The sequence below is a fragment of the Oncorhynchus clarkii genome, chromosome 30 (genome assembly GCF_045791955.1).
Source record: "Oncorhynchus clarkii lewisi isolate Uvic-CL-2024 chromosome 30, UVic_Ocla_1.0, whole genome shotgun sequence".
NCBI lineage: Eukaryota > Metazoa > Chordata > Actinopteri > Salmoniformes > Salmonidae > Oncorhynchus > Oncorhynchus clarkii.
In genome coordinates this window covers 33,280,547-33,424,725 of record NC_092176.1, presented here as the reverse complement: position 1 = coordinate 33,424,725, position 144,179 = coordinate 33,280,547, and positions in this window count along the sequence as shown.

The following is a 144,179-nucleotide window of genomic DNA, read 5'->3' as shown; positions in this document are numbered from 1 at the left end:
TAAAAAAATAATAAAACTGAAAAGTGGTGTGTGCATATCTATTCACCCCCTTTGCTATGAATCCCCTAAATTAGATATGGTGCTACCAATTACATTCAGAAGTCACATGATTAGTTAAATAAAGTCCACCTGTGTGCAATCTAAGCGTCACATTATCTGTCACATGATCTCAGTATATATACACCTGTTCTGAAAGGCCCCAGAGTCTGCAACACCACTAAGCAAGGGGCACCACCAAGCAAGCAGCAGCAGCAGCAGCAGCAGCAGCAGCAGCAGCACCACCACCACCACCACCACCACCACCACCACCACCACCACCACCACCACCACCACCACCACCACCACCACCACCACCACCAAGCAAGCAAGCAAGCAAGCAAGCAAGCAAGCAAGCAGCACCTCCACCAAGCAAGCAGCACCACCAAGCAAGCAAGCAAGCAAGCAGCACCATGAGGAGCATGGAGCTCTCCAACAAAGTCAGGGACAAAGTTGTGGAGGAGTACAGATCAGGGTTAGGTTATAAGATAATATCCGAAACTTTGAACATCCCACAGAAAGTTGTTTGGAATGTTTGGACAAAGATTACAGGTAATTTATTAGACAATGTGTAATGTGTATGTCATATTAGGAGAGTTGGAACAGGTGTTTTTCTGAATCAAACGCGCCAAATAAATTGACATTTTGTGGATATAACGACGGTATCAATCGAACAAAAGGACCATTTGCGATGTTTATGGGACATATTGGAGTGCCAACAGAAGAAGATCTTCAAAGGTAAGGCATGAATTATACCGTTATTTCTGAATTTTGTGTCGCGCCTGACGGGTTGAAATATGATTGTCATGTGTTTGTTTGATGGGGTGCTGTCCTCAGATAATAGCATGGTTTGCTTTTGCCGTAAAGCCTTTTTGATATCTGACATGGTGGCTGGATGAACAAGAAGTTAAGCTTTATTTTGGTGTATTGCACTTGTGATTGTACGAAAGTTAAATATTTCTAATAATTTATTTTGAATTTCGCGCTCTGCAATTTTAGCGGATGTTGTCAAAACGTTCCGCTAGCAGAACCCCTAGCCGTAAAAGGATAACCCCATGAGACTTACAGATGTATTTGCTGAAAAAGGTGGCTCTTAAAGTATTAACTTTGAAGAGGTGAATAGTTATGTATGCTCAAGTTTTCCGTTTTTTTTGTCTTATTTCTTGTTTGTTTCACAATTAAAGATATTTGTTGATCTTCAAAGTTGTAGGCATGTTGTGTAATTCAAATGATACAAACCCCCCAAAAATATATTTATTTGCCAGGTTGTAAGGCAACAAAATAGGGAAAATGCCAAAGGGGGTGACTTTTGCAAGCCATATGTGATGGGATATATAGACATAATGGACAGTATGTTGATTGAATATGTTGTACTGTATATCAGAAGAATACTTAGGATAAAATAGAATATGTACTGTAAAAGTTTAACAGGATGGCCTTGACTAGAATACAGTATATACAAATGGGTAAAACAGTTGTAAACATTATTAAAGTAACCAGTGTTCCATGTCTATGTACATAGAGTAGCCGCCTCCAAGGTGCAGGGTTGAGTAACCGGGTGTTGGCTGGCTAGTGACTAAGTTCAGGGCATGGTACTGGGTGGAGCCTGGCTAGTGATGGCTATTTAACAGTCTGATGGCCTTGAGATAGATGTCTTTCAGTGTCTCGTTCCCAGCTTTGATGCACCTGTACTGACTTCGCCTTCTGCATGGTAGAGGGGTAAACAGGATGTGGCTCAAGTGGCTATGGTCCTTGATGATATTCTTGGCCTTCCTGTGACACCAGGTGCTGTAGATGTCCTGGAGGGCAGGCAGGGTGCCCCCGGTGATGCATTGTGCAGACCGCCTGCAAGAGCCCTGCGGTCTGGAGAGCCCTGCAGTTTGCGGATGGTGCAGTTGCCTTACCAGGCACCATACAGCTCGACAAGATGCTCTCAATGGGGAATCATTAAACGTTTGTGAGGGTCTTAGGGGCCAAGCCAAATTTCTTCAGCGCCTTCTTCACCACACTTTTTGTTTGGGTGGACCATTTCAGATTGAAAGTGATGTTTATGCCGAGGAACTTGAAGCTTTTTAACCTTCTCCACTGCTGCCATGTGGATGAGGGTGTGCTACCTCTGCTGTCTTCTGAAGTCCACGATCAGCTCCTTCGTTTTGTTGATGTTGAGGGAGAGGTTATATTCCCTGGCATCACTCTGACTGTCTCATTGTTGTTGGTAGTCAGGCCTACCACTGATGTGTCGTCTGCAAACTTGATGATTGAGTTGGAGATGTGCGTGGCCACGCGGTAATGGTGAACAGGGAGCACAGGATGGGGCTGAGGATGCACCCTTGTGGGCCCCATGTGATGAGGATCAGCTTAGTAGAGTTGTTGTTGCCTACCTTCACCACATGGGGGTGAATTTCAGGACGCTGTTGCACAGGGTGGGGTTTAGACCCAGGGCCCGGAACTTAATGATGAGCTTGGAGGGCACTATGTTGTTGAAGGCTGAGCTGTAGTCAATGAACAGCATTCTCACATAGGGATTCCTCTTGTCCAGATGGGATAGGGCAGTGTGCAGTGCGATGGCAATTGCATCATCCTTTGGGGTTGTATGCAAATTGCAGTGGTTCTAGGGTGTGGGTAAAGTGGAGATTATATAATCCTTATCTTGCCTCTTGAAGCACTTCATGATTACAGAAGTGAGTGCTACAGGGCAATAGTCATTTAGTTCAGTTACCTTTTTGTTTCTTGGGTACAGGAACAATGATGGACATCTTGAAGAAAGTGGGGACAGTAGACTGGGATAGGGAGAGATTGAATATGTCCGTAAACACTCCAGCCAGCTGGTAAGCATGTTCTGAGGACACGGCTATGGATGCCGTCTGGGACGGCAGCCTTGCGAGGGTTAACATGTTTAAATATCTTACGTCGGCCAAGTAGAACAAGATCTCACACTCCTGGGGAGTGGCCTGCATCGTTGGCACTGTGTCATCCTCAAAACGGACGAAGAAGGTGTTTAACTTGTCTGGGAGTAAGACGTCGGTGTCCACGACATGGCTGGTTTTCCCTTCCACATACGTCTCATGTCTGAGCCGTTGAATTGCAACTCCATTTTGTCTTTGTACTGACGTTTTGCCTGTTTGATTACCTTACGAAGGGCATAACTGGACTGTTAGTATTCAACCATATTCCCAGTCACATTGCCATGGTTTAATGCGGTGGTCGGTGCTTTCAGTTTTGCGTGAATGCTGCCATTTATCCACGGTTTTGGGTTTGGATAGGTTTTAATAGTCACCGTGCGAACAACATCCCCTATTAACTTCCTGATGAACTCAGTCACCGTGTCAGTATACGCGTCAATGTTATTCTCAGATTCTACCCGGAACATATCCCAGTCCACGTGATCAAAACAATCTTGAATCATGAATTGCAATTGATCATACCAGCGTTGAATAGACCTTAGCACGGATACTTCCTGTTTGAGTTTTTGCCTATAGGAAGGGAGGAGCAGAATGGAGTCATAATCTGACTTGCCAAAGGGAGCACAAGGGATAGCCTTGTAGCCATCCTGGAAGGGTAGGTAACAATGGTCTAGAGTTTTTGAAGCGTGAATACTTCAGGCAATGTGTTGATAACTTTGGTAGCATTTTCCTCAGATTTGCTTTATTAAATGTCCTCAGCTACAATAAATGCGGCCACAGGATATGCGGTTTTCAGTTTTCACAAAGTCAAGTGTAGTTACTTGAGAGCCGTCGTGGTACCAGCTTGAGGGGGATTATACACAGCTGTGACAATGACTGAAGACAATTCTCTCTGGACGTAATATGGTCACCATTTGATTGTGAGGTATTCTAGGTTGGGTGAATAAAAGGACTTGGGTTCCTGTACAATACAACAATCACACCATGAGTAGTTAATCATGAAACATGCACGTCTAACTTTCTTCTTCCATGGAAGTTATTTATTCTTCACAACCAGCTGGCTGTATTTACGGGGGACAGCACTGTAGAATGCATTCAGAAAGTATTCAGACCAATGGACTTTTTCCTGATTTGGTTACATTACAGCCTCACCTAAAAAGGGATTAAATATTTTTTTCCCTCATCAATCTACACACATTATATACAAAAAAAATGAAATAAATAAATATACATAAGTATTCAGACCCTTTACTCAGTACTTTGTTTAATAAGCACCTTTGGCAGCAATTACAGTCTTGAGTCTCCATCTGTATGACGCTACAAGCTTGACACAACTGTACTTGGGTAGTTTCTCCCATTCTTCTCTACAGATTCTGTCAAGCTCTGTCAGGTTGGATGGGGAGCGTCGCTGCATACTTATTGTCAGGTCCTTCTAGAGATTTTTGACATTCAGAGACTTGCTCCGAAGCCACTCCTGTATTGTCTTTGCTGTGTGCTTAGGGTCGTTGTCCTGTTGGAAGGTGAACCTGAGGTTCTGAGCACTCTGGAGAGGGTTTTCATCAAGGATCTCTCTGTACTTTGCTCCGTTCATCTTTCCCTCATTCCTGACTAGTCTCCCAGTCCCTGCCGCTGAAAAACATACCCACAGTAGGATGCTGTCGCCACCTTGCTTCACCGTAGAGATGGTGCCATGTTTCATCCAGACGTGACACTTGGCATTCAGACCAAAGAGTTAAATCTTGGTCGTGATCAGACTAGGGAATATTGTTTCTCGAGGCCTGAGAGTCATTTAGGTGCCAAGCGGGCTGTCTTGTGCCTTTTACTAAAAACTTGCTTCTATCTGGCCACTCTACAGTAAAGGCCTGATTGGTGGAGTGCTGCAGAGATGGTTGTCCTTCTGGAAGGTTCTCCCATCTCCACAGAGGAACTCTGGAGCTCTGTCAGAGTGACCATCGGGTTCTTGGTCACCTCCCTGACCAAGGCCCTTCTCCCCCAATTGTTCAGTTTGGCCGAGCAGTCAGCTCTAGGAGGAGTCTTGGTGGTTCCAAACTACTTCCATTTAAAAATGATGGAGGCTATTGTGTTCTTGGGGACCTTCAATGCTGCAGACATTTTTGGTACCCTTCCCCAGACCTGTGGCTCGACACAATTCTGTCTTGGAGTTCTATGGACAATTACTTTGACCTTATGGCTTGGATTTTGCTCTGATATGCCCTGTCAACTGTGGAACCTTATAGAGACAGGTGTGTGTGCCTTTCCAATTAATGTCCAAACAATTGAATTTACCACAGGTGGACTCCAATCAAGTTGTAGAAACATCTCAAGGATGATCAATGGAAACAGGATGCAGCTGAGCTCAATTTCGGGTCTCATAGCCAAGGGTCTGAAAACGTATTAAGGGAAAGATGATACCTAGTCAGCTGTACAACCGAATGCATTCAACGGAAATGTGTCTTCCGCATTTAACCCAACCCGTCTGAATCAGAGAGGTGCGGGGGGCTGCCATAATCAACATCCACGTCTTCAGCGCCAGGGGAACAGTAGGTTAACTGCCTTGCTCTGTGGCAGAATGACAGATTTTTACCTTGTCAACTCGTAAATAAGGTATTTCTGTTTTTTTTATTATTTGTTTTGAAAAAATGTCTAAACCTGTTATTAAGTGCTATTCTGTATAGATTTTTATTTGATCCATTTTAGAATAAGGCTGTAACGTAAACAAAATGTGGAAAAAGGGAATGAGTCTGAATACTTTCCGAATGCACTGTATATCCGGAGAGCACCACGATTCTGTGAAACGGAGTATGATACAGTCCCTGATGTCTCTCTGGAAGGAGATCCTCGCCCTGATAACGTCTACTTTATTGTCCAGGGACTGAACATTAGCGAGTAATATACTCAGAAGTGGTGGATGGTGTGCGCGATTCCTGAGTCGGACTAAAAGTCTACTCCAAGTACCTCTTCTCCACTGACGGCATCTTAGAGCATCTTCTGGGATGAGTTCAATTGCCTTGTGGGGTACGACCAAAGGTTCCAATTCTGGAAAGTTGTATTTCTTGTCGAAAGGCTGGTGAGTTACCGTCGCTCTGATATCCAAAAGTTATTTCCGGCTGCATGTAATTATGCAAAAATGTGGACTAATAATGTGAGAAATAACAAGAACAACAACAAAACATTCTGCAAAGTTACTTAGGAGCCAGAAACAGAGCAGCTACGTATGTCTATTTGGCACTTTCTTGTTATCTTTGTCTACAAGCGTACAATATTTTTATTTTTTTTTATTTTTTTTGGACAAGGAAAGAAATACTCCCCAAAAAGAACAAAGACAAAGACAACTCCTTGCAACAAGTGTAATTAAAACTTCACTACGCACAAAGGGATAATAATTCATAACTTCACCAAGCACAAAGGGATATTAATTCATAACTTCACCAAGCACAAAGGGATATTAATTCATAACTTTACTATGCACAAAGGGATATTAATTAATACCTTCACCAAGCACAAAGGGATAAAAAAAAATCATGTGAGTGAGACCATGCAACTTATGTGAATTGTTAAGCCAATTTTTACTCCTGAACTTATTTAGGCTTGCCAAAACAAAGGTGAATACTTATGCAACCAATACATTTGATTTATGTCTTTATTATTCATTTGTAAACATTGTGTAGAACAGTGAAGAATAAATTGAATCAATAGCTCATAATTGTCTGTCTCTGTGTGTAAAGGTAATGCAATAACAATTGGATTACTCATGGCCTTTTCTACCTTGCCAATTTTCCTGTCTGATCGTCCAAAATGCTCATTGCACTTTTATTCTCACCAAACCCATTACGATTTTATGAGCCTTGCAGAGAACAATTAAGCAACATTGCAAAGGTCATACAGTACTTAAACATTTACAAAGTCAGTAGGGCAAAAAAACTCGAGCACTGTCATGCATGGATGTTCCTCAACTTGTATGTTTATTCTCTTCATCTGAATCTGCTGTCGCTGGATCACCCAAATCTTATCATGTTCTTCCTCATGTTTGTCATACTAAAGAAGAGACTTCCTGTTTAATTCTGCAGGCATTCAAATGCAGGACTTTTTCTGGCATGTGATTATTTGCTTCAGATCACATAGCCAATTAGAGAACGGATTGCTGGATAATTAAGTGTCACACTTAGGTTCAGAAATATTTCCTGTTTAAAAATGGTAATAATGGAATATTTTGTATTCTTTGTTTTATTTCTGTAAAGCTTCTTTCCACCTCAAAGACACTTGAGGGAAAACACAACAAACCAAGCAAAAGTCAAAAAGTAAATGTAAGGCAATTTGTGAAGCAGAAAAGCTTGAAAAGTACAGCTTTTACCACAGTATACTTCTCAAGTTAAAGTCGGATCACAGAAGTTTCCGAGACCTGGAAGTCTCCAATTACTAATAGTGCATTAGTATTCAAAAACTCCCCTTCCAATTTAGAAGGGTTTGTTATTTTGCAAAGTGGGTCTGCATTAATTTGCATTGTTATTGACTTCAGTGGAATAGTCCTTTTGACTCTTTCATGTATGTAAACATTAGTCATTAGTGTTCATATTCCGTGTTAGTTTCTCTCTCATCTGGGCACACTTAGCCTAACTAGAATAGGCTGCACAGTGGAAGCATCTTAATGATGGCGAAGGGAGTATCAGTGTGCTTGTCTCAACGAGCCGGCAGGTAATACATTATAATGCCTCATCTTCGGGGGACGCCAGCGGAGCCATTTAGCCCACTTAGTATGTAATGTGTCCAGTGTGTATATGATTACACTGCGGTCTCAGTATTTAATACTCGGACTGTGCAGATCGGTAGTAAGCCAGACATGCCTTTAATTTCTTCAGTCTGCAGTATTCATTGGATCCATTGTTCATTTCTCAGAGTAAAATGTCTGGTTTTAAGTAATCTGCAATGCTAAGGACTCTTCTAATCAATCCGAATTCATTGATGAATTTGATTATAACTGCTTATATGTTTACTAACCCAGAACGTAGGCGATTTCAGCTGAAGATGTCTTCCTGTGCTGGTGATTGGCCTACTTAGAGAATATAGCATCCTAAATGATGAGTTCACCACCTGCCCTGATTATGAACATGAACATGCTGGGTCACATTAATAAGGACTCGTAAAGGCAGTGACATAATGATTGTTGTTGATCCAGAACAGATGATTGATTGAGCTAATAATATTTTACTGCAGTGGTCTAAATCAGGGTCACTCAGCGTTTCTTGATAGTCTTAAACAAATCTACTTTGAAGTAGAAGTATACACATGGTTATAGTCTTAAAAAAAGAAGACACTTGTACCATGTCAGATATAGAGTTGACATTTATTCAATTTTGAGTTTGCATCACATTATTCCACTTTATATATATCACAGACTGAAATATAACAAAACTCTTTGCCACAGAAACACTGTATTTTAGTTCCAAAAACATGTATCTTTATTAATTATGAAAAATATTTATAACATTCCACCCATGAGGCCCATGAGGCCAAAGAGAGCAACAGCACTACCCGTGATTTGTCCTGAGTAGCATACATCAAGATTAGCCTCTAGCTTCCCGCTGTCAAGCTGGCAGAATGCTGAGGTGGTCTGATAAGAGATTCCTGGAGCATAATGTTCCCTGGACATTCTCCTCACGCGGTTCCCTATCATTACGGCCCTGCAAACTGGATGTAAAGCAGCCCATTTAATATCATGTAGCGCCTATTCTAAGAGCAGAAGGGAGAAAGGGACGGAAGGGGGTGGGTGAGTTGGCAGAACAGATGCTGTGTAAACAAGTAGACAGTGGATGAACCATCCGTGGGTGTTTGGTGGACTGTCACACTGAAGTGGCTGAGTATTTGTTAAGACTTGAAGGCTGAAGTTACTGTATCAGCTGCAGCTGTGAAGAACTCTAGTTGAACTTCGAGAAGTTGGAAATTGAGGCAGCAGTTCCATCCGCACAGTGGCTGGCTGAACCCTTTCAGAGAAGTTTTGGAGACATTCTTATCCTTCAAAGAGTCTCGTCTAGTACTCAAAATGATTTCTAGCCAATCCAGAAAAGACATTCAAACTTTTTGAAGGAGGTATCGACCAGTGACAAACTTTTGAAGACATTTTATCTAAGTTGGCAGCTGCCTCGGCAACTACGCCAGGTTAACCTTTTGGAGAAGTTAAAGAATGGCCCGTTTAAGTATGCAGCTGTACCAGTCTCTACAGTACAGTGGCATAGCCTACAGTACTTGCAAATGACAGCGTATTGAATTGCCTCATAGCTGGTGACAGTGTGTAGAGAAATCTAGGAGATATGTTTCTTTCTGTGGAGCTGGAAGACCTACTGTCTCAGTCCCCTCAGAGTTCTGTGAATAAAACACAAAGGACCAGGCATCGCTTGAAACCTGTCCCACCCACTTAATGCAATGTCATGCACATATAAAATGAGTGCCAGCCGGCAGAGATATCATAAACTTTTTCCTGATGCATGAAATCTGTTTCTTTTTATACTAGAATATATATCCATGAGATACCACCGTCTCGCCCTTTGACGGAATATATACATTTTCGAAGTTTTCTGTGTATGAATAGTACATTGTGTGTGTTGGGGATAATAGAGTGACGTACGTATTGAAGTCTGCCATTGATTAATTGCCATCTCTCTCTCTCTCTGAGGATCTAGATTAATGCATAAAAAGGAATCCATCCCTCCACCACTGAAGTGAGAACAAGAAAGAGCATTTTGTGCTTGTAGGCCCGAGTCAAATCGTTATCCCAGCATTGGCAGCCTGCCTTTCCATAAGGCCACAGCACTTTCTCATGAAGATTCACAGGAAGCAGAGGGATTGAGAGACCAGTTTCAGTCCAACATTTTTAGACCCTGTGGAAGATTGACAGATAGCTGGGAAAGTGTGGAAGAAGAGTTGTATTTTTAACTAGACAGAAGAGAGGGACCTCAGATCAGCCAAGGCCACTGACTCACTGTGGATATGGCAGCTATACCGTTGGTATTTCATGTAGCTATTTGGCCGGAGGCAAAAGTTAGAAATCCTGGTTACATTAATTAATCATGTTTGTTGCACCTGTGACCGCCAGACAGATACGAGGGAATGCATTGATATGGAAGTTTGATTGTTTGAAATGAAATATAAGGGCTTCATTTCTGCATGACACAAAGGCATACATTTTTAAACTGCAGAAGAGGATTTTTCCATCCCCCCCAGTGTTTTTTGGAGACGAGCTCTCAGACTTTGTTTGAAATTCTCGGTTTGAAAGATGACCCTAGAGTACTTGTTGGTGCGAACAAATAAATAAATTAAACAACAGTGCAATAACATAGTTAGTCAGTGTGTATTGCCTCAAATCAAGTTTAATTCTCACTCCTTCTTGCATGAGATACTTAGAGGGATAAAGCTAATAGCCTAGACAACATTATCTAATAAATTGTTGTATCTTCAGAGATAGAAAGAGGGCAGGAGAAACGGAGAAGCCATTGAGATGGGGATGGAGGAAGTGAATGGTGTGAATCTATCCCCTTCCATTATCTATGATTTTAACATGTGACGCAACACATCCATGAACTTCTCTATGACACTCCTTCTTGGTTGGATTTCCATCCCGCTGACTGGCAGTCAGGGGCGTGAATTTACTGTTGAATAGAGGAGAGGAGAGGACAGAGCCATGTGGGTTTCATGCTGGTTTAACTCTTCATTTGAAGTTTTGCTTTCCTCTAGGTATGATATTTGTTGACAATTATGATTTGTATATGTAGTATATAAAGGTTTTATTATGAGGACCTGTAATCATATATAAATAATGAACAGGTCATATTCAGGTAATTACTTAATGTAATTAAATAATTATGTTTCATAATGATATATAGTTGTGGTGATGCCAAAACTCAAATCATCAGCCATCCAATTGCATTTGTAACCTCCACATCTCACATCCATACAGTAGAACTCTCTTTACTGCAGAGACCAACAGCAGCAGTTTGATGATGTTTGGCAAGGTCAATGATTTCCAGATCAAAACTCAAAACCTTGAAAACACGCCCAAGAGAGGATAAAGAGGAGGAAACAGTAGAAATATAATTGGTGGCTCTGATACTCTAGAGTCTAATATGAACCGTGTTTCAGGCCAAAGTCAATATCAATTAATTCAGCTGCTTGGAGTCTGGTCTGGCATCTCATAACTTTATGAAGGAGTTGTTGACTTGTAATGCAAAGGAGAGAGCGAGACCGGCAGAGTAAGTCGAAAAGGGAATCGAGTATTCTCTCTGGTACATTATTATGGAGGGAGTGAGAGATGAAGGGAATGGGTGGAGGGATGGTTAAGCTCTCTCTCAAACATTTGAAAGTAAAATAAATAAACTGGACTTTGAACCCTGCCTATCTGAATCCTATACCACCACACCATGGGCATTGGACTGGGATGTCTGCCTGGGTTTTGACAATCACTGCCGTGGCCAGCTGTTTGTGTGTGTATGTTTGTTTTCTAAGTTGTTTTAAATGCTAAATTGCGTTGTTTTTTATGGAGGCTAGTGAGGAATGCTGTTGGGGATTTGACTGGGGCTCCAAATGAAATGACAGAGGGGTAGGGTGCAGCATGTTGGATCATAAGAGGAGCAGGGGGACAGGACTCAGTACTCCTCACATCCAGTCAAACGTACAAGAACCTATTGTAGTTACTTTTTTTCTGACTGACTTTAATAGAGCAAAAGAAAAACAAGCAAATATTCAACAGCAACATCAGTGGAGGCTGCTGAGGGGAGAACAGCTCATAATAATGGCTGGAATGGAGTATAATGTAATGGTATCCAACCTATGAAAACCATGTTTTTGATACCATTCCATTTAATCCATTCCAGACATTATTATGAGCTGTTCTCCCCTCATCAGTCTCCACTGATTGACGTTGTTGTTGAATGTTGTTTTTCCTTGTAACTTGCTAAAGCTGAAAAGATTAGAAGGCTACGAAACAGGTTTGTAGACGTGTCATTCACATCACCTCTGATCCAACTATCCACACATACTGAATGTGTTAACATGGACACAAGCCCCCGGAGGCAAAATAAACGTTAAATAGTCAGAGACGATGCAGACTCACGCCCATACCTGATTATTAGGCATCCTCTGCAATCCTGGTCCTATGTGCTGAAAGCAATGCATTCTCAAATAACATAATTACAGAGATTTCCTTTAATTTAATGTATATATCACAATTACAGTGCCTTCAGAAAGTATTCATACCCCTTGGCGTATTCCACATTTTGTTGTGTTACAGCCTGAATTCAAAATGGATTAAATAGATACAGTGGGGCAAAAAAGTATTTAGTCAGCCACCAATTGTGCAAGTTCTCCCACTTAAAAAGATGAGAGAGGCCTGTAATTTTCATGACGGGTACACTTCAACTGTGCCAGACAAAATGAGAAAAAAAATCCAGAAAATCACATTGTATGATTTTGTATTTATTTATTTGCAAATTATGGTGGAAAATAAGTATTTGGTCAATAACAAAAGTTTATCTCAATACTTTTTGTTGGCAATGACAGAGGTCAAACGTTTTCTGTAAGTCTTCACAAGGTTTTCACACACTGTTGCTGGTATTTTGGCCCATTCCTCCATGCAGAGCTCCTCTAGAGCAGTGATGTTTTGGGGCTGTTGCTGGGCAACACAGACTTTCAACTCCCTCCAAGGATTTTCTATGGGGTTGAGATCTGTAGACTAGCTAGGCCACTCCAGGACCTTGAAATGCTTCTTACGAAGCCACTCCTTCGTTGCCCGGGCGGTGTGTTTGGGATCATTGGCATGCTGAAAGACCCAGCCACATTTCATCTTCAATGCCCTTGCTGATGGAAGGAGGTTTTCACTCAATCTCACGATACATGGCCCCATTCATTCTTTCCTTTACACGATCAGTCGTCCTGGTCCCTTTGCAGAAAAACAGCCCCAAAGCATGATGTTTCCACCCCCATGCTTCACAGTAGGTATGGTGTTCTTTGGATGCATCTCAGCATTCTTTGTCCTCCAAACATGACGAGTTGAGTTTTTACCAAAAAGTTATATTTTGGTTTCATCTGACCATATGACATTCTCCCAATCTTCTTCTGGATCATCCAAATGCTCTCTAGCAAACTTCAGACGGGCCTGAACATGTACTGGCTTAAGCAGGGGAACACGTCTGGCACTGCAGGATTTGAGTCCCTGACGGCGGAGTGTGTTACTGATGGTAGGCTTTGTTACTTTGGTCCCAGCTCTCTGCAGATCATTCACTAGGTCCCCCCGTGTGGTTCTGGGATTTTGCTCACCGTTCTTGTGATAATTTTGACCCCACGGGGTGAGATCTTGCGTGGAGCCCCAGACCGAGGGAGATTATAAGTGGTCTTGTATGTCTTCCATTTCCTAATAATTGCTCCCACAGTTGATTTCTTCAAACCAAGCTGCTTACCTATTGCAGATTCAGTCTTCTCAGCCTGGTGCAGGTCTACAATTTTGTTTCTGGTGTCCTTTGACAGCTCTTTGGTCTTGGCCATAGTGGAGTTTGGAGTGTGACTGTTTGAGGTTGTGGACAGGTGTCTTTTATACTGATAACAAGTTCAAACAGGTGCCATTAATACAGGTAACGAGTGGAGGACAGAGGAGCCTCTTAAAGAAGAAGTTATAGGTCTGTGAGAGCCAGAAATCTTGCTTGTTTGTAGGTCACCAAATACTTATTTTCCACTATAATTTGCAAATAAATTCATCAAAAATCCTACAATGTGATTTTCTGGATTTTTTTTTCTTCTCGTTTTGTCTGTCATAGTTGAAGTGTACCTATGATGAAAATTACAGGGCTCTCATCTTTTTAAGTGGGAGAACTTGCACAATTGGTGGCTGACTAAATACTTTTTTGCCCCACTGTAGTCTTTCCACACGACGGAAGCCCGAGAGGCAGCCTCAAAACATTTTTTTGGGGGTGGCACACGGGGTGGTTGGCGGAGCCAAGGTGGGAACCAGAACCAACTCCCTGTACTCACCATGTGGAGTTGGTCACCGTTCAGGTGCCATGTTTTCCGGTTCTACGCACCGTGTCTCCAGTGCGCCTCCACAGCCCAGTGCGTTCTCTGCCAGCTCCCCGCACTTGCCGTGCGAAGGTGGTCATTTGTCCAGGACGCGTTGTGCCAGCTCTACACTCCAGACCTCCAGTGCGCCTCCACGGCCCAGTACATCCTGTGCCAGCTCCATGCACCAGCCCTCCAGTGACGGTTCCCAGTCCAGAGCCTCCAGCGATGGTTCACAGTAAGGAACCTCCAGCAACAGTTCGCAGTATGGAGCCTGCAATGATGATCCATGGCCCGGAGCCTCCAGTGACGATCCATGACCCGGAGCCTTCAGTGACGGTTCCCTGGCCCGGAGCCTCCAGTGACAGTTCCCAGTCCGGAGTCCCCTGCGACGATCCACGGTCCGGAGTCCCCTGCGACGATCCACGGTCCAGAGTCCCCTGCGGCGATCCACGGTCCGGATATCCCGGCAGGTGGACTCCAATCAAGTTGTATTGACATCTCAAGTATCATCAAAGGAAATTGGATGCACCTGATCTCAGCTTCGAGTGTCATAGCAATGGGGTGTGAGTACTTACAGTACCGGTCAAAAGTTTGGACACACCTACTCCTTCCAGTGTTTTTCTTAATGTTTTATATTTTCTACATTGAGGAATAATAGTGATGACCAAAACTATGAAATAACACACATGGAATCATATAGTAACCAAAACAGTTTTAAACAAATCAAATTATATTTCATATTTGAGATTCTTCAAAGTAGCCACGCTTTGCCTTGATGACAGTGTAACCCTTTCACCAGGCTCAAATTTGACTCTCACAATATCATTATCTTACATAGTATATCTCAACATCATGGGATGATAGGTGAGAAGGACATCTCCAATATTGTAAACTATCTATGGTGATGACAACTAGGGTATTAACTTCAGATGGAATGATTATTGATTTTTGTGATTGTATAAGGATATGCTTACCCATTCATTAAATTAAATTGAAACAGGAAATGACTCCACCATGGGAAAACACATAAGGTTCCAGATGTGTATTATTACATTTTCAAGGCACCACATCAAAAGAAAAAAATAAATAAACTCAAATTATTTCAAGCTTGCTTAGCCCGTTGGCGCGCGTTGGAGCTAAAAAATAATGACGACACACAAAGTCCTGAAGCACCCCACCGTTGTGGTTACTCACTACTCGTAGATATTCCCTCGGTGAATGACAGTTCCATGCAGGTTTCCTCACAAGATCCATAGCAAGCACAGCTAGCACAGCTAGCAATGCAGACACTGCTACCGATACGTTAACCAATATCCCATGGAAACATGAACTTGTTAATTGACGCACCCATCCCTTTAGCGGGATCATTTTCATCAACACCCGCTGAATTGCAGAGCGCCAAATTCAAATTAAATTACTAAAAATATTTAATTTTCATGAAATCACAAGTGCAGCATAACAAAACACAGCTTAGCTTGTTGTTAATCCACCTGGCGTGTCAGATTTCAATACAGCTCTTTGGCCAAAGCATAACAAGCGTTCATGTAAGAACATCTCTCTCAGTAGACTAAATATTACAAACACCTAGCAGCCAAGTAGATTGGTCACGAAAGTCAACGCAATCGATTAAATCGCTTACCTTTGATCTTTGGATGTTTGCACTCACGAGACTCCCAGTTACACAATAAATGCTCCTTTTGTTCGATAAAGATTATTTTTTGTATCCAAAATACCTCCATTTGTTTGGCAAGTTATGTTCAGAAATCCACAGGAAAGAGCGGTCACGACATCGCAGACAAATTCCAAATAGTTTCCGTAATGTCCACAGAAACATGTCAAACGTTTTTATAATCAATCCTCAGGTTGTTTTTAAAATATATAATCGATAATATATCAACCGGGACTGTCGCTTTTTCAATAGGAGAGGGAGGGACAATGGCTGCCCCACTCTGTTGCACAAGCAAAACTGTGCGAACACCCAGCTATCCACTGACGCGATGTTATCTTTCTTGCTCATTTTTCAAAATAAAAGCCTGAAACTATGTCTAAAGACTGTTGACACCTCGAGGAAGTCCGGTTGATATCCCTTTAAATGGAGGCAAGGCATCCAATGGAACAGAGAGCTTTCAGGAAAAACAGCACTTCCTTGTTGGATTTTCCGCAGGTTTTCGCCTGCAATATCAGTTCTGTTATACTCACAGACAATATTTTGACAGTTTTGGAAATGTTAGAGTGGTTTCTATCCTAATCTGACAAGTATATGCATGTTCTAGTTTCTGGACCTGAGAAATAGGCAGTTTCAAATTGGTAAGTTTTTTAGCCAAAAATGAAAATCCTGCCCCCTTCACTCAAAAAGTTAAAAATCATACAATGTGATTTTCTGGATTTTTGTTTTAGATTCCGTCTCTCACAGTTGAAGTGTACCTATGATACAAATTTCAGACCTCTATATGCTTTGTAAGTAGGAAAACCTCCAAAATCGGCAGTGTTCAAATACTTGTTCTCCCCACCGTACATGCCCGTGGATGCAATATTGGAACCCTGGCCACTGACAGGGCATCCAAGTGTGAGGGTGCACTTGAGGGACTCACATGCCGATATCTGGCATGAGAATGACCTGTGGCAGATTGCCAAAGGTGTGAGAAAACAGTTGGTGACCATCGGGAAGCCAGAGATACTGTCATATATTTCATAGTAAAATCAGAACTTTTTGATTATGAAGATTCAAGTCAGTGACTCAGGGGTCTCATTTATTCCCTGTTTCTCAGGTACTGCCATGGGTGAGGGCATTAACTCACCACGTGTGGTACTGTGCCGCCACTGCTGGAGGGAGTGTCCAGGTGCTAAAAGAAAAGTGGATAACCGCAGTTCACCACATCACGAATGAACACCTGTGGGTCACTGGAGATACACTCAACTGCTGTGAGCAACCCCCCCATACACAGCTGAAGAGGGAACACGACCCTGGATGAACACATCGTCGCCAGCTTTCGAGACAGTGAGGAAAATAGTCTTCAACCCAAGATTGTTGAAGGATCTCGAGAAGGGAAAACAACAAACTATTTCTATACATATACTGCAACATTGAGTAAATTAATAATAAAACCTTGTTTTTGTTTCTTTGTGCATTCCTATGTGAATAACTACAACCAATTGATTTAATAAAATCAGTAAGGGTATAATTGTAGTAGCCTACTTACTCATCTCAAGTTACATTATTTTGGTATTTTCTTATAGGCGACAAAGTTGCTGCTTCTGTTGCCCTGTACCCTCCGTATACATCCCACTTTTCATGTGTCTGGGATTAAACCTATGTCTCACAGCCCTTTGTCTCCTGTTTGATCAATCTGTCTGCCCTGACCCTGACCCTGAGCCTGCCTGCCGCTTTGTACCTTACGGACTCTGCCCTGGACTACCGACCTCTGCCTGCCCTTGACTTGTCGTTTGCCTACCCCCTGTTTTATAAATAAACGTCTGTTAATCGAACTGTCTGCATCTGGGTCTTATCCTGAAAATTTGAGCTGTTCTTGCTGTAATATGGACTTTCTCTTTTACCAAATATGGCTATCTTCTGTATAACACCCCTACCGTGTCACAACACTGTTTGGCTCAAAAATGTTAAGAAGGAAAGAAATTCCACAAATGTACTTTTAACTAGACACACCTGTTAATTGAAATGCATTCCAGGTGACTACCTCATGAAGCTGGTTGAGAGAATGCCAAGAATTTACAAAGTTGTCATCAAGGCAAAGGTTGGCTACTTTGAAGAATCTCAAATCTAAAATATATTTTGATTTGTTTAACACTTTTTGGGTTACTGCACGAGTCCATATGTGTTATTTCATAGTTTTGATGTCTTCACTATTATTCTACAATGTAGAAAATAGTAAACATAAAGGAAAACCCTGGAATGAGTAGGTGTGTCCAAACAGTTAAACCACTGTTCCCCAAGTGTTGAAGATGTGGATACCAATTAAGGCTGTACCTCTGATTCAGAGGGGTTGGGTTAAATGGGGACGACACATTTCATTTGAAGGTATTCAGTTCAACGACTGACCAGGCTTTCCTTATGTATATATTTACATTCATTCTTGAAGAATATAACTTATAAATACCTCATGAGCTTAGTTCAACTGTCATACTACATGAGTTCCAAATATAAGCTTGTTTGTAAACATTGCAAATGCAAACAAACACTTTATACCCTCATAACATGGTTTAAACAATAATGTTTCTATCATGGATGGTCAGTCCTTGCATCCATAGCTCTGTCTATTAATCTGAAAGTGGTTACATTTCTCCAGGCCCATCCCTCAGCTTTTTACCTAAACAGATGCTGGGTGGCCGTTTTTGTTATTGTTTCATCTGTGGATTTCCACTTTAAACAGCTGCATATTATCAAGATATCAAAGTGTCACCAAAAAAAAAAGTAAACAACAGGCTTATAGCAAATGCAGAATATGGCATTCATTTTCACATGTAAATAGCACTTTTCAGTAGTGCTCAAAACATGCCATTCCATGAGTGCAGCATTTATTTTTCAACTCGAATCAATGAGCCCCCAATCAGTCCTCCATGACAACAAAATTATAAACAACAGAGTAGGGCTGGCTAATAAGTCCTTAGTTTTGGGGTCATGCTCAGGGAAAAGGAATGTAAAGATCTAATTTAATTGTATATGTATTATTATTATTATATGTATATCTAATTTAATTGTATAATTGTATATGTAGTAGAAAGCCATGGGTTAGAAGCCTACATAACCATAAAATGTAACATCCATATATGGCCAGCTATGTGTCACGGTCTGACCTTAGTTCTTTTGTTATGTCTTCGTTTTAGTATGGTCAGAGCGTGAGTTGGGTGGGTTGTCTATGTTTGTTTTTCTATGTTGTGTTTTGAGTTTGGCCTGGTATGGTTCTCAATCAGAGGCAGGTGTCGTTAGTTGTCTCTGATCGAGAATCATTCTTAGGTAGCCTTTTTCCACCTGTGTTTCGTCGGGGGTTATTTTCTGTTCTGTGTTTTGTATTGTTCGAGTATTCGTGTTCATTAAAAGAGAATATGAATACATACCACCCTGCACCTTGGTCCTCCTCTCTTTCTACCAACGACGAAAGTTACACTATGTAAACTTTAACATTGATTTATCCTGCAATAGATGTAGTTCAATTTCATACATTTTTGTCTTCTTCTAATGGGAAAGTAATCTAACAGTAATGGAATGTAATCAGATTACGTTACTGAGTTTTCGTAATCCAGTTACAGTACCGATTACAATTTTAGACAGGTAACTAGTAACTGAAATGGATTACATTTAGAAAGTAACCTCCCTGACCCTGCTAGCGTTAACACAGTGACTGGAAGTCTACAGGTACAGTAGCATTGCTGATAGCCCCCTGTCTTCAATCAGTAGCTCCTGGGCATCGTTGAGGCTCCAGAATGAAGCAGCGGTCTAAGACACTGCATCTCAGTGCTAGAGGCGGCACTACAGACCCTGGTTGAATCCTGGGCTGTATCACAAAAAGCTGTGATCGGGAGTCCCATTGGGTGGCGCACAATTGGCCCAGCATCCTCCGGGTTAGGGGAGGGTTTGGCTGGGGTAGGCTGTCATTGTAAAATAAGAATTTGTTCTCAACTGACTTGACTAGTAAAACAAGAAAATCTTACAGGACACACACACACAGTAATCCACAGAGGCAGGGTCTTTGGCCTTATTGATACTCCGGTCGATTACAACTGGCTCAAAACAAGGGAGGAAACTGAGCTATTGATTCATATTTTTTGCATTTTATACTGGCTATACCAATTCATTAGATTTTAAGCACAGCGACACCCTAACCCTTCATCCTTAAATACATTGTTTTGATAGATATTTTGAATTGATATGAGGTAGCCAATATGTCACTTCCCCAATGCCCTCCATGTTGATGTGGTTTAATTTACTTATTGGTTGTTGTTAATTGAGCAGAAGTGATTGGGCCTAATGTTATGCTCTCTATGTTATTATACTGAAATCATCAGCTTGGTTAAGTGGGAAAGTTGGAGTCTAATGTGTGTGTGTGTGTGTGCGTGTGCAATATCAGGGCAATATAATTTGTGCTGCTTCATTTAGTAAGTAAATTACTGCAATCAAGGCCTAATCCTCCGATTAGCTTAGTGATCATTAACCTAGTCAATACATCACACACACACAGAGAGAGAGAGAGACAGCAGGGGGAACGAGCAGGGGAGAGAGAAGGGAGAAGAGAGCAGAGAGAGGGAGAGCAGGAATAGGAGAGAGCAGGGAGAGGGAGAGAAGGGAGAAGAGAGCAGAGAGAGGGAGAGCAGGAATAGGAAAGAGCAGGGAGAGGGAGAGAGAGCAGGGAGAGGGAGAGAAGGGAGTGGGAGAGAGAGCAGGGAGTGGGAGAGGAGAGAGAGTAGGGAGTGGGATAGAGAACAGGGAGAGGGAGAGAGAGCAGGGACAGATCAGGGAGTGGGAGAGAGAGCAGGGAGAGATCAGGGAGTGGGAGAGAGAGCAGGGAGAGATGAGGGAGAGAGAGCAGGGAGAGATCAGGGAGTGGGAGAGAGAGCAGGGAGAGATCAGGGAGTGGGAGAGAGAGCAGGGAGAGATCAGGGAGTGGGAGAGAGAGCAGGGAGAGATCAGGGAGTGGGAGAGAGAGCAGGGAGAGATCAGGGAGTGGGAGAGAGAGCAGGGAGAGATCAGGGAGTGGGAGAGAGAGCGGGGAGAGATCAGGGAGTGGGAGAGAGAGCGGGGAGAGATCAGGGAGTGGGAGAGAGAGCAGGGAGAGGATTACAGGGAGTGGGAGAGAGAGCAGGGAGAGAACAGGGAGTGGGAGAGAGCAGGGAGAGAGCAGTGAGTGGGAGAGAGAGCAGGGAGAAGGTAGCAGGTAAAGGGGAGAGAACAGGGAGAAGATAGCAGGAAGACGATAGGAGGGAGAGCTGGAAAAGGAGAGAGAGCAGGGAGAAGAAAGACAGAAGGGAGAGGGAGCAGGGAGAGCAGGGAGATGAGAGAGAGCAGGGAGAGGAGAGAGAGCAGGGAGAGGAAAGAGAGCAGGGAGATGAGAGAGAGCAGGGAGAGGAGAGCAGGTATATGAGAGAGAAGGGAGAGGAGAGAGAGCCGGGAGAGGAGGGAGAAGATACCAGGGAGAGCAGAGAGAGGATAGAGAGCAAGGAGAGGAGAGAGAGGAAGGTGAGGGGAGAGAGCTGGGAGGGGAGGGAGAGTAGGGAGAGGAGCGGGAGCAGGGAGATGAGAGAGAGCAGGGAGAGGAGAGCAGGTATATGAGAGAGAAGGGAGAGGAGAGAGAGCAGGGAGAGAGAGCAAAGAGAAGAGAGTCAGAAGGGAGAGGAGAGAGAGCAGGGAGAGGAGAGAGAGCAGGGAGAGGAGAGAGAGCAGGGAGAGGAGAGAGAAGGGAGAGCAGGGAGAGGAGAGAGGGCAGGGAGACGAGAGACAGAAGGGAGAGGAGAGACAGAAGGGAGAGGAGAGACAGAAGGGAGAGGAGAGACAGAAGGGAGAGGAGAGAGAGCAAAGAGTGGAGAGACAGAAGGGAGAGGAGAGAGAGAGAAGGGAGAGGAGAGAGAGCAGGGAGAGGAGAGAGAGCAGGGTGAGAAGAGACAGAAGGGAGAGGAGAGAGATAAGGGAGAGGAGAGAGAAGGGAGAGCAGGGAGAGGAGAGAGAGCAGGGAGAGGAGAGACAGAAGGGAGAGGAGAGAGAGCAGGGAGAGGAGAGAGCATGGAGAGGAGAGAGAGTAGGGAGAGGAGAGACAGGAGGGAGAGGGAGAGAGAGCAGGGAGAGGAGAGGAGAGAGAGCAGGGAGAGGAGAGGAGAGAGATCAGGGAGAGGAGAGAGAAGGGAGAGCAGGGAGAGCAGGGAGGGGAGAGACTTGTTTTCATTTTTAGAGTTGTTTATTCTCTTTTTCAGTCTTCCATTCCCCCTCTTACACCATTTCCCCTACATCTCTCTCCAACTCATCACTTTCTCTCACACACCAGATACCCCCCCCCCCCCCCCCCCACACACACACACGTGCACTTGTTTTCCTACAATGTCAGGACCCCAATGTCATAGTGTTTCACCTTAAAAGGTAAGAAAACAATAACCTTTCAGGTCCTAAATTTATTCAAATAGATTTAGATTTAAGTTCAGGTTTAGGGTTACGTTTAGGATTAGGTGTTGTGATATAAAGTACACTCAAAAAAGTCCTGATATTTGACAAAAACATAGGTGTGTGTGTGTGTGCGTGCGTGCGTGCGTGCGTGAATAATAATTATCACCTCTACAACGTTTCCACAAGTTGTTGAGATCCTCTTATGTGAGGTCAAATGTGTTTGATGAAGTTTCATCAGATTTACAGTCTTATAGTTAATGTGCATTGATTGATCATTGATCAGGTCTAGTTTGGGCAGTTAGAAGTTCTTTCTGTATTCATCAGAGAGGTGGACCCAAACCATAAAGGGCCACAGAGCATTTTACGCACACACACACACACACACAAGTAACTGCAGTGTGTGTGTGTGTGTGTGTGTGTGTGTGTGTGTGTGTGTGTAAGTAAATAATAATTATTACCTTGAAGACGTTTTCACAACCTGTAGAGATTGTCCTTGAGGTAAAATGTGTTTGATGAAGTTTGGTCAGATTTACGATCTTATATTTAATGTTCATTGATTGATCATTGATCAGGTCAAGACGGGACAGTTAGACATTCTCACTGTATTGATCACAGAGATGGACCCAAACCATAAAAGACAACACAACGTTTTACAAACACACACGCACATTGTCTTGTTTAACTAACCTTGTGGGGACACAACCATTTAAACCATTAAAAATCCTATTTTCCCTAACCCTTAAACTAACCATAAACCTATTTCTAACTAACTACTAACTACTAACTACTACCTTAACCCTAAACCCAATAGAAATAGCATTTTACCTTTTGGGGAAGAACAAAATCTCCCCAGTTGATCTATTTTATGTTCATTTGCTGTTTTTGTGGGACTTCCGGTCCCCACAAGTACAGGTAAATATGTCCACGTACGCACAGACACAGACACACACAACAATTACTTTTCACCAAGGTGGATGTGTCCTGGCAATTTTTTAAGCACCCTCATATAGTCTTAATTAATACCTTATTAAAGAGGACTGTAACAATTTGGTATCAGCGGGGGTTGTTTAAAATAGCTGAGTAATGTTGTCATTGGGGCGAGAGAGAGTGATTCATTGGGAATAGTGTCGTGTGGCGGGGAATGGGAAAAGGAGTGGAGTGGGTCAAGGAGTGGGGTGGAGTTGAGTGGGACAAGGGGTGGAGTGGGAAAAGGAGTGAAGTAGTGTAGAGTGGGACAAGGAGAGGAGTGGAGTAGAATAGAGTGGGATAAGGAGCAGAGTGGGGAAAAGAGTGGAGTAGATTAGAGTGAGACAAGTAGTAGAGTGGAGTGGGACAAGAGGAGTGGAGTAGAGTTGGACAAGGAGTAGAGTAGTGGGAAAAATAGTGAGTAGAGTAGAGTTGGACAAGGTGTGGAGAAGAATAGAGTGGGACTTGGAGTATAGTAGAGTGAGACAAGAAGCAGGGTTGGACAAGGAGTGGATTAGAGTAGAGTGGAATGGAGTAGAACGGGACGTGAAGTGGAGTATAGCGGGACAAGGAGTGGGACAAAGAATGGAGTGGAGTAGAGTGGGGCAAGGGGTAGAGTGGAGTAGTATAGAGTGGGACTGGAGCAGAGTGGGAAATGGAGTGGAGTAGAGTAGAGTGGGACAAGTAGTAAAGTAGAGTGGGACAAGGAGAGGAGTGGAGTAGAATTGGACAATGAGTAGAGTAGTGTAAAAGGAAAAGAGTGGAGTAGAATAGAGTGGGACGTGGAGTGTGGAGAGTAGAGTGTGCCAAGGAGTGGAGTAGAGTGGAGTGGGATGTGGAATGGAGTAGAATGGGATGTGAAGTGCAGTAGAGTGTGACAAGGAGTGGAGTAGAGTAGAGTGGGCCAAGGAGTGGAGTAGAGTAGAGTGTGACGAGGAGTGGAGTATTGTAGGACAAGAGGTAGCGTGGAGCAGAGTAGAGTGGTACCAGGAGTGAAGTAGATTAAAGTGGGTCTAGGATTGGAGTCGAGTAGAGTGGGACAAGGTTTGAAGTAGAGTACAGTGGGACAAGGAGTGGAGTAATGTAGAGGGACAAGGATTGGAAAATATTAAAGTGGGAAAAGAAGTGGAGTAGAGGAGTGGGAAAAAGAGTGGAGTAGAGTAGAGTTGGACAAGGAGTGGAGTAGAGTAGAGGGACAAGGATTGGAAAATATTAAAGTGGGAAAAGAAGTGGAGTAGAGGAGTGGGAAAAAGAGTGGAGTAGAGTGGGACAAGCAGTGGAGTAGAGCAGAGTGGGACAAGGAGTGGAGTAGAGTTGAGTAGAATGAGTTGTGGAGTGGATTAGAGTGGGACAAGGATTGGAGTAGAGTGGGACAATGAGTGGCGCAGAGTAGGGTAGAATGGGACGTTGAGTGGATTAGTGTGGGACAATGAGAGGCATAGAGTAGAGTTGGTCAAGAAGTAAAGTATAGTGGGACAAGTACTTGAGTAGAATAGAGTGCGAGCAAAAATGGACCTGGAGTGGAGTAGAGTGTGACAAGGAGTGGAGTAGAGTACAGTTGTAAAATGAGTGGAGTAGAGTGTGACAAGGACTGGAGAAGATTGGAGTGGAACAAGGAGTGGAGTAGAGTAGAGTGAAGTAGAGTGAAGTAGAGTGGGAAAGGGAGTGGAGTGGAATGGGATGTGAAGTGGAGTAGAGTGTGACAAGGAGTGGAGTAGAGTAGAGTGGAGTAGAGTGGGATAAAGAGTGGAGTAGAGTAATGTGGGAAAAGGAGTGGATTAGAGTAGACTAGAGTGGGACACTGAGTTGAGTGGAGTACAGTGTGACGAGGAGTGGAGTATTGAAGGACAAGGATTGAAGTACAGTACAGTGGGACAAGGAGTGGAGTAGAGTGGGACAAGGATTGGAAAATATTAAAGTGGGAAAAGAAGTGGAGTTGAGTAGTGGGAAACGAGTGGAGTAAAGCAGAGGTGGAGTAGAGTAGAGTGGGATGTAGAATGGGATGTGGAGTGGAGTAGAGTGTGACAAGGAGTGGAGTAGGAAAACGGTAGGAAAACAATAACTTGTTGTGTGTGTGTGTGTGCGTGCGTGCGTGCGTGAATAATAATTATCACCTCTACAACGTTTCCACAAGTTGTTGAGATCCTCTTATGTGAGGTCAAATGTGTTTGATGAAGTTTCATCAGATTTATAGTCTTATAGTTAATGTGCATTGATTGATCATTGATCAGGTCTAGTTTGGGCAGTTAGAAGTTCTTTCTGTATTCATCAGAGAGGTGGACCCAAACCATAAAGGGCCACACACACACACACACACACACACACACACACACACACACACACTGCAGTTACTTTTTGTCAAGGTGAATGTGTCCTGTCAACATTTTTAACACCCTCGTATATTCTTAATGAAAGCCATATTAAAGATGACAGTATAAATGTGGTATCAATGGGTGTCGTTTAGAATTGCTGAGTAATGTTGTCATTGAGAAGAGAGAGAGATTAATTGGGTGTAGTGTAGTGTAGCGTGGAGTGGAAAAGGAGTGGAGGAGAGTAGAGTGGGACGTGGAGTTGAGTAGAGCAGGACAAGGAGTGGACTAGAGTGGGACAAGGAATGGAGTAGAGCGGAACAAGGAGTGGAGTAGAATAGCATAGAGTATGATGTGGAGTAGAGTGGGATGTGGAGTGGACTAGAATGGGACATGGAATTGAGTAGAGTGGGACAAGGAGTGTAGTAGAGAAGATTGGGACAGGTAGTAGAGTAGAGTCGAGTGGGACAAGGATTGAAATAGCGTAGATTGTGACTGGGAGTGGAGTGGTGTAGAGAGGGACCAAGGGTGGAGTAGAGTGGGACAAGTAGTAGAGTCGAGTCGAGTGGGACAAGGTTTGAAGTAGTGTAGAGTGTGACAAGGAGTGTAGTAGAGTGGGACACAGAGTGGAGTAGTGTAGAGTGGAACAAGAAGTGTAGCGTAGAGTGGTATAAGGAGTGGAGAAGAGTAGAGTTGGACAAGGAGTGGAGTATAGTAGAGTGAGACAATGATTGTAGTAGAGTAAAGTGGGACAAGGTGTAGAGTAGAGTAGAGTGGAACAGGGAGAGGAGTAGAGTAGAGTGTACAGGGAGTGGAGTAGATTTGAGCTGGACGTGGTGTAGACTAGATAAGAGTGGGACAGTGAGTGGAGTGGAGTGGAGAAGAGTGGGACAATGACTGAAGTAGAGTATTTATGGAACAAGGAGCTGCTTGTTTTCCTCTACTTGCATCCCGTGCTCCGTAGCTCGAGCATGGTCATAATAGGCCCAGGGATCAGAGGTCAATAATAATGTCATCTTTGTTAGCAGCCTAAGGGTTCAGTGAGTGAGTGTGGTGATGTGTGATTGTGTTCGAGGAGATTGACGAGAACCTGTGTATTTTTTTTTATTTTATTTCACCTTTATTTAACCAGGTAAGCTAGTTGAGAACACATTCTCATTTACAACTGCGACGTGGTCAAGATAAAGCAAAGCAGTGCGACACAAACAACAACAGTTACACATGGAATAAACAAGCGTACAGTCAATAACACAATAGAAAAAAAGATAGTCTATATATAGTGTGTGCAAATGGCGTGAGGAGGTAGGCAAAAAATAGGCCATAGTAGCTAAGTAATTAAAATTTAACAGTGCAAGTAGAGACACTGGTGTGCAAAAGAGCAGAAAAGTAAATAAAAACAATATGGGGATGAGGTACGTAGATTGGGTGGGCTAATTATAGATGGACTATGTACAGCTGCAGCGATCGGTTAGCTGCTCAGATAGCTGATGTTTAAAGTTAATGAGGGAAATATAAGTCTCCAGCTTCAGCAATTTTTGCAATTCATTCCAGTCACTGGCAGCAGATAACTGGACGGAAAGGCGGCCAAAAGAGGTGTTGGCTTTGGCGATGACCAGTGAGATATGTGTGTGTGCGATGAGATGAAGTACGACCTGTTTGTGTGTGTGTGTGTGTCCTTGTTTTCCTACATTATCAGGACCCCAATGTCCTAACATTTCATCTTAATGTCCTGAAAAGGTAGGAGAACCCAAACCATAAAGGGCCACACAGCACTTTACACACACACACACACAACAGTTACTTTTTCCCAAGGTGAATGTGTCCTCTCGACATTTGAAACACCCTCATATGTTCTTAATGAAAGTCGTATTAAAGAGGACAGTATAAATGTGGTATCAATAGGTGTCGTTTAAAATAGCTGATTAATGTTGTCATTGGGAAGAGAGAGAGAGATTAATTGGGTGTAGTGTAGTGTAGTGTGGAGTGTAAAAGGAGTGGAGGAGAGTAGAGTGTTACAAGGAGTGTATTAGAGTAGAGTGGGACAAGGAGTAGAGTAGAATGGAGTAGAGTGGGACGTGAAATGGAGTAGAGTGGGACGTGAAGTGGAGTAGAGTGGGACGTGGAGTGGAGTAGAGATGGACAAGGAGTGGAGTAGAGATGGACAAGGAGTGGAGTAGAGATGGACAAGGAGTGGAGTAGGGCAGAGCGGGACAAGGAGTGGAGTAGAATAGAATAGACCATGATGTGGAGTGGAGTAGAGTGGGACGCACTCTGCCAGACCACTCACTCAAAGAGCTCTTATGAGCCCCTCCTTTAGAGTAGATTCCTCAAAACAGGTTCTAAATACAGTTGACATCTAGTGGAAGCCTTCGGAAGTGAAACATAACTAATATCCCACTGTATCTTCAATGAGGGCTCAGTTGAAAAACTATTTCCCACTTCCTGGTTGGATTTTTTTCTCAGGTTTTTGCCTGCCATATGAGTTCTGTTATACACACAGACATCATTGAAACAGTTTTAGAAACTTGACTGTTTTCTATCCAAATTTACTAATTATATGCATATTCTAGCTTTTACGGCTGAGTAGCAGGCAGCTTAATTTGGGCACGTTTTTCATCCAAGCTACCCAATACTGCCCCCTACCCCAAATAAGTTAAAGTTCCAATGTTTCCTGTATAACCTGTCTAGGACTGGGGAACCCTGTTCCGCTAGCGGAACCCCTCGCCAACAGCCAATGAAATTGCAGGGCGCCAAATAAAAATCAACAGAAATCTCATAAATCAAATTTCTCAAACATAGAAGTATTAGGCACCATTTTAAATATACATTTCTCGTTAATCCAGCCACAGTGTCTGATTTCAAATATGCTTTACAGCGAAAGCTCCACAAACGATTATGTTAATGTTGAGGCGAGGAGTTCCTCTAGAGGAACGCCACCCCCCCCCCCCCCCCGTTCAGCTCAACCCGTGGCACATGGAACGCAAAAATATTCTTAGAAATATTTAACCTCCACACATTAACAAGTCCAATAGCTCAAATGAAAGATAAACACCTTGTTCATCTACCCAGCATGTCAGATTTTTTAAATGTTTTACGGCGAAAACACACCACATATTTATATTAGACCACCACCGAAATCAAGACAAGAGGCAGCCATTTTGTCCCAGAAAATATAAAATTATAAAAGCAGGATTAAAAAATAAATCATTCACTAACCTTTTGAAAATCTTCATCAGATGACAGTAATAGGACATGTTACACAGTACATTTTTTTTTTCAATAATATGCCATATATATCCATAAATGTCCATTTACAATGAGCTCATGTTCAGAAATTACTCAAAAATGTCCGCAGGAAATCTAGGTAGCGCGGCAAGATAACGTAAATAGACATCATAAACTTTGGCTAAATATACATGTTCTACATATAGTTAGAAAGATACACTGCTTCTTTATGCAACCGCTTTGTTACATTTCTTTTTAACGTTACAGAAATCGCACACTATTCAATATGCTGAGACGGCGCTCAGATATAAGCTACATTTCTCCGTAATGTTGGAGTCAACAGAAACACAGATTTAAGCATAAATATTCCCTTACCTTCGATGGTCTTCGTTCAGAATGTTCTGGAAGGGTTCATACTTACCCAATACATCGTTTGGTTTCAAGTCTTGCGTCTTTCTATTAGCTACTGCTAATAACATCAGCTGAAATGCACCCAAAATGTCCTCTGGTCCGGAAAAGTTGCGCATCAAAACTTCAAAATTACATATTATATGTCGACTAAACAGGTCAAACTAAGTGCAGAAGCAAGCTTTATGATGTTTTTAACACACAAAACAAATTTCAATTCAACCGGGCATCGTTTGCTCTTCCCAGGAGTGCTGGAACAAAAGGAATGGCTGTGACCAATTCGCGCCCTAACGCACAGGTTTTTTCTCGCGGCACTTACTCAAATCACTCCCATAGGGTCAATTCTCGCGCGATTTGAACGATTAAACGCTCTACAGAATGAGGACATCTAGTGGAAGAGATGGAAAGTGTCCCCAGATCCATAAGTGGTTGGGAAGGGTGGGGGCGATGACGTCAAAGTTGCTCCAACTTTCATGACCGCAAAACTAGTTTGGAAGAATGCATGCCCTGTGAGTTCTGCTATACTTACAGACATAATTCCAACGGTTTTAGAAGCTTTAGAGTGTTTTCTATCCAATAATAATTATTATATGCATATATTAGCAATTTTTGATATATTTTTTTTTCAGTTTACTGGGGGTACCCAATTTCTCCAAAGGGGGCGTAAATCTGCCATGTCCTCAACAGGTTTTAAGTCACCACCAACTCACAGCCATTTTTCCAGCCAAAGGAAGGAGTCACCAAAATCACAAATTGAGATCAAATTAATCACTACCCTATGATGATCTTAATCAGATGACACTCATAGGACTTCATGTTACACAATACATATGTTTTGTTCGGTAAAGTTCATATTTATATCCAAATATCTTATTTTACATTGGCTTGTTATGTTTAGTAGTTCCAAAACATGCAGTGATATTGCAGAGAGCCACATGAATTCATAGAAATTCCCATTATAAATGTTGAAGAAAATTGAAGCATGGAACTTTAGATACACTTATCCTTAATGCAACCGCTGTGTCAGATTTCCCAAAAACTTTACGAAAAAGCATAATCTGAGAACTGCGCTCAGAGCCCAAACCAGCCGATAGAAATATCCGCCATGTTGCGCAGTCAACATTAGTCATAAATAGCATTATAAATATTAGATTACCTTTGATGATCTTCATCAGAATGCACTCCCAGGAATCGCAGTTCCACAATAAAGGCTTGTTTTGTTCGATAATGTCCATCATTCATGTCCATTTATGTCCAAATATCTTATTTTGTTAACTTGTTACGGCTGCAATCCCGATATCGGGATAAGTGTCATCGACAACCGTGGAATAGCATAGCGTTACATACAATAAATATTACTATAAATATAAATATTCATAAAATCACAAGTGCAATATAGGAAAACACAGTTTAGCCGTTTGATAATCCACCTGTCATGTCAGATTTTGAAATTATGCTTTACAGCGAAAGCAATCCAAGCGTTTGTGTAAGTTTATTGATCGCACGATAAAACATTAAGTACACTTAGCATCAGGTAGCTCAGTCACGAAAATCAGAAATGCAATCAAATTAATTGTTTATCTTTGATGATCTTTGGATGGTTGCACTCACAAGACTCCCAGTTACACAACAAATGTTCCTTTTGTTCAGTAAAGATTATTTTTAGATCCAAAATACCTCCGTTTGTTTGTCGCGTTATGTTCAGAAATCCACAGGAAAGAGCAGTCACGACAACGCAGACAAATTCCAAATAGTTTCCATAATTTCCACAGCAACATGTCATACGTTTTTTATAATCAATCCTAAGGTTGTTTTTAAAATATATAATCGATAATATATCAACCGCAAATGTCTTTCACAGTAGGAGAGGGAAAAACAATACCTATCCAAACTCTGTTGTGCGAGCAAAACTCATGTGACCACTTGACGCGAAGTCAAGTGGCTTATTTTTCAAAATAAAAGCCTGACACTATGTCTGAAGACTGTTGACACCTTGAGGAAGCGATAGGAAAAGGAATCTGGTTCATATCCCTTTCAATGGAGCAAAGGGAGGCTATGGAACATGGAGTTTTCAAAATAGAAGCCACTTCCTGCTTTGATTTTCCTCAAGGTTTCGCCTGCAATATCAGTTCTGTTATACTCACAGACAATATTTTGACAGTTTTGGAAACTTTAGAGTGTTTTCTATCCAAAACTAATAATAATATGCATATATTATCAACTGAGACTGAGGAGCTGGCCGTTTACAATGGGCACCTTTTCATCCAAGCTACTCAATACTGCCCCTGCAGCCATAAAAAGTTAATAAATCCAAAAGCGCATTCAGGTCCAGTCGTACGAAAAGTTCAAAAAGTTATATTACAGGTCGAAAAAACTTGTCAAACTAAGTATAGAATCAATCTTTAGGACGCTTTTATCATAAATGTTCAATAATGTTCCAACCGGAGAATTCCATTGTCTGTAGAAAAGCAATGAAACAAGAAATACCTCTCATGTGAAATGCGCGTGACTGAGAATGAGTTTGCTGGCAGACCCCTTAGTCAAACAGCTCCCATCCGGCCCCCCTTCACATGAGAAGTCTCAGTTGCTAATATATGCATATTATTATTAATATTGGATAGAAAACACTTTGAACTTTCTAAAACTGTTTGAATGATGTCTGTGAGTATAATAGAACTCATATCGCAGGCAAAAACCTGAGAAGAAATCCAAACAGGAAGTGAGAAATCTGAAGTTGGTCGATTTTCAACTCAGGCCCTATTGAATTCACATTGGGATATGACTGAAGTTGCACTTCCTAGGGCTTCCACTAGATGTCAACAGTCTTTAGAAACTTGAATGAGGCTTCTACTGTGTTGTGGGACTGAATAAGAGCTGAATAAGTCAGGTTACTGGCAGAGAGCAATTTCCTGGTCAGGCGCATTCCACATGATATCGACTTGCGTTCCGTTGCTCTTCTAGACACAAAGGAATTCTCCGGTTGGAACTTTATTGAAGATTTATGATAAAAACATCCTAATGATTGATTCTATACTTAGTTTGAAATGTTTCTTGGACCTGTAATATACATTTTTAATACACAAGCATTTGGATATGTGTACCTAACGCTAACAAAAGTAGCTACTTGGACATAAATAACGGACATTATCAAACAAATCAAGCACTTATTGTGGAACTGCGATCCCTGGGAGTGCATTCTGATGAAGATCATCAAAGGTAAGGGAATATTTATTATGTAATTTCTGGTTTCTGTTCACTCCAGCATGGCGGCTAATTTGATTATTTTTCTGAGCGCCGTCTCAGATTATTGCATGGTTTGCTTATTCCGTAAAGTTTAAAAAAAAATTGACACAGCGGTTGCATTAAGGAGAGGTATATCAATAATAATTCCATGTGTATAACTTGTATTATCATCTAGTATTTCTGTTGAATCGATGTGGCTATGCAAAATCACTGGATGTTTTTGGAACTAGTGAACGTAACGCGCCAATATAAATTCAGATTTTTTGATATACATATGAACTTTATCAAACAAAACATACATGTATTGTGTAACATGAATTCCTATGAGTGTCATCTGATGAAGATAATCAAAGGTTAGTGATTAATCTTATCTCTATTTGTGCTTTTTGTGACTCCTCTCTTTGGCTGGAAAAATGGCTGTGTTTTTCTGTGGCTTGGTGGTGACCTAACATAATCGTTTGTGGTGCTTTCGCTGTAAAGCCTTTTTGAAATCGGACACTGTGGTGGGATTAAAAACAAGATTACCTTTAAATTGTTATAAAATACATGTATGTTTGAGGAGTTTTAATTATGAGATTTCTATTGTTTTGAATTTGGCGCCCAGCACTTTCACTGGCTGTTGTCATATCATCCCGTTAACTGGATTGCAGCCCTAAGAAGTTTTAAGGAGGAGTGTTGTGAATACTGATGTTAACCTTTCTGGTAATAACTTGTTTTGGAAATACAGATCTTCCAAACGTGGGGGAGTGGCAATCTTTACCAAGGATCACCTTCACTGCTCGGTTGTCTCTACCAAGTCTGTCCCCAAACAATTTGATTTGCTGGTTTTAAGTATTAAACTTTCAAATACCTATTTTTTGACTGTTGCTGGGTGCTATTATCCTCCATCAGCACCGGCCTGTACCCTACCTGCCCTAATATCTCTCCTGGCCACTTACACTAAGTCTGAATTTATCCTGCTAGGTGGCCTAGACTGGGACATGCTTTTAATTAAGGCGTAGTTCTCTCTCTGTGGGTCTAACCCCAAGAAGTTCTTGAAAATGATTAAAGACCTGGAGAAAAAACACTCCTCCTCACAGCTGCACATGTCCCGTAAAGTTGATGATGTGGTTGTTACTGACAAGAAGCACATGGCTGAGCTCTTTAATCACCACTTCATTAAGTCAGGATTCTATTTGACTCAGCCATGCCTCCTTGCCCGTCCAACATTTCCTAATCTCCCACCCCTTCTAATGCGACTCTCCCCGATGCTTCTCCCTCTTTTCCCCCTGCCCCACTACAAAGTTTCTCCCTGCAGGCAGTCACTGAGTCCGAGGTGCTAGAGGAGCACCTGAAACTTGACCCCAAAAAAACTTCTGGGTCAGATGGTTAATAAGACCCTGTCTTCTTTAAGTTTGCTGCCCATATCATTGCCAGGCCTCTCAGACCTTTTCATTATCCTGCCTCTCTTTTCTGGGAGGTTCCCATTGCTTGGAAGGCAGCCACAGTTCGTCCTTTGTGTAAAGGGGTAGATCAAGCTGATCCTAACTGTTATAGGCCTACTTCTATTTTTCCCTGTTTATCAAAAGTGTTGGAAAAACTTGGCAATAATCAACTGATTGGCTTTCTTGTTGTCTACAGTATTCTCTTTGGTACGCAATCTGGTTTCTGGTCAGGTTATGGATGTGTCACCGCAACCTTAAAGGTCCTCAATGAGTTCACCATTGCCCTTGATTCTAAGCAATGTTGTGCTGCTATTTTTATTGACTTGGCCAAAGCTTTTGATACGGTAGACCATTCCATTCTTGTGGGCCAGCTAAGGAGTATTGGTGTCTCTGAGGGGTCTTTGGCCTGGTTTGCTAACTACCCCTCTCAAAGAGTGTAGTGTATGAAGTCAGAAAATCTGCTGATTCAGCCACTGATTGTCATCAAGGGAGTACCCCAAGGCTCAATCCTAGACCCACGCTCTTCTCAATTTACATCAACAACATAGCTCAGGCAGTAGGAAGCTCTCTCATCCATTTATATGCAGATGATACAGTCTTATACTCAGCTGGCCCCTCCCCGGATTTTGTGTTAAATGCTCCAAAACAAAGCTTTGTTAGTGTCCAAAAAGCTTCCTCTATGCTTAACCTTGTTCTAAATACTGTACCTCCAAAACAAAGAACGTGGTTTGATAAGAAGAATGCCGCTCTCCCCACAGGCGTGATTACTACTTCTGAGGGTTAGAGCTTGAGGTAGTCACCTCATTCAAGTACTTGGGTGTATGGCTAGATGATACACTGTCCTTCTCTTAGCACATATCAAAGCTGCAGGCTAAAGTTAAATCTATACTTGGGTTTCCTCTATCATGATCGCTCCTCTTACAACCCAGCTGCCAGCTAACCCTGATTCAGATGACCATCCTACCCATGCTAGATAACGGAGACATCATTTACAGATCGGCAGGTAAGGGTGCTCACGCTTTTTCAGTTCTGCCCACAAATTTTCTTTAGGATTGAGGTCAGGGCTATGTGATGGCCACTCCAATACCTTGACTTTGTTGTACTTGAGCCATTTTGCCACAACTTTGGAAGTATACTTGGGTCATTGTCCATTTGGAAGACCCATTTGCGACGAAGCTTTAACTTCGTTAAACTTAACTTTAGCTTTCCTGACTGATGTCTTGAGATGTTGCTTCAATATATCTACGTAATTTTCCTACCTCATGATGCCATCTATTTTGTGAAGTGCACCAGTCCCTCCTGCAGCAAAGCACCCCCACACAATGATGCTGCCACCCCTGTGCTCTATGGTTGGGATGGTGTTCTTCAGCTTGCAAGCCTCCACGTTTTTCCTCCAAACATAACGATGGTATATACTGTACTCGATACCATCTACTGCATCTTGCCTATGCCGTTCTGTACCATCACTCATTCATATATCTTTATGTACATATTCTTTATCCCTTTACACTTGTGTGTATAAGGTAGTAGTTTTGGAATTGTTAGGTTAGATTACTCGTTGGTTATTACTGCATTGTCGGAACTAGAAGCACAAGCATTTCGCTACACTCGCATTAACATCTGCTAACCATGTGTATGTGACAAATACATTTGATTTGGTTTGATTTGGTCATTATGATCAAACAGTTATATTTTTTGTTTCATCGGACCAGAGGACATGTCTCCAAAAAGTACGATCTTTGTCCCCATGTGCTGTTACAAACCGTAGTCTGGCTTTTTTTATGGCAGATTTGGAGCAGTGGCTTCTCCTTGCTGAGCGGCCTTTCAGGTTATGTCGATATAGGACTCGTTTTACTGTGGATATAGTATCTATATTTGTACCTGTTTCCTGCATCTTTCCTGTTTCCTGCATCTTCACAAGGTCCTTTGCTGTTGTTCTGGGATTGATTTGCACTTTTCGCACCAATGTACGTTCATCTTTAGGGGACGGAATGCTCCCAAGTAAGAACCAGACTTGTGAAGGTCTACAATTTGTTTTCTGAGGTCTTGGCTAATTTCTTTTGATTTTCCCATAATGTCAAGCAAAGAGGCACTGAGTTTGAAGGTAGGCCTTGAAATACATCCACATGTACACCTCCAATTGACTCAAATGATGCCAATTAGCCTATCAGAAGTCATGACATAATTTTCTGGAATGTTCCAAGCTTTAAAGGCACAGTCAATTTAGAGTATGTAAACTTCTGACCTACTGAAATTGTGATACAGTGAATTATACGTGAAATAATCTGAAATGTCAGGGATTTCTGATGCAATGCAGCAAATACATTGAGCACAACCCCACTAACTTCGCCACCGACAAGAGCAAGGGGGATTTTGTTGTCTCTACTCACAGGCAATGCCCTGGATTAGGCCACCGCCATATGAACTGTCAACAGCACAGAACTTGTATCAGAGACCCATTTACACACCCTCTTCAAAGAGGTATTTGATCACTCTCCTTCCGGTCATCCTATAAGAGACCTCCTCATAGAACTTCAACAAGGACGCAATTCAGCTGCCAAATATGCCCTCGCGTTCCGCACCATGGCTGCAGGGAGTGGATGGAGTGAGGCTGCCGACTATGCCCTCGCGTTCCGCACCATGGCTGCAGGGAGTAGATGGAGTGGATGGAGTGGATGGAGTGAGGCTGCCGACTATGCCCTCACGTTCCGCACCATGGCTGCAGGGAGTGGATGGAGTGAGGCTGCCGACTATGCCCTCGCGTTCCGCACCATGGCTGCAGGGAGTGGATGGAGTGAGGCTGCCGACTATGCCCTCGCGTTCCGCACCATGGCTGCAGGGAGTAGATGGAGCGAGGCTGCCGACTATACCCTCGCGTTCCGCACCACGGCTGCAGGGAGTAGATGGAGTGAGGCTGCCGACTATGCCCTCGAGTTCCGCACCATGGCTGCAGGGAGTATATGGAGTGGATGGAGTGGATGGAGTGAGGTTGCCGACTATGCCCTCGCGTTCCGCACCATGGCTGCAGGAAGTAGATGGAGTGGATGGAGTGGATGGAATGAGGCTGCCGACTATGCCCTCACGTTCCACACCATGGCTGCAGGGAGTAGATGGAGTGGATGGAGTGGATGGAGTGAGGCTGCCGACTATGCCCTCGAGTTCCGCACCATGGCTGCAGGAAGTAGACGGAATGGATGGAGTGGATGGAATGAGGCTGCCGACTATGCCCTCGCGTTCCGCACCATGGCTGCAGGAAGTTGATGGAGTGGATGGAGGGGATGGAATGAGGCTGCCGACTATGCCCTCGCGTTCCGCACCATGGCTGAAGGGAGTAGATGGAGTGGATGGAGTGAGGCTAGCGACTATGCCCTCGAGTTCCGCACCATGGCTGCAGGGAGTAGATGGAGTGGATGGAGTGGATGGAATGAGGCTGCCGACTATGCCCTCACGTTCCGCACCATGGCTGCAGGGAGTAGATGGAGTGAGGCTGCCGACTATGCCCTCGCGTTCCGCAACATGGCTGCAGGGAGTAGATGGAGTGAGGCTGCTTTACTTACCGTCTACTGAAGAGGGCTCAACAGGGAACTTCAGGCGGAGCTGGCCTGTAGAGGTGACCTTCAGGAATTAAATCAATACATTCTTATGTCCATCTTCATACACCGCCGACCGCAGAATAACTCTGCCACCCAGGAACCCAAACCTTCTCTTTCCATGATTCCGTCATCCCATCCGAGTCTTCCAGAGCCCATGCAATTGGCCCATGCTCCTCTCCCGTGTATCGAACGTCAAAGGCAGATCCAAGAAGGGCTCTGACTATACTATGTAGGGAAAGATCATCTACTCAGCCATTGCCCTGTTCGCCCCCCACAGAGAGATGAGAAGGGTCCCTCCACTGCCACGCGTGTCCTTATTTATAAATATCTCGCAGAAGCAATTCTCCATCCCAGTAATGATAACCGTGAAGAGGGTTACTAAGTACATAGAGGGCTTGATAGATTCAGGAGCAGCAGGTTATTTTATCGCTCACCAGCTAGTACAAGAGCTTGACATTGATCTAACACCTGTCACCCCTTCCTCAAGGATTAACACCCTGGACGGGCAGCCATTGGGTACGGGCTTACGCACCTGACACAGAGCGTCACCCTCGAGATTGGAATCTTCCACAACGAAACCATTCAACTCATGGAACTCTTATCCCCCAAACAGTCATTCATCCTCGGACACCCCTGGCTTTGTCGTCACAACCCTGCCATCTTGTGGCAACAAGGTGAACTACCTTCCTGGTCTTCTACCTGCTTCACCAGTTGTCTCAGCCTAACCTGCAGAGCCACTACCATTGAGGACTCTGCCTCTGCAGTGCCACCCACCATACCATCTGAATACATCTAGCACAGCAATGTCATCAGCAGAATCAAGGCCTTCACTCTGCCACCACATCGCCCAGGGACTGTGCTATTGACTTACTCCCTGGAGTGTTCCCACAAAAGGGCCGTGTTTACCTCCTATCTATCCTGGAAAATGATGCAATGGAGAACTACATTGATGAATCACTCAAACAATTTCTTTCATCCTTCCCCGGCTGCGTCCAGCTTCTTCTTCGTTGGCAAAAAGGACGGTTGTGTTTTTCCATGTATTGATTACCATTCCCTGAATGATGTCACGGTCAAGAACAGTTTCCCTCTTCCTCTGATCCCAGCTACCCTTGAACAAGTGGGCCGCGCCAACATCTATACAAACTCAACCTGTGAAGTGCATATAACCTTGGCCGTATACGTGAAGGCGACGAATGGAAGACGGCCTTTATCACCGCATGAGGGCACTACGAATACCTGGTCATGCCCTATGGCCTTACTAACGCCCCCGCCATATTCCAATCCTTTATGAATGAGGTTTTCCAGGATATGATAAACTGCTTTCTCATCGTCTACATTGATGACATCCTGATTTACTCCCTGAAGGAACACATACAGCATGTGCAAAAGGTTCTTCAATGGCTCCTTGACCATGACCTTTACATGAAGACTGAAAAGAGCACCTTCCATGTAACCTTGGTAAACGTCCTCAGATTCGTACTGACACCTGTAGGGGTCAGCATGGATGAGAACAAAGTCACCGCCGTCAGTAACTGGCCCAAGCCCACCACCATTAAGGAACTCTAACATTGGCTTTTCCAACTATTATCGCCAGTTCATTCGGAACTTCAGTTCGACTGCCACTCCCCTCACTGCCCTTACCAGCCAAAAGACCCAGATCGTTCAATGGACTGATACCGCCCTGACTGCTTTCAACAACTTGAAACACCTCTTCACCTCAGCTCCTGTCCTTCTCCAACCTGATCCGACCCTTCCTTTCACCCTAGAGGTGGATGCCTCCGAAGTAGAAGTAGGAGCCGTATTCTCTCAGCTGGTGGGACCACCTCCAAAATCACATCCCTGTGCCTTCTTCTCCAGAAAGTTATCCTCCGCTGTGAGGAATTATGATGTGGGGAACAGAGAATGTCTCGCCATCAAGCTGACCCTCGAGAGACCAAGAGGCCCGCTGGGCTCTCTTCTACACACACTTCCATTTTCATGTTACTTACATCCCTGGGGAAAACCCCCGTAAAAGCTGATGTTCTCTCCCGCCAGTTTGACCTTTCGACCACTAACTCAGACCCTACACCCATTCTTCCTTCCTCTTGCATTATGGGACCGGTACAGTGCGATGTTCACTCTGACATACAAGAAGTACTAACCTCAGACCCGGCTCCTCCTGAGACACAAGCTGGGAGGAGTTACATACCAGCAGCTGTTAGACCCCAACTGATGCAATGGTGTCACATGTCCTTGGGGTCAGGACATCCGGGCATTACACAAACCACCGAACTTCTAGCCCATAAGTTCTGGTTATCCTCACTGGCATCCTCACTGGTGGTCCTCACTGGCATTTTAAGCGTACACCAAATCTGTTTTTAACACACGATTGCGTTTCAAATTGTTGCCAAATGAATTGGATTAGAATAACACTTGTTTTTTTCCAGTTGAGGATCTGCAGGACATGATGACTAACGACAATAAACACAGGCCAATTTAATTACACAAAATTGTGCACATTAACCTGTAGACCGATAAGCATGACCATCAAACATATTTCCATTGACTGGTATTTCCATCAATGAATAAAGCATTATTTTACAATGGAATGTGTTTTTTCATTTTTTTTTACGGACATAAATTGGCAAATGCCGGCTAACGGAAACCTTGGCGTATGTGAGCAAGAAGATAGAGGATGACCAAGGTCAGGGATGCAGTTTAAAAGCCATATTTCTCTTTTAATGAAAACATAAAACAGTCCCAAATGAGAGTGATGGATTTATATTGCAATCCACAATCGATTTGATGGAGCGGCAGGTAGCCTAGCAGTTAAGGGCGTTGGGCCATTACCTATAAGGTCGCTGGTTTGAATCCCCGAACCGACTGTGTGAAAAATCTGTCTGTGCTCTTGAGCAAGGCACTTAACCCTCATTGCACCTGTAAATCGCTCTGGTTAAGTATCTGCTAAGTTACTCAAATGTAAAATATTATGGGTAACGGTTCCCCTTAATTCACCTTTATTTCGCTCCACACACACTAAGTACGCAGAGAGGAGGGTTTGGATGTGATAGGGATTACATTAGCCACTGTACAGATTAGGGATTCATGTTTTTTTTAAGTTTTTTATCTACCACTTTTCCTTACCGAGAAAATTGCAAAGACCTTTTAGGGCCCTCTGATGATGACAGTAGAGCAGTGTTACATTGCGTTAAGTTGATGACATTCTCTCTGTTATGTCCATGCTCATCCCTACTGGTGTCATTACACAGTAATGACAGGACAATTACCAGACATTGTATACCTTCACTGATTGGTTTAGGAGTCAAGAATGTATTTATCTGCCTTAGAATGACTGGAGATTATTACCTCGCGTGTGTGTGTGTGTGTGTGTGTGTGTGTGTGTGTGTGTGTGGTCACTATGTGTGTGCATAAGTGTGTTCATTCATGCCGTTGGAGCTTACACTGGCCTCTCAAGCTGGCTCTGATTCCCCGTAGACTAATTAGTGTGATTATCTGATGAAGCTTCACACTCTCTATTCCTCATCCGCAACCAGGTCAGGAGGACACACACACACTAGTTGTCTTCTATCACACAGAGTGTGTTGCTGCATTCTCTATGTGTCCTACTTACTTCCTACATTTCTTTCCTCCTCGTATAGGTATGCCTATTTTCTTTCCCTCTGTGTCTGTTACTATAGTTGGCCATGGAGGATGCTGTACACAGCGTGAGCTTACAGCAGAATGCCTATGAGAAGCTGAAGGCCCAGCAGGCTCTGATGGTGGACCAGTGCTCTGATGGAGACAGTGGACACATACATTTTCAGACAGCTCTAGGAGTTCCTACGGGGCCTCTGTGAGCGACAGAGAGAGAGAGTGAGGACAGCTCATCCTCTTCCTATCTTTACCTTTTCCCTCCTCTACCCACAATGCATCTATCTCCTGACCTATACTATCCATTTCGCCTGCTATGCCTTAGAGCACAGGAGACAAAGAGGACCTCAACCTACCGCTCTAACTCCTACAATCTACCCAGAACCCACCTCTTCTCTACCAACCCCTACCCTGACCACAATCTACCCAGAACCCACGTCTTCTCTACCAACCCTTACCCTAACTACAATCTACACAGAACCCACTTCTTCTCTACCAACCCTTACCCTAACTACAATCTACCCAGAACCCACCTCTTCTCTACCAACCCTTACCCTGACTACAATCTACCGAGAACCCACCTCTTCTCTACCAACCCTTACCCTAACTACAATCTACCTAGAACCCACCTTTACTCTCAACTCAGTTTTAAAGAACACACACATTAATAGAGTTTCCATTCCAACAATTATTCTGCTTCTGTAGTTTCAGCATGGGGGAAATACTTAGGAAGGATGTTAAAAGGAGGGGACGGTAAATGAGAGGGGGAGTGGAAAAATAGAACAACACTTCACCACATGAAGCAGTGTTCACTATGTTTTTTTAAAGGCGAATAGCTAGCAGAAGTGTAATTTTGTATGTAATATACTGTATGTATGGATGACATTTTGCATGAATATATTACATTTTTTGTTTAGTTTATTTTCCTTCATGGTTGTTTGTGTTCTGTTTTGGAGGTCATCAAGTTGACATGACTACTTTGAGGAGCAGACATGATTTTTAGGGTATGTATATTTTCATATCATAGGACTATGAATAAAATTAATTGACTGTGAGGTGAGAGCGATGTATCTAGTGATTTGCAAAAGTGGGGAACCAGATTTCTACAAATGCTGCTTTGAATTTACAGTGTGACATAAGGTATGTCAACACACTTAAGAAATACATGTTTAATTTGTTTTATTTTCGTCCTGAAACCTCATGGTTCTTCATGTCTCATGGTTATAGCATCATGATGGAAAACTGGGGACATTGAAGCAGAATGGAAGTCACTCTTAGGCACAGACATAGGATAAGCTAACCCCACCCTGACCTAAACCATTAGGGGTGGAAAAGCGAAACTGACCTCAGATCAGCATCTTGGAGCAACTTGGTACTACTCCCTGCTGTATAAGAAATGCCATCATACTGAGAACTTACTGTATATATGTGAAGCTTGATTTGAGTGATGTTTTTGGCAGAAATACCGTTTTTCACAATGATGACAGTGTTTTTCTGAATCGGTTTACATTTATTTTAGTGTACAGGTGTTGACTTGGTAACATGCTAATTAAACAATAACAAGCACCACTACCATTTGGTAGCAGACAGATGCAAATTGGGTTGAATTCTTTGAATTAAGTACCAGAGTACAGGGTTGTGAAATGCCCATCGACAGAGGATTAGAGGTCACTATTAAGTAGATGTATAGAAATTATGTTGATTAATAATAAACTACATTAATCGATGTGACTCCATTATTATGTGAATGAATGCAACAGGCCCTGTGCGTCTCTGGAGTAGACGTCAACCGATTATGATTTTTCAACGCCGATACCAATACCGATTATTGGAGGACAAAAAAGCCGATACCGATTAATCGGATTATATTTCAAATGTATTTGTAATAATGACAATTACAACAATACTGAATGAACACTTATTTTAACTTAATATAATACATCAATAAAATCAATTTAGCCTCAAATAAATAATGAAAAATATTAAATTTGGTTTAAATAATGCAAAAACAAAGTGTTGGAGAAGAAAGTAAAAGTGCAATATGTGCCATGTAAGAAAGCTAACGTTTAAGTTCCTTGCTCAGAACATGAGAACATATGAAAGCTGGTGGTTCCTTTTAACATGAGTCTTCAATATTCCCAGGTAAGAAGTTTTAGGTTGTAGTTATTATAGGAATTATAGGACTATTTCTCTCTATACCATTTGTATTTCATATACCTTAGACTATTGGATGTTCTTATAGGAACTTTAGTATTGCCAGTGTAACAGTATAACTTCCGTCCCTCTCCTCGCTCCTCCCTGGGCTCGACCCAGGAACATATCAACAACAGCCACCCTCGAAGCAGCATTACCCATGCAGAGCAAGGGAAACAACTACTCCAAGTCTCAGAGCGAGTGACGTTTGAAACATTATTAGCGTGCACCCCGCTAACTAGCTAGCCATTTCACATCACATCGTTACCCCAGCCTAATCTAGGGAGTTGATAGGCTTGAAGTCATAAACAGCAGAGCTGCTGGCAAAACACACGAAAGTGCTGTTTGAATGAATGCTTACGAGCCTACTGCTGCCTACCACCGCTCAGCCAGACTGCTCTATCAAATCATAGACTTAATTATAACATAATAACACACAGAAATGCGAGCCTTCGGTCATTAATATGGTCTAATCTGGAAACTATCATCTCGAAAACAAGACGTTCATTCTTTCAGTGAAATACAGAACCGTTCCGTATTTTATCTAAAGGGTGGCATCCATCAGTCTAAATATTCCTGTTACATTGCACAACCTTCAATGTTATGTCATAATTACATAAAATTCTGGCAAATTAGTTCGCAGTGAGCCAGGCGCCCAAACTGTTGCATATACCCTGACTCTGCGTGCAATGAACGCAAGAGAAGTGACACAATTTCACCTGGTTAATATTAACTGCTAACCTGGATTTCTTTTAGCTAAATATGCAGGTTTAAAAATATATACTTCTGTGTATTGATTTTAAGAAAGGCATTGGTGTTTATGGTGAGGTACACGTTGGAGTAACGACAGTCCTTTTTCGCGAATGCGCACTGGATCAATTATATGCAACGCAGGACAAGCTAGATAAACTAGTAATATCATCAACCATGTGTAGTTATAACTAGTGATTACGATTGATTGTTTTTTATAAGATAAGTTTAATGCTAGCTAGCAATTTACCTTGGCTTCTTACTGCATTCACGTAACAGGTGGGCTCCTCGTGAGGCAGGTGGTTAGAGCGTTGGACTAGTTAACCGTAATGTTGCAAGATTGAATCCCTGAGCTGACAAATCTGTCGTTCTGCCCCTGAACAAGGCAGTTAACCCACCATTCCTAGGCCATCATTGAAAATAAGATGTGTTCTTAACTTACTTGCCTAGTTAAATAAAGATTAAATAAAGGTGTTAAAAATAAAATAAAAATCGATTTCCGATTGTTATGAAAACTTGAAATCAGCCCTAATTAATCTGCCATTCCGATTAATCGGTCGACCTCTACTCTGGAGGATCTAGCAAGATAGTGAATAATTGCATCACCGACTCAGTATGACTATAATGAACGTGTCTGTGTTGCACCGTTATACAATTGTTAAGAGGGTAGATACGTACAGCTAATCCTGGTCACCAATATTCTAGTATTAATTTATTGAGACAAGCAGATCAGAGATGTCAAGATGGTACCCAAGCATGTGCTATGTGTATAGTGGAATTAACAACTATCAAAAGACCTACTAAATGATAGGCACATAGTCAATCAAATAATTACTCTGAAAAACGAGGAATGAAATTACTCAATTCAATGAATAGGATTTAGTAGTCATGAAATAATTGACATTCAAACAATTCCAGCGTACATGAAACACATGATTCCGTTTAAGAAGAAATCACACACTAAAAAACTATCACGATAAGATTTAACTTGGTTACACGTGTCTTCCGTTCAGAATCATCTCAAAGAGAAAAAAACTATTGTATCTGATACTCACTGCTTGATAGCAAGTTCTCAAAGTTTGAGTGAATTCACTGCCATTTGAACTCTATTCAAGCAGGATTGCACCTCCAACCTGAATTAACATTTCTTAGCACTTTGTTAGTAAAAACAAAAGGCACGAATAACACACCCAGATTCTAATCAATTTGAATGTTACGACCGGACAACAAGAATGTGCCTGACAACAATACAATTTCAATCCAGATGTAAAAATACATCAACCAGAAAACAAACACGACAATATAATTCACACAGTAATATTAATTTTGTCAATTCAATTCTGTGACCCCAGGGTTCTGTGAGAAAGTCTCATCCTTGAGATTTCCACAGTTAAGGTACATTTGATCCCTGAGATCAAAAAATGGTCGGCCATCCAAACAATGTCATAAATCGTTGTGCTGTGCTGTAAATCGTTGTGCTGTGCTCCCACACCAGCCAGTTGCAAGTCGCGAGTGTCACCTTCTCTCATTCTTCCACTACAAGAGTAGCCGTTGTTCCCATGATATTCCTAGTAAATACCAGTGGAAACTGGACTGTAAAATAAAATGTTATCGAAGATCTTCCCCTAGTTCCATAGACACTGTGTCACGCCCTGGCCTTAGTTATCTTTGTTTTCTTTATTATTTTGGTTAGGTCAGGGTGTGACATGGGGGATTTGTGTTTTGTCTGGTCTAGGGGTTTTATATGTTTATGGGGCTGTTTCCTTTCTAGGTAGTTTTGTATGTCTATGGTTGCCTAGATTGTTTCTCAATTAGAGGCAGCTGTCTGTCGTTGTCTCTGATTGGGAACCATATTTAGGCAGCCATGTTCTTTGGGTATTTTGTCGGTGATCGTCTTCTGTCTTTGTGTCATTGCACCAGATAGGACTGTTTCGGTTTTCACTTTGTTGTTTTGTATTTTGTAGTGTTCTTGTTTATCGTCATTATTAAAGATGTTGAACACTAACCACGCTGCATTTTGGTCCTCCTCTCCTTCAGCGGAAGAAAACCGTTACACACTGTGAATTACTTTCAGCAGCACTCAAGAGATGAACAGCAAAACAAAGGCTTTATGCTTTCAGCCTTTAACTCTATTTATCGGTTTTTATTCTTTCAATTTTTTTAAATGTTTAATATTAGCTGATTTCTGTACTGGTATAGATTAGCTGACAACGTTACAAAGACAATGTGCACGCTTCAATGAGGCACAAGTCCATGTGGTGATTCTGGATGGCCAGATGGCTAGCAACAATGACGAGAAACTGCCATGTGGGGAATTGTAAGTGGCTCAATTCAGATAGTTTCGTCTTGTTCTTGATACCATGTCTTGTTTTGACTGAATTCATGTCAATGCTAATATGGATACATTTTGCTAGCTAGCTAACCCAAAAATGTAATGATGTATTTGAGAGTAAACAAGTGCTCATTGTGCAAATTTATTTCTGTTTTCAATGAACATTGGAGATGAAATATTGCTTACAGGTTGTCAACATTCTAAGCCAACCCCTTCTGTTTTGCCCCATAGTTGCAGTTGTGTTGCTAAACAACCAACCCGTCTATTAGGTTGATAATAGAAGCAATGACAACATTTCGAACACAACAACAGAAAATGTGTTTTAATCTGGTTTTCAGTCAACATGTTCTAATGCATAGACCTTGTCATTGTTTTCAACAGCTTCAATAAAATGAAGTACATAACTGACATGTTTATGTACTTATTTGTTGATTTACCTTCATGCACAGCCTTTTTAACGTTTTACCACAGAAACCCCATAGCCCTGTTGTTAAAAAGTATTTTGGAAATGAGTATTTTTGTTTACAAGTTCAGATCATGTACAGTAGGGTTGGGAATTGCCAGAGATCTCACGATACAATATTATCACAATATGTATTGTGATTCTCACAATTCTATATGTATTGCAATTGAATACTGTGATTTTATTGCAATTTGATGTTACAAATATTGTTACTATGATGAATGTATGCTGCAGAAAGACAAAAGATACTTTATTTTGATCAATCATGGAAATAAAAGTGCTGAAAACATGTTTTGCTGACTATTTAAAAAGATGATGGAGAGTTTTGGCGCAGGTACAGCCGACTAGCGCTTGCCAACACCATCTATCAAAACTATATTTTTTACAAATCGATATTTGGGGTCAAAGTATAGATATAAGACCTTCCAAAATAATATAACGATATGTAACTTAATTTTTTCTCCCATCACTAATGCACAGTTAGAGTTATTTTTCACCCACTACCCAAACCGAAAGGCCCCTTATCTCACGTTGAAGCACCTGACATCCTAGTCTTTTCCATCAGAGATTTGGAGTTGGATTAGATACACCCTTTGGAAACTGACCGCCAACATAACTCGCCAGTCCTTGAAATAGAGGCCCACGGGGGAAAAAAAGAGAGTGCGACTCAGACAGAGGAGGGGAGAGACATCCAGACAGATATGACTGGGAGCGGCATCAACTGGTGGAACTTCGAAAAACTTGCCCCGAACCGAGTGAGTTGGAGGACATTCGTCATCGGCCTATGCTTCTTATTGGAGCCAAGGGTGTAAATCAAGTAAGTCTACCATGAGTTAAACTATTACTCATACTTTAGTTTCATAGTTTTTACATTAAATAAACATACTTCCCTGTGTGACTCATAGTAGTTTCATAGCACCACTGAGTTTACCAACAGTAGTTACCACAGAACCAATAGTTGCATAACACCACTATGAGTTTACCTAAAGTATTACTAGTTGCCTAACGACACATATAATCAAACGCTATTCCAGTGCCAGTAGTTTAATAGCAGCATATGGGGCAACCCACTCTCCCAGTGAGTATTTCCCATTAGATATGCACCAGTAGGCCCCAGGAAAAATGATTTCAGATTGCCACAGATGGGAGAGGATTAGCTGTAAGGCTCAACTTCCCTAACACCACTGGATCAGGCCTACTGTGGGGATTAGCTGTAAGCCTCAATTTCCCTAATGCTCCACTGGATCAGGCCTACTGTGGGGATTAGCTGTAAGGCTCAACTTCCCTAACACCACTGGATCATGCCTACTGTGGGGATTAGCTGTAAGCCTCAACTTCCCTAATGCTCCACTGGATCAGGCCTACTGTGGGGATTAGCTGTAAGCCTCAACTTCCCTAATGCTCCACTGGATCAGGCCTACTGTGGGGATTAGCTGTAAGCCTCAACTTCCCTAATGCTCCACTGGATCAGGCCTACTGTGGGGATTAGCTGTAAGCCTCAACTTCCCTAATGCTCCACTGGATCAGGCCTACTGTGGGGATTAGCTGTAAGCCTCAACTTCCCTAATGCTCCACTGGATCAGGCCTACTGTGGGGATTAGCTGTAAGCCTCAACTTCCCTAATGCTCCACTGGATCAGGCCTACTGTGGGGATTAGCTGTAAGCCTCAACTTCCCTAATGCTCCACTGGATCAGGCCTACTGTGGGGATTAGCTGTAAGCCTCAACTTCCCTAATGCTCCACTGGATCAGGCCTACTGTGGGGATTAGCTGTAAACCTCAACTTCCCTAATGCTCCACTGGATCAGGCCTACTGTGGGGATTAGCTGAATGCACCTGGGTGCCTATCTCTCTATCCGGCTCCCATCTACAATTGTAATAGAATCAGCCTCTGACTGCTAAAGTTTAATTCAATTTATGTGAGATTGCTGGTGTTTTATTAGTATTTTTATTTATCTTATCTTTAACTCTGCATTGCCTGAAAAGGACCCGACAGTTAGTCTACATCTGTTGTAGATGGTTGGACTGATGTTGAATGATGGGAAGGTGGTGTTGCATTCATCTCAGGAGCACCACTGGTTGGTTTATGATCACCTTTATTAGTATTTTCTCACAAACAGTAGTCTTTGGTCTTAGTGTTTCCTTATTATTGAATCCCTAGTGCATCTCCAGAGTACATTTAGCACTTTATGAGCTGCGACATTTATTGTGATTGATAGCAGAAATGTGTCTTACTATCCCTCCAGCCTTATCCCCAAGCTATTCATCTCAGTAACAAAGCCAATTTACTTGAACAAGTATGGAATATCATCTTCATGGTGTATTTGAATGTAACTATATAGTGACTGTACCGACATGTCTTTGGAAACAGAATTCAGACACTGTCTAATGATTCTGCCTGATTTGTATTTTCAGTGAATGATTACATTTCCCCTGGTCTCCGTTTTGTCCCACTCCATCAACTCAGATGATTTCCTATTAATGTGCAAATGGACCTGTGATCATCGACCAGACCGGGGGAAGGTCATGGAACATGACCAAAAACAGCTCTGGGTTAATGACTGTGTATCTGGGATAATAGCAAAAGGGTTATCTGCAACTGTATAATGAGCGTGTGTGTCTATGTGCATGCGCGTGTGTATGTGTCCGTGCGTGTGTGTCTGTGTGCATACATGCGTAAGTGCATGTGTGTTGACTGTGTGACTGTGTGTGGGTGCATTGATTGTAATCAGACATGACTGTAGTGTCGGTGTAATGAGTATCAGGGTTTCTTAGTTTAGCCAGTTAGTCATGTTTCAGCATCTGTCACTCAAAGGTGTGCTTGAGCGTGTGCTAGAGGGAGTTTTAAATGTGCACTGTGAAACACGCAACCTCACCTACAATTACACACATGCACAGACACACAAAGTCAGAAAGTCAGAGGTACTTCAGCAATGAAATTGTCAGGCTATGGCCTGTAGAAATTCATAGTTTTTAAATGCCAAGTTTGACACAGCAGCTATGCTACTTAATCTCTTTTATACCAACACACTCAACGCTACTTAATCGCCCTTACACCACCACACTCAACGCTACTTAATCTCTCTTATACCAACACACCTCCACAGTAACTCAACTACCATCAACCACCCCGATAGATGGATAACACTATGTGCTATGCATATGTTAGTGGAGGGGCTTTCTGTCACTATGCAGGGCAATCAGGTAATACATATAGAGACTACACATCCTCTCGAGACCTCAGTGGTTTTACCACGGGTAAATGACGGACACGTCTGATTCTGTTTGCTCTGGTTACACTATACTGTCAGTAAAGTGCAGGCTATTGAAAGCCTTTCAGCATGTACAATTGAGCACATTCTCACTTTGTAGCCTACTCTAAGTAGGCCAGAGTAGCCGGATAAGACTGCTTTGATTCAGTTGACTGACATAGGGTGCATACCATTTTAAGATTATAATTAGAATGGTTCATTACAATATAATGGCCCGCCCTGTTCTTAATTCCCAATTGTTGATTACATAATTAGGCATTGTTTGCTTTCCCTCGCTCATCAACTCACCCATTCTCCCCCTTTCTCCCCAATCATACTTCATTTTATTTCATCTCTTGTTATATGTGCAAAATTAGTTTTGGTATAGTTTAGGTTTAGTTTCGAGGCAATTATCAATTGATCATCAGCTGGGCACCGCACTTTCAACTGTCAGAAGAAGAAGTGGAGCAGGCCCTACTGTCTTAGAAAAAAAGGGTTAAAAAAGGGTTCTACCATAGGAGAACCCTTTTTGGTTCCAGGTAAAACTGTTTTTGTTTACAGGTAGAGCCATTTTGTGTTCCATATGGAACCCACTTTGGAAAGGGTTCTACAGGGAACCCAAAAAGGTTCTACTTGGAACCAAAATGGTTCTACCTGGAACTAACAAGCGTTCGTCAAAGGGTTCTCCTATGGGGACAGCCGAAGCACCCTTTAAGGTACTAGATAGCACCTTTTTCTAAGAGTGTACTGTTGGGAGAAGGAGGGGCAACGGGAGAAAACAGGGGAAAACCAGGTTTTCTGGTTATCATTCCAGTTATGTTTGTGAAATCACGGTTCTAACAAAGGCAGTGTGTTATATAGACTTATTTAGGACAAGTCAAGGATTGGGTACTTAAAAAAATGTAATGAGCAGTCAAAATGCTTTGGCTGTACCGTTGTTAAGACCAGAGAACTTTTCCCCTGTGACAAGTGAGGCATGGTAGAATGAGACAGGCCATCCCTCAGATACAGCACATCACCACCACCGACCCCTGCATCTGTTCTACTCTCATTGAATTGCTCATTTCATTTTGGGTTGTTTGATCCGTCCTTTGAGAAATCCCCCAAAACTTGTAATCCTCATTTTTGTCTGTCAGCCCTGGGAACATTAACATTGAGGCATCCTCTTAAATTAGTAATTGACTTAAAAGGGGTATTTTTGTCACCTATTATATTCTTGTTAGTTTGGGAAACCCTGCTCTAGTCCAGCCAATAAGTTCTAGCCAATGGAACAAAGCTTTTAGGCAATGTAAGTATACTTTGGTTAATTAAACAAAGGTTTATGCAATAGTACCAAGCTGTAGCCAATTAAACTAAGCTTTAGGCAGTAGAATCAGCAAGCTGAAGCCAATGGAACTGAGATTCAGGCTATGCAGTCAAACAGCTCATCTTAAATCAAACACATGATGTGAGCCAAAAGTTTTTACTCTGTTGTGTTATTAGACAATTATCTACAATAACTACGAAGAGAATGATGAGAGGCCTGAGAATGATGTAGAAGACTGATGAAGCAGCTCGTCAGAGGACAGAATGAAACACTCTTTATTAGACTCTTAAAAACACAGTGAGAATAGAACATAGAACAGACACACTTTTCCTTTGGTCCAGTTTTCACACTGTGGGATCGCGTAGTGATTGCCTTGTGCCACTGTACCTGTTCAAACAGGTTTCAGAGTGACTGAAAGTTGAGTGTGTTATGAGCTCTTGAGAGCTCAGAAGTGCAGAGATGCTTTCCTCTCTGTGTGCTGCCCCTCTTCCCAAGCTTATGGAAAGGGATGGTTGGGGAGTGTGTTTGAGAGTGGGGTACACTTTTCATAATGAACATGGAATATACAGTATGATCTTTATTCTACCGAGTGAGACTATTTTCTTTGTGCAGATAATTAGTTGTGTTATTGACAGAGGAACATATGTCTGGGGGTGTGCATGGATTATTAACAGATGACACTGTGTTTTTCTGTGAATAGGCACTGACCTAACGTAATCGCATGGTATGCTTTCGTCATAAAGCCTTTTTGAAATCAGACACTGTGTTGGGATTAACAACAAGTTTATCTTTCAAATGGTGTAAAATACTTGTATGTTTGAGGAATTTTAATTATGAGATTTCTGTTGTTTGAATTTGGCGCGCTGCACATTCACTGGCTGCTGTCAAATTGATCCCGTTATCGGGATTTCAGCCATAAGAAGTTCATTAAAGTTGTGATCTTGCACCGCGGGACTTAGAGGTACCCAGCATCACGGCTTCATTGCTCCAGACCACCACAAGGGGGAGTTAGAGCACTCAATATTCATTTGGGTCCCAAGGTTTTTATATGACCAATTATATCGAGTGGTTCCAATGATGAATTTTGACTCGAGCCACCCGTGCCTGGTGGCGTTCTTCAACAAAGATGGCTGACAAAACATTATGGTGGAACCAAATGTAAGTAGTTATAACGTCATAACGATTCAAGCAAAACATTTACAATTGAGAGGAATATGTTAGTTAATGTAGAGACAAACATTTGTGCATATTTTTTTGTCATAAAGTTAATTTACAAAAATCGTTATTTAGCAAGTTATCTGACTAGCTATCATTAGCTAGCTAGCTAGTGTTAGGAGAATTACTTTCTAATTTGTGTTGTTTAATGTTTTAGGGACTCCTGAGAAAACCAGCAAACCAGGCTGTCGTCTTGTGAAACAGTGGATGTAAAGAAACTAGCTAGCTAAAGCATTTACTGGAAATGTAATGTACAATTGTGTAAGCTTGCCTGGCAATGCAGCTGAAGTAACATAGCTAGCTAACTATTTACTTGCTTATTGTGTAGTGGAGGATAAAAATAACTGTATGCCTATGGATGTGTAGCTAGATACAATATGCAGCCGATCTGTGTATGGACCCTAAAACGTTAGGTTCTGAACTAATATTCATACCAATTTACGAACCTCAGCTATAATAGTTGTTGTATCACCTTCATGTCCGAATGACATTAATGAAGCCTATGGATTGAGTGGAATGTAATAATAAAGGATGCAAGTCCTATATACATGTACTGTAGTTATTACCACGCATGAGATTCCCACATTGTAGCCTGTACATTGAATATATTCACTGATCATGTACTCTTCCTTGGCATATAAAGGTGTGATTCAGGTATGAATCTCTGAGGCATTATTTTTCAGTCATATTAAACTTCATTATTTGATCCTGCATCTGCATGTATGTATTACAATTATATACTTCAACAGTGTTTACCACTCCTGCTCCTGGGACATCAATGATTACTAATTGTAACTATGCAATAGACTAGAAACAAGATTGATTTTTAATCATATATTCAGTAAAAGATCTATGCATATCTAACTCCCTTCATCTGCATTCATCTGAGGAAACAGGATAGTATTTAAATGAGATACTTAATTTCAACCAGTTGAGAATGTGAAACGCTTTATTGAAAGAAGTTCATTATCCAGGTGTGATAAATGCATAGTACATGCATTATAATTATGATATTTGTAATATTACATTATAAATACAAGTTCAATCTGTACTTCAATACACATATGGGAACCAAGATGGCATAGCAGTTCAGACGTCTTTTGTCCTCGTCTTGTCGTGTCCCGTATATATATATATATTTACAACTTTTTTCACATTCATTTTTTAAATTTTTCCATAAACTCATCTTCAAAACACTCTCCTGCAACCCGCCTCACCAATTTATATTTATAAAAAAGTATTATTTACCTCAGAACTGTGGTCCTCCAAGAAGCTAGCCGGAGGCTCCAGGAGGCTGGCCAGAAACTAACCAGAAGCTAGCCGGGAGCTAGCCAGAAGCTAGCCAGAAGCTGGTTCAGAAGCTTCTTTGCTGGCAAATCGTTGGTGTTCAGCTAACCACGGTTTGTGGTCATCGGCTGTCCTTTGGCTTGAGAGTCTATCGCCAGTTTTGTACGGCGCAGCGCAGCGCGGCTCGGAACGGAACATACCGGACCAGTTTTTCTCTCCATGTCCCTGTATTTCGACCGCTGGCTCTGGACTTTCATGCCTGGATCTCACAGCTAGCTAGCTGCTATCCGTGTGACTATCGGCTTTCGTCGATTCCGGAGCAAACATCAATTGATCCGGAGCTAGCCAGCTGAAGAGTTCCATCGATCGCTCCTGGGCTGCAGTCACCTATCCGGACCCGTTTTTGCTGCCTACGCGGAGCCCCACCGGGCCTTCACAGCTGGACTGCCGACGTTGTCTACCCGAGGGAGTTGTCCGGCTGGCTCCTCCGTCGCGACGTTGCCTGGGCGCCCATCTGCGGCCTGCTAGCCGTTGGCCTTCTTATCGGCTGCTATCTGAATAGACAATCGGACCATTTATTTATTTATTTTTCTTTTTGGGCCTCTATAACTATATCTATTGTTTTTATTTTTGTTGTTGTTGTGTGATTTGGATTAATCCCCTCTACCACAAGGAACCCCACTAATCTATTGACGGAACGCAAGAGGTGGCTAATAACAGACCTCCATCCTATGCTAACTTGCTACCGATGGCCTGGCTTGCTGTCTAAATTGCCGTGACCCCAACCAACCTCTCCACTTACCGGACCCTTTTGATCACTCGACTAAACATGCCTCTCCTTAATGTCAATATGCCTTGTCCATTGCTGTTCTGGTTAGTGTTTATTGGCTTATTTCACTGTAGAGCCTCTAGTCCTGCTCACTATACCTTATCCAACCTATTAGTTCCACCACCCACACATGCAATGACATCTCCTGTTTTCAATGATGTTTCTAGAGACAATATCTCTCTCTTCATCACTCAATACCTAGGTTTACCTCCACTGTATTCACATCCTACCATACCTTTGTCTGTACATTATACCTTGATGCTATTTTATCGCCCCCCGAAACCTCCTTTTACTCTCTGTTCCAGACGTTCTAGACGACCAATTCTTATTGCTTTTAGCCGCACCCTTATTCTACTCCTCCTCTGTTCCTCTGGCGATGTAGAGGTGAATCCAGGCAGTGCCTAGCTCCACTCCTATTCCCCAGGCGCTCTCTTTTGACGACTTCTGTAACCGTAATAGCCTTGGTTTCATGCATGTTAACATTAGAAGCCTCCTCCCTAAGTTTGTTCTATTCACTGCTTTAGCACACTCTGCCAACCCGGATGTTCTAGCTGTGTCTGAATCCTGGCTTAGGAAGACCACCGAAAATTCTGAAATTTTAATTCCAAACTACAACATTTTCAGACAAGATAGAACTGCCAAAGGGGGCGGTGTTGCAATCTACTGCAAAGATAGCCTGCAGAGTTCTGTCCTACTATCCAGGTCTGTACCAAAACAATTCGAACTTCTACTTTTAAAAATCCACCTCTCTAAAAACAAGTCTCTCACCGTTGCAGCCTGCTATAGACCACCCTCTGCCCCCAGCTGTGCTCTGGACACCATATGTGAACTGATTGCCCCCCATCTATCTTCAGAGCTTGTGCTGCTAGGCGACCTAAACTGGAACACGCTTAACACCCCAGCCATCCTACAATCTAAACTTGATGCCCTCAATCTCACACAAATTATCAATGAACCCACCAGGTACCTCCCCAAAGCCTTAAACACGGGCACCCTCATAGATATCATCCTAACCAACTTGCCCTCTAAATACACCTCTGCTGTCTTCAACCAAGATCTCAGCGATCACTGCCTCATTGCCTGCATCCGTAATGGGTCAGCGGTCAAACGATCTCCACTCATCACTGTAAAACGCTCCCTGAAACACTTCAGCGAGCAGGCCTTTCTAATCGACCTGGCCGGGGTGTCCAGGACGGATATTGATCTTATCCCGTCAGTAGAGGATGCCTGAATATTTTTTTTAAATGCCTTCCTAACCATCTTAAATAAACATGCCCCATTCAAGAAATTTAGAACCAGGAACAGATATAGCCCTTGGTTCTCCCCAGACCTGACTTCCCTTAACCAACACAAAAACATCCTATGGCGTTCTGCATTAGCATCGAACAGCCCCCGTGATATGCAGCTGTTCAGGGAAGCTAGAAACCATTATACACAGGCAGTTAGAAAGTCCAAGGCTAGCTTTTTCAAGCAGAAATTTGCTTCCTGCAACACTAACTCAAAAAAGTTCTTGGACACTGTAAAGTCCATGGAGAATAAGAACACCTCCTCCCAGCTGCCCACTGCACTGAAGATAGGAAACACTGTCACCACTGATAAATCCACCATAATTGAGAATTTCAATAAGCATTTTTCTACGGCTGGCCATGCTTTCCACCTGGCTACTCCTACCCCGGTCAACAGCACTGCACCCCCCACAGCAACTCGCCCAAGCCTTCCCCATTTCTCCTTCTCCCAAATCTGTTCAGCTGATGTTCTGAATGAGCTGCAAAATCTGGACCCCTACAAATCAGCCGGGCTAGACAATCTGGACCCTTTCTTTCTAAAATGATCTACCAAAATTGTTGCCACCCCTATTACTAGCCTGTTCAACCTCTCTTTCGTGTCGTCTGAGATTCCCAAAGATTGGAAAGCAGCTGCGTTCATCCCCCTTTTCACTCTTGACCCAAACTGCTACAGACCTATATCTATCTTACCATGCCTTTCTAAGGTCTTCGAAAGCCAAGTCAACAAACAGATTACCGACCATTTCGAATCTCACCATACCTTCTCTGCAATGCAATCTGGTTTCAGAGCTGATCATGGGTGCACCTCAGCCACGCTCAAGGTCCTAAACGATATCTTAACCGCCATCGATAAGAAACATTACTGTGCAGCCGTATTCATTGATCTGGCCAAGGCTTTCGACTCTGTCAATCACCACATCCTCATCGGCAGACTCGACAGCCTTGGTTTCTCAAATGATTGCCTCGCCTGGTTCACCAACTACTTCTCTGATAGAGTTCAGTGTGTCAAATCGGAGGGTCTGCTGTCCGGACCTCTGGCAGTCTCTATGGGGGTGCCACAGGGTTCAATTCTTGGACCGACTCTCTTCTCTGTATACATCAATGAGGTCGCTCTTGCTGCTGGTGAGTCTCTGATCCACCTCTACGCAGACGACACCATTCTGTATACTTCTGGCCCTTCTTTGGACACTGTGTTAACAACCCTCCAGGCAAGCTTCAATGCCATACAACTCTCCTTCCGTGGCCTCCAATTGCTCTTAAATACAAGTAAAACTAAATGCATGCTCTTCAACCAATCTCTACCTGCACCTACCCGCCTGTCCAACATCACTACTCTGGACGGCTCTGACTTAGAATAAATGGACAACTACAAATAGCTAGGTGTCTGGTTAGACTGTAAACTCTCCTTCCAGACCCATATCAAACATCTCCAATCCAAAGTTAAATCTAGAATTGGCTTCCTATTTCGCAACAAAGCATCCTTCACTCATGCTGCCAAACATACCCTTGTAAAACTGACCATCCTACCAATCCTCGACTTTGGCGATGTCATTTACAAAATAGCCTCCAATACCCTACTCAACAAATTGGATGCAGTCTATCACAGTGCAATCCGTTTTGTCACCAAAGCCCCATATACTACCCACCATTGCGACCTGTACGCTCTCGTTGGCTGGCCCTCGCTTCATACTCGTCGCCAAACCCACTGGCTCCATGTCATCTACAAGACCCTGCTAGGTAAAGTCCCCCCTTATCTCAGCTCGCTGGTCACCATAGCATCTCCCACTTGTAGCACACGCTCCAGCAGGTATATCTCTCTAGTCACCCCCAAAACCAATTCTTTCTTTGGCCGCCTCTCCTTCCAGTTCTCTGCTGCCAATGACTGGAACGAACTACAAAAATCTCTGAAACTGGAAACACTTATCTCCCTCACTAGCTTTAAGCACCAACTGTCAGAGCAGCTCACAGATTACTGCACCTGTACATAGCCCACCTATAATTTAGCCCAAACAACTACCTCTTTTCCTACTGTATTTAATTTATTTATTTATTTTGCTCCTTTGCACCCCATTATTTTTATTTCTACTTTGCACATTCTTCCATTGCAAATCTATCATTCCAGTGTTTTACTTGCTATATTGTATTTACTTTGCCACCATGGCCTCTTTTGCCTTTACCTCCCTTATCTCACCTCATTTGCTCAGATCGTATATAGACTTGTTTATACTGTACTATTGACTTTACTCCATGTGTAACTCTGTGTCGTTGTATGTGTCGAACTGCTTTGCTTTTTCTTGGCCAGGTCGCAATTGTAAATGAGAACTTGTTCTCAACTTGCCTACCTGGTTAAATAAAGGTGAAATAAAATAAATAAATAAATGTGATGTGCATTATAAAAAGAGGAAGAAAGACGAGGTGGGGAGAGAGGTGTATAAGACAGAAAGGAAATAGGTAAGAACAGCGACAGACAGCATATGATTAATGAATTACAGTGCTACCCTAATATTCTCTCAGCTCATCACAATTGCGGTGTCTCCTAACCAGCATTGGGCCCCCAGTTGACCTGAAGGTTATCTTAAGAGTGGGTGTGGTGCTGATGACGGGACTGGCTTCCTCTCAAACATCAAAACATACCTGCAGATGAGAGACAGATGGATAGAGAGAGAGCATGGAAGAGGGAAAGGCATGAGATGGGAACAACAACAATTTGATGCAAGTTTGGGAGGGGGGCTAATAGCTGAGCAACAGACTATTCAACCTTTACTAAAGAATAATAGCTGAGCTAGGTGTGAAAACCCCTCCTATCACAGACCAGATTTCCCTTAACGACAAGGGGTAGCTTGCTACTCAATGTAATAAAGTAATAACTTTTCAAATAAGTTACCTAACACGTTATGTTGGCTGACATGTATGTGCCGGTATGTTAGCTATCTACCTAACGTTAGTAGTCATACATCAAACGTGCCAGTATGTTAACTATAGGCTATCTAAATAGCCCCCAAAAAATTGCATTCTCAATGGACATTTGGGTGCTTTCGTAAATTCACTCTGGCTATCTATAGGCTGGACAATAGAACGAGTCAAAATTCACCCAAGGCTAAAAGACGGTTTAGAACGTTGGCTAAGTTGGAACACTGGTGCGAGCCCATAGCAAATGAATGGAATCGAAACATTCGCAGAGCCTGTTTTGACTGGAGTGCCGCTTAGAATTCCATTTCGCCTAATGGCACAAAAAATGTATCCCTTACTTTACCACTACAATCTGTCCGTCGGAAGAAACTGGAAAAAAACAACTTGTGTAGAAAGTAAACATCCGCAACTCAATGGTGTCAACTGTGCTTATGTCTGCGTAATGAGAAAGTTGGGAAAAATTTTTAACTTCGGACTATTTCTGGTCTAGCAATCGATGACAAACGAGCTCGCTACCCAGACTTACAAGAGGAGATTTTCCTGATTAAAATGGTGCCCGACTTGAAAAAAACTAAATATGCAGTGAGATATTTGGTGAAATAGACCGGCATGCCTCTCCATAGGAAAACAAATAGGGGAGCTCAGCGTTCCAAGGATGGAATGTTGTCGAGTGCTGGAAAGGTTAAGAGTGTGCTCCTAATCTCAGCTCGTTACCTGTATAAAAGACACCTGGGAGCTAGAAATCTTTCTGATTGACAGGGGGTCAAATACTTATTTCCCTCATTAAAATGCAAATCAATTTATAAAATTTTTGACATGCGTTTTTCTTGATTTTTTTGTTATATTCTGTCTCTCACTGTTCAAATAAACCTACCATTAAAATTATAGACTGATCATTTCTTTGTCAGTGGGCAAACGTACAAAATCAGCAGGGGATCAAATCCTTTTTTTCCCTTACTGTAACTATATCTCTGAATGTGTACATTTCACAATTATGGAGTTTGCATCTAATTCCTGTATAAAATGAATGAGTAAATGTGACACTATATGTGAAATTATGTAATGTGATGTTAAACCTTTAATGTGAGAGAGTTGCATTCCCTTTAAAGTTTAACTAAGTCATTGGCCCGCCCCTGTGAGCACAGACATGATCAGGCGTCATGGAACTGCCCTCTTCTACTGTTGCGAATAAAAGCCCCTCCTAAGAAAATCCTCTTCAGACTAAGCAAACCCACAGCAAGAGCTTGTGAATAGTTAAGACCATGCATACCTCGGTGTAAGCTAAGGTGGCACAGGTTTGAGTACCAAGACTAGAAAACCATACCATGTGGAGCACTGGCTACAAGGCTAGATATGGTTAAACTCTGAGACTATCGATCCCTACAGAATTAGAGCAAATCGTAGATACTAATTACTAGTCTGCAGCTAGAAATTATGTAAACCTGGGATGCGCATACTGACAACTGCCAAAACATCTATTCTTTAAGAACATTTCTGAATGGTACTCTGAAGTTTCCATTCTGAAGTATCCAGTGTCATGACGTTGCCCTCTTTGGGTACAGAAAGCCCCATCCCCCTCTCCCTGTCTCCTAAACCCAGGCTGCTGTGGTCAGAGAGAGGTCAAAAATTCCTGGAGGAGATTATCTCCTCATGGCCACAGTATAGAGACAGAGTGAATCTTCATAGAGAACAAAGGAATTTCTTCCACCTCACAGAACTATTGAACCAAGCAACATTTATGTTCTGGAGAAGGTATAAAAGATCGGTGAAGAATCCAGCTACGAACTGGTCCGTTTGGTACAATTTTGTGAAACTCATGAGAGACAATACGGCCACATTACCATAACGCTGTTTATATAATAACCTCAGATATGAGGCTACATCTAATTGTTGTATAAGATGAATGAGTGAGGATGATACTGTTAGTGAAATTGTGTAATGTGATTTTGGACTGTTTAATGAAGGAAACTCCAATTCCCTTTGGAGTTGAACTAAATCAGAGGACCACCCATGAGCCCAGTTACGCTCGGGCATCCTGGGACAGGCCCTTTTCTGCAACTACGAATATAACCCCCACATTGAGAATTTCTCAACAGACCATGTTGCTCTCAATTACGAGAGGACAAAGGTTGCAGACCAGCTTACCTCAATAACGAGTGGGCCAAGGTTTGAGACAAGACTGCAGAATCTTTTAACCATCCCACGTGGTTAACCTCTCTGGGGTAGGCGGGACGCTTGCGTCCCACATGGCCAATAGCCAGGGAAAATGCAGAGTGCCAAATTCAAATACATTTGATGATAGCACAATAGTAAACAATTAGAGAGTAGCAGATTTCAACTCTGCAGGCAGTACACAAAACGCAGAAATAAAATAAAAATCATGCCTTACCTTTGACGAGCTTCTTTTGTTGGCACTCCTATATATCCCATAAACATCACAAATGGTCCTTTTGTTCGATTCATTCCGTCGATATATATCCAAAATGTCCATTTATTTGGCGCGTTCGCTTCCAACTTACGCAACGTCGCTGCAAAATATCTCAATAGTTACCTGTAAACTTTGCCAAAACATTTCAAACTACTTTTGTAATACAACTTTAGGTATTTCTAAACGTATATAATCAATCTATTTGAAGACTGGATGATCTGTGTTCAATACAGGAGCAAAACAAACGGACGCTACTTTTCTGGTTACGCGCCTCTATCAAAAAGGTACACATGAAGTGACGTTCGTTCTGAGCTATGGTACTTCTTCATTACACAAAGGAAAAACCTCAACCAATTTCTACAAACTGGTGACATCCAGTGGAAGCAGTAGGAACTGCGGGAAAGAATTAGAATTCTGGATTCCCCATGAAAACATATTGAAAAGACCTCGGAGTTTCGCCTGCTAAATAAGTTTTGTTATACTCACAGACATGATTCAAACAGTTTTAGAAACGTCAGAGTGTTTTCTATCCAATACTAATAATAATATGCATATATTAGGATCTGGGACAGAGTAGGAGGCAGTTCAGTTTGGGCACGCTATTTATCCAAAAGTGAAAATGCTGCCCCCTACCACAAACTGGTTAAACTCTTAGACTATCGATACCGACAGAATAAGAACAAGTCTTTGATATTAATTACTAGTCTGCAGCTAGGAATTCGTTATCATTGAACGCGAAGGCCGACAACCGCCGAAACATCTATTCATAACGACATGAATGAATGTCACTCTGAACTATCCATTCTAACCATGACAGAGAGGGCGGACAAACTCTCCAACAGAAACAAACTTTTCAACAGAGACACCGACGACACACTGAGCATAAATATATATATTGATTGCAATTGTTCCCGAATGAGTGAGTGTTCATGTGCAAAGGATTAGCATTTCAATTGTTATAATTATCAACTGTGTGTTGTCTTATCTCAGTCGACCCCCACTTCCCTTTTGTACACCAAGCCACGATGCCGGGTTAGCCCACTAGGGAAACTCCATTATCATTTCCTTGTAACTATCTACTGCTTGTTTATGCATTTCTGTGAATTACTTCGTAAGGAAATAATTAATTTTAAGACAATTGATGTATGGGTGACTCATAGTGAAGACTCGGTTCGTGCAGATAACCAACAATTTACGACGTTTGGAATGAGACTAACGTGAGGTTAAATAAAGAACAATTCATTAATCAATATCTGAAAAGTTATATTAGGAAAATTATAACTTTGTAATCTGAATATTTTCCTTGGTGCCCTGACTTCCTAGTTAATTACAGTTACATGATTAATCAGTTTAATCGCGTAATAATAATTACAGAGAGTTATTTGATAAAGATTAATCTTCAGTTTAATGATAGTAAAGACAAGACACCGGAAGTTGATCTTCAGGGAAACAGAAATAGAGAGAGAGACTAGGATGAATTCTCCAGCAGACAGCCCGGATTCCAACAGAGAAAACAACAATGACATACACCGTAAATATGTACTTGAAATTATTCTCGAATGAGCGGCCGTTCATGTGTGAAGGATTAGCATTTTAATGTATAAAATAATAGACTGTGTAATGAATCCATTGTGTCTTTCCCGCTCTTTCTCAGTCTCTTTCTTTCAACACCACACCCCCTTCCCTTTGTCCACCAAGCCGTCATATCGGTTTAGCCCACTCGGGAATCTTCCCTATCATTATTAGTAACCAATATCCACTGTTTGTTGGTTTATGCATTTCTGTGATTATTTAGTTAGTTAGTAAATAAATCATTACGTCAATTGTTGTATGGATGATTTAAAGTAAAGGCTGGGTTTGTGCAGATAACCAACAATTTACAACGTTCAGATGAGACTGACGTGAGGTAAAGAATAATTCATTAATAGACGACTAATTGATCAGATATTAAAATATCTGAAGAGTCATATTCGGAAAAGTAGAACTTTGTAATCTGAAGATTTTCCGTGGCGCCCCAATTTACTAGTTAATTACATTTACGTGATGAGTTTAATAATGTAAAAATAATTACAGAGAATTGATTTGATAAAATAACAGTCTTCACCTTTAATGATGCCAAAGACATGACAAAATAGACTAGAAACATGATTTAAGTAAAGGCTAATTTGTAATTCATATATACCTAAAAGAAACAGTACACCACACTTCCTATGCATATCTAACTCCATTCATCTGCATTAATCTGAGGACACAGGATAGGTGTAGTATTTCAGTGAGATACTTAATTTCAACCAGTGGAGAATGTGTAATGCTTTATTGAAAGTTCATTATCCAGGTGTTATAAATACATAATACATGCATTATAAATATTATAATTGTAATATAACATTATAAATACCATTTCAATCTGTACTTCAATGCACATATGGTGTGCATTATAAAAGAAGAGGAACAAAGAGGAGGTGGGGAGAGAGGAGTAGAAGACAGAAAAGGAAAGGGGTAAAACAGAGGAGCAGGGAAGACAGCATATGATTTAATAAATTACACTGCTACCCTAATATTCTCTCAGTTCATCACAATTGCATAGTGTCTCTAGCAGTGTTTCCTAACCAGCCTTGGGCTCCCAGTCGGCCCAAATGTTATCTTAAGAGCGGTTGAGGTGGCGAAGACGGGAATGGCTTCCTCTCTCATACATCATTGAACATTTGTCTACGAATAAGTAGAAATAAAAAAGTTAAAATAACTTCTTAGATTTGATGGAGACATTATACATCTTAGTACCTCATCAATTTATGATCTGTATCAATGTGCACGAGAGACAGGAGAGCAGCAACAAAGTATTTTTGCCGAGCAATGCAACGAAGCTGGATCATTCAGGCAATGATACCAGCAATATCTACACCTGCAAAGACTCCCAAACTCTTTGCCATTGTACACGATGGCCCATTTCTTGGAGACTTCCTTTGACCATTCTAAATCCCACATGGGGGATCCTTGCCTTAATGGCCCTGACATTCTGGTCTAACTCTTCATCTGACATATCAGAATAGCATTCCCTGACAGACATATTGTGTTCTTTCATCATTTTAACTAACCGTTACACTGTCATGAAATATGACTATATATCGACTATGAAACAAATAGGACATGGCCTGCTTATGAGTTGCCATGAAAGAAAGTTAGTCAGGCTAGATGTGCCAAGCATATAGAGACATACCCCAAGAGACTTGCAGCTGTAATTGCTGCAAAATGTGTCTCTACAAAGTATTGACTTTGGGGGGGGTGAACAGTTATGTAACCTCAAGTTTTCTGGTTTATTTGTCTTATTTCTTGTTTGTTTCACAATAAAAAATATTTTGCATCTTCAAAGTGGTAGGCATGTTGTGTAAATCAAATGATACAAACCCCCCAAAAATCAATTTTAATTCCAGGTTGTAAGGCAACAAAATAGGTCAAATGCCAAGGGGGTGCATACTTTTGCAAGACACTGTAAATGTTTTTGGTTTGCTTGAGAATAATAATTGCATGATTTATCATTCTACGGTATGTATGGATGTATGTAGAATGTAATATAGTAGGATGTTATGAAACGACACTGAATCGTAGGAGCTAACTACTAGCTATGTAGAGTTTGATGGAAGATCGCCCAGAGCTGCTTACCTGAGATGTCATCATCACACAGTCCTTCGTAGGTGTCCACAATGACTTCCTTTGTCTCAGAAAGAAAGGCTAAACAGTATTGGCTGTAGCCAAGCTGACACTCAAAAAATGACCAAAATGGAGGGTGGTTGATAGCGAAATTAAATTAGTTTTGTTTTCAAATACATTTTTTGTCCTCAAAATATAAAGTTTTGCGCTCTATTACAAAATATTTGATTGCAAATTTTTTTTTTAACTTGGATGCCTCGATTAAAAATAAAAAAGTTGCTTTCAGAACAATTATTTTTTTATTGAAAAGAAGGTCGTTTTGCTCTCGACAAAATATACAAATATACCTCCATAGCATATAACAATGTGCCTGTGAATAACAAGATCTTCATACAAACTTGCTATGCAGAATTCTTGATGCACAACTGAAGGTGCTGCCACATCCTGCCTTCACACCCACAAGCGAGCCACTCAGGCAGAGAATGATGCGTGGAAGAGATGGGAGTAACAACAATTTGTTGTAAGTTGGGGATGGAGCTAATAGCTGAAAAATAGACTATTCAACCTTCACTAAAGAATAGTCTAATAGCAGAGCTAGGTGTGAAAAACTCCCTCCTTTCACAGACCAGATTTGTTCTAACGACCAAGCACTGATAATTATTTTGGGTCCCAATGCACTACTGTGTCTCTAACTGACAATGAATGGGAAATATAAACCAAATAATAAACTGATAATTGTGCACAACTTCAAATGAAACAAGCAGGGAGCAGGTTTCGAACCCTCAACCTTTTTGAACGAAGTCCAGCGCACTGTCAACTGTGCACCAAAAGCTGCAGAGTCGATAAAGCCGTCCTTGCGGTAGCTTACTTGGAAATTACTTTTCAAGTAAGTTACCATTATGTTGGCTGACAGTTTGTTAGCTACACTGTCCTTATGAACCACATAGCATATCATTACAGCAGTATGTACCGGTATGTTAGCTATCTACCTAATGTTAGGAGTTATACATCAAACTTGCCAGTATATTAACTATAGGCTATCTAAATACCCAACATTTTTTGACTTGGTTATTCCTGTCATTCTTAGCTTAGCTAAATGGTTTAGTTGTGCGTTCTCAAAGGACATTCGGGAGCTTTCGTAAATTCGCTCTGGCTATCGACTCCGATTTCAGAGCACTCTCGTCTGAGTGTACCAGAGCGCATAGTAATGAATTTACGAGCACTCAACACCCATTAAATATGGCTGGTGTCAGTAAATGTTGGCAAAAAAGTGTAATTAAAAGTATTGCAGCAGCACAGTTACAGTCACCACGAAAACTGTATACCCAGCTCTGCTAGCACGAGTAAAATGGTCAGAGTGGTCTCATTTGTGTCTGGAAGTAGCAAGCTAGCCAACATTAGCTTGGATGCTTGACTGCCATTGTAAGGCCAGAATGCTCAACTGAATGGTCTGAATTTACAAATTGTCAATCTGACGCTCTGAATTTATGAGCGCAGGCACTCCAGATTGAATTTAAGAACACACCCAAAGTCAAAAAATGTCTAACTAGTAATTTGTTATGCTAACTAGCTAGCAAGCGGTTGAATAGCAACAGCAGCAAGTTCCGGTAGAGAAGTAGAGAAGGCAAGAGCAAGTACGCTCAAAAGTTCGGTTACACTACAATTAGGGTGTGGAAATGTTATGCACCTTAGATATTAATTTAGAATCCTCGAATCCTCTTATGCTGTAGCCTACTACCGACTGCCACGTTGTACAGTGCCATATTTTCCATTCCATCCTAACAGAAACCCTGAGGGATTCATTTTTAGTTTTTCTCCAAATAGAAACAACATAATGTTAATCAAATTAATTAAGCCAAATTTCTTGAAATCAGTCCCATACTATGTTATTACAAAAAAAGTAAAACATTCTCTGGTAATGCCAATATGAAAGAGTATCAAAGGCTTTTCAAAGATACCCTCTGGTGGTCAAAATAGCTTTAAATCGCATTAACAGAAAAAATTGCTGACAAATAAATAATGTGCCACAGAATGCTGCAGCAGCCCGCAAGGTGTGCTGCAGTTTGACACAACTTTTAAAGGAGGAACCATTGTACTTTTCCTGTCATCTCAGAGGTTTTATATCTCATTAGTATAGACCGTTATAATGGAACGTGCAAATGCATTCGAAATGATTGTGGAACCCCTGATGTCTTACGCTCAGAAAAGTTATTGTTAGACTAGCCTGCTATGCCTTCCACCAACCAAGCAAAATATATCAGACCAACTTTGGTTCATGCTGTTGTGATGTTGGTTGTGGGTTGATGTCTCTTTGTATATGATGCATTAATCTTATAGGCCTGCAGATCCTATACAGCCAACAGCGCATGGGAATCTCCCTTCTGTAATGTACAGTCCTACTTCATCCCCTAATTGGGCTGTGGTTTGAAATAAATAATATCTTCTTAATACCTTGTTAGTCTAGTAGTTACATTTGAGAAATAGCTTCATCCCCATTTAGTTCTGCAGTTAAACTGAAACAGTCTTAACACATTCTAAGTCTCATAGTTTTAAACAGAGGAGTTTACTGTAACTTTATCTGCAGTGAGTTAGTGAGATTGAACTGTTTAGAAGACTCCTGACGACATTCAGCCATTTATAACACATCTAATGGCAGAGCTGTTTCACTCAAGGCTTTGGTTAATATCATGTCATTATTCTCTTCGCCTTACATTCTCTTTGTGTCAGAGAACAGATTTTAATATTTGTTTGTGATGTTCTCTTCCCAATTTCACCTATGTCTTTATTTCAAAGTTGGTCTAATTTGAGCACGGTTCATTCTACATAGTACATGTTTTTTTTTAGGTGTGTGCTGTCGATTTAAATCTTATGATTGCAGAAATGTTCATTCTCAGCTCTCTCTCTCTCTTTCTGTGTGGGTGTTTGTCAGTGGAAGGGTTTGAATTGTGTCTGTGTGATTTGTGCCTGGGATTTTCACAGCTTCCTGGGGAGAGGAGTTGAGGGATAACGATAACAATTCTCCAAATCACCTCTGCGCTTTAGCCTCCTCAGTTCGTGGGTGGAAGGCCTCTCACTGATTACACTTTGTCTCTAGAAGAATTCATCACACTGTCCTCCTCCCTCTGCAAGAAGAAGAGTGATTCTGCCGTCGTCTCTCAAGGTGTGGGACGCAAGGAAACTTTGGAGATGCACGCTAATTGACAGTCATTTGTGATTTGGCGACGAGGCGATGGCGGGGGAGGAGAGTTTGGGGAGATGAGAGGCAATCTCTGCTCTGCATACCTCAGAACTGGAATAATTTAGAATAAAGTTTTCCACACTACAAGTTCAACAAACAAACAGCCTTTGAGGTGCAGTGAATCAACCAGGTCTCTTTTAAAGTCTTTCTAAGATTGCATTTTCCCTTGAATATTGGAGATAAATATAACTAGGCGATGAACTTGACGTATTACTTGTTTTTCAGTTATTTGATAGACTTTTATAGACATAGGTAGGACAATGTACACAGACTGCTGCTATTGACACCTGTGATTTGACCCATGTGGAGCCACACAGAGGAGCAACAGGAGGCTCTAACATACACACATGTAGGAAAAGGTTAGCAGCAGGTGACCTCCACCTGCGCCACAATTGGCACTTCCAGTTTTGGCCAGTCCATTCAGTCTGAATCAGAGAACTCAGTTCTGAGTAACCAAGGCAACACACACATACACACACTGCTCACAATGTATACACACATATGATGCATTTAGTTTTTTCACTTAAATGATTGTACCTGGTATGTACATGTCCCTCCATTTAGTATGATATATTATGTTACACTAGGTTACGCTTTGAATGGAATAGTGGCAGTACAATATTATACAAATTACAGGAATTATAGTATAATTGTCCTGGTCGAAGGAAGTCAGGTGCAGGAGAGCAGAGATGAGTGAACAGGCACACTTTAATCAGGCAGAGGAAAAGAGCCGGACGCAACTGCGTCACAACTCTCTGGCCCAAGGAAAAAGCGGTAGCGCACAAATCACACAAATAGTGACTTCGACCACCGAACGCCAAACGCCACCCGAACAAGGAGAGGGACCGACTTCGGGGGGAGTCGTGACAATAATACATCTTACCCGGTTATGAAATATCATGCGAATTGGGTGATGTAACTTATCATACATCTTGGAGGATATGTAGTATTATAAGTCTTTCTCTCAGTCCAGGCTGCTCGAGGCATTATTACAACAAAGGAGAATTACAAGAATTTTGTTGCTGGTAGGAGAATTTACGTAAAAGGTTAGAACTAATACCAAAGGTTAGGAAAATGTAAGTAGCTTTTTAGGTGAACTAGGTTAAGGTTAGAAAAAGGGTTAAGGGAAGGGTTAGCTAAAATGTTGCAATTGTCCTTGACACAACTCAAACATGCAACTTTTGGAATGCTAGACGGTCGCCCACCCTCCCTGATCCAACCACCCTACTTTTGTTTCTGTCTTAAGTAATCATGCCATTATTGCATTGTAATGTAATGTAATTTATCAAATGTAATGGAAGTGGTAAAATAGCCAACGTCTGTCCAGTCAGTCCATTCTGGGTATAGTACATTGATTGAGGACGCATTGACAGGCTGGGGATTATGACAGCGGAGCAGTGAGGGATGGAGAGAGTCTGCCTCAGGAGGATTCATAACTTTTGGGCTTCCGTGCTAGCCGCGTCCCCTCATATCATCGCCGTTCCTCCTGCGCTATCTCCACCTGCTTCCATGGCAGGGTCTTGTCCCCTGCCATTACCTCCTCCCAGGTCCAGGATGTCCTTCACTCATCTTTCTCCCAGGCCCAGGATGTCCACTCCTCTTGAACACGGTGCTTGGTCTTTTTATGGTGGAATCTTCTGTCAAGTTCGTTATAAGAATGTACGCATACCACGCTGCGCCTTGTTCCGATCCTTATAACGAACGTGACACCTACATAACACTGTCAAAGCCCATATTTGTTTTATTGAGTTTTTTCCCTGCCGTGAGGTTTCCTTTTGTTTGAAAGTTTGTTTCTTAAATCCTTTGTTGTTGTTGTAATGAATTCTTTACAATCATGTTTTTTTCATCCAGTTTAAAATAAGCATTAGGACCATCATAATCATATAAGCCAGATGGACCTATCACATACATGCCCTTATATCAGTCATCAGTCAAAAAGAGGGCGTCTAGTCCTGTTCCCGAAATCTGCTTCTGCATTCATCCCAGTCATCAGCAAATTATGGAATTTCTTGTGGAATAACGATGTCGTATCCCTCCAACAATGTTCCAGACACTTGTAGAATCCATGCTAAGGCGAATTGAAGCTGTTCTGGCGGCTCATACAGGCCCAACTCCCTATTAAAACACTTTATGTTGGTGTTTCCTTTATTTTGGCAGTTACCTATAAATATTGAGCTATGCCTGTTGTGAAGGCATTGCTGGTTATCAGTCAGTCCAGGTGCAATGGATTCTCTCACTATCATCTTGCTTCACAAGGGAGAAAGGGACTCTTCTGTTCTCAATATTGACTGACACACACGCACACACACACAAAAGCATGTGCAGACACATGCACGCACACACACATGCACGCATTCACACACCATCCCTAACAGTGATCAACAATCAGTTTCTCAGCCTCTCTTACGGGGTCTTCCTCACATCAACCCTCTCTCTCTCTTCTTCAATGCTCCTCTCTCTCTCTCTCTCTCTGTCTCTCTCTCTCTCTCACTCTCCCTCTCCTCTCTCTTTCTCCTCTTTCTCCTCTTTCTTTCTCTCTCTCTCTCTCTCTCTCTCTCTCTCTCTCTCTCCTCTCTCTTTCTCCCCTTTCTTTCCTCCCTCTCTCTCTCTCTCTCTCTCTCTCTCTCTCTCTCTCTCTCTCTCTCTCTCTCTCTCTCTCTCTCTCTCTCTCTGTCTCTCTCCTCTCTCTTTCTCCACTTTATTTCCTCCCTCTCTCTCTCCCTCTCTCTCTCTTTCTCTCTCTCGCTCTTTTTTTCTCTGTATGGCACCATGCCCACCCCTTCACTCCAGAAACACAGACTCGTTATTGGCCACATCAGAATGTTGTAGTGGCTCACAGCATGGAGAGATCAGATATCATGGTGTTGCTGTTCCAGATGTCATGTCCAGGGATGTGTTGCTGTTGCAGGTGTGATGTCCAGCACTGTGTTGCTGTTGCAGGTGTAATGTCCAGGGATGTGTTGCTGTTGCAGATGTAATGTAATGTGACGAGATCAGAGATCACGCTGTTGATGCTGTCGATGTAATGTGGAGAGATCTCTCCATGCTGTGAGCCACTACAACACTCTGATGTGTCCAATAACGAGTGTGTGTTTCTGGGGTGTCGGGGTAGCTTGGAAGCTGGGTGCACATGGAGCCATACAGAGAGAGAGAGAGAGAGAGGTTGAGAAACCTATCCAACCAAAAACATAGAGACCCAGAAAATCTGAGCCTATGTCTTCGCTATGGTGAATCACTATAACAATACGGAAATACACTACGGAAAAGGAAGGAAAAGCACATCAGAAATCAACTCAATGTAATTGAAGAATCAATAGAATCTAAATACTTCTGCGAAAATGTTATGACTCTTAACAAACAATAACACTAAGAGTTATCTATCCCAAACGGAGATGTATGGACAAACCACTTCTCCAATCTTTGTGGCGCTATAACAAAGAACAAACAGCTAAAACATATACATGATCAAATACAAATCTTAGAATCAACTATTAAAGACTACCAGAACCCATTGGATTCTCCAATTACATTGAATGAACCACAGGACAAAATACAAACCCTCCAACCCAAAAAGGCCTGTGGTGTTGATGGTATTCTAAATGAAATGATAAAATATACAGACCACAAATTCCAATTGGCTATAAATCAAATCAAATACTTCAACTCTTTAACACCATCATCAGCTCTGGCATCTTCCCCAATATTTGGAACCAAGGACTGATCACCCCAATCCACAAAAGTGGAGACAAATTTGACCCCAATAACTAACGTGGGATATGCGTCAACAGCAACCATGGGAAAATCCTCTGCATTATCATTAACAGCAGACTCGTACATTTCCTCGGCCAAAACAATGTACTGAGCAAATGTCAAATTGGCTTTTTACCAAATTACCGTACAACAGACCACGTATTCACCCTGCAAACAAACAACCCAAAACAAAGGCAAAGTTCTCTCATGCTTTCTTGATTTAATAGAATCTGAAGTCAAATGTCTACTGTTTGCTGATGATCTGGTGCTTCTGTCCCCAACCAAGGAGGGCCTAAAGCAGCACCTAGATCTTCTTCACAGATTCGGTCAGATGTGGGCCCTGACAGTAAGTCTCAGTAAGACAAAAAATACTGTTGTTCCAAAAAAGGGCCAGTTCCCAGGAACACACACAAAATCTATCTAGACACCTGTAAGTGTGCTGAGAGTAGGGAAGCAAGTTCAGGGAGTGAGTGTTTTAATAAATAAACGTAACATAATACTAAACACAAAAAACCCACAAACATGACACAGAAAAAGAAACAATGGTGAAGGAACCAAAGGGAGTGAAATATATAGGGAAGGTAATCAGGGAAGTGATGGAGTCCAGGTGAGTCTGATGACATGCATGTGCGCGTAATGATGGTGACAGGTGTGCCCCGTAACGAGCAGCCTGGTTACCTAGAGGCCGGAGAGGGAGCACACGTGACAGTACCCCCTCCCCGACGCGCGGCTCCATCCCCAGGACGCAGACCAAAAGGTTAGATGATATAGACAGTGACAGTACTACTGCAGGTTAGCTGATATAGACAGTGACTGTTCCACTGCAAGTACTGTATAATAGAAACAGCTAATACTTACTTTGCCCAAGAGTCGGCATCTGTTACATGATTTTCTGCTGCCTAGAACCCCCTAGAGAGAGTGATTCACTATATACTGTATATCATTAGCGATAGTACTTATTTTCCCTAAGAGTATATGAAATACTTTTTGAGTGTATTTTAGTGATTGTTTGCTGTCTGTTCCCCACAGAGAAGGTGGGGGGAGGGGGCTGGTGGGGAATTTGCAATATATCACAGTCTTTGCCTGAGATTAAGTATAAGTGTTAATGTAATCTGTGTGAAGAAACTATAGTACCCTGGAGACTGAGGGAGTGAAAATGCTGAAACAGCACTTTGAACATGCAAGCAGGTATGTATTTGGGTTTTCACTAGCTGAGCTCGAGGGTTGTGAATATAAAATGAGACTATTTATGATGCGCTGGGGAGTACACTGCAAAAGTGAAATATAATCAAGCCTAAGTACAGTATCTTATATTGAGTGATAATTCACTTCATAAATATATTTCGATTTTTTTTACCCAGTTAAATTATCTAAAGTCATTGGCTGATAATATTGCTTATTTTAACCTAAAAAAGGCTTAATACAAATAAAGTATTTTATTAAAAGATATTTTTCAAAATATTTCAGATAAAATATCTAGAACAATATCTTGAAATAACATAAATGACTTGTAATTAGCCTTTTTTAGGTTAAAATAAGCAACATTTTCTTCCAGTGATGTCAGATAATTTAGCTGGGTAAAAAACAACATTATTTTCTGTGAATTATCACTCAATATAAGAAATATAGGCTAGCTCTTAGATTTCACTTTTTGCAGTGTAGTTATTAAATAGAAGAAAAAAAAATCCTCTATATGGTGTGACCACTGCGGGTTACTCCTGTTAAACACACCAAATGTTCATAATTTCACAGACAGCTGCTCAATTTAATCTCAACCTGCTGTACAGTCATAATCATCCCAGACATCCCAACCTAATTATTGAGAAATATGACCCGTCACGGTTGTGCTATTGAATTGACATATGTCCAATGCATAAAACATGACACAAGTACATTGACATATTGACATCACCACTCTTAGATAGCGGTTTGGCTACCATACAATCACAAGGGATATCACGAATAGACGGTTCTACCAAACATATTCATAACTAACCCAAGATAGTTAGTCTTTGTCATTTATAGTTCGAGAAAATGAAGCATAGTGAGCAGAAAAAGTAGCATAGTGGGCAGAAAAAGAAGCATAGTGGGCAGAAAATTAATAGAAAATAGAGCAAAGAGACAGATGGATCAGGGAAAAGTGTATATATATGTATATGTATGTGTATATATATGTATATATATATATATATGTGTGTGTGTGTGTGTGTGTGTGTGTGTGTGTGTGTGTGTGTGTATATATATATATATATATATATATATATATATATATATATATATGCATGTGTGGGCACACGCTTCTGTGTGTGTTTACAGGAAGTGTGCCTGCCTGCCTGTGCACTGGTGTGCCTCATTATGAGCAGTGTAAACAGTGGGTTTGATTATTCCACCACTATGATAGACACACACCAAGTCTAGTAGTAACATGTTTCCAAGGCTACTACCCCTCCTCTTCCTTCATCCAATAAATATAGACCTCATTGGTAAACATATGGTAATTTGGAATGGTTCATTAACATGTTAAGATACATATTAAATGACCATTGATACCCTATACCATTCAAAGCATTACATTTTTTTATTTTGTAGTCAAAGCAGTATTCTAAATACACTTGATCAATAAAGCCTAACAATTGAATGGCAATTAACTCTCTGCAGTTACTAATGCCTAATACTCAAGGACAAAGGTAATCAAACCTTAGTTGGGTCTTTTCATTTGTGTTCAGTAGTTAAAGGATACTCAGATAATTAGCCTCTAATCTGCGTTAGCAGTGTCTTCTGTTGATTCGACATCCTTATGGGGGGCTGATTACTGATTTCACTAGTACTTCCAAAGCAGCCTTTCTCTTCAGATGGAATGGACAAAAAGGTATTTGGGTTTTTGAGGTTGTGCAGATGAGTTTGGAGAAGAGGACCCTTGTAGCATTGAAAGCCCTCCCTCCCTCCCTCTCTCTCTGTGTGTGTGTGTGTGTGTGTGTGTGTGTGTGTGTGTGTGTGTGTGTGTGTGTGTGTGTGTGTGTGTGTGTGTGTGTGTGTGTGTGTGTGTGTGTGTGTGTGAGAGTCCAGATCCTCTCAAGGCAGAGAGCTGGAAGAACCTCAATTCAGCTCCTGTAATGAACCTTAAGGCCTTGCCAGATTGACAGTGTGTGTGCACCCTGTGTGTGTCAGACTGACAGTGATGGCATGAAAATTGCCTTTGACCATGTTTCCGTGCCTCTGCTTGCTCCCACACACACTGACGAGCCACGAGAGACAATCGGGTGTGTACGCCTGGCTGCTTAAGATGCTTGACGTTCCACTCTGTGAAAAGAAAGGAGAATATATCTGCACGCTGTGTAGTCGTTAATACACTCTTCTGACTACTGTGGATCTTAGATGTGGGTTTGAATGTACAAATATTTCACTTCTTTGTACATATTTTAATTTCCTTCGCAATTATTAAATCTTATGGATTTCCTTTTACAATCATAGACTGGAGCTTTTTGCTGCCTAGAGCATTATCTACCTCTGTGCTTCACTAGACAGCCTATCACCCACGTAGACAGATATTCAGATATTCATATTTGTGTGTAAATACATAATAGGGTTGTTTTCTGCCCTTTTTTGAGGGGGATTTAAAGTGCTGAACTTATATGTGAAATATGCAACTCTTTTAATCTGTTTATCCATTCATCAAGAGAGAGTGAAATGAACAGTAGCTGCTGCTAGTTTGTCTGCCAGTCAAGATATTAAAAGATAATTTGAGCCTGAATTTCACACGCATATGTTTTAAAATTAACATCAAAGTCACCTTTAAACTCAAGGGCTTGTTCCAGGACTTCTCAGTCACAGATTTAGGGCCTGGGCACTTCCAGAGAGTCGTTTAAAATTATTAACATTGTGTATTAGTCTCCTGAAAGGTACATTTATCAAGCCGCTGTTTTATAAGGTCGCTGTACCACTTTAGGTAAATTCCACTTCTGAATGATGATCAGGCTGAACCATTAGGTTCCAACTCGTACTGTTCCCTCCAGACTTGTCTCTGCCCACATACATACAAGCACTCACTCTCACACACATACACACGCACGCACGCATACATACATACTCACACACACACACACACACAGAATTTCCATTGCTTTCCCACAGGTAATGCAGGATATGACACTCTCAGAATAATCTGAACCTTACAGTGACAGAGTAGGGGAAAATTAGAGTTATTTTGAGGTATTATTGCAGATGTAATCTCCTTCCAAAATTCTACTGAACTGGAAAGCATGCAGCTTCCAATATTTAATGTTATGAATAGCAGAGGTTTACAGGGGAGTGTGTCCTTGAAATGTGTTTTTACAAAGGTATCTCAGCTAAAGTCCACAACTATAGTTCATACAATCAATAGTAGTAATGACAATGGGAAAATATTTAACCACCTAGAGTTGGTTGATGCACTGGTGTTACATAACAAAACAATACCCATCAAAATCCGTCAGGTTAAGATAAAGATATCTGGGTTGTTTGTCACCGCATCCACCAGTGTCGCTCTTCCGCATCTGCAGTGAAAGGTGGCAGAGCTAAAGTGGTGTTTGTCAGTCTTCTCACGTAAACAAATGTCTGTAACATTTGACCTACAAACTATTACCACTCTATGGAAAGGGGAGACTCTCATGAACATGATGTGGTTCTCGGTTTTGCTCTACGACCCCCAAAAGTGCCAGGAGACTCGTCTGAAGTCGGTACCGTCGATGTCTGTTTGGTAGCATCCGAACCGTTTGGGCTGCAAACTAATGGGACCCCACTGTGGAAAGGGGATATTCTTACAAACACGTTCTATGTTTTGCTCAATGACCCTCACAAGTGTCATAGTACTCTTCTGACGATAAACGATACCGGTTTTAAAAAAGAGAATGGAAGGGCCTCCCAAGGGGTGCACCGGTCTAAGGCACTGCATGACAGTGTTGTGGCATCACTACAGCCTGGGGGTCGATCCCTGTGTTATTACCGGCCGTGACCGGTAGTCCTATAGGGCGGCGCACAATTGGCCAAGCGATTAGGAGAGGGTTTGGGTTAGGAGAGGGTTTGGCCTGGGGGGAGCTTTACTTGGCTCATTGGGTTCCTTGTGGTGGGCTGGGTGCCCGAAGGCTGTCTTCGGTCGTCAGCTGAACAGTGGTGCAGCTATCTTCTTGGTTGAGTGGGTGTTAAGAAGCATGATTTGGTGGGTCATGTTTTGGAAGACGCATGACTCAACCTTCGCCTCACCCAAGCCCGTTCTGGAGTTGCAGCGATGAGACAAGATTGTAATCACGAAATTGGAGAGAAAAAAGGTGTAAAAATTACAACAAATAAACACTAATGGAAGTATAAAGGTAGTTTTGTGCCTACCCCCAAAAATGTGTTAAATATGTGTTAAAAAACTGAGTTTTTTTTGCCATTTCTGAATGTGTTATTCAATGCCTTTTATGGACTTTGGATGTAAATGCTAAAATCAATATTTTATTAAATAATTACATTTTACTCTTATACCTAAAGGGTTCCTTAAATTAAAAATCAAATAGCTAATATGCATAGATTGACCATCTTAAAACTATTCCATATGTCAGCTTAGCACCGTTAGTGCATTCATCTTAATATGAATGCACAAACTGTAAGTCGCTCTGGATAAGAGCATCTGCTAAATGACTCAAATATAAATCACAGCAGAGACACCAGGAATAAAAATGAAGAATTATGGAGAGCAAAAATAAAAAACACCTAGCAAAGAGTTAGTAAATAAGGAAAACAGTTGAAAAAGCACTTTGTTTTAATTAAATATGGATTAAGGAGTAGAGTTGGGGTCAGCAACACTCCCTCTACTATTCTTCATTTAGGACTTTAGGAAGTTTTTATTTGTATCATTTGTATAACATCCATAAAACCATTTTGTGCTCCTGATTCAATCATGCCCTTACTTATGCCCAGTGGGTTCATTATAGCCAATTATAATGACAAATATTTTCTTAAAGTAATTTGCTCTTTTCTACATTGCATGGTTATTGAATTACTTCATTTATTTTAGCTACACTCTCTCTCGCTGACTCTCTCTCTCTCTCTCTGACTCTCTCTCTAACTCTCTTTCTCTCTCTCTCTAACTCTCTCTCTCTGTAACTCTCTTTCTCTCTGACTCTCTTTCTCTCTTTCTCTCTCTCTCTGACTCTCTCTCTCTCTTTTCTCTCTCTCTCTCTCTCTCTGACTCTAACTCTCTCTTTTCTCTCTCTCTCTGACTCTCTAACTCTCTCTCTCTCTCTCTCTGACTCTCTCTCTAACTCTCTTTCTCTTTCTCTAACTCTCTTTCTCTCTCTCTCTAACTCTCTCTCTCTGTAACTCTCTTTATCTCTGACTCTCTTTTTCTCTTTCTCTCTCTCTCTGACTCTCTCTCTCTCTTTTCTCTCTCTCTATCTGACTCTAACTCTCTCTTTTCTCTCTCCCTCTGACTCTCTAACTCTCTCTCTCTCTCTCTCTCTCTCTCTCTCTGACTCTCTCTCTAACTCTCTTTCTCTCTAACTCTCTTTCTCTCTGACTCTCTAACTCTTTCTCTCTCTCTCTCTCTCTCTCTCTCTCTCTCTCTCTCTCTCTCTCTCTCTCTCTCTCTCTCTCTCTCTCTCTTTATTTTTTTTATTTTTATTTCACCTTTATTTAACCAGGTAGGCAAGTTGAGAACAAGTTCTCATTTACAATTGCGACCTGGCCAAGATAAAGCAAAGCAGTTTGACAGATACAACGACACAGAGTTACACATGGAGTAAAACAAACATACAGTCAATAATGCAGTATAAACAAGTCTATATACGATGTGAGCAAATGAGGTGGGAAGGGAGGTAAAGGCAAAAAAAGGCCATGGTGGCAAAGTAAATACAATATAGCAAGTAAAACACTGGAATGGTAGATTTGCAATGGAAGAATGTGCAAAGTAGAAATTTAAATAATGGGGTGCAAAGGAGCAAAATAAATAAATAAATTAAATACAGTAGGGAAAGAGGTAGTTGTTTGGGCTAAATTATAGGTGGGCTATGTACAGGTGCAGTAATCTGTGAGCTGCTCTGACAGTTGGTGCTTAAAGCTAGTGAGGGAGATAAGTGTTTCCAGTTTCAGAGATTTTTGTAGTTTGTTCCAGTCATTGGCAGCAGAGAACTGGAAGGAGAGGCGGCCAAAGAAAGAATTGGTTTTGGGGGTGACTAGAGAGATATACCTGCTGGAGCGTGCGCTACAGGTGGGAGATGCTATGGTGACCAGCGAGCTGAGATAAGGGGGGACTTTACCTAGCAGGGTCTTGTAGATGACATGGAGCCAGTGGGTTTGGCGACGAGTATGAAGCGAGGGCCAGCCAACGAGAGCGTACAGGTCGCAATGGTGGGTAGTATATGGGGCTTTGGTGACAAAACGGATTGCACTGTGATAGACTGCATCCAATTTGTTGAGTAGGGTATTGGTGGCTATTTTGTAAATGACATCGCCAAAGTCGAGGATTGGTAGGATGGTCAGTTTTACAAGGGTATGTTTGGCAGCATGAGTGAAGGATGCTTTGTTGCGAAATAGGAAGCCAATTCTAGATTTAACTTTGGATTGGAGATGTTTGATATGGGTCTGGAAGGAGAGTTTACAGTCTAACCAGACACCTAAGTATTTGTAGTTGTCCACGTATTCTAAGTCAGAGCCGTCCAGAGTAGTGATGTTGGACAGGCGGGGAGGTGCAGGTAGAGATCGGTTGAAGAGCATGCATTTAGTTTTACTTGTATTTAAGAGCAATTGGACGTCACGGAAGGAGAGTTGTATTGCATTGAATCTTGCCTGGAGGGTTGTTAACACAGTGTCCAAAGAAGGGCCAGAAGTATACAGAATGGTGTCGTCTGCGTAGAGGTGGATCAGAGACTCACCAGCAGCAAGAGCAACCTCATTTATGTATACAGAGAAGAGAGTCGGTCCAAGAATTGAACCCTGTGGCATCCCCATAGAGACTGCCAGAGGTCCGGACAGCAGACCCTCCGATTTGACACACTGAACTCTATCAGAGAAGTAGTTGGTGAACCAGGCGAGGCAATCATTTGAGAAACCAAGGCTGTCGAGTCTGCCGATGAGGATGTGGTGATTGACAGAGTCGAAAGCCTTGGCCAGATCAATGAATACGGCTGCACAGTAATGTTTCTTATCGATGGCGGTTAAGATATCGTTTAGGACCTTGAGCGTGGCTGAGGTGCACCCATGACCAGCTCTGAAACCAGATTGCATAGCAGAGAAGGTATGGTGAGATTCGAAATGGTCGGTAATCTGTTTGTTGACTTGGCTTTCGAAGACCTTAGAAAGGCAAGGTAGGATAGATTTAGGTCTGTAGCAGTTTGGGTCAAGAGTGCCCCCCCCTTTGAAGAGGGGGATGACCGCAGCTGCTTTCCAATCTTTGGGAATCTCAGACGACACGAAAGAGAGGTTGAAAAGGCTATTAATAGAGGTGGCAACAATTTCGGCAGATAATTTTAGAAAGAAAGGGTCCAGATTGTCTAGCCCGGCTGATTTGTAGGGGTCCAGATTTGGCAGCTCTTTCAGAACATCAGCTGAACGGATTTGGGAGAAGGAGAAATGGGGAAGGCTTGGGCGAGTTGCTGTGGGGGGTGCAGTGCTGTTGACCGGGGTAGGAGTAGCCAGGTGGAAAGCATGGCCAGCCGTAGAAAAATGCTTATTGAAATTCTCAATTATGGTGGATTTATCAGTGGTGACAGTGTTTCCTATCTTCAGTGCAGTGGGCAGCTGGGAGGAGGTGTTCTTATTCTCCATGGACTTTACAGTGTCCCAGAACTTTTTTGAGTTAGTGTTGCAGGTAGCAAATTTCTGCTTGAAAAAGCTAGCCTTGGCTTTTCTAACTGCCTGTGTATAATGGTTTCTAGCTTCCCTGAACAGCTGCATATCACGGGGGCTGTCCGATGCTAATGCAGAACGCCATAGGATGTTTTGTGTTGGTTATGGGCAGTCAGGTCTGGGGAGAACCAAGGGCTATATCTGTTCCTGGTTTTAAATTTATTGAATGGGGCATGTTTATTTAAGATGGTTAGGAAGGCATTTTAAAAAAATATCCAGGCATCCTCTACTGACTGGATGAGATCAATATCCTTCCAGGATTCCCCGGCCAGGTCGATTAGAAAGGCCTGCTCGCTGAAGTGTTTCAGGGTGCGTTTTACAGTGATGAGTGGAGGTCGTTTGACCGCTGACCCATTACGGATGCAGGCAATGAGGCAGTGATCGCTGAGATCTTGGTTGAAGACAGCAGAGGTGTATTTAGAGGGCAAGTTGGTTAGGATGATATCTATGAGGGTGCCCGTGTTTAAGGCTTTGGGGAGGTACCTGGTAGGTTCATTGATAATTTGTGTGAGATTGAGGGCATCAAGTTTAGATTGTAGGATGGCTGGGGTGTTAAGCATGTTCCAGTTTAGGTCGCCTAGCAGCACGAGCTCTGAAGATAGATGGGGGGCAATCAGTTCACATATGGTGTCCAGAGCACAGCTGGGGGCAGAGGGTGGTCTATAGCAGGCGGCAACGGTGAGAGACTTGTTTTTAGAGAGGTGGATTTTTAAAAGTAGAAGTTCAAATTGTTTGGGTACAGACCTGGATAGTAGGACAGAACTCTGCAGGCTATCTTTGCAGTAGATTGCAACACCGCCCCCTTTGGCAGTTCTATCTTGTCTGAAAATGTTGTAGTTTGGAATTAAAATTTCAGAATTTTTGGTGGTCTTCCTAAGCCAGGATTCAGACACAGCTATAACATCCGGGTTGGCAGAGTGTGCTAAAGCAGTGAATAGAACAAACTTACGGAGGAGGCTTCTAATGTTAACATGCATGAAACCAAGGCTATTGCGGTTACAGAAGTCGTCAAAAGAGAGCGCCTGGGGAATAGGAGTGGAGCTAGGCACTGCAGGGCCTGGATTCACCTCTACATCGCCAGAGGAACATAGGAGGAGTAGAATAAGGGTGCGGCTAAAAGCAATAAGAATTGGTCGTCTAGAACGTCTGGAAAAGAGAATTAAAAGGAGGTTTCTGGGGGCGATAAAATAGCATCAAGGTATAATGTACAGACAAAGGTATGGTAGGATGTGAATACAGTGGAGGTAAACCTAGGTATTGAGTGATGAAGAGAGAGATATTGTCTCTAGAAACATCATTGAAACCAGGAGATGTCATTGCATGTGTGGGTGGTGGAACTAATAGGTTGGATAAGGTATAGTGAGCAGGACTAGAGGCTCTACAGTGAAATAAGCCAATAAACACTAACCAGAACAGCAATGGACAAGGCATATTGACATTAAGGAGAGGCATGCTTAGTCGAGTGATCAAAAGGGTCCGGTGAGTGGAGAGGTTGGTTGGGGGTCACTGCGATTTAGACAGCTAGCAAGGCCATCGATAGCAAGCTAGCATAGGATGGAGGTCTGTTATTAGCCACCTCTTGCGTTCCGTCAGAAGATTAGTGGGGTTCCGTGTGGTAGAGGGGATTAATCCAAATCACACAACAACAACAAAAATAAAAACAATAGATATAGTTATAGAGGCCCAAGAAGAAAACATAATAATAATAATAATAAAAATAAATAAATAAATTGTCCGATTGTCTATTCAGATAGCAGCCGATAAGACAGCTAATGATTAGCAGGCCGCAGATGGGCGTTCAGGTAACGTCGCGACGGAGGAGCCAGCCGGATAACTCTTCGGGTAGATAACATTGGCAGTCCAGTTGTGAAGGCCCGGTGGGGTTCCGCGTAGGCAGTAAAACGGGTCCGGATAGGTGACTGCAGCCCAAGAGTGATTGATGGAACTCAGGAGTGATTGACGGAGCTGGCTAGCTCCGGAATTAATGATGTTTGCTCCGGAATCGACGAAAGCCGATAGTCACACGGATAGCAGCTAGCTAGCTGTGAGATCCAGGTATGTATGTCCTGAGTTAGCGGTTGAAATCCAGGGACATGGAGAGAAAAATTGGTCCGGTATGTTCCGTTCCGAGCCGCGCTGCGCTGCGCCGTACAAAACTGGCAATAGATTTTCAAGCTAAAGGATAGCTGATGACCACAAACCGTGGTTAGCTGAATACTAACGATTTGCCAGTAAAGAAGCTAACTAGCTTCTGAACTAGCTTCTGAACTAGCTTCTGAACTAGCTTCTGATTAGCTTCTGGATTAGCTTCTGGCTAGCTCCTGGCTAGCTTCTGGCTAGTTTCTGGCTACTTTCTTGGTGTTTCTGGCTAGCTTCTTGGAGGATTACAGATTTGAGGTAAATAATACTTTTTTATAAATATAAATTGGTGAGGCGGGTTGCAGGAGAGTGTTTTGAAGATGAGTTGATGGAAAATTAAAAAAAATGTATGTGAAAAAAGTTGTAAATATATATATATATATTTACATACGGGACACGACAGAACGAGGACAAAAGACGTCTGAACTGCTATGCCATCTTGGAATTCCCGATTCTCTCTAACTCTATCTCTCTCTCTCTCTCTCTCTCTCTCTCTCTCTCTCTCTCTCTCTCTCTCTGACTCTCTCTCTCTCTCTCTGACTCTCTTTCTCTCTCTCTCTCTGACTCTCTCTCTAACTCTCTTTCTCTCTCTCTCTAACTATCTTTCTCTCTCTCTCTCTCTGACTCTCTTTCTCTCTCTCTCTCTGACTCTCTCTCTAACTCTCTCTCTCTCTCTCTCTCTCTCTCTCTCTCTCTCTCTCTCTCACTGACTCTCTCTCTCTCTGACTCTCTAACTCTCTTTCTCTCTCTCTCTCTGACTCTCTGACTGACTCTCTCTAACTCTCTCTCTCTCTGTCTAACAATTCAATATCAATTGAAGGACTTTATTGGCTTGGGAAACATCTGTTAAAATGGACTAAGCAAGTGAAGTAGATAATAAACAAAAGTGAAATAAACAGTAAAAATAAACAGTAAACATAACACTCACAAAAGTTCCAAAAGAATATAGACATTTCAAATGTCATATTATGTGCAAATAGTTAAAGTACAGAAAATAAAAAAAATAAAGATAAATATGGGTTGTATTTATAATGGTGTTTGTTCTTCACTGGTTGCCCTTTTCTTGTAGTAACAGGTCAGAAATATTGCTGCTGTGATGGCACACTGTGGTATTTCACACAATACAGTGCCTTTCAAAAGTATTCATCCCCCTTGGTGTTTTTCCTATTTTGTTGCATTACAACCTATAATTTAAATGGAAATGTATTTGTATTTCATGTAACAGACATACACAAAATATTCCAAATTGGTGAAGTGAAATGAAAAAAATAACTTGTTTCAAAAAATTATAAAAAACAAAAAAACTGAAAAATGGTGCCTGTATACTGTATGTATTCACCCCATTTGCTAGGAAGCCCCTAAATAAGATTTGGTGCAACCAATTACCTTCAGAAGTCACATAATTAGTTAAATAAAGTCCACCTGTGTGCAATCTAAGTGTCGCATGATCTCAATATATATACACCTAATCTGAAAGTCCCCAGATTCTGCAACACCACTAAGCAAGGGGCACCACCAAGCAAGTGACACCATGAAGACCATGAAAAATATCAGAAACTTTGAACATCCCACAGAGCACCATTAAAGACATTATTAAAACATTGAAAGAATATGGCATCACAACAAACCTTCCAAAAGAGGTCCGCGCACCAAATCTCACAGACAAGGCAAGGAGGGCATTAACCAGAGAGGCAACAGCTCCACGGCGGAGATCGGAGTATCTGCCCATAGGACCACTTTAAGCCGTACACTCCACAGAGCTGGGCTTTATAGATGAGCGGCCAGAAAAAAGCCATTGCTTAAAGAAAAAAATACGCAATCACATTTGGTGTTCGCCAAAAGCCATGTGGTAGACTCCCCAAACATATGGAAGAAGGTACTCTTGTCAGATGAGACTAAAATTGAGATTTTTGGCCATCAAGGAAAACGTTGTCTGGCGCAAATCCAACACCTCTCATCATCCCAAGAACACCATCCCCACAGTAAAGCATGGTGGGGGCAGCATCATGCTGTGGGGATGTTTGTAATCGGCAGGGACTGGGAAACTGGTCAGAATTGAAGGAATGATGGATGGCGCTAAATACAGGGAAATTCTTGAGGGAAACCTGTTTCAGTCTTCCAGAGATTTGAGACTGGGATGGAAGTTCACCTTCCAGCAGGAGAATGACCCTAAGCATACTGCTAAAGCAACACTCGAGTCATTTAAGGGGAAACATTTACATTTATTTGAATGACCTAGTCAAAGCCCAGAACTCAATCCAATTGAGAATCTGTGGTATGACTTAAAGATTGCTGTACACCAGTGGAACCCATCCAACTTGAAGGAGCTGGAGCAGTTTTGCATTGAAGAATGGGCAAAAATCCCAGTGGCTAGATGTGCCAAGCTTATATAGACATACCCCAAGAGACTTGTAGCTATAATTGCTAGAAAAGGTGGCTCTACAAAGTATTGGCTTTGGGGGGAGAATAGTTAAGCATGCTCAAGTTTATTTTTTATGTTTTATTATTTCTTGTTTGTTTCACAATAAAAAATATTTTGCATTTTCAAAGTGGTAGGCATGTTGTATATTTCAGATGATACAAACCCACAAAAAATGTGTTTTAATTCCAGGTTGTAAGGCAACAAAATAGGAAAAATACCAAGGAGAGTGAATACTTTCGCAAGCAACTGTAGATATGGAAGTTTATCAAAATTGAGAGTGTTTTCGAAATCTTTGTGAATCTGTGTATTCTGAGGGAAATATTTGTCTCTAATATGGTCATACATTTGGCAGGAGGTTAGTAAGTGCAGCTTAGTTTCCACCTCATTTTGTGGACAGTGTGCACATAGCCTTTCTTCTCTTGAGAGCCAGGTCTGCCTACGGCGGCCTCTCTTAATAGCAAGGCTATACTTACTGAGTCTCTACATAGTCAAAGCTTTCCTTAAGTTTGGAATCAGTCACAGTGGTCAGGTATTCTGCCGCTGTGTACTCTCTGTTTAGGGACAAATAGCTTCCTAGTTGCCCAGTTTTTTTGCTATTTCTTTCCAATGTGCCAAATAATAATATTTTTATTTTCTCATGATTTGGTTCTGTCTAATTCTGCGCTGCATGTATTACTTGGTGTTTTACTGTACGTTGTACACGGAGGATATTTTGTGTTTGTCCCATTATGAGAATTCTTGGATGGTGAGCGGACCCCAGACCTCACAAGAATAAATGGCAATGGGTTCTATAACTGATTCCAGTATTTTTAGCCAGATCCTAACTGGTATGTCGAATTATGTTCCTTTGATGGCGTAGAAGGCACTTCTTTCCTTGTCTCAGGTCGTTCACAGCTTTGTGGAAGTAACCTGTGACGCTGATGTTTAGGCCGACGTATGTGTCATTTTTTGTGTGCTCTAGGGTAACTGTGTCTAGACGGAATATGTATCTGTGGTCCTGGCAAGTTAACCTTTTTTGGAACGCCATTATTTTTTGTCTTACTGAGATTTACTCTCAGGGCCCAGGTCTGACCCGAATCTGTGAAGAAGATCTAGGTGCTGCTGTAGGCCCTCCTTGGTTGGAAGCACCAGATCATCAGCAAACAGTAGACATTTGACTTCAGATTCTAGTAGGGTGAGGCCAAGTACTGCAGACTGTTCTCGTGCCCTCGCCAATTTGTTGGTATATATGTTGAAGAGGGTGGAGCTTAAGCTGCATCCCTGTCTTACTCCACGGTCTTGTGTAAAGAAATGTGTGTGTTTTCTGCCAATTTGAACCTTTCCATCAATTTGTACAGCAGACACTCTCTGTCCCTCTGACACTCTCTCTCTCTCTCTCTCTCTGACGCTCTGTCCCTCTTTCTTACAGTGTCTCTCTCTCTCTATCTCTCTCTCGCTGACACTCTCTCCCTCTGACACTCTCTATCTACATTTTTTTCAATACTCACTCTCTCTGACACCCTCTCGCTGACACACACTCTCTCTCTGACACTCTCTCTTTCTCTCTCTGACACTCTCTCCCTCTGACACTGTCCTCCTGACACACTCTCTCTCTGACACTCTTCCTCTGAAACATTCTCTCTCTCTACCTCTCTCTGATACTCGCTCCCTCTGATACATCCTCTCTCTCTCTCTCTCTCTCTCTCTCACTCTCTCTCTCTAACACTTATCTCTCCCTATGACACTTCTCTCTCTTCTTTTTTTCAGTCCACACTCACTCCCTCTGACACTCTCTCTGACACTCTTTCTGACTATCTCTCTCTGACACTCTCTTTCTCTGACACTCTTTCTGACACTGTTAATCTCTCTGACACTCTATCTCTCTGACACGCTCTCTTTCTGACTCTCGCTCTGACACTCTCTCCTTTTCTCTGACACTCTCTCTTTCTGACCCCCTCTGACACTCTCTCTGACACTCTCTGTCCCTCTGATCCTCTCGCTCTCTGTCTTTCGATTTCACACTATCTCTATGACACTCTCTCTCTGGCACACATACTCTCTCTCGGACACTCTCTCTCTTTCTTACAGTGTGTCTCTCTCTGACACTGTCCCCCTCTGTCACTCTCTCTCTCTCTCTTTTTTCAATCCTTTTTTCAATCTCTTTTCATGTCACTCTCTCTGACACTCTCTCACTCTGACACTGTCTCTCTACTCTGAAACTCTTTCTCTCTTCCTCTAACACTCTCTCTCTAACACTCGCTCTCTCTGACTCTCTCCCTCTGACCCTCTCTCTACCTCTGACACCCACTCTCTCTCTGACACTCTCTCTGACACTCTCTACCTCTGACACTCTCTCTAACTCTGACACTCACTCTTTCTCACTGACACTCTCTGACACACACTCTCTTTCTGACACTCTCCCTCTGTCACATTCTCTCTACCTCTGACTTTCTTTCTCTCCCTCTGATGTAATAAATGTTTTTGCAGAATGACACTGTACTTCGAGATTGCAGTGTCACAACTCTGTATCTGTATTTTTATTGTATTTTTATTTAACCTTTAAGTTGAGACCAAGTTCTATTTTTCATATTAGCCCTGTAATTACAAATACCAAATGCAAAACAGGAATACAAAACACGATCATAGAAAACAAACACATTCTTCATCAAAAAGGTGCTAAATCACCTGTCTGAATTGGCCTAAAGGCACCAAAATATCAAATTGTAGGGGATCATTTTGATTATTCCACAAGTAATGTTCAAAATAACTAGAATCTGATATTATCTAACACTGCAGAGACCAAAGGGATTTCCATAATTTGCAGTACATTGGAGTACAGACGCAGTACAATACTTGCACAGTGTTAGAATGGTCCCTAAGCGATACTTTTTTGTCATCTGTCATTAATGTGAATGATTACAGATCATAACCACTAAGGAATGCAACCTGCAGAATACTATGTAGGGTACAACTCATCATGAGTGATGGAGGTGAGCTATGACTTAAAAGTGTCCTTTTCCATTTGGTCTGGTCAGGGCATGTGTCCACCAGAGTATGTGAGCGGAGCGAGCAGCGGAGCGTGCCCAATTTGACTGGAGAGTGGAGTGCGATTCCCAAAGGCTGGAGCATCGGCATTCTCGCCCGCTCCAATTTTGCTCCAGTAACATTCACTTCAGGAGCTCACCCCAGCATTCATTTGTAGTCGACTTGTGTGCTGCTATAGCCCCTTGCTTTAGATACTGTCATAGCCTCTCTGCCTTTTGCCTTCTGCTAGGCCGTCATTGTAAATAAGAAGTTGTTCTTAACTAACTTGCCTAGTTAAATAAAGGTCAAATAAAACAATTTTAAAAAATGGACTTCGCTACAAATGTTCATAAAGGAAGGGATAAAACACGCAGGTGCGAGTTACAAAGATGAGGACCAAGAGCAAGAGAGGGAGTGTGGTGATGTAGTTTCCACAACTAAAGAATCATTGTGGAATCTGAAAAGACACATCCCAAAAGAATGAATGTGTACTTGTTTTGTTTTTTTACCTTTATTAGCTAGGCAAGTCAGTTAAGAACAAATTCTTATTTACAATGACTGCCTACCCCGGCCAAACCCTCCCCTACCCCGGCCAAACCCTCCCTTACCCCGGCCAAACCCTCCCCTACCCCGGCCAAACCCTCCCCTACCCCGGCCAAACCCTCCCCTACCCCGGCCAAACCCTCCCCTACCCCGGCCAAACCCTGCCCTACCCCGGACGATGCTGGGCATATTGTGTGCCCGTGCTTAAAGAAAGGAACGAGATGGGTATATAACTAAGTGTCAGTGTAGCAAAGTATTTATTAGCAAAGAAATCAGATCTCTTAAACGTTTCAATTTTTTGAGTTCTACTATCTATACAATAGGCCATAATATATTTTTGCCCAATAGGCCTGGCATACAGTGCCTTCGGAAAGTATTCAGACCATTTGACTTTTTACAAAAAAAAATTAGGTTACAGCCTTATTCAAAAATGTATTCAATTGTTTTTTCCCACTCATCAATCTACACATAGTACCCCATAATGACAGAGCAAAAACAGGTTTTTACACATTTTTGCTCATTTATTTTAAAAAATACATTAAAAAAATATTACATTTACATAGGTTTTCAGACCCTTTACTCAGTACTTTGTTGAATGCACCTTTGGCACCGATTACAGCCTCAAATCTTCCTGGGTATGACGCCCACTATATTAAAGTGTTGATATTTACATTTTATTACATTTTTTTTTTTAGTTCGCTCTTGAACCCTTTATACACACTTACAAAAAACATGATTTTTCACATATTATAGCCAGACTAACGTTAGCTACTGCACATCAAAATCAAAAATGGATAAGGAAAGGAAAGCTCAATAAAAACTTCAGCAAGCAAGAGCTTGAAGTGATGGTGGAGGAAATAGCAGCCAGGAAAAGATTGTTGTTGGAGAGACTTGATAACTGCGGGGTCACTGCAGAGACCAAAAAGAAAGCATGTGCGGGAGTGGCCGAGTCTTTCTCTGTCGTCGGGGGAATGGCAAAGGACAGTGACGCCGTAAAGAAGAAGTGGTCCGACATCAAGTCGGCTGCTAAGAAGAAGGGATCTGAGAGACCATTAATGTGGACCAGCTTGAGGAGAAGGTGTCGTCCTTGATAGGAGAGATCATGGTAGAGGGACTGCGCAACTGGTAACTTAGGTAGCTACCTTAGCTAGCCAATGCATCCTGACATTATAGCCAACAACATAGCTAACAACATTATCATTAGCTAAGTTAGCCAAGTTCTTCTATGCAAATTGAAATGACAACGCTAGCTATTTATCACTTCTAGAATATTGTAATATATTGGTAATTACAAGCAAGCTAGATAATGCACGTTTAATTTGTTTTCTTGCTGTATTTAAATATCCGGTAGCCAACTATGTCTGTGGTGCAAGAAAATGTTAATGTTTACAAAAGTCCATTCGTCTCAAGAGGAGGGTTTAGCTATCCTTAAGTTAAGTACATTTCCAAGAAGAAATCCTAAAGCATTATTTTCAAGATTCCCATTTCTTCTTAACTATTTTCTTAGGAAGAAACTTAGGAAAAACTTTAAGAACATTTCCAATAACTTTATTGAGGAATAGCAACTTTGCTTAACTTTCTTCTTAAGTCTATAGTTAAGGAAAAAATGGCAGTTCAGAAGAAGGTTTTGTGAATCCGTCCCCAGATCCTCTCAAGCTCTGTCAGGTTGGATGGGGAAAGTTGCAGCATAGCTATTTTCAGGTCTCGCCGAAGAATTTTGTATGGGTTCAAGTCCAGGCTCTGGCTGAGCCACTCAAGGACATTCAGAGACTTGTCCTGAAGCCACTCCTGAGTTGTTTTGGCTGTGTGCTTAGGGTCATTGTACTGTTGGAAGGTCGGAGGTACTGAGCACTCTGGAGCAGGTTTTTATCAATGATCTCTCTGTACATTGCTCCATTCATCTTTCATCCTCATCTTTCGATCCTGACTAGTCTCCCAGTCCCTGCCGCTAAAAAACATCCCAACAGCATGATTCTACCACCACCATGCTTCACCATAGGGATTGTGCCAGGTTTCCTCCAGACTTGATGCTTGGCTTTCAGGCCAAAGAGTTAAATTTTGTTTTCATCAGACCAGAGAATCTTGTTTCTCATGGTTTTAGAGTCCTTTAGGTGCTTTTTGGCAAACTCCAAGCAGGCTGTCATGTGCCTTTTACTGAGGAGTGGCTTCTGTCTGGTCATGCTATCATAAAGGCCTGATTGGTGGGGTGTTGCAGAGATGTTTGTCCTTCTGGAAGGTTCGCCACAGAGGAACTCTAGAGCTCTGTCAGAGTGACCATCAGGTTCTTGGTCACCTTCCTGACCAAGGCCCTTTTCCCCCGATTGCTCAGTTTGCTGGGTGGCCAGCTCTAGGATAAGTCTTGGTGGTTCCAAACTTCTTCCATTTAAAAGAATCGGTGTCCCACTAGCGCTAGCGGGACAACATCCGGTGAATCTGGAGGGTCCGTAATTCAAATAAATAATGATAAATATTATGGATTTTAAACATTTAAGTACATACTGTATAAGTGTCTTATGTCGGCTGAAAGCTTAAATTATTGTTAATCTAACTGCACTGTCTGATTTACAGTAGCTATTACAGCAAAAACAGGCCATGGTATTATTTGAGGACAGCGCCCCACATCAAAATATTTTTCCACCGGCACAGGTTTCATGCATTCACATATAAAGATTAAATATTCACTTACGTTTTGAAAATCTTTCTCTGATTTGTCATCCAAAGGGTCCCAGCTATAACATGTAGTGTCGTTTTGTTAGATAAAATCCTTCTTTATATCCCAAAATGTTTGTTTAGTCGATTTGAGTAGGCCACTCGTTCAACTTGCAGAGAAAGTAATCCGAAAATCTACCCCTTTCAACTAGTCATAATACATTTCTATTTACTCCTCAGATACCCTAAAATATTATCAAACTATAATATTTATTTCAGAAAATAAGTATGTTCAATAGGAAACCGATTTTAGCAGGTGCGTGATATCTTCATGGCCATGCGCAATCACGGATTTCCTTCTACTAAAACTGTTTTTCTTATTCGTATTTGAAGTTACAAGCAGGAAACTTTTTCTAATTTACAATATGACCTTTCTCTTGCATTTCTAAGAGGATGGTCTCTCAAAAGAAAATTCTGGTAGGTTTTTCTTTGGATTTTCTCCTACCATATCTATTATGTTATATTCTCCTACATTAATTTAACATTTATGCAAACTTCAGATTGTTTTCTTTCCAATGGTACCAATTATAAGCATATCCTGGCTTCAGGGCCTGAGCAACAGGCAGTTTACCTTGGGCACATCAGTCAGGCAGAAATGGAGAAAAGGGGCCTATCCCTAAGACGTTTTAAGAATGCTGTGTTCTTGGGAACCTTCAATGCTGCAGACATTTTTTGGTATCCTTCCCCAGACACAATCCTGTCTCGGCTATTCCTTCGACCTCATGGCTTGGTTTTAGCTCTGACATACACTGTCAGTTATGGGACCTTATAGACAGGTGTGTGACTTTCCAAATCATGTCTAATGAATTGAAATTTACCACAGGTGGACTCCAATCAAGTGTTAAAAAACATCTCAAGGATGGTCAATGGAAACAGGATGCACCTGAGTTCAATTTTGAGTCTCAAAGCAAAGGGTGTGAATACTTACGTAAATAATGTATTTCTGTTTGTTAGTTTTTTTATACATTTGCAAACATTTCTACAAACCTGTTTTCACTTTGTCGTTATGGGGTATTGTGGGTAGATTGTTGAGATGTTTTATTTATTTAATACATTTTAGAATAAGGCTGTAAAGTGGAAAAAGTCAAGTGGTCTGAAAACTTTCCAAAGGCACTGTATTCCCAAGCTAAAGGAGCTTTCTGTTTTGATTGGGTTATTTTGCCTAAAGAATTTGTTGTTTAAATGTTGTTTAAATGCTGAGCGCTTTATGTCCCTACCAACCTATTGTGCCGCACTCTCAAATGCATCACAATGTATTCGTTGTAGGCTATATCCTTGAAATAATTGAAATAATATAGCCTAAATAATACATTTTCTTTACTTCTTAGACTCTCTATCTGGCTCCTGACCTATTTAGAGGGTTTGCATGCTTTTTAATGACATGTAGCCTATTTTACATTATGTTTCCTTCTTAAATGAACCTCTTCATGTTTATTCAAATACTTTTCATTCAAATCCATATGGTTTGGTTTCAATACTTAAAAAACAATTAGTAGGTCCAGGTAGTCACAACAATAGATGGGTGTTGGTTAAATTGTGAATGTAATTAATGGAGTTTTTATTCCTGTCAGCATGGAGCGGTTTTTACCAGAGCTGTAGAAAAGGACGTGGAGCGGTTTTTATCTGAGCTGTAGAAAAGGACATGGAGCGGTTTTTACCTGAGCTGTAGAAAAGGACATGGAGCGGTTTTTATCTGAGCTGTAGGAAAGGACATGGAGCGGTTTTTATCTGAGCTGTAGGAAAGGACATGGAGCGGTTTTTATCTGAGCTGTAGGAAAGGACATGGAGCGGTTTTTATCTGAGCTGTAGGAAAGGACATGGAGCGGTTTTTATCTGAGCTGTAGGAAAGGACATGGAACGGTTTTTATCTGAGCTGTAGGAAAGGACATGCAGCGGTTTTTACCTGAGCTGTAGGAAAGGACATGGAGCGCCTTTGCTGTGTGCAAGCACTGCATCATGATCGATAAGTGGGATTTCCAACCGCTCAACTCATCTCACCTGCTCTGGTCCAAACCAAAACCTCCTGAGGGTGTTTCCAGCCCAGGTAACAGGACAACACTCGTGAGTATCTTTAATTTTCAATGTGAAACCACATGCCCTAGGGCACGGTTGGAGGTTAAAACTTGGCCGGTTAGCCTTTTTGAAATACTTATACCACTGGCCATCTTACTCAAGCAAGGCAGCATTAGCTACACAGGCAGAGTAGAAAGGAGTTTGCTTTTAGCAAACACATACAAACAAAAAATATGGTCCCAGGACGCAACATCTAGGGGGACGAGAACTCTCTCCCCACTAACGGACACCTAAGTCGAAGCCAAATCTCCTACGGCACCGACATGAAAATGCCAAGAGTGTGAAAATGCTCACTCTGTGTGAGCCTTAGTTTTAACCACAGGAAGTTTGTCCTAGCCACTGTGCTTCTACATCTGCATTGCTTGCTGATTGGGGTTTTACCCTGTATTTCTGTATAGCACTTTGTGACAACTACTGATGTAAAAAGGGCTTTAATACATAAGTGTGATTGATTGAACAACTGGAGTCGGTGGGCCTGAAAGTCTTTTTCTTAAAGACTGCTATAAGGTTATGTCCTAATGCAGTTACTCCCAAGGTTATGATTATGTCTTATATGTCTCTGGCTTTTCAGATTTCCCTTTCACACCTCCTCTGTTTGCTTCTAGTGAACAACGGAGGTTGCATGGCCTGCGCTTTAAGCACATATATGGATAGGAACAAGGATGTTAGCATTGTGTCCGGCTTTTTGTCTGTTTCGCTAATCCAGCTCAGGGTAGGACGCTTTTCTAAGCAGCTTCTTTCTTGTTGGATTTTGGAGGCTATTTCCCTGGTATGTGACAGCAAAGGACATAGGTTGCCCAGCACTGTGCGTGCTCACTCTACCATGGTCAACCTCTGAACAGTTGATGCTGAGATGTGTCTGTTACTTGAACTCTGTGAATCATTTATTTGGGCTGCAATTTCTGAGGCTGGTAACTCTAATGAATGTATCCTCTGCAGCAGAGGTAACTATTTATCTTACTTTCCTGTGACGGTCCTCGAGAGCCAGTTTCATCATAGCTTTTGATGGTTTTTGCGACTGCACTTAAAGGAACTTTCAAAGTTCTTGACATTTTCCACATTGACTTAATGTCTTAAAGTAATGACGGACTCTCATTGTTTACTTGAGCTGTTCTTTCCATAATATGGACTTGGTCCTTTACCAAATAGGGCTATCTTCTGTATACCCCCCTACCTTATCACAACACAACTGATTGGCTCAAACTCTTTAAGAAGGAAAGAAATACCACAAATTAACTTTTAACAAGGCACACCTGTTAATTTAAATACAATCCAGGTGACTACCTCATGAAGCTGGTTGAGAGAATGCCAAGAGTGTGCAAAGCTGTCATCAAGGCAAAGGGTGGCTAATTTGAAGAATCTCAAATATAACATATTTTTTGATTTGTTTAACACTTTTTCTGGTTACTACATGATGTTCACGTTCTGACCTTTATTTCCGTTGTTTTGTATTTATTTAGTATGGTCAGGGCGTGAGTTGGGTGGGCAGTCTATGTTTGTTTTTCTAAGATTTGGGGATTTGTATGTTTCGGCCTAGTATGGTTCTCAATGAGTGGCAGGTGTCATTAGTTGTCTCTGATTGAGAATCATACTAAGGTAGCCTGGGTTGCACTGTTTGTTTGTGGGTGATTGTCTATGCTAGGTGCTTGTGTCAGCACAGGTCTCATTTATAGCTTCACGGTCGTTATTGGTTTATTGTTTTTGCATTCAGTGTTCCGTACTTTCTTTAATTAAATATTCACTATGAACACATACCACGCCGCATTTTGGTCCTCTGATCCTTCTCGCCTCTCCTCTTCAGATGAAGAGGAAGAAGATTGTGACAATGATTCCATATGTGTTATTTCATAGTTTTGATGTATTCACTATTATTCTACAATGTAGAAAATAGTACATATACATTTAAATACTTGAATGAGTCGGTGTGTCCAAACTTTTGACTGGTATTGTATGTCCCCATAATATGTTATGCCGAGTGACTGACTGGAAGGGAACGTACAGATATGAACATGACTACTATTCCCTGAAGGAGGGAATGCGGTATAACACATATTGTCCCTGCTCCATCAGGAGGTTTGGGCTCACTGAAGAGCGGTACTGAATTGAGGAAATGGATGCGAGCCTCGGTATTATAGCCAGGAAGGTGCGGCTTCCGAGGGTGGGCTCGGCATCCATTGGTCTGTTGGGTGTGATTTAATTTTGCTTCAGGTGAATAGGATTGCTCATTGACTCCCATAGTATGTTATACCTTGTTCCATCCGTCAGGGAACAGTAGTTATATTCATAACTGTACGTTAGCTTGTAAACCAGGCAGATGTCTGATAACAGAATGAAGTTGTCGAAACCAAACAGTTTGAACTGCAGGGGTGGTAGTGTCGTGTTTGTTTGTCCAGGATTTTGAGTGCTTGTTTGTAGAGTGATTTGAGAGGTTTCAGGGATGTCTCACAAGCTTTGGGCCAGCTGGTGAGGTAGTAGGAGAGATGTGAGAAGATCATAGCATGCAAGAACATCCTGGATGCCTTGATGGAAAGAGAGTTTCTGATTAAAAATAAATTGGCTGTGCTGTATTCTGAATTCTGTGACAGTTTTGATATTTTGGCTGTGTATGATGGATTTGGGGTAGACCTGCTGCTTTTGTTTGATGGAGAAATACATGGCCATTGTTTTCCCCCACATTTAGGGTGAGACAGGAGTCGTAGAGACATTCTGAAACAATCTCCATAACAGATGTTAACTTGGCAGCCACTAGTTCAGCACTCTTTTTATGGGTGTAGAAGACATCTGTTCTCCATTCCATGGCACATACAAGGAAGGTAAATTATGTATAGACTAAACAACAGGGGCCCAAAGGATGGACCCCTGGGGCACTCCCATGGTGCACCTTCATAGTGGTAGACAACAGTCCTAAAGCTCTCCCTTTAAAGTCCATTGAGAGAGGAGCTGTCCTGCTGAGTCGACACTAGCGCCTCATAGTTCATGGAACTATTTGAATACAAATTTAAAAAACATTATAAAACACAAAAATGAATGGGGAAAAGGCCTTGAATTACAATTTGATGTATTTGCCACATTCCAAAACCATGGATGGCTTCAGGCTGATGTTGTAGCATAAATAGTTTGAATTAGTATCATAAATGGTAGTGGAGAGATTGCCGTTTGTAGAGCAGAGAAGACTTCTCTCCTTCAAATGCACTTCAAGCCACTCTAATTTGTTGATCTAACTGGCAGATTCCCATTTCGCATCTCTTTCATTGCACTCATGCACGCACGCATGCAGGCAGGCAGGCACACACACGCACATACACATCTCATCTCTTCCACTCTGATCTTGTCATGGTTTTATAAGCAAGGTAATCAGAAATGGACCTGTGAGCCATCCCCCCCCAACAAATCAAACTGTGCCAATCCACCCTGCAGTTTGGGTTGGGGGGAGAGCAGTGGCTGAACATCAACGTATTTATACAGCGCATTCAGAAAGTATTCAGACCCCTTGACTTCTTCCACATTTTGTTACGTAATTTAAAAAAAAAGAATCCTCATCAATCTCAAATCAAATCAAAGTTTATTTGTCACGTGCGCCGAATACAACAGGTGTAGGTAGACCTTACAGTGAAATGCTTACTTACAGGCTCTAACCAATAGTGTGGAGGGAAAAAAAGTATGTGTGTGTGTGTGTGTGTGTGTGTGTGTGTGTGTGTGTGTGTGTGTGTGTGTGTGTGTGTGTGTGTGTGTGTGTGTGTGTGTGTGTGTGTGTGTGTGTGTGTGTGTGTGTGTGTGTGTGTGTGTGTAGGTAAGTAAAGAAATAAAACAACATTAAACAGACATTTGAAAATAAGAGTAGCAAGGCTATATACAGACACCTGTTAGTCAGGCTTATTGAGGTAGTATGTACATGTGGGTATCGTTAAAGTAACTATGCATATATTTTTATTTATTGTTTTACCTTTATTTAACGAGGCAAGTCAGTTAAGAACAAATTCTCATTTTCAATGACGGCCTGGGAACAGTGGGTTAACTGCCGCCCCATATGATGAACAGAGAATAGCAGTAGCGTAAAAAGAGGGGTTGGCGCGTGGTGGGACACAATGCAGATAGCCCGGTTAGCCAATGTACGGAAGCACTGGTTGGTTGGTCGGGCTAATTGGGGTAGCATGTACATGCATGTATATTTAAAGTGACTATGCATATAAGATAAACAGAGAGTAGCAGCAGCGTAAAAGAGGGGTTGGGGGACACACACACAATGCAAATAGTCCGGGTAACCATTTGGTTACCTGTTCAGGAGTCTCATGGCTTGGGGGTAAAAACTATTGCAAAACCTTTTTGTCCTAGACTTGGCACTCCGGTACCGCTTGCCATGCGGTAGTAGAGAGAACAGTATGACTGGGGTGACTGGGGTCGTTGACAATTTTTTTGGGCCTTCCTCTGACACCGCCTGGTGTAGAGGTCCTGGATGGCAGGCAGCTTTGCCCCAGTGACGTACTGGGCCATACGCACTACCCTCTGAAGTGCCTTGCGGTTGGAGGCCGAGCAATTGCCGTACCAGGCAGTGATGCAACCAGTCAGGATGATCTCAATGTTGCAGCTGTAGAACCTTTTGAGGATCTCAGGACCCATGCCAAATCTTTTTAGTTTCCTGAGGGGAATAGGCTTTGTCGTGCCCTCTTCACGACTGTCTTGGTGTGTTTGGACCATTCTAGTTTGTTGTTGATGTGGACACCAAGGAATTTTAAGCTCTCAACCTGCTCCACTACAGCCCCGTCGATGAGAATGGGGACGTGCTTGGTACTCCTTTTCCTGTAGTCCACAATCATCTCCTTAATCATCTACACACAATACCCCATAATGACAAAGCAAAAATAGGTTTGTAGAAATTCTTGCAAGTGTATTAAAAATAAAAAACTATTTAGACCCTTTGCTATGAGACTCAAAATTGAGCTCAGGTGCATCCTGTTTCCATTGATCATCCATGAGATGTTTCTACAACTGGATTGGAGTCCACCTTTGGTAAATTCAATTGATTGGACATGATTTGGAAAGGCACACATCTGTCTATAAGGTCCCACAGTTAACAGTGCATGTCAGAACAAAAACCAAGCCATGAAGACTAAGGAATTGTTCGTAAAGCTCAGAAACAGGATTGTGTGGAGTACCGAAACATTTCTGCAGCATTGAAGGTCTCCAAGAACACAGTGGTCTCCAGTATTCTTAAACTGAAGAAGTTTTTAATCACCAAGACTCTTTCTAGAGCTTGCAGCTCGCCAAACTGAGCAATTGGGGGAGAAGGGCCTTGTTCAGGAATGTGACCAAGAACCCAATGGTCACTCTGACAGAGCTCTAGAGTCCCTCTGTGGAGATGGGAGAACCATCCAGAAGGACAACCATGTCTTCAGCACTCCACCAATCAGACCTTTATGCTAGAATGGCCAGACGGAAGCCACGAACTCAGTAACAGTCACATGACAGCCCGCTTGGAGTTTGCCAAAAGGCACCTCAAGGACTCTCAGACCATGAGAAACAAGATTCTCTGTTCTGATGAATGCTTGATTGAACTCTTTGACCTGAATGTCAAGCGTCATGTCTGGAGGAAACCTGGCACCATCTCTATGTTAAAGCATGGTGGTGGCAGCTTCATGCTGTGGGGATATTTTTCAGCGACAAGGACTGGGAGACTAGTCAGGATCGAGGGAAAGATGAACTGAGAAAAGTACAGAGAGATCCTTGACAACTTGCTCCTGAGCGCTTAGGACCTCAGACTGGGGGGAAGGTTCACCTTCCAACAGTACAAAGACCCTAAGCACACAGCCAAGACAACGCAGGAGTGGCTTCGGGACAAGTCTCTGGACAAGTCCCCTTGAGTAGTCCAGCCAGAGTCTGGACTTGAACCCGATCTAACATCTCTGGAAAAACCTGAAAATAGCTGTGCTCTCCCCATCCAACCTGACAGAGCTTGAGAGGATCTGCAGAGAAGAATGGGAGAAACTTCCCAAATACAGGTGTGCCAAGCTTGTAGCATCATACCCAAGAAGACTCAAGGCTGTAATCGCTGTCAACGGTGCTTCAACAGGATACTGAGTAAAAGGTCTGAATTCTTATGTAAATGTCATATTTCAGTTATTTTTTATTATTAGTAATTTGCACCAATTTATAAAAAACTGTTTTTGCTTTTTCATTATGGGCTATTGTGTGTAGATTGATGAGGAAAAACAATAATTGAATCCATTTTAGAATAAGGCTGTAACATAACAACATTTGGAAAAATTCAAAGGGTCTGAATACTTTCTAAATGCACTGTAAACATTGAAGAGCAAGAGAAAACGAGACTGCAAAGATTTCCAACTTCTATTTTTTGAGTGTTGAGCAGGGGCGTTTCTCGGATTTGAAGACATTGGCGGTCTTAGCCCACAACCAGTAGGGGGGTCTGTGGGCATTCTTCGCCTGCAATTTTGTTTAAGGAATTTCAACAGCTAAATGTATTAATTTGGTATACTTTGTGATGAACATTGAGAGATTAGATATTTTTCAGGTTACTTGCACCCCCACATGCCACAGCAGATACTGCCAGTACTTAGTTACAGCAGCTACTTTGGGTCTCTCTACTCTGTAACACTCTCTATTCTCTACTCTGCAACACATATATCTATAGTGTATTGCCAAAAACCACTCAACAACTTCAAACATAGACTCTGACCTGTCAAATGAGCCTCTCTGACCCTCTCTATCTCTCTTACACACACACACATTGTGCAGTAATTACAATCCATAGCTTTAAGTGATACAGTCTACTGTGTGCTCACCCATCCTCTGCCTCTCTCCATCCCTTTCTCTGTGTTGTCTGTTGCTGTCTCTCTTGGCTTCCCTCTTCTGTTGTCTCTCTTAGTATTCTATGTTGTTGTCATGGTTGTAAAAAGTGTAAAAGTAAAGAATTGTTTGAATAGTATTTTAACCGACTTTTCCCCCTCACAAATTCTTTGTAAACCATGTTTTACTTTTTCACTGTCTGCATTTCACCTCTTAAAATGTGTGCTAATAAAACAAAGTATAATCTATAGAGCAGCGTGAAGTGATACAGTTTACTCTACTGTGTGCATAATCCACTCCATTCGCTCTCTATCTGTCCTCTTCTGTCACTTCCTCTGTGTCTTGTCTGTTGCTGTCTCAGGTTCTTGTTTGTTAACGTCTCCTTTGTCTATCCTCTTCTGTTATGTCCTGTTCTGTTCTTCTGGTGTCTCTCTTCATCATATCCTATTGTTCTGTTGCTGTCCTTGTGTCTTGTCTGGTGTCTCTCTCCATCATCTACTCTTCTGTTGCTGTCTCTGTGTCTTGTCTGGTGTGTCTCTTTCCAACAAATCCTCTGTCGTGTCTCTGACTGATTATATTATCATGCCAAGCTATTTTATCAAATCGATAACCTAACATTTGATTGATTACATGATTGAATAAAACCATGCAACAAATATCTTGTTAATAACCTGGGGCACCACGGAAGAGTGTTTATAAAGCTGCTGTATTCCAATTAAACTCTTAAAGATCTGAAAATATTTTATATCAGTAGCTGTCAATTATTAATTGTCACCTTATTATATGTCATAGAATTATTGGTTATCTTCACGAACCCTGGCTAACAAGTTGAATCAGCAATACAAAAATTGGCTTAATTATTTATTTACTTAATACCTAAATAATCACACAGAATTACATATACACAGGATGGATCAGACATGGAATACTAATCATGTCATAAAACAAAAAGTCCCTAGCGGACACAACCAATATGACGGCTGGTAACACAAAGAAAGGGGGTTGGGTTTGAAAGAAAGAGTACAAAGGTACAAAGGAGATTGGGTCTCTATCAGACCTCGAAAAGTTATTCTAATGTAAATACATAATCTTATGCATTCTAATAACCGCCCTTTCGGAAAAGGAAAATGCAAGATATGTATTTACACTGAGCTGCACTTCGATAGATGGGTCGAAGATGGAAATTGGTTTGCCCAGCAGAGATCGCAATTGTCCTTAGTAGAATCTGTCTGGTCTTAGTGTTGTAGGGCGGATATGTTGTACCCTGTCGTTCGTTATTATTCTTGTCTGTCCTTTCCTAGGCCACATACTTCTTCTTTAGTGAATAAGAGTAAAAAGTTCCGAACATTTTGCCATAATCAGCTCACGCTAAATTCTAGCTGGTCTAGTAGAAATTCATCCTTCCAGCGTGGTGATCATCACCTCCACGTTGAAATTAGCCCTTTTAAACGTATGGACACCAGTCCTCACGTCGTCGGGAACTAAAGTTGACTTTCGTCAACAGGCTTTAGTTTTTGGGGAGAGAAGGGCGTGTTTCATAGTTCTCAACCAATGTCTGTTCACTTGGGCGTGGCCACTGATTGATCATAGTTTACTTGACTTTCGTCAACAGGCTTTTGTATTGGGGGAGAGAAGGGCGTGTTTCATAGTTCTCAACCAATGTCTGTTCACTTGGGCGTGGCCACTGAGTGAGCATAGTTTACTTATGAAAACAATTCTGTCATTTAGAAGCTAAAATCACATTTGATATTTTAACATTTAAATTGCACAACATTTCCATGTGAATCTGATATCTATAATGTGTAGACTTTCCAAGATGCAATTTATGTTGTCCTATCATCAGATATATTGTCCCAGACAACAACTGATCTGACATCATATTCTTTAAGTACCAACGGACACTTTCAACTGGTTGGATTACAGAAATATTGTACCTTTCCCCAAACTTTTGATGTTACCATACTCTCGCTGCTCGCTCTAAGTTAACAAAGGGCTTTCCAAGAGTCCATTATGTAGAGTGGAGAGAAAAGTTTGAAATGTATTTACGGGGGTTATAAACCTCACCCAACAGGGCAATGTCATGACACCTCCTATTTTGTTGTTGTCTCCGTGTCTTATCTGGTGTCTCTCTCCATCATCTACTCTTCTTTTTATTGTTATTATTGTGATTTTTTTTTTGCTGTCTCTATGTCTTGTCTGGTGTACCTCTTTAGTTTTGCAATCCAAAACATTCAAGGTGTACTGGGTTAGCTTCCCTACCATTTGCCTCTGGCTGCTGTTCTAAGTGCTCCACTGGCCTGCTGTTCTCATCTGTTCTCCTTGGCTCATCTGAAAGGTAGCAAGGTAGAGGTACAACATGTCATTAGTTAGTTTTAAAGGGTGACTGCACTTCCTCATTTGGCCTTGTCTTAGATTTGGTTCATTAAGAAATGCTAGCGGCCTTGACAAAATTCGAGTTGTTTTTGCAGTGTGGTTTGATGTGGGTGTCTCGTGTTTGTGTTCGGAGGTGGGTAGAGTTAGCCAAGTAATTTCACCAATTAGCTTGAGCCGGCTTGTGTGCAACCTGACTTTGGATAGCCTATCTCAGAGTCTTGTTCGCGACTGTCAATAAATGACACCGCGTAAATTAGACAATAGCCTTGTTCATTTAGCTGACAAGACATGCTTAAAAGTTATTATTTTATTTTATAGGATTTAATAGTAAGAAGAATATGATTGAACTTAGCAGAATCAAATAGAAAGTATATTTTTCCCATTCTGAGGCAAGTGCACATTGGAAGTGGCTAGGTTGAGCGTAAAAGCCATCATTTGAAACAGGTCCTATATGCTAGATTTAGAGTTATTTGGCAAATTTAGTTGTGAATGATACAAACCTTAGACTGTTTTAGAAATCTAAATATACAGCATGTGGGCTGCATTGTTATGCACGTGAGTGAGGACCCAAAAGCGGTTTAACAAAAACAGAGTCCTTTAATGTCAAAACAATGTCAAGACATAGATCCTCTTCAGATGTATATAATGGCAAAATAGACAACCCGCAGAGAGGGCGACAAATGAATCATAAAGTCCTTCTGATATTCACAGAAGAGTCCCCCTTCTTAGCAGCAGAGGAGAATAGCTGGGTTAGCGGCGACAGACTGCTGGTCTCTCTGGGTAGGCGCGGGTCGTAGAGGACAGAGGTACCTGATCACACGTAGCATCAGATGAACAGGCAGATTCCGACAGGACGGGACAAGGGTGAAGCAAACGAGACGATAGTTTGGTTCTGGCATGAGAAACTCAAACGAGAATCTGACAAAGACAGAAGCAGGAACAGAGAGAGAAATAGAGACCTAATCAGAGGGAAAAAAGGGAACAGGTGGAAAAAGGGTGAACGAGGTAGTTAGAGAAGATGAGGAACAGCTGGGGGAAGGAGAGGAAGAGAAGGTAACCTAATACGACCAGCAGAGGGAGACGGAGTGAAGAGAAAGAACAGGAACAAGACATGATATGACAATACATGACATGCATGGTGTGACTACAGACTATTGATGATTTGAGAAAGTAGCAAATCTCTGTTCCTTGTCTCAGGCTGCACAGCTGTTCTATCATAACTTTACTCCTACCTACATGTACAAATTACCTCGATTAACCTGTAACCCCACCCATTGATTAGGTACCGGTACCCCTGTATATAGCCTCGTTATTGTTATTTTATTGTGTTACTTTTTATTTTATTTTTTACTTATTTAGTCAATATTTCTTAACTCTATTTCTTGAACTGCATTGTTGGTTAAGGGTTGTAAGTAAACATTTCACGGTAACATAATTTTTTTAAATTGAACCTTTATTTAACTAGGCAAGTCAGTTAAGAACAAATTCTTATTTACAGTGACGGCCTACCCCGGCCAAACCCGGACGACGCTGAGCCAATTGTGAGACGCCCTGTGGGACTCCCAATGACGGCCAGATGTGATATAGCCTGGATTCGAACGAGGGACTGTAGTGACGTCTCTTGCACTGAGATGCAGTGCCTTAGACTGCTGCGCCACTTGGGAGCCCCTGAGTGAAATGTCTCTTGTATTCGACGCATGTGACAAATAACATTTGATTTGATTTGATCAAGTGATCATAACATGTTTTCACAACAAAACAGATTTCACTAAACTGTTGACAGCCTTTGTGCTGAGAGGAGGAGATGGAAACGCACGGTGGTGAAATATTCTGTATAGATAAAGGAAATGTGTGACCCAATAAATTATGAAAATATAAACAATTCCCTACTGTAAGCCACCCTGCACAATCAATGAAATAACAGTGTTGCCTAGGGCTATACATTCTCTCCCAGACTCATGGATATACATTTTGGAGCCTAGCATAAGGTAACCAGTCCATCCAGTATGCATAATAATACAGTCCACACTGAAAGGCAATTACTCAACTCTGTTTAATTATGGAGTATACGTTTTTCTGCCATGCGTAATATGCCGTTGGCTATGTATTGTATAACGACACCACCAGGGGGGTTTCGGGCTTGGGTTCATAAGCCTATGTGTATGTATAACCTCTAATATGTGTATGTATAACCTCTAATATGTGTATGTATAACCTCTAATATGTGTATGTATAACCTCTAATATGTGTATGTATAACCTCTAATATGCGTATGTATAACCTCTAATATGTGTATGTATAACCTCTAATATGTGTATGTATAACCTCTAATATGTGTATGTATAACCTCTAATATGCGTATGTATAACCTCTAATATGTGTATGTATAACCTCTAATATGCATATGTTTAACCTCTAATATGTGTATGTATAACCTCTAATATGTGTATGTTTAACCTCAAATATGTGTATGTATAACCTCTAATATGTGTATGTATAACCTCTAATATGCGTGTGGGTGTTTTGAATGAATAGAATGCTCCGTCCATTTTGTTGTTTTAGGCTTTGAAACAACATCCACAACAACCATAATTTACACTGTTTGAATTTCTCACTTTAAATTGATCAGCACAGTGAGGTGAGTTTTAAAAGTAAAATAGGTGTACTGTTTTGATAACGATGATTTACGATTGCATTTGCATTGATGTCAGAGTGGTTAGAGTGACGTTATAAACTGGGTGGTTCGAGCCTGAATGCTGTTTGGCTGATAGCCGTGGTATATCAGACCGTATACCATGTGTATGACAAAACAGTTATTTGTACTGCTCTAATTACATCGGTAAACAGTTTATAATAGCCATAAGGCACTTCGGCTGTTTGTAATATATGGCCAATATACCACAGCTAAGGGCTGTGACTGCACTTGAAGAAACTTTCAAAGTTCTTGAAATTTTCCAGATTGACTGACCATCATGTCTTAAAGTAATGATGGACTGTCATTTCTCTTTGCTAATTTGAGCTACTATTGCCATAATATGGACTTGGTCTTTAACCAAATAGGGCTTTCTTCTGTATACAACCCCTACCTTGTCACAACACAACTAATTGGCTAAAACGCATTATCAAGGAAATAAATTCTGCAAATTAACTTTTAACAAGGCACACCTGTTAATTGAAATACATTCCAGGTGACTATGAAGCTGGTTGAGAGAATGCCAAGAGTGTGCAAAGCTGTCATCAAGGCAAAGGGTGGCAACTTTGAAACATTTGTTTAACACTTTTTGGTTACTACGTGATTCCATATGGGTTTTTCATAGTGCAACACAACTCCAAAAATTATAGATTAGAAGCTGCATATGCCCTAGGCTATACACATATAAAGAGACATGAGCCAAAACAAATTGACCTGTAGAATGGAATAAGTTAAAAGACCTCTATGATTAATTTTACTTTGTCAGTTCTACCAGCTAATGTGAGATTTTTAGATTACATAACATTTGAGGATACATCTTTTAAGGGCCTATGTATTTTCAATGTTTTGTTCACCTTCAATCTAACCACAAAGATGGACATATTTTCCTCTCTCTTTCTGGCTGCTGTCGTATCTTTTCAATGGATTAAATTATATGACATGCTATTTTATAATATAATTTCTCTCTAATTAATATTACCTGATTAAACTAATCAAAGGAATTCTGTTGACTAGGAAGTCAGGGTACCATGGAAGAATGTTTATAGAGCTGTGATCTTCCGAATAAACTATTAAAGACCTGGTAATCTTTTATATCAACAGCAGTTAATTATTTATCGTCACCTTATTCAGTCTCATCTGAACATCGTACAATTCTTGGCTATCTTCACGAACCCTGGCTAACAAGTTGAATCATCAATACAAAATTTGGTTTAATTATTTATTTACTAAATACCTAAATAAACCATGCAGAATTACATATACCGCAGATGGATCATACATTGACTACTTATTATGTCATACAAGGAAACGTCCCTAGCGGACGGAACCAATATGATGGCTGGTTACACAAGAAAGGGGGTTGGGTTTGAATGAAAGCACGGGAAGACTGAGGATCAAAGGATTGGTTCTCTATCGGACCTCATGAAGCTATACTATCACAAATACATAATCTTATACATTCTAAATAACCGCCCATTTGGAAAAGGAAAATGCAATAAATATTTACACTGAGCTACGTTTCAATAGATTGGTTGTAGATGGAAGGCTGGGTTGCCCAGCAGAGATCTCCCTTGAATATGTCTTGTGGTTAAACGGATACGTTGTAGTACCGTCATCGTGTGGTAGAACGGATACGTTGTAGTACCCTGTCTTTCTGAAGAGATTGTCCATCCTTTCCTAGTCCATGTTTACAGCTGCTTCTGCTAACTCGATGTCTAGGATGTATAACTTCTTTAGTGAATAAGAGTTCAAAGTTCATACCAAGTTTTCCCATACTATAAGCTCATGCTATATTCTGGCTGGTGTAGTGGAATTCATCATTCCAGCGTGGTGATCATCACCGCCACGATGAAATTCGCCCTCCTAAACATATGGACAGCAGTCCTCACGTCATCGGAAACACAATTTTACTTTCGTTAGGTTGTAGTCGTTCAACCATTCGCAACCAGAGCTCACGCTAAGGTTGGCTTAGTTTTGTAGTTAAGATTAGCCCTTTTAAACGTATGGACAGCAGTCCTCACGTCATCGCGAACACAAGAGGTTGACTTTCGTCAATGGGCTTTTGTAGTGGGGGAGAGAAGGGCGTGTTTCATAGTTCACAACCAATAGTTCACTTGTGCGGGGCCACTGAGTGAGCATAGTTCACTTATGAAAACAATTCTGTCATTTAGAAGCTAAAATTACATTTGATATTTTCACAAATGGTTTCATATTTAAACATTTAAATTGCACAACAATTCCATGTGAATCTGATAACTAGAATGTGTAGACTTTCCAAGATACAGTTTATGTCGTCCTATTATCAGTAATAATGTCTCAGACAACAACTGATCTAACATCATATTCTTTAAGTACCAATGGATATTTTAACTGGTTGGATTTTCCGAAATATGGTTCCGTTCCCACCCTTTTGATGTTGCTAGACTCCCTCTATGTTAACAAAGGGCTTTCCAATAGTCCAATCTGTAGAGTAGAGAGAGAAAAGGGGGAAAGGTATTTATAGGGGTCATAAACCTCACAAACAGGGCAACATCATGACAGTCCCCCCTTGTTCGGTTCGATCTTGCGATTAACCTGCACGTTGCAAACCAACATAAAAATGACTGTGGGTTGTCCTGGTTGTGGACCATCATTGTGGTCCCCCTCTGGTGGTTGACCCGGGTAGGGTTTATTCGAACGAAGCAGGCCGCTCCAAGGATGGGAAACAACAAATGTCAGTACATATAAGTGTCTTATATCGGCTGAAAGCTTAAATTCTTGTAATATGATTGCACTGTGCAATTTACAGTAGCTATTACTAAGGAAAGAAATGCCATGCTGTTTGAGAGCTCCTAACAACAAAACACTTTTTTTTCACCGCAATAGGTTTGATAAATTCACCTCTGAAGGTGAAATGTATACTTACATTCTGAAATCTTGTGCTGATTTATCATCCAAATAGTCCCAGAGATAACATGAAGTGTCGTTCTGTTAGATAAAATCAATTTTCATATCCTAAAATGGTCGATTTTGCCACTCGTTCAAATTGCAAAGAGATGAAAATCTAACCCTAAACGTTGTTTCAACCAGTCAAATCACGTTTCTATGTATTCCTCAGAGATCCTAAACCTAACCAGATTTCTCTATATCATTTGGTGTGTGGTATATGCCAGGTCACAATTGTAAATGAGAACTTGTTCTCAACTTGCCTACCTGGTTAAATAAAGGTGAAATAAATAAATAAATAAATATCCTATAGGACACCAAATTTGGTCAGAGAGCGACGCCATCATGGCAATCAGATGACGCGGGAGGTCTTCACTTGATCGACTCTAACTTTGTCAAATAAGCACCAATCAGGGTCAAACAAAGCTAGCAAGATAGTCAATGAGATGGGCTTCATGGGAGTACCCTGAATATGTTGCAAAATTTAGCTGCTAACCTTGTGCGACAGCATGACTTTTCCTTTTGGACAAAAGTTACAAGAATATTCAGAGTTATGAAGTTATGAAAACTGGTTGTTTTGCAAATGTAGAACTTATAATATGGCTACTAATACTTTCCACAAACTTCAAAGTCTTTCCATTCAAATGGTACCAAGAATATGAATATCCTTGCTTCGGGGCCTGAGCTACAGGCAGTTAGATTTGGGTGTATCATTTTAGGTGAAAAATGTTAAAAGGGGGGCTATCCCTAAGAAGTTTTCACAACGCACACACGCTCATGAAATATATAATTACATTTCCTCCCAAATGCACTAACAGATTGTGGCTCTATCACTTTCTATGTGTCAAAGAAAATGAATGAAAGCATAAACAAAACAAAATATAGTTATCCCACCTTAATCATCTAATTGGATTGGATTCTATATACGTCCATGGTCTTGGCAAAATGACCCTATCATGGCATTGTCTAATGTAATATCTAGGGCTTTCCTAATTTGCCGTGTGTTGTTGGGGCACTATCCTAAGTTGATAACTATATGATAAGTCTACAGCTGTAAGGCACTAGTTTTGGGCAGTCTACGGGGATGACCTATGGACTTCTGGGAAGAAAACTGGTGAGTACTGTAGCTGTAGAGTCAAAGGCCTCAAAGTAAATGTTCATCTTTACTAAGGCTGGTATTTTGCTTGAACCCTTAAGTGATTCTAGCACAAATCCTAATTGGATGTTCCGTTGTACATGTGTGTTTATGCTTACACAACCGCGCAGGTCAAGGGAAGAAAACCAAGTATCCTGGTAGACTACAACTTGTTCAGAATGAGTCTGATGGAATCAGGTAATTTTCAGGTCAATGCCTGGAGGTCAGTCAGAATTGGTGTCGAAGGAGTCTGTAGTGGTTTTACTACAAGTCACTGTCTTCCACTATTGTAGTGGCTGTAGGTATGAAGAAGTCTGTTTCATAGCTATGTTATCCACGGAGGAGCTAACCTAAGGACAGAAGTATTCTCTAAGCACTGAACCAATTGTACAAGGTGTGATCATGGTTCATGACTTCCAATAACTTTCTCCTGAATGGAAGGATCTATTTATTCATGGCATGTGTGTTGACCATCAGAAGAGTGTTCTGGAGATTCCCTTACACGTGTTGCAATCTGAGTGACTACTAACTCCTCTGTCACTATTATCAATAGCAATTAGACTTGTGAGGTATCTAATCCTCTTACTGATTGTTGCTTGACTGACTGTGGTATTGGCACTGGTACTCACGGGGACCAGTTGTCCCACCGATTTATTCTGAAATGTCATCCTACAGGAATACATGATTAGAGCATTTTACTAGTTGTCTTATAGTGGCTACTACACATGGCAAGGAATGATTATTGTTGCCATTTCTTTGGAGGAGTTTACAACTAGATTTGTTTTATGCTCTGGTGGCCTTGTACGGTGTTGCACGTAGTCTCGACCCCCCCCCCCCCCCACCGGCCTCGATGAGGCTCATGGGACTGGGCTACTATTCCCCCCTTTTGTGTCTTGGGACCCCCCACCTGCGGGTGGTGTTGGTATCCGAGGCGCAAACTGAAAGGTAGGACCCTATGTACGAGTCGTCAGTGACTGCGTTGTTATGAGAATGGCTGTACCCTTTCAACCAAATCTCCTGGTGTTTGTGCTTCACAATGCTCAGTGGCTGTCGAGGCCTGTCAGTCACCACAGCGTCCTGTGGCAACCTCATTAGTACCTGCGAACTGAGGATATGTGTCTGTGATATCACAAAGTGTTTCACCAGTGGGAGTCATCGGGTCAGTTGCTGGACTGGGTGACAATCTCCCACAAAGCGGAAAATGTATTATTGGAAGCAGAATATATATGAGATGGCCGCAGTGCTTGCGGAAGTGTCTGAAGGGCAAGATAAGTTCATCTCAACTATTGTATTCTATGACTGCAAGGAGGAGGGAAGTTTCTCATTCCCAGAGGCAGCTGGCTCAAATCATGAAAAGAATGGTCAATCAGCTTTACTGATGGGATGTGTCGAGATTGTAAATCTCCTTGGATTCGATTCTGTACCAAGAGGTTTTGAAACATATTTTTCCCAAGGGGTGCTTTTGACAGATACCCCTCGTGGGTGACTGCGTTGCAGATACCCCTCGTGGGTGACTGATAGTCTGGTCCGTGGGGAATACGCTGTGAGCTGTGACCCCACATGGTTGGTTTTCCAATCCATCAGTGGGACTAACCGATCCAGATTCAGATTCGAGGCTGGTAACATACACAGGGTGAACAAGCGATACGCCCTGGAAGTGTAGTTTCAGCATGACTCTCAATGTGAGAGGCAAGGTAGTCTGAGTGAAACCTTCGAAGTCTAGTGTCGCATCGTTCCACTTTTAACCAACGTTTAGTTTGCTTCAAAGCCGTTTTGAGATCATTGAACAATGTTTGAGAGATGACAGATATTGTTGCACCAGAATCAATTAGTGCATGACAAGTTAAGCAGTCCTCCAGGACTGTTTCCAGGTATGGCCGTTTAGAGTCGCGTTTAGTGGACATATTACCCACAAAGTGGACTGGTCGTTTGCAACGACATGATGTGCCATTTCTGTTTAAGGTGAAAGCAGATCAACTTTTCGGATTTTGACTGGGCTTGGCTTGGTTAACAAAGCTTTTGATCTTCTTCTTTGCAACCTTTGTATCAGAGTCTATAGACAAAGCCTGTGGGCTTGTTTCTTGATCAAGCGGGCATTGGATAGGGTCTCGAGTGAGAGCGAGAGAAATTCGATTTTTAACGTCCTTGCTATGGGTGTTAATTCCTGTCCACGTTTTGATTGTCCGTTAACCCTTGTTACCCTTGTGCTCTGACACTTTGTGTGGGTTGAGTGCTGCAATGTAGTGGACAGGTCGATTGTAGCGGTAGTCGTTGCGATGGCAACGTACTTTACAGTTATTTCGACCGCGGTGGTTATTGGTTTCGTGGTAGAAAGCGTTGTTGTGCATCATCTCTCAATGCCTCAATACCTGAAAATGCACCCTCTAACTGGAGTGAGTGCTCTGCTCCTGGTCAAACTTCAAAACCGAGTAGTCGGGGCTCTTCGCATTGCGAGCTTTGGATGACTCAGTCTGTCCTTGCAAGCTCTCTGAGTTGTAAGATATGCAAGCCAATGTGGGCTGCAAGGCCCAAGTAGGTAATGAAGGTTGGATACATGTTCGACAGAAACATTTGTTTGAATGATAACAGCTCTTCCATTCCTGTTTCAGTGAGTAGGCCAAAGTAAGCTGAACGAAGCCTATGATAGTAAGCTTGTGGGTGTTCGTTCTGAGCTTGTTTGACAGTGTTTGCCAGTGAGCTATCGTGTTTGCGAGTCGCAGAACCACTGAATTCTTATTACAAAGCTGTGGCAAGTTTAGCATAGTCATTTAGCACGTGTTGCTGTTGTAGATAAATTAACCTCGTCATGTGTCTATTCGACACATGTCAGAACCCGTAGTTTTCGGGTAGCCATCCAATGTGTCCTCTATGTCAACTAGGAACGTCTCAGTATTGTTTGGCTGACCTGGAACAGGGTCAAAGGTGGGAAAATTCTTAACGAATTTGTCAAGGTATTCCGCGTCAAGCGGGTGGAGAGGGTTGGCTTCATCCTGTGGGCAAGTTGGGGCTGAAGGCCCAAGACGAGAAGCCAAGCTTTGGCTTTGTTGGCGAAAAGGCACCATATTACCCCATGCCGAATGGCCAAGAGAAGACTGAGGGACACATGAGGGAGGCAAAGTCTGAAGCCTATCGTATTCACTCCTTTGAGTACCGAACTCCGGTTGCTTATTGGGTTAGTCGATATTAGCCCTTCTAAACGTATGGACACCAGTCCTCACGTCATCGGGAACAGAAGAGGTTGACTTTCGTCAATGGGCTTTTGTAGTGGGGCAGAGAAGGGAGTGTTTTATAGTTCACAACCAATGCCTGTTCACTTGGGCGGGGCCACTGAGTGAGCATAGTTCACTTATGAAAACAATTCTGTCATTTAGAAGCTAAAATTACATTTGATATTTTTACAAATAGTTTCATATTTAAACATTTAAATTGCACAACAATTCCAATTCCATGTGAATCGTCAAGTTCAAGTTCAAGTTTGTTTATTTGTCATATACACATGATATACTGTACATGGAGTACTCAGTGCAATGAAATGCTTACTTGCAGGTTAACCTTTCGACACTGCAACAACAATAGAAAAAGTAAGTAGCTGAGTGAATAAAAAGAGTAATAAAAATGAAGGTCAATAAAACAATTTCACCAATTTAATAATTGGCAGTTTGTTACAAATAGTTTCATAGCCTATACGAAAATAACAGACATGAGAGAATCATGTTTACCTGTAGAATGGAATAGGTTATATTTAATTTAATTATTTCAGTTCTACCACCTCAACAATGCTAATTTTAAACAGGTTAAATATAATGTTTTAGTTAAGTTCAGCTTCAGTCCGCAGGGGGGCACTGTGTCACTGTCTGAAAAACATTCTCTCATCTCTTTGAACTCAGCTAGCTAGTAGCCAGTAGCTACTGTAGTGGCTAGCTGCATAAGCGAAACCCATCAAATACACTTGCTGGAAATAAACACCTTTCCTAATATCATGACTTATATAATATACTGTTAAATAACTCATTGACACCCAATAGCTTAAGGATACTGAGCACTAACACTTGCGTATTAGCATTAGCCAACCCTTATGCTGAGGGAGACTAGCTAGTTAGCTACCATATATCTGCTACTGCACTTTGACTTTCTGGCTGTTCTGCCCTCTCCACCTCATTGACTACTGCCTCAACTTTCTCAACCTGCTCGCCATTTTTGCCACTATTTTGGAAGAAGTTCACAATTTTCTCTGACTAAGTGACAGGTGTTTTGCTGAGTGATGACATTGACATCTTACCGGTGCTGTAGGGGTACAGGTCCACTGCACAGTGGTCCACTGCATTGTGAAATCACATCAGACACCGTGTCCCTCCAGACACCGTGTCACTCCAGGGGCTTCTTGTAGTCCCTGCCACTGCCTAGCGCAGCATATTGGATCGTTTATTTTTGTCATTAAAATTTCTCAGCAAAACATGTTTTTTTTTAATGCGGCGTAGCGCAAGTGATGTGTGGTTACAATCATATCAGACAGAGGTTTTTTTTAATGAAAAAATTTACCATCAAAAGGTTTGGGCCTGGATCAAAAACATCCTGAAGCTGCTGGTGTTAATTATTTGAACTGACACACTCCAATAATTGGGACAGAGAGAAGTTGAAGCTGTGATTTTCTTTTGGAGCTGAAAAGAGAACATTTCAAACAGATCCACTGACGGTTGAATAATTGGAAGGATGTTTGGTTTCAGAATGTTTAAAGTGCAACTAAAGGCAATGAACAACTTCTCTGATAGAAACGGCCTATGTGGAATCGATATTAGTTAGAAACATTTATTCTAGTGCGAAAATTGACTGTAAATAGGATAATTGTTGTCATAAAAAAGCCAGTCTCATCCAAAACAGAGTTTTTAAGTGAGTTCATCATGACTTACTCGAGGCTTGGGTTTTGATTTCAACAATGCTCACTTGCCCACTAACACCGGATACACAGCTGCGGTCTATCCAACACACAGACAGTGAGACAGACCTCCTTTTTTACTTGAGAAATACTGCACCAAACACATTAGTTAGATGTAAAATTGCACAGTTAAAACCGCCTCTGCAAAAACGTCAAAATCAATTATCTTAGATTCATTCTGACTATTTAGAGGAAGTGATTCTGGCTTTGTTCCTATGGTGTCTCATGGGGTACATACATTAGTAACAGCCATATTGAACCACACCCCCAAGACTGAGGTCTCGTTTTTTTTGTAATGAGCAACAGACAAAAACACATGCGGAATCGGTCTGTTTAGTCGCTCTCTAAATTGTTCGTTTTTTTTAACTAAAATAGCTTTCTTAAAAGGATCTAACTGTACACTTCACGATCTGTCTGGTTTGAGATGCTCTCAGCATTGCCCTCTTTACCTCTTCTCTTCTCATCTCAGCTCTCCTCACCTCTCCTCACTTCCCCTCTGCTCTCTTTATGAAGGAGTAGGACAGTGAAAAAAATGTATTTTAGATGAGATTGCAGTCAAGAGCTTTGCAATTATAAAAGTAATCCAAGATTACACATGAGCCAGGCGGAATAAGATGACCGGGCTCATGGAATAGATGAGAGAATAGGTTTAAGCATTGCAGACAGCCAGAAGGAATGATGGAGAGAAGACGGAAGTCTATATTGAAGATGTGTGTGTGTGTGTGTGTGTGTGTGTGTGTGTGTTAGTGTGTGTGTGTGTGTGTGTGTGTGTGTGTGTGTGTGTGTGTGTGTGTGTGTGTGTGAGTTTTTTTCTTTATAATCATCTCACTTCCCCTGGGACAACCATGAGCACGGGCTGACTTGACTTTTCTGTGCCTTATCCTACCATTACAATGTAGTAAAATGCATATCAGCTATTTTTCAATAGTTCTCCATATTACCAGAGCTTCATCTTATTCTGTCAAACCATTTTAATGGTGGATTCGCAGCCACAATTTGTGGAAGATGCCAAAACGTTGGTGCTGACAGTAGATGGCGAAGGGATGAGAAAGAATGGATAGGGAATGTGTGTGTTTATGTGACATGGCCATATAGACAGAGTAGGTACAGCATTTTCTCACTTGTGTTAATCAAAGGTCAAGATTTACGTTGTGGTCTGCCTTAATTTAATTTCCCACCAGATATTTTTACTCAGGCAATAATGTTCAAGGCACAGCGTACTTCCTCTGTGTGCTTAACATCCATGTCCATATACTGTGTGTGTGTTAGCATGTGTGTGTTTGCATGTGTGTGCGTTCAGTATTCAACCAGTGTCATCTTTAAAGCCTGGTCCCTGGAAATCATGTTCTCTGTGACTGAGCAATGTCTTTTTTCTTCCTTTCATGTGTTTTATCTCACTATACAGTACATGCAGTCTATCCCAACAATACGTCACACCTCTTCTCCTCATATTCATTGTTCCGCCCACCAAGGAACACAATCTCCTTCACACAGACTCTAGTGAAGCACAAGATATCGTATTGGTTTCAGATTAGCGTAATACCTGGGTTTGTTTCTGCAGAGTTAAGGATGATTTCTCTATTTCTATCAACGAGGCCATATAGTGAGTGTGAGGACTGGATTAGGTGCATGATGGTTCTTTTGTGGGTTGACGTAGAGAGCAGGAGACAGCAGGGGTTGGGGGACAGATGGTTGTGTGATGGAGCGCAGAGAGTGTGTGTGTGTGTGTGTGTGGGGGGGGGGGTTGTCTGTGTGTATGTGTGCATATCTACAGTGGATTATAGCATCAAAGAACTGGATTAAAGCAAAGTTTCAATACACTCAGAAATGTATCAACATGACAAATATGGTCGGACTGGACTGAAGCCATGAAGTTACTTTACATTCAAGTTGATGTTGTGTTTATTAGAAATGTGATGAGGTTTATGGACCAATAGATACTTGTGAAATATTATAACGTCTGCTATTTTTGTCAAATTGACAAGATGTTGTGTTGAGACCAGAACAAAATGATTTGACGCTGTTGGTAGAAGTTGCTCCATAGTGACAGATCTAGGATCAGTTTGCACTTGCTATGCCAACTCCTTAACAAATGGGTAACAATGCAAGACTGACCTAGGACTGACCTATCAGCATTTAGGGATAACTTCCTCCTTCTCAATTGTTTTTTCCATAAAATCCTGCGCATTACCACACTGCTCTCGTCTACTACTGGTCAATATTTCTTTTAAACCAGGAAATCTCTGGTGTTTCTGGGAATTTCGCACACCCTGAATTTTGAGGTGTAAACAATGTTCGCTGGTGTGAAGATTCTCAGAAATGCATATTTTCAATTGTAAACAACATTTGCTGGTGTGAAGATTCTTATAAATGTGTATTTTCAGGTGTAAACAACATTTGCTAGTGTGAAGACTCTCAGAAATGTATTTTCATGTGTTGAACCTCAATGTTGCTGTCACATCACATATGAGGAGCAGAGATCAGTGTCGTCCCTTCTCTTGATACTTTTATCTCTCTCTCTCTGTGTGTGTGTGTGTGTGTGTGTGTGTGTGTGTGTGTGTGTGTGTGTGTGTGTGTGTGTGTGTGTGTGTGTGTGTGTGTGTGTGTGTGTGTGTGTGTGTGTCGTCCTCTTTTTGAATCTCTCTGCGGCATCAGGAGAGCCAGCTTGGTACTATAGTTTTTTTCTAATTGCTTAGGCACTATCTTTGAAACTATAGGACATTTTTGCAAAACCCTACACACTAACCACAAAACCTTACAACAAACCAGCAAAACATTATACATCTCTTGCAAAAGCAAATAATTCTTGCAAAACTCTTCAAACTCTTTAAAAAATAATTTTTTGTGTCAATACACTACACACAAACCATCATTAGAATAAGCAAACGAAGCACCAACTACCCACTGATAGTATAAATGAAAAACACTGTGTGCAAGGCATGGCAGTTTGCAATAAAGTGTTGTCATACATGTAGAAAACACACATACACACAGGTATAAAGTATGGATGTGTTTTCCAAACATAACACACTATCAATACAAATAAGGTTAAAACGTTTTTATTTATTCTTCTCAAAATGTTCTAATACTCCTCAAACAACAAAAGTGCAGTAAGAAGAAAACAAAAACATTTGTGCTAGAAAAAGAATTACAGGAAAAAATGTGGCTCCATCTCACCTTCTTTGTGGGTCTGGCCATAAGACTTCATCCACATCACATGTTGTCTTCAGCTGGGCAGCATGGAAAGTATCGCCTGGAGTCCCGTATCCAGGCCTGGCATCACCCCTGATCCATGTGTCCACAAGCCTCCTCCATTGCCTGTAGAATGCGTTGGTGGGGCTGGCGATCATACACCTTCCAACTCCATGCAGAGGATAATTCTTCAATAGGACTCAAGAACGGAGAGTATTGAGAGATTGAGTGTGATGAAAAGTGGGTGACCTGTGAACCAATTGTGGACCACAGCAGCACGGTGGAAACTATCATTGTCCCAGATGATAACATACATGGGCTGCTCTGGCCCCTGGTCATTAGGGATTAGTCTGTTGTGGAGGGTGTCCACAAATGTGATCATGTGTACAGTGTTGTATGGGCCTAGGATTGCATGATGTTTACAGTTTTTTCCAACTGCTTACGCACAAAATCTTTTCATGTCACACGATTTTTTAAACCTCTCACTTAAAGTGCAAAACTACACACCAAATATCCAAAACCATAAGCTATTTCTCAACCTTTGACTTTGACACTTTTTTCAAAACACTACACACAATTCTCTACCTAAAACACAAAAATCAAACAGGAAGGGACTTGCTTTCCTTTTACAAACACAACAAATCAAAATGCTACACTTATTCACCACACACACTCCTCACATGTGCAAACATGTGCAAACACTAATAGCTTAACTGACCACTAACCAATCACTGCTTTACTGTAGTATAGGCCTATAAATAGGTCATAGGTCAGATTACCTGTTTTGAACAATGGATGCCAACAATGGACAGAGAGCAAGAGGAGTAGGAGGGACAGGAAGAGGAAGAAGAGGACGAGGGCAAAGAAGAGAAGGAAGGAGAGCCATCTCTGATGAGATTAGGGCAACACTTGTTGATCATGTGATCAACCACGGTTTGACCATGAGAGAGGCTGTACTGAGAGTCCAGCCCAACTTGAGTCGATTTACAGTGGCGTCCATAATTCGAACCTTAAGAAATGAGAACAGGTATGCAACTATCTAATGACTATTTTAGCATTACAGTAATGTACTGTAAAATACGTATGACTTCATAGTATTGCATAAACATTTGTAACTCTAAGCCATCCATTTACTGCACTGCATTGAATGAATGAGGTTGGTTATCATGCTGTACTACATTTTATAGTACATTGTTTACAGTTCCTATGTTGAACACATACTGTGTTTGAATTCTGTACAGAGTGGAAAGGCAAAGACATCATGGAGGACGAGGACGCTTGTTTACAGATGTACAAGAGACTGCAATTATAAATATGGTTTTGGCCAACAATGCAATTAGGATTCGAGAGATAAGAGAGCATATCTTGAAGAATGACACCATATTTAACAACATCAATGCTGTAAGCCTGTCCACCATACAACGCATCCTCCAACGGCACCGAGTGACGATGAAACAACTTTACAAGGTGCCATTTGAGAGAAACTCTGACAGAGTCAAGAATATGCGACATGACTTTGTAGAGGTATGTTTGCAACACTACTTCCAGTACTTCAGACCATATTTACTCATCTGTATATCCTTTTGTCTGTTACAGAGAGTATTGGAGCTGGATGCCCATGTAATTCGCCATTAATTTATTTATGTGGATGAGTTTGGCTTCAACCTCACCAAAACCAGGCGCCGCGGAAGAAATGTAATAGGACAGAGGGCATTTACCAATGTCCCTGGACAGCGTGGGGGTAATATAACTATGTGTGCTGCCATCACTCAAAACGGGGTCCTCCATCACAATGCCACACTGGGTCCGTACAACACCGGCCATATGCTCACTTTTCTGGATGCAATTTACACAATGCTTGTCCCTGATCCAGATCAGGAGCCTGCTAGATTTGTGGTTTTATGGGACAATGTTAGTTTTCACCGGGCTGTTCTGGTCCAAAACCGGTCTGCCACCCATCCACAATTTGTAGTTTTGTACCTACCCCCATATTCACCTTTTCTAAATCCCATAGAGTAATTCTTCTCAGCCTGGCGCTGGAAAGTGTATAATTGCCAACCCTATGCCCGCATGCCGCTTCTCCAGGCAATGGAGGACGCATGTGGGGACATAGAGGTTGCCTCTGTCCAAGGTTGGATACGCCATGCTAGGAGATACTTCCCTCCATGTGGGGACATAGAGGTTGCCTCTGTCCAAGGTTGGATACGCCATGCTAGGAGATACTTCCCTTGATATTTGGCAAGAGAAAACGTATCTTGTGATGTGGACGAAATATTGTGGCCAGACCCAGGCCGGTGAAGAGATGAAGGGTAGCTTAGCACTGGTGACTGTCCCCCCCCCTACCAATTCCTGGACTGTCCCCCCACACACACAATTGTGTTCTTTACTGTATTCTAAAGAATATACTTTTGGTTTACATATGTTTATGGTTTTGTTGTATGCTACTGTATACAACAGTAATGTTTGGCCTAATAAATATTTTCTGTTTCGACATTGCATTGGTGTTTACAGTGTACTTGTTACCCCTCTCAGCAGATTACTTTCACTGTAGAACATTGTATTGAAATGTAGATATAAGCCTATGAAATACCAAAGAGCTTTAGATTTAGAACAACAGTGTTTACATGGTATATCCAAAAATGTACTATTATGAAAGCAGTGTTTGCCATTTGATGCCAATGCTTCATTCTGACACGTGTTTATTGCATTTTGAATGCAGTGTTACATTTTGAAGGAGATGTGAGGCATTTTGCATTTTGTGTGTGCAGTTTTGGGAATTGTGTGTAGAGTTTTGAAAAAAAGGAGACAGTTTTGAAAATGTGTGTAAGCAGTTGGAAAAAACTGTAATGACGCCGTTTTGACTAATAGCCACACACATTGTTATATTGCCACCACGTTGTCCCAGGACGTTGATGATGGCACGGTGTCCGATGATATTTCTGTAGAGGCCCCTTGTTTTTGCAAGGTTGAAACCTGCCTCTTCCACATATATTAGCTCATGATGAACTGCATCTGCTTCAACCTCCATGACTCTATGAAAGAGACAAGACAAAACAATGTAGAAAAGTAGGAAAAGACAGGGATCAGTCAATATGATGTAGCACCATACACGTCCAGATCCAGTACCAATGATAGGATACTATAGCTTATCTGCACATATTCATATCTCAGTTGTTTTACACGGTCTGAGTTAGTTTCTTTCGAAAGGCACTCTGTACAGCTGCTTCATCCAAATTCTGTTATGTTTCAGTAAACGAGACAGTGCAGAGAGACTCACTCTGTTGACATTTTAGAATATGGTGTCATCTGACATTATGTGGTTCTGCAGTTCTCTGAGTCTGATGCAGTTATTTGCAATGCCCATATTTACAATGTGGGTCTCCTGCTCTGGGGTGAACAGTCGACCTCTTCCACCAGATACTGGTTTTCTTACAGTTCTGTAAAAACATTTGAATGGTTTTAGTGATAGATCCCTCTCATTATGAAAGTACAGTACATATTACTGTAGCAGTAAGACTACAGAACAGTTACTTACAGGTTCTCATTTCGAAATATCCGAACGATACCTGCAGCAGTATAGCGGCTCAGATTTGTTTGAACCCGTTTCCCAGCCTCCCTCATGCTCATCCCATGGTTTACAACATGGTCAACCACAGTCGCTCTGATTTCATCCATTATTGTGTTCCTGACTTCCTCTTCCTCTCCTTCTCCCCATCCTACTTCACCTCTTCCTTCTCCTCCTCTTACTTCTTCACCTCCTCGTCCTCCTCCTCATCCTCCTCTTCCTCCTCCTCCTCATCCTCCTCTAGTTCTCACCCCTCATACTCTCTGTCCAATAGTGACCTCCATTGTTGTCCAAACCAAATGTTTACTTGTGGCCTGTAGGTGAACTCATTATCTAAAAGTGTTTTCACATGTGTCAATGTAGAAAGGCAATTGGCGAAGTAGTGTAGCAATGTAGAGACCAATTTTTACAGTTTTGCTAGAAGTGTGTTATTAAATTGCAAACTGAGTGTAAAGCAGTGAGTTGTGTTTACAGTTTTGCAAAAAGTATGTTATAAAATTACAACCTGAGTGTAAAGCAGAGAACGTGCATTCAGATTGGCACACTTGGTAAATGCATTGGCTACAAGTGTTAATGGTTTCAGAGATAGTGCTTCACGAATCACTGTTAGTGTTTAAGCATTCAGAAAAAACTGTAACATATAAGCGTCAGTCTGGAATGCTTTTGCAAAAATATGTCTCAAGAAGCACAATGGATAAGTCAATACATCATAAACAGTATATGCATCACGTATATTGACACATGGATATGCATCAAAAGTGATTGACGAATAAGTCAATACTTTGCATTCAAGGCAAAAAAAGTTGGTGATAAAGCTGCAATGGGTAAACAGACAGAAATATAAACTCACAGACAGACAAGCCTCTCTCTCTCTATTCTCTAGTCCTTCCCTCTCACTCTCTTCAATCTCTCCCTCCCTCTTTCCCCCCTTCTTCTCTCTCTCTGCTTCCTCTTTTTCCCCTTACTTTCCTTCTGCCTCCTCTCTCCCTCCTCTCACCACCCTCCCTCCTTCAATCTCTTCCTCTCTCCGCTCTCCCACTCCCTTTACCCTCCCCCTTCTCTCTTTTTCCCTCCTCCCCTCCCTGTCCATTCTCTCTCCCTACTTATATCCCTCCCTACCTCCCCCTCCTCTCATCTCTCTTTCTCTCTCTCTCCCTTTCCCTTCTTCACCTCTCTCTCCTCTCTCCCACCACAACAGACAGGATATTAATGCATAGATATGTGTCAAGGGCTTTGATGCATTAGTCATTACATTGCATTCAAGGAAAAAAGGTTGGTGATAAAGCTGCAATGGGTAAATTTGTAAAAGACTCAGACACACAGACACACAGACAGACAGACAGACAGACAGACAGACAGGCAGGCAGGCAGGCAGGCAGGCAGGCACGCAGGCAGGCAGGCAGGCAGGCAGGCAGGCAGGCAGGCAGGCAGGCAGGCAGGCAGGCATGCGATCTGTGCGAGCGAGGTGGGTATCTCACGCCTCATGGTCTCTTTATTTCTGAAATGACTCCAGGATCCTCCCCAGTAGCTAACCATAGAATGGCAGACATCACTCAGATGGATAAGCAATGGACACTTCAATAAACGGAAGCAATGACCTAAACGTCTGGTCATTTTAGTTTCTGAGGTGCCGGCAGATGTAACCTAGCTAGTGGTAAACAAGACCATCATGCAGTGACATCACTTCCTCTGGGATCTGAGGTAGTGTCGCCCAACACCAAGCAATGGTGTATAAATACATCTAGCTAAGACCATGGTGTCGGTTATTCTGGTGCTGCTTTGTGAATATGCTGTTGTGAATGTCCCTTTATATGCCGCTGACTCAGATAAGCACACCATTAAAGGTCTGGGAGGTGAACCTAATAATAATATAATTCCTCAATTTCCTCTAGTGCGCTCCTCTCCATCTCTCCCTCGTTCCCTCACTCCTGATCTCTGTGCCAGGTTGAGTGAGCAAGCGAGGGAGCCTGGTGAAAAAGAGAACTCTGAAAAAAAGTTTGGAACAGAGGTCTTATCAGATGGGAAAGCTGTCAATCAAAAGTTTGAAAGATGTAAAACAGAAAAGCAGATAAATCAAATTGTCCGGGAGAAGAATAGAAAATCCTGTTGGAAATAACTGATGGAAATACCAGCTGCATTAAATACATTTCACTGGTCATGCTTATCGGTCTAGGGGTCATTTGCATAATTTTGTGGAATTACATTGGCATGTGTGTACAGTATATTTCTTATGCATTTATCACACGAGTACAGTATACGGATACAGAGCCTTCGAGTGGAAAATCTGTCAGACGCTGCTAGAGCTGCTGCTGCTGCAGCATCTTGTCGTGCTTTCAAGGTATCTGGGATCTCTGAAAAATACGAGGTCAAATCATGACGTCAGTGATCTTCAAGTCGGAAAGTCGGAGCTCTAGAAAGAGCCCCGAGTTCCTGGGTTGGAATTCCGTGTGTCGTGGAAATTTCCTCTATTTACCAAATCATGGGAGCAAACCACACACACAAGTCAGAGTTAGTTATCAAAGTCCATCTTTAATTATATGAGCTCTATCACAACCCTGTGACTCTCAGATCGATTCAGTGTCTAACCATGAATTCTCGGAGAGCCCCTTCCACATTGTAAATGAGGTCCTTTATAGTAAAGACACACACACAGGATAAGACAGCATAGACATAAATAAATCGTTCAGCTTTGTCTCCTTACTCAAACCCCAGAACCATAAACCAACCCTCCATATCAACAGGCATATATCAAATTGTCATTTAGATACAACCAACTCAAAATACAACCTTCTGGACAAACTCACGGAGAGGAGAATGATTCCAGACACTGCCATCTCCGATGGGAAAACTAGGGAGTGAACTGGCACACACACAGTGGAGCAAAAGATATGCTTACACATGATGACACTTTGACCTCTCCCCTCTCAGCGGCCATGCAACTTAGTCTTGACATAGAACAGATACTGCAACCCCTGCCACAGTATTATACAAAAATACCATTCTGATGAGAATTAACTTACACCCATTTGATAAATATAAAACATCTTACATATGTTACCAACAAATTCTGAATCTTCCCTAACACGTGTTGGATGACCGTTCTAAAAAAAAAATCCCAGTCGGAGCTCATTTTTTCCCAGTTGTCGGTGTCGGAAGTTTTTTTTACCTCATCATCAATCGGCATCAATAGGCAGGCTTCATTAGCGCATCACACACCACTTTCAATGAGCTGGAGGCAGTATCCATTTTGAAAACATATACTTAATTGTTTGAAACCTGAATATTTTAATACATATTATGAGGCATGTCTTACCTTGCTTCAAGGTAGCTTATTAGATCTCCTCTTTCTAAAACGTATTATTTCATCTCCGTCACATGAAACCGCTCCCATGCAGTGCTCTTTTGACGAAATAATAGTGTATCAACATGTCAAGTTAAATGTTCAGGTCTGTTGCATCAGACTCATTGCTTTTAAAAAAAAAATAACGTAGTCTAGGCCTACTGGTTGTATACATTTGGGATCTATCGTCCCACAACTGTCCCAGAGTCTATTTGGAATAGGCTGTTTCTTCCTCGACAAGCTGATCAATGGAATAGATAGCCTAAACGTTCTACTATAGTAGATTGACATGGGCTAGTGATTCTGCTGTTTGTTACTCATCTTGTTGGCTGAGGAAAAGTACATGTAGACAGTTATTCTAACATGTTCAAAGTGCACATCCGAATTTGGTAAGAAGGACCTCACATCGTTCCATCCTCGACTTGTGTGTTCTGTTAATATGAATAACCATATTCTAAATGTGATTTCTGTCATTCTGAGACGCCCTAATCAGGTTACGCTCCCAATGCATATGGGTCTGGTACCTTTCTCAAATGTCCAGTAAATTAAAATGTTGCCGTTCAAATGTCTGGTGCTACGTTTTCCTTAAGGAAACACCTGGTATCTGTGGGTGCATGTGTATGTGAAAATAAGTGGTGTGTGTGGACGTACATGCGCATAAGTAGTGTGTGTGCGTGTGTATGCACATGTGCATAAGTGGTGTGTGTGTGTGTGTGTGTGTGTGTGTGTGTGTGTGTGTGTGTGTGTGTGTGTGTGTGTGTGTGTGTGTGTGTGTGTGTGTGTGTGTGTGTGTGTGTGTGTGTGTGTGTGTGTGTGTGTGCGCACTTGTATGTCTGTTTGAACAGGAAAGCAGAGTTGGTGCCAAAACACGTCAGATCAGACACTACATGGTGAAATGATTTCTGTAACAACATTTTTCTCTCGCTGACACAGAAACTAACAACATGACGGACAGTTCATTCATACTAGCCCAGGTGTCAGTCTGTTCCTGTTGTTTCACCAATTCCTGATGTAGTTGTAATGCCAAAGTCTTTGGATGGGAAACATGTCTTTCAGAGAACAGCTTAGGTACTTGGTAATAACTTGTGTAAAAATCAATGAATTAGAAGATTAACGGCACAGTGAATTTGTTAGCTAGCTAGCTAGCCAGACAGTTCAAGTGTAATGATTCAGTGACATCCGGTGAGGTCAGCAGATGGATAAGCACTGGCTATTATGAAAGACAGATTTACTAAGCAACTTTTATTTTTGTGTTTAACCTTCTTTTCGACAGGGACTGTCTTTCACAGATGAGCCCTACACATCAATACACATCAATGTACAATACATAGATCAATATACACATCAATATTCACATATTGATTCAGGTGGAGCACACACACAGGTCTGAAAAACATGTAACCAGACCAGGTGACACACCCAAAAAGATTGTGGTCAAGTTCCTGATGTTTAAGGACAAAATGGCTGTTTTTTATTATTATTTATTTTTTGAGTTTTTTTCTCATTGAGATAACATCTCTTTTCCAAGAGAGACCTGGTCCAAAGCCTGGAGAGACCCGGAGAGAGCCAAGAACTTGAGAGGAACCAACATCTTCCTCAATGAGGACTTCTCTGAACCTATGCGCTAGATGCAGAAAGAATGTATCCCAGCTATGAATGCTGCCATATACAGTAGCCTGGGTACATTGCTTACATTCGGTCAATGTCCAAAATTCACAGTCAATAGCTTCAGCCCAACGTCACGCACACACACACACACACACACACACAAACACACACACACACACACACACACACACACACACACACACACACACACACACACACACACACACACACACACACACACACACACACACACACTCTCACACACACACACACACACACACACACACACACACACACACACACACACACACACACACTCACACACTCACTTACACACACACATTGCTTTAATCTGTCTCCACATTATGTCCGATTAGCTGGCAAGGAAAGGGCATTGAAAAGCCCATAATAATACAGTTGAAGTCGGAAGTATCTATATCCACAGTAAAACGAGTCCTATATCGACATAACCTGAAAGGCTGCTCAGCAAGGAAGAAGCCACTGCTCCAAAACCACCATAAAAAAGCCAGACTACAGTTTGCAACTGCACATGGGGACAAAGATCATACTTTTTGGAGAAATGTCCTCTGGTCTAATGAAACAAAAATAGAACTGTTTGGCCATAATGACCATCGTTATGTTTGGAGGAAAAAGGGGGAGGCTTGCAAGCCGAAGAACACCATCCCAACCGTGACATCCTAAACATCATGTTGTGGGGGTGCTTTGCTGCAGGAGGGACTGGTGCACTTCACAAAATAGATGGCATCACGAGGCAGGAAAATTATGTGGATATTTTGAAACAACGGATCCATATACAGTTGAAGTCGGAAGTTTACATACACCTTATACATTTAAACTCAGTTTCTCACAATTCCTGACATTTAATCCTAGTAAAAAATCCTTGTTTTGGTCAGTTAGGATCACCACTTTATTTGAAGAATGTGACATGTCAGAATAATAGTAGAGAGAATGAATTATTTCAGCTTTTATTTCTTTCATCACATTCCCAGTGGGTCAGAAGTTTACATACACTCAATTAGTATTTGGTAGCATTGCCTTTAAATTGTTTAACTTGGGTCAAATGTTTTGGGTAGCCTTCCACAAGCTTCCCACAATAAGTTGGGTGAATTTTGGCCCATTCCTCCTGACAGAGCTGGTTTAACTGAGTCAGGTTTGTAGGCCTCCTTGCTCGCACATACTTTTTCAGTTTTGCCCACACATTTTCTATGGGAATGTGGTCAGGGCTTTGAGATGACCACTCCTATACCTTGACTTTGTTGTCCTTAAGCTATTTTGCCACAACTTTGGAAGTATGCTTGGGGTCATTGTCCATTTGGAAGACCATTTGCGAGCAAGCTTTAACTTCCTGACTGATGTCTTGAGATGTTGCTTCAATATATCCACATAATCTTCCTGCCTCATGATGCCATTAATTTTGTGAAGTGCACCAATCCCTCCTGCAGCAAAGCACCCCCACAACATGACGCTGCCACCCCCGTGCTTCATGGTTAGGATGCTGTTCTTTGGCTTGCGAGCCAAATTAATATCAGTTTCCATTGGCTGTAGTGACCATAACACCGTGGCAATAACAAGGACAATGAGCCAAAGGTTGGGCCTAAAGTAATTTATAAGAGATCATACTAAATGTTTTTTCAGGATTTACAAAACATCAATGTTGGTCAGGTGTTCAGTATATGAGGAAGTGAATCCAGGAAGTATTTGTACAATTATTCATGCCAATTGTTGACATGCATGCACCTGTTAACATCCCGGATCCGGGAGAATTGTCAGCAACTACCCTAATTAGCATAGCGCAACGGTCAAATAATCTTACTAGAAAATATTCATATTAATGAAATCACAAGTGAAATATAGTGAAACACAGCTTAGCCTTTTGTTAATCACCCTGTCGTCTCAGATTTTGAAATTATGCTTTACAGCGATAGCAAGACAAGCGTTTGTGTAAGTTTATCGATAGCCTAGCATAGCATTATGTCCAGCTAGCAGCAGGAAGCTTGGTCACGAAAATCAGAAAAGCAATCAAATAAACTGTTTACCTTTGATGATCTTCGGATGTTTTCACTGACGAGACTCCCAGTTAGACAGCAAATGTTCCTTTTGTTCCATAAAGATTATTTTTATACCCAAAATACCTCCGTTTGTTTGTCACGTTATGTTCAGAAATCCACCGGAAATAGGGTTCATGACAACCCCGAAAAAATTCCAAATTATATCCATAATATCGACAGAAACATGGCAAACGTTTTTTATAATCAATCCTCAAGGTGTTTTTCAAATATCTATTCGATAACATATCAACCGGGACAGTTAGCTTTTCAGTAGGACCGGGAGGAAAAATGGCTACCTCTCTCTTTTACGCAAGAATCACTCTGAGAGCCATCAGCTGGCCACTTACGCAATGTGTTCGTTTACGCTCATTCTTCAACATAAAGGCGTAAAACTACGTCTAAAGGCTGTAGACACCTTAGGGATGCCATAGAAAAAGGAATCTGGTTAATATCCATTTCAATGGGCAATAGGGATGCATAGAAAGACAGGGGTTTCAAAATAAGGACGGCAAAATCAGTTCTGTTATACTCACAGACAATATTTTTACAGTTTTGGAAACTTTAGAGTGTTTTCTATCCTAAGCTGTCAATTATATGCATATTCTAGCATCTGGTCCTGAGAAATAGGCAGTTTACTTTGGGAACGTTATTTTTCCAAAAATAAAAATTGTGCCCCCTAGCTTTAAGAGGTTTTAAGAAACTAACTGTGAGAACTGTTCCAGCCCTCTGGATTGATGTTGAATTAGAAAATTGTGCAAAAAGAAGACAAAATTATATTTCCAAACAAAGATAATAACATAAAATACAATTGGAAAAGACTTTGGAGTACCTTAACTACATCTAAAACTAAAGTACAATTATCTGAGACCTAAACATAAAGGGTGTAACCATTGAGCAAGATCAGGAAGCTAAACTCCTAGGTACAACATTGGATGGTCATTCATTTTTTGTGGACCACAGGAAGAGTAGCTGAAAAAACTAATTGGGAACCAAATAAACAAATAGCAAATAAACATCAATACATGAAGAGCAAAACACAATCACAGAAAACAAACACATTTTTCAGTAACAAGGTCATCAATCAGGCTTTTGAATTGCCCTAGAGGCACCAATTCATCCAATTTTACAATGCCTTGGAGATTATTCCAGTTTACAATCAGATTTACCGAACTCTGTGGATATCAAAGGGAACTCCAGAGTTAACCATTCCCGAGACCAGGTCTGGTATCTCATATTTCTGTAAGTTTATGCAGGAGGGCTTTATAAACAAAAAGATGGCCAGCCTACTTGCTCATACAAAATGCAGTGATGTGTACTGAATCTTTCACCCGTAATAAAGCGTAGCGTGCTATGATAAACTGCATTCAATGGCTTCAAGACAGTGGCAGCTGCATTTCTATCGGCAATATTGTCATAGTCTATAACCAGTGTGAATGTCGACTGAATTATTATTTTTTTTTTTAAGTCATTACATTTTTCTAGAAAATAAGCCCTTTTTAATTTATTATTTCTTAACTAACTCATCAACATGCTTTTTTTTGTCAATCCAGATACCCAGATATTTGTAAGTGGGGACATGATCAATGAGGGCACCATCCAATGCACATATTCATAAATCATCAGATACATGTTTATGTGACCTGCATTAAGTTCCAATTGCAGTTCAACAAAGGCTGTAGAGAGGGTAAAAAAGTACAGGACCTACAATGTACACATCTACAATGTGACCCATGTCTTATATTTTTGAATCATCAGATACTCTTTGAAGAGGTAGAGGTTTCAGATGGGCAGGTACTCTGCAGTCCTTGCTTCAAGAGGTGCCAGGACAGAGAAGAGCTTCGACTGGGCTGAGTGGGAGCTACCCTCCTACAGGGATGGGAGGGCCGAGAGACCAGAGGTTGCAGAAAAGAGTACTCGGTTGTGATGTAGGGTGTGAGCCTGAAACTAGGGAGGGGTTGTTCCTCGTTCTGCTCCTTAGGAAAGTACCATGGTCTTGTAGTGGATGCGAGCTTCAACTGGAAGCCAGTGGAGTGGAGCGGGGTGACATGGGAGAACCTGGGAAAGTTGAACACAGTCGGGCTGCAGCGTTATGGATAAGTTGTTGGAGTTTGATGGCACAAACTGGGAGCCCAGCCAACAGTGAGTTGCAGTAGTTCAGACGAGAGATGACAAGTGACCTACAACTTAGATGACAAGTGACCTGTGCCGCTTCCTGTTTGAGGCAGGGTCATACTGTGAGAATGTTGTAGAGCATGAACCTGCAGGAGCAAGTCACTGCTTTGATGTTTACAGAGAACAACAGGGTGTTGTCCAGGGTCACACCAAGGTTCTTTGCCCTCTGGGAGGGGGACACCATGGAGTTGTCAACCATGATGGAGAGGTCATGGGATGGGCAGGCCTTCCACAGGAGAAAGAGCAGCTCCGTCTTGTCAAGGTTGAGCTTGACAAGGCACACAGAGATGCGTGTCGCCACCTTGGTGTAAGAAGGGAAAAGGAGAAACAGAGTTGTGTCATCTGCATAGCAATTATAGGTGAGACCATGTGAAGACATGACAGAGCTGAGTGTATAGAGAGAATAAGAGAGGGCCTAGAATCACGCCCTGGGGGAGACCAGTAGTGAGAGCATGTGGTGCAGACACAGATCCTCTCCACATCACTTTGTAGGAGCGGCCTGCCAGGTAGGATAGAATCCAAGAGTGTGCAGAGCCTGAGATTCCTAGCCCTGAGAGAAGGATCTGATGGTTCATGGTGTTGAAGGCAGCAGTTAGATCTAGGAGGATAAGAGCGGAGAGAGAGTCAGCTTTGGAAGTGCAGAGAGCCTCTGTGACACAGAGGAGAGCAGTCTCGGTTGAGTGACTCGTCTTGAACGAGTCACTCAACCGTTAGATCGTTCTGAGAGAGAGAGTGATAGTTGGTCAGAGACAGCACACTCAAGTGTTTTGGATCAAAAGGAAAGAAGGAGTACCGGTCTGTAGTTTTAGACAAAAAAAGAGATGAGTGTTGATTTCTTGAGTAGGCCATTTTAAAGTCAAAGGTGACAGAGCTAGGGGTCAGAGATGAGTTGATGGGGGGAGTGAGGAATGGGAGAAATTCTCCAGAGATGGAGAAGAGAGTAGAGGATGGGGTTGAGTGGCAGGTTGTTGGGCGGCAGGACATCACTAGTCGCAGGATTTCTACTTTAGAGAGAGGGGAGAAAGAGGTGAAGGTGTAGGGTAGTTTTGTGTGAGTGGAACCAGTGGATTCAATAGTCTGAGTGAATGAGGAGCAGATGTCGTAAATCTTAATTTCAAAGTGGTTGACAAAGTTGTCCACAGAGTTGGGAGGGGGTGGAAGATTAAGGAGGGAGGAGAAGTTTGGAAAGAGTTTTCTAGGGTAAGAGGTTGATATTTTCTTTCTAGGGTAAGAGCTTGATATTTTCAGCGATATAAAGTGGCTTTAGCAACAGATACAGAGGAAGAGTGAAAGGATGTAATTTGGAAGTTTAGTTTTTCTCCATTTTCAATCAGCTGGCGGCATCCCTGTTCTGTAAGCTCGCAAATGATTCACAGCCATGGAGCAGCAGGGGAGGGCCGAGCCGGCCAGGAGGAAAGGGGACAATGAGAGTCATAGGATTCAGAAAGGGAGAAGAGTAGGGTCGAAGAGGCAGAATCAGGAGACAGGAGGGAGAAGGATTTAGCAGAAAGGACAGACAATAGGATAGAATAGTAGAGACTAGTGGGAGAGAGCAAAGTTTGAGATGGCACATGACTATCTCAGTAGGGGCTGAGTGGTTAGGGTTGGAGGAGCTGGAGATAGAAGAGGAAACCAAGTAGTGATCAGAGACCTGGAGGGAGGTTGCAGTGAGATTAGTAGTTGAACAGCATCTAGTAAAGATGAGGTCAAGTGTGTCTTGTGAGTGGAAAGGGGACTGGGAAAGGGTGTGGTCAAAAGAGGAAGGTAATGGAAAGAAAAAGGTGGAAAGAAATTAATCAAAAGGAGACCTCAGGAGGTTTGTCATGACTGTCCTTATCAGGTCAGGTTACAGGAGACCACAACCCTACATATTATCACTCAACCCCAACAGAGGAGGAGAGATCTAGGGGTCTGAAAATGTGGGGTTTTATGACCCCTCACGCCCATGGTAAATCTTAGACTACAGACAACATTCCTTTGTCCTCTCACTATGGAGAACCAGCCTCAGAACATTAAACATGAAATAAAGGGACTTTGGAACAATGGTTTCCGTCAGCCACAATGGTGGTCATGACGATAGATGGAATATGAAAATGTATGTCATTTTTGTTTTGTTATTGAAGGTTAATAGATGACATTATTACGAAAACATTGTAACTTTAAGAGTTTTCCTAGGACATGCTTGATGTTTATACATTGTACGTTGTGTGAAAAATGTCCAAATCAAAGAGAATGTTTTGGTAAAGATGAAATGTGAAGTTAGTTGTCTAAAATAGTTGTCTAACCTTGCCCATAACTTGGTACGCCCAGAGAATTGCCCTAAAGGCAGTTATGCCCACTTCTGACCCGAGGATATAAAACCTGTGAGTACAGAATTAACATATGAGACTACGTGACCCAAGCTGCAGCCGAGGTCTAAAAAGTCAACGAACCCAAAACTCAACCCAAGGTTGAAGACAAAGAAATATTTTTCTACCCATGTTACTGATGAGTAGCTGTGTCTAAGCGGGTGAATTCAAGACGGACCACCTAACCTCCACTCTCCATCGAATCGTGGTATCTACACTGTTTCTTTCCTACGCTGTGAGCTCTGAGCTACAGAGCTGTCTGTCCTCAGAAGACCCCTCCCAGAACAAGGGTGAGGAATCAGACCAAAAGGACACTGACATCGTGAGGACAACCAGAGAGTTACGCCGGAGAAGTGCATCATTGAGAAGCCTAAACAACACACGGAGCTTCCTATTTGAGACCTCCCACACGTAATTACATCATTATATTCTGACCCATAAGAGCGGCAGTTCGGGGCTAGGATTAAAATAAACATAGCTGACAAATGCACCCAAATGTATATTTCTCTAGTGTACTTTCTCTTTTTCTCTCTCTTTTAAATCCCCATTTTGGGTAACACGCGCCATAGTGTGTTGGCCCGTTACACTAAGTTCTAATCAATAGCCTAGACTGTGTTTTGTGTATATGTATCTTTTATCATCATTTTAGCTTTCTAGTAAATAAATATTCCACTAAGATCGGTGTGGTACAAACTCATTGGTGAGACCCGGGTCCGTGCAGATTCCCGGGTTATGCGACGTTCAGAACTAGACTGTAGAGGTAACTGATTAATTAGCGACTGTTGTAAAATCGATATTCTGATATTCTTTGAGTTAATTTAGGAAATAGAAACTCAATAAAACTAATTTTCTCATGGTGCCCCAGGTTAATGAGTTAATAATTGCTGAATTCATTTAATCACGCAATTAGAAACCTTTAATCATTCGATGAGCAACAGTCGTCACATTAACTAATACAATGTCACGACAGGTTGAAGTCACCCAGTACAATGAGTGGTGAGCCATCATCAGGAAATTAGCTTATCAAGGTGTCAAGCTCATTGAGGAACTCTCTAAGGGCACCTGGTTGGCGATAGATGATAAAAATGTAATATGGACCTTGCCTTGACCACTCTGAATTAAATTCTTAAGGTAACTGTTGAGTTGTTTCTGTTTCACTTTTCTGCAGTTTGACTGACAGCTAACACATGTGAAAATATTCCGTAATTAAAATGGCCACAAAGTGCATAATCATAATCTCAAGGTCTCCAGTCTGCTTATTATTACGCACAACGATGTCACCATCGTTACGCGCACCAGCGCCTTTTCAGACTCCCCTGGACTCCATCACCTTCCTTATTTCCTTTCCTATAACTGTCACTCACTTTGGTTCTCTCCCTAAGCGTTATTTACTCTGTTTCTGTTCCATGTCTATACGCTTTTCGTGTTTCTTGTTTAGGTCCGTGTTAGTTTATTTATTAAATGATTCACTCCCTGTACCTGCTTCCCCACTCCCAGCGTACACATTACACAGTCAAAAGTTTGAACACACCTACTCATTCCAGGGTTTTTCTTTATTTAGACTTTTGTCTACATTGTAGAATAACAGTGAAGACATCAAAACTACGAAATAACACATATGGAATCATGTAGTAACCAAACAAGTGTTAAACAAATCAAAATATATTTGAGATTGTTCAATGTAGCCACCCTGCATACTGCTTATATGCTTTTAAAGCATAAATAATGCACAGGAAATAGGAGGAGCCTGAAGAAGACCTAAAGTGGTTGAAATGTCGGTCCATTTGTTATATCAGTAACTTTGCCACAGATGGATACACCCTGGAATTTGATGGACATTTTAGACTCTCATGCAGACATGTAGAGTACCTCCTTCTGTGTGTCGCTCTCATTAACATGTCTAATCTGTGTCATGCCTACTCCCGCTCTCCGGCCCAGGTAGTCGCCAGTCTACTAACCACCGGTCCAGGCACCATCATTATGCACACCTGCTCCCCATCATTACGCACACCTGGACTTCATCATCACTTTGATTATTCTCGCATTATTTATCCCTCTGCAGCCTAAGTCATCAGCCAGTACTGGTTTGGTTCACGTTCAGTACACTTCGCCTGTTTTGTTTATCTGCCTTGTCCATGTTTATTAAACTCACCTTCTGCACACACATTACAATCTGTTTGTTGTGAAAAGCACTTTATAAAAAGTGAATGTTGGACTCAAACCTCAAATACAAGTGATCAAATAAACACCGGTATCTCTCTATGAACGGATGGTCATAGAGAGATGGAAGGTCATTACATGATTGCATTTTCCCTGAACTTTCACCATTGCCTCACAGTACTTCAACTCCTCCTCCACCATGTTCACCCATTGGTCAATCATGAAAGAGGAAAGGGGATTAACGGGCCATGGCCAAACACAGTGACTTGCACCTTGGGACCATATTTAACATCACTGGTCAGAAGCCTGTCAGTAAATGAGACTGGAGAAACATGGGTAACCACGTGAGGTTAGCAGAGATCAAAGCTCTTTGGATGTGCTGTTTGATCCAACAATCTCATTGCTCTCAGCAAAAAGAGATCAAATCGTACTAGGAGATGTATAATTGAAAGATCATATCGCAGATACAGTAGAGCTGTTCTGTTTCATCATGTACTGTACAGTAATAGACATCTTATTTATGAATAATTTTCTTACAGACAAAAGATTCTGAGATCTGTGCATGTGTTTATGGGTCAATCCAAGGAATAAGTTCGTTTTGAGTCCCTTTGATATTTTAATTAGAAATTGTGCACCAATATTGAACATTTAAAAGCCTGTTACATTAAATGAAGTGCCCTTTAATATAGACCACATGTACAGTTCAATAAATCAGATTTTATATTTGAGTAAAGACTTGGTAAAGTGCCAGAATTGACTAAAGTGACTTCTAGGACAATTTTATCCACAAAATTACTCCAAGTTTTCACCATCAGTATAAAGCCCTAGTTGCAGTATTTTGTTGCTTTAACTAAATTGGAGATGAATGTAGATTATTGTTGAAGATTATTATTAATTTCATGTGATCAGTGATAAAATAAACTGCTATGTGAACTTAACTCTCATTTTAATATGGTAAACTATTCCTTTATATTTTTTTCAGAAGAAACATTGAACATCTAACAGTAAAAGCATAGTGTAAAAGCAGGTGAGCTGGTTCTAATCTTCTTGGCCATTTTCTGGTGTGTTGTGTTGGAGAACCGAGCGAGTCAAGCTTAACACGTCAACCCTGTAACCCATAGATAGTCTGGTAATGTTTTGACAATTACATGTTTTTTTGTGAAGCGTGCATTCAATTGCCCCTCCCTATTGCACGCAAGCTTCCATTCCTCCTGTCACAAGAGGATTGATGGCTGTTATTAGATGAAATCGTCAGCCCTGTTACGGTTAACCCTGTTACTTTATTTGGCACCCCTCACTGTAGTCAAAATGGGAAAACTCGTTTTCTTATTAAGTTGAACATTTTATGACAATGTTAAAATATTCAAATGTTTTGTTTTCTACAAAATTACACTACCCAAAAGGGAGTCATTTGGGGGAACGTATTTGTCCCTTATTAGGTGTTTAGTTAGACGCTCCAAATAAGGGGAAAACCCACCATCTGTTGGTTGAATATCTCATCTGTTGCCTGGCTCTGTGCTTCCTTTCTATGGAATCACTGCTCTTTGATGTCATCAGATAATTGCTCCTTTTTGAACTGGGGATGGAACGCTGGCATGGCGTTAACCATCAGGATGTTCTCATGGCAACCACCTTCATGTGTATCAGCTGTAAGCAACTGTTCATTGTTTCCAGTAAGAGGAAACACTTTAGTCTGGAGATACCACATGTAGGCCTGAGAGAAAGGCACTTCTGGGAGTGGAGAGGAGAGGGGAGAGGAGAGGAGAGGAGAGGAGAGGAGAGGATAGGAGAGGAGAGGAGAGGAGAGGAGAGGACAAGAGAAGAGAAGAGAAGAGAAGAGAAGAGAAGAGAAGAGAGGAGAGGAGAGGAGAGGAGAGGAGAGGAGAGGAGAGGAGAGGAGAGGAGAGGAGAGGAGAGGAGAGGAGAGGAGAGGAGAGGAGAGAGTCTGAAATACAGTACAGCTAAACTGTCAAGGGACAGCGCCATAGGGAAATATCAGTTTGTCATTTAGTATGAAGGTCTATCTTGTAAAATAAATGGGATCTAAATCCGACTAACCTAGATAGAAAAGGTTATATAAGAAGTGTAGTTGAATAGATGTACAGTATGTCTGCATGCAGTGTCAGTTGGTTTTGAATTCTAAGTGCCGGTAACCTTAAGAAACCTGTGCAATGATGGTCAGTGCTTATCTGATTGTCACAAAGGAAATTACTTGGACTTTTGTGTAGGTTGAATTTAGTGCCGTCATCATCAGCTAAAAGCTTCAAGCTATTATGAATCCGCTCATACACTGACAATGTGAACAATTATTATTAAACGGAGGTGTCCATTTGCCCTGAATGTCATCTTCCTGTGCTGTGTATTAGATTCTGAAGACTGCCCAACCTTATTATAGGTCAATGAAGTTGGAATTACCATCCACTTCACACTCCAGCAGTCCGACGGAATGGGCACATCTCAGAAAACACATTACCATTGGAGAGGACCCAATGCTCTTTTCACTGCACGCAATGAAATTACTTTAAAAATAATCGTCTTCAATCCAAAGTTTTATTTTGATAGAGCTTCAGCTGAAATGAATAATTAACAGTAAGAGAAATTGAGAGTGAAGTTCTTGATAGCTTTCATACACAGTTGATGTTGTTTATGTCAAAGGAGGTTACTAGGGATCCCAGGCCACCACACAGACACGGTTGGAAATGTTTAAAAGGTTTTTATCTCAATCAACCAGGCCACACATTCACAAACACAAATCAGAAGAAGGATTAAACAAACTCGGACCCAAAGATATAGTCCGTGCTGCCGGAGGACTATCCAAGATAGCTGCCTCTGCCACACTTTCCCCGGTACTCGCTAGCCAGTCGTAGGTCTGTTGTCTCCATTTATTGGTTTCGCCCATCCCATGGTCTCCTTTTCCGAAACATGCAGGTTTTCCAAAAATCCCAGTTGGAATTTTCCTGGAATCAAGAGGAAATATAAAGGAAATCTGGAATCCCCCAACCCCTCTCAACACAAGCACCAAAGAAAATGCCATTCCTCGCCATAATTGCAGTAGAAGACAAACGCCATTCCTGGCCATTTTAATTATTGTGTGTGGGGCCGTCTGTGATGTTGTCTGCAGACTATGGGCTGTGTGGCCGTTCTAATAGAGCATATTTTTACCTATGTTAGCTGTCAGTCAGACTGCGTAAAAGTTAAATTGACATTTACCACGACTGTTGAGAATTGGAATGAATTTAGAAATGTTGGTTAAATTTAGGCAACAGGGTTAACCTTACACGTTAATTCCAAGGGGTTAAGGGAAGGGTTAAGGTTTGGGATAGAGTTAAAACAGAAACAAATAAAGAACTTCTATTGAACCCGTGATCCTCTGAGCCGTAGATCGCAGGCTAGTAGATAGTAATAGTTGCTCGCGTTGGCCCTAGTGGACAGTAAGAAATTGCCATGGAAATAAGATGAACTGGGAAAGACAATTGTTTCATTTCAAATATGCATTACTAGGTAATCCACTAGAGTTTGGTCTGGGTATTTTGCAACCTTAATCCAGCAGCAGGCCCAAACTGGAGCTGAAAGCCCCCTTTTCAGTTGTGTGGTAGCTTGTTAGGGTAACTAGGCCCAGGTGTAGCTCGTTAGGTGAACTAGGCCCAGGTGTAGCTCCTTAGGTGAACTAGGCCCAGGTGTAGCTCGTTAGGTGAACTAGGCCTAGGTGTTGCTCGTTAGGTGAACTAGGCCCAGATGTAGCTCGTTAGGTGAACTAGGCCTAGGTGTAGCTCGTTAGGTGAACTAGGCCCAGATGTAGCTCGTTAGGTGAACTAGGCCTAGGTGTAGCTCGTTAGGTGAACTAGGCCCAGATGTAGCTCGTTAGGTGAACTAGGCCCAGGTGTAGCTCGTTAGGTGAACCAGGCCCAGGTGTAGCTCGTTAGGTGAACTAGGCCCAGGTGTACTCGTTAAGTGAACTAGGCCCAGGTGTAGCTCGTTAGGTGAACCAGGCCCAGGTGTAGCTAACCAGGGTGCAGTTCCATGGAGACCACCCAATGGGGAGGTGTCTATATTAAGTATTTTCAGAGACATAAAGGAAAGGAGAAGCACAGCAAACCAAAGGAAAATATGCTAAATTAGAACAAGGCCCACAAAATATGTCAAATAAAGGTCACTGCAAACTAAATTAAACTAAAATAAACCAAATACACACAAAAGGGGATGGTACTCCAAAGGTTAATAAACATGTGACATTTATGCTCACAATAACCTGATTATGTGAATGTCATTTAAATTACGCTGACAATTATAACTATAATAGAAACCATGCTGTACTCTCAGTGTATAATCCATGCTGTACTCTCAGTGTATAATCCATGCTGTACTCTCAGTGTAGAATCCATGTTGTACTCTCAGTGTAGAATCCATGTTGTACTCTCAGTGTAGAATCCATGTTGTACTCTCAGTGTAGAATCCATGCTGTACTCTCAGTGTAGAATCCATGCTGTACTCTCAGTGTAGAATCCATGCTGTACTCTCAGTGTAGAATCCATGTTGTACTCTCAGTGTAGAATCCATGTTGTACTCTCAGTGTAGAATCCATGTTGTACTCTCAGTGTAGAATCCATGCTGTACTCTCAGTGTAGAATCCATGCTGTACTCTCAGTGTAGAATCCATGCTGTACTCTCAGTGTAGAATCCCATGCTGTACTCTCAGTGTAGAATCCATGCTGTACTCTCAGTGTAGAATCCATGTTGTACTCTCGGTGTAGAATCCATGCTGTACTCTCAGTGTAGAATCCATGCTGTACTCTCAGTGTAGAATCCATGCTGTACTCTCAGTGTAGAATCCATGCTGTACTCTCAGTGTAGAATCCATGCTGTACTCTCGGTGTAGAATCCATGCTGTACTCTCAGTGTAGAATCCATGTTGTACTCTCGGTGTAGAATCCATGCTGTACTCTCAGTGTAGAATCCATGCTGTACTCTCAGTGTAGAATCCATGCTGTACTCTCAGTGTAGAATCCATGCTGTACTCTCAGTGTAGAATCCATGCTGTACTCTCGGTGTAGAATCCATGCTGTACTCTCAGTGTAGAATCCATGTTGTACTCTCAGTGTAGAATCCATGCTGTACTCTCGGTGTAGAATCCATGCTGTACTCTCGGTGTAGAATCCATGCTGTACTCTCATTGTAGAATCCATGCTGTACTCTCAGTGTAGAATCCATGCTGTACTCTCAGTGTAGAATCCATGCTGTACTCTCGGTGTAGAATCCATGCTGTACTCTCAGTGTAGAATCCATGTTGTACTCTCGGTGTAGAATCCATGCTGTACTCTCAGTGTAGAATCCATGTTGTACTCTCGGTGTAGAATCCATGCTGTACTCTCAGTGTATAATCCATGTTGTACTCTCGGTGTAGAATCCATGCTGTACTCTCAGTGTAGAATCCATGTTGTACTCTCGGTGTAGAATCCATGCTGTACTCTCAGTGTAGAATCCATGCTGTACTCTCAGTGTAGAATCCATGTTGTACTCTCAGTGTAGAATCCATGCTGTACTCTCAGTGTAGAATCCATGCTGTACTCTCAGTGTAGAATCCATGCTGTACTCTCAGTGTAGAATCCATGCTGTACTCTCAGTGTAGAATCCATGTTGTACTCTCGGTGTAGAATCCATGCTGTACTCTCAGTGTAGAATCCATGCTGTACTCTCAGTGTAGAATCCATGTTGTACTCTCAGTGTAGAATCCATGCTGTACTCTCAGTGTAGAATCCATGTTGTACTCTCGGTGTAGAATCCATGCTGTACTCTCAGTGTACAATCCATGTTGTATTCTCAGTGTAGAATCCATGCTGTACTCTCAGTGTAGAATCCATGCTGTACTCTCGGTGTAGAATCCATGCTGTATTCTCAGTGTAGAATCCATGCTGTACTCTCAGTGTAGAATCCATGTTGTACTCTAAGTGTAGAATCCATGCTGTACTCTCAGTGTAGAATCCATGCTGTACTCTCAGTGTAGAATCCATGCTGTACTCTCATTGTAGAATCCATGCTGTACTCTCAGTGTAGAATCCATGCTGTACTCTCAGTGTAGAATCCATGCTGTACTCTCAGTGTAGAATCCATGCTGTACTCTCAGTGTATAATCCATGTTGTACTCTCGGTGTAGAATCCATGTTGTACTCTAAGTGTAAAATCCATGCTGTACTCTCAGTGTAGAATCCATGCTGTACTCTCAGTGTAGAATCCATGTTGTACTCTCAGTGTAGAATCCATGCTGTACTCTCAGTGTAGAATCCATGCTGTACTCTCAGTGTAGAATCCATGTTGTACTCTCGGTGTAAAATCCATGTTGTACTCTCAGTGTAGAATCCATGCTGTACTCTCGGTGTAGAATCCATGCTGTACTCTCAGTGTACAATCCATGTTGTATTCTCAGTGTAGAATCCATGCTGTACTCTCAGTGTAGAATCCATGCTGTACTCTCGGTGTAGAATCCATGCTGTATTCTCAGTGTAGAATCCATGCTGTACTCTCAGTGTAGAATCCAAGTTGTACTCTCAGTGTAGAATCCATGCTGTACTCTCAGTGTAGAATCCATGCTGTACTCTCAGTGTAGAATCCATGCTGTACTCTCATTGTAGAATCCATGCTGTACTCTCAGTGTAGAATCCATGCTGTACTCTCAGTGTAGAATCCATGCTGTACTCTCAGTGTAGAATCCATGCTGTACTCTCAGTGTAGAATCCATGTTGTACTCTCGGTGTAGAATCCATGTTGTACTCTAAGTGTAAAATCCATGCTGTACTCTCAGTGTAGAATCCATGCTGTACTCTCAGTGTAGAATCCATGTTGTACTCTCAGTGTAGAATCCATGCTGTACTCTCAGTGTAGAATCCATGCTGTACTCTCAGTGTAGAATCCATGCTGTACTCTCAGTGTAGAATCCATGTTGTACTCTCGGTGTAAAATCCATGTTGTACTCTCAGTGTAGAATCCATGCTGTACTCTCGGTGTAGAATCCATGTTGTACTCTAAGTGTCGAATCCATGCTGTACTCTCAGTGTATCATAGTGACAGTACGACAAGGCTCAATATAAACTCTCCTGCGAATATACACTGAACATACACTAGTGAGATTCTATTGGTGTCAGTGTTTCTTGTTTCAGGGTGAGTAAATAATATAGTACAAGTGTCTATTTCCTCTAGCTCATGGATTTGTCTGGTCCCTGAGTGACATCATATTAGATTGGAGGGCACATTACAGCCTCTTCACAGATAGCTAGGGGTCTGTGTTATCTAGCAGTGCTGTGTACCACTGCGTTACTCATTGAGCATGCAGTACCTTATGTTCACCTCTTATTTGAGTGTGACCTCAGAGGTGCGGCCAGCCTTAGGGCAGCAGTCAGGGCTATGTGCTGAATGTTAATGACATACCAGAGAGAGAAGGATGAGAGGAAGGAGGGAAAGACGGGAGAGGAGAGGAGAGGAGAGGAGAGGAGAGGAGAGGAGAGGAGAGGAGAGGAGAGGAGAGGAGAGGAGAGGATATGTGGGAAATAGGAGTGGACAAGATCAGAGAAGAGAGAGTGGGAGAGGAGAGAGTGGTAGAGAGTGGTCTGTGGAGAGAAGGGGAGAGGGTGTGTGTGTGTGTCTGTGAGAAAGAGCTAGAGAGAAGAGACAGGCAGACAGATAGAGAAAGAAAGCGGAGTGGACTGGACTGTAGGGTAAGAGAGGAGGAGGGGGAGGAGGAGGAGGAGATGAGATTTGTCTGATGGGAGATGAGGCAGGTACCACTCCTCTCCTCCTCTCTGTGATGCTGACTGTTCTCTAAGGGGTTTCCTAAGGGCCTGCTAGGAATCACCATATCACTGAGTATAATCTCTCATTGCCCCCTCCAGCCCCCAGTTTATCAGGATCAGACAGATTATTCTGGGGGCCTCATGCCCCAATGTATCAATGTAAATATTAATATTGTTTGTGATAACAATTGAGTTTAAAGTTTGGTTGGAACATTTTGTTTTCCTTACACGTTTTGTCTTTTTTCTCTCTCCCATCTCCCTTTCCATCTTTCTCTCCATCTCTCTACATCTCCCTTTCCATCTCTCTCTCCATCTCTCTACATCTCCCTTTCCATCTCTCTACATCTCTCTACATCTCCCTTTCCATCTCTCTACATCTCCCTTTCCATCTCTCTACATCTCTCTACATCTCCCTTTCCATCTCTCTACATCTCCCTTTCCATCTCTCTACATCTCCCTTTCCATCTCTCTACATCTCTCTTTCCATCTCTCTACATCTCCCTTCCCATCTCTCTACATCTCTCTTTCCATCTCTCTACATCTCCTTTTCCATCTCTCTACATCTCCCTTTCCATCTCTCTACATCTCCCTTTCCATCTCTCTACATCTCTCTTTCCATCTCTCTACATCTCTCTTTCCTTTCTCTCCATCCCCCTCTCTCTCTCCCATCTCCCTTTCCATCTCTCTACATCTCCCTTTCCATCTCTCTACATCTCTCTCTCTTCCATCTCCCTTCCCATCTCTCTACATCTCGCTTTCCTTTCTCTCCATCCCCCTCTCTATCTCCCATCTCCCTTTCCATCTCTCTACATCTCCCTTTCCATCTCTCTCCCATCTCCCTTTCCATCTCTCTACATCTTTCTTTCCTTTCTCTTATTCCCCTCTCTCTCTCCCATCTTCCTTTCCATCTCTCTACATCTCTCTTTCCATCTCTCTACATCTCTCTTTCCTTTCTCTCCAAACCCTCTCTCTCTCCCATCTCCCTTTCCATCTCTCTACATCTCTCTTTCCTTTCTCTCAATCCCCCTCTCTCTCTCCCATCTCCCTTTCCATCTCTCTACATCTCTCTTTCCTTTCTCTCCATCCCCCTCTCTCTCTTTCCTCTCCCTCCTCTCTCCTATCTCTCTACATCTCTCTTTCCATTCTCTCCATCCCCCTCTCTCTCTCCCATCTCCCTTTCCATCTCTCTACATCTCCCTTCCCATCTCTCTACATCTCCCTTTCCATCTCTCTACATCACCCTTTCCATCTCTCTACATCTCCCTTTCCATCTCTCTACATCTCCCTTTCCATCTATCTACATCTCCCTTTCCATCTCTCTACATCTCTCTCTCTTCCCTCTCTCTCCCATCTCCCTTCCCATCTCTCTACATCTCTCTTTCCTTTCTCTCTAAATCTCTCTCTCTTTCCTTTCTCTCCATCCCCCTCTCTCTCTCCCATCTCCCTTTCCATCTCCCTACATCTCCCTTTCCATCTCTCTACATCTCTCTCTCTTCCATCTCCCTTCCCATCTCTCTACATCTCTCTTTCCTTTCTCTCCATCCCCCTCTCTCTCTCCCATCTCAATTTCA